Genomic DNA, 111833 nt, shown 5'->3' with positions numbered 1-111833 from the left:
TCTGCTCTGTTTTTCTTTACTAAATATGCTGGTTTTTTTGACTGTTTTGATCTTCAGATTTCATGCATTAAAATAATTTGTTTTTTCATATTTAATAAAATGCAATGTTTTAATGTTGTACATTTCCATGAATCATGATGTGTGGTGTTGATATATTATATTGGTATATTGGTTGGCATTCAGAACCATTGATATGTTTTCTCAATTGGTTCTCTGTCTCGATGTAATTCTCCTCAGTGGCATTGAACAGGTAGAATCACTAACTATATGGACTGGTTTCCTGGACATGAACAGATAGTAACTCAACTATATGGACTGGTTTCCCAGACACAGATTAATCCTAGTCCTGGACTAAAAAGTATGTTCAATGTAGATGTCCAGGAAACCGGCCTTAAATTTGTCATCTTTCATCCTCCCATACTGCTCAGTCAAGCAACATTAATCCTGTCCAGCAGGTGGAGGTATTGACCAAACAATAAAACCAGCAGATATCTTGACTTGCCACTCAGTATATCAGTAATGTTCAGAATAGTACTTTAATGTCATTGGAGATTGATGGTCTTTTTGATCCACTATCCAGAGTCAGAAACAGATTAAGTTAGGTCTGCTACTGTTCAGTGATTAAATATGATTTATGAAATAAAATATACAACACAAACTTCATATTGTAATAGTTTTCCTTTGTTATTTATTCCAAGGTGTGTCTTTAACTTGTAAATGGATTGTGTGGAGGTGAGCTAGTGGTGTGGCTGATAGAATAGAATGAAATGGGAGGGGAAATGGGCAGACATATCAGACAGACGAGGGAGAGAAAGATTTTCATACATGAGTTAGTGTCTCTGTTCCAAATAGCTCCCTATTCCCTGCGTAGTGCACTAGGCTTCTTTAGACCAGATCTAAAGTAGTATTCTAGATGTTAGATGGTTTCTCCCTGTCATTACAACATGACAATATGGTAATGACTTTAGTGGTTTCCTCCTCTTTGTTTTTATTGTTAGTTTGTTATGTGTGTTGTCAGGTTGTTCCTCTGTGTTCCTCATTGAAAATCCATTAACAATGAATCACTAACTAATGATATTCCAGTTGTGTTTAGACAACTTCATGTCTGACGTCCCCCAGTTCTGTTCAGATCCATTGAACTGGATCACATTCTAAATGGTGACTTGTATTGATCGTCTATACTGGACCTAACTGTGGTTAACCAGACTGGAGGGGTTCTGATCACATATACCCTCATCTCCACAACTTTACCTGATGTTCTCTCTCTGTGTGTGTCTCTCTCTCTCTTTCTCTCTCTCTCTCTCTCTCTCTCTCTCTCTCTCTCTATAGAAAGCAGACACCCTCAATATGGTTTAATTCCTGTAGAACTTGTCCACTTCCCTTCATGGATTTAAAGGAAATGACTGGTTTATGTAAACTCCCTCTACCCCATGTCAACACCAATCCAATGCTTTTACATTTGTGAGGAGTAGAGAAGGAATGTTCCACTTCAGGAGGAAGGAGAGATTATTGGGACGCCCCCATGGAGTGATGATAGAGGGATGTGAAAGAGGAGAGAGGTAATGGTTGTACTCCCCCATGGAGTGATGATAGAGGGATGTGAAAGAGGAGAGAGGTAATGGTTGTACTCCCCCATGGAGTGATGATAGAGGGATGTGAAAGAGGAGAGTAAATGGTTGTAATCCCCCATGGAGTGATGATAGGGGGGATGTGAAAGAGGAGAGAGGTAATGGTTGTACTCCCCCAGGGAGTGATGATAGAGGATGTGAATGAGAGGTAATGGTTGTACTGGACTTATTGATTCCCTCATTAATGACATTCTTTTTCAACATAATTTCACAAGACAAAATAATTAATGTTAGATAATGCTCACTTCCATAACAGTCATTGAAGTGTTGGATGAGACAGGACCCTGCCTTCACCGGGGATATTTGTTGGACAGATCACAACAGGTGACGAGGGCCTCATCCTCCAGCTGCACAACGAAAGCCAGGGAATACAAACTTAATCAAGCACCGCTTATTAAGTATTCAACATTATGATAAACAGTATTTAAACTCAGGTCTGTTTTCACATACAGTTTAGTTTATTTGTTATTCCCCAGAATCAACCTTACACAGTTCAAATGTTTCAGTGTAAATCTTGTTTGCATGAATCTAATACAGTATTATCATTCAGACAGCACATGAAACCTCAATTGATCTTTTAATTGTGGCCCAAATGTTCCCGTTCATTCAGGCAATTTACTGCCTTTAAGTCTCACTTCTACAGAGACCACAAGACATATCAAAGATCTGTGAAAAGTGCTCCATTTCAATCAGCAGACAAAATGTTTATTTGCCCAATAGATTTTTGACTGAAGGATGGTTTGCTAGAGGGCAGAGAAATGAGTTATCCTTTTATGGGATGTGAAAAAACATATGCTGTTAAATGTACATTTGCGTCTCATTTATCCAGAACACAAAAACAGCTCCATCAAACATGCTTATGAGACAGTGTTGGAAACACAAAGTGAAAATGTTCCTGAGGCCCCTGGTGTTTCTACAGACAACTACTTTTCCCAGGACTTGGAGGCAGGCGGCCCCTTATATAATTGACAGCTTAGGATAGAAAACACTCTAAAGTTTCCAAAACTGTAAAGATATTGTCTGTGAGTATAACAGAACTGATATTGCAGGCGAAAGCCTGAGAAAAATCCAATCCGGAAGTGCCTCATGTTTTGAAAGCTTTGCGTTCCAATGCGTCCCTATTGAGCAGTGAAGGGGCTATCAACCAGATTACTCTTTCTCCGTATTCCCCAATGTGTCTACAGCATTGTGACGTAGTTTTACGCATTTATGTTGAAGAATACCCATAAGCGGCTACATTGTGCAACTGGTCACCTGATGGCTCCCAGAGTGATTCTCGCGTAAAATACAGAGGTAGCCATTACTCCAATCGGTCCTACTGAAAAACCAATTGTCCCGGTGGATATATTATCGAATAGATATTTGAAAAACACCTTGAGGATTGATTATAAACAACGTTTGCCATGTTTCTATCGATATTATGGAGCTAATTTGGAATATTTCTCGGCATTTTCGTGACTGCAATTTCCGGGCGATTTCTCAGCCAAACGTGAAGAACAAACGGAGCAATTTCGCCTACAAAAATAATATTTTTGGAAAAAAGGAACATTGGCTATCTAACTGGGAGTCTCGTGAGTGAAAACATCCGAAGCTCATCAAAGGTAAACAATTTAATTTAATTGCTTTTCTGATTTCCGTGACCAAGTTACCTGCTGCTAGCTGGACAAAATGCTATGCTAGGCTATCGATAAACTTACACAAATGCTTGTCTAGCTTTGGCTGTAAAGCATATTTTGAAAATCTGAGATGACAGGGTGCTTAACAAAAGGCTAAGCTGTGTCTCAATATATTTCACTTGTGATTTTCATGAATAGGAATATTTTTAGGAATATTTATGTCCGTTGCGTTATGCAAATTAGTGTCAGTCGATGATTACGCTCCCTCATGCGGGATGGGGAGTCACTAGAGGTTTTAAGAGATGTGAAGGAGTAGAGGATGGTGTTTAGCAGATGGATGAGTTGGTAAGAGATGTGAAGGAGTAGAGGATGGTGTTTAGCAGATGGATGAGTTGGTAAGAGATGTGAAGGAGTAGAGGACGGTGTTTTAGCAGATGGATGAGTTGGTAAGAGATGTGAAGGAGTAGAGGATGGTGTTTTAGCAGATGGATGAATTGGTAAGAGATGTGAAGGAGTAGAGGATGGTGTTTAGCAGATGGATGAATTGGTAAGAGATGTGAAGGAGTAGAGGATGGTGTTTTAGCAGATGGATGAGTTGGTAAGAGATGTGAAGGAGTAGAGGACGGTGTTTTAGCAGATGGATGAGTTGGTAAGAGATGTGAAGGAGTAGAGGATGGTGTTTAGCAGATGGATGAGTTGGTAAGAGATGTGAAGGAGTAGAGGATGGTGTTTAGCAGATGGATGAATTGGTAAGAGATGTGAAGGAGTAGAGGATGGTGTTTTAGCAGATGGATGAGTTGGTAAGAGATGTGAAGGAGTAGAGGATGGTGTTATAGCAGATGAGTTGTGAGAGGTGCTTGATGTGCCATAGCTGGAGATCATCTGGGATCTCACAGTATCAGGGGCTTTGTGGAACATTTCAGCCGGAGTACATATTTTTGTCGATATTGTTCACGTTGACAGAGTAACATTTGAGTCTAGGACAAGCAAGGAGTGACACAGCTGGTGCCATCAAGGATACATTAACATTTGAGCCATCATGCCCTTCCCCTTCACAGTCATCCTCCACATCCAGCCCTTCCCCTTCACAGCCATCCTCTACATCCAGCCCTTCCCCTTCACAGCCATCCTCTACATCCAGCCCTTCCCCTTCACAGTCATCCTCCACATCCAGCCCTTCCCCTTCACAGCCATCCTCTACATCCAGCCCTTCCCCTTCACAGTCATCCTCCACATCCAGCCCTTCCCCTTCACAGCCATCCTCTACATCCAGCCCTTCCCCTTCACAGCCATCCTCCACATCCAGCCCTTCCCCTTCACAGCCATCCTCCACATCCAGCCCTTCCCCTTCACTGTCATCCAACACAACCCTGTCATCAACCAGTACTGTAGACCTGGACATCTGACCGGAGAACTTCACTGTTCCTTGGGGCAAAATATCCATGAACCTGAGATCAGCCATCACCAGAGGCACACGGCCAACCCCAGGACAACCAATATAGATGGTGAGAATTACAGTAGATGCAATGAGAATTATTGAGCCTAATCCGACAAGAGCAGATTGCCGTACAACATCCAAGAGGATGGTACAACAGTACCCGAAAAGCTTCACTGATACAATGAAAGATGGCACTACAATTGGGAGTGGCAATGGATCCCTCTTAAATCAGATGAAAACAGGCGTTGAGCATAAGAATGGTGATAATCCTCTGGTACGGCTAAGAAAGAGAAAAAAAACACTCTCAGGCTCATCGACTGTAGTCAGTGCAAGAGGGCCAACTGACAAACATGGCTGTGTAAGATGGCAGCCTGACTTTCCCACAGAAGAAACTTTGGAGGCAAAGCGTAAGAAATTGGAGCAGCTTTATTCCAGAGAAGGGCCGGCTGGAGGTGACAGAGGACAACTCTTGCAGCTCATGCAAGCAACGTTTTACTTACAGGGCAGTGCCATCAACACTAGCCCAGGCACCTAAGATAACTGAGCTGAGGAGTAAGTGTCAATACCTTTTCACACAGAAGGAACTCTACAACCACTTCAAGTTACTGACAGATGTCTCAATTATCATACAGTACTTCATCCAGAAACCAACAAATTAAGAGGTTGGGCACATCCAAGGTTTGTCAAGGTGTTGTCCTCCTGCTGACAGCCCATTTCAAAGACAGGACGGATGTACTCCTTCTACAGGCCGATGGGAGTTTTACATTCATCTGTATCTCTGCATTTCTATGTATTTCTTTGTATTGTATCTATGTATGTATTGTATCTATGTATGTATTCAAGGTATTCTATCTATGTATGTATTTCTATGTATGTATTCTATCTATGTATGTATTGTATCTATGTATGTATTCAAGGTATTCTATCTATGTATGTATTTCTATGTATGTATTCTATCTATGTATGTATTCTATCTATGTATGTATTTCTATGTATGTATTCTATCTATGTATGTATTGTATCTATGTATGTATTGTATCTATGTATGTATTCTAGGTATTCTATCTATGTATGTATTTCTATGTATGTATTCTATCTATGTATGTGTATCTATGTATTGTATCTATGTATGTATTTCTATGTATTGTATCTATGTATGAACATATTATTTGTATTGCATTTACTTGTTTTGGTAATGCAAATGTTTTAGAAGTTTACAGTAGTATTGGCATATTTTACCTGTAAATGTAATATGTTACTGTAAAGTCACATACAACCGAACTGTAGTTTTACAGCAAAAATACTGTAAAATAAAGTACAATAAGTTAACGGCAATTTGAGTTGCCAAGTAAATCCTGTTAATTTCGTAGATAAGTAATTACTGTAAAATATAAGCACAATAATATATTGTAATCAGAAAGGTGTACAGGTACTCTAAAAATACAGGAAACTGCTGTTATTTTTAAACAGTAAGTTATTCTAGTAAATCTACAGCAACATGTTGTATTTCTAATTTCCAGTAAATCACTGTTTTACAGTACTTTTTCTTGCAACTTTTTTGTTGTTAATTTACTGTAATTTCTACAGTACATTTTTGACAGTGTAGGGTCATGGTTAGAGTTACTACATTCAGCAGAAAACCCTAGACATATCTAGGACTTAAAAGCCAAAATCCGAAGCCAAAGCAGTCCCGTACCATGAACACTGGAAACAGGAACAATAACCCACACCCCACAATACAAAACAGGCTACCTAAATATGGTTCCCAATCAGAGACAACGACAAACACCTGCCTCTGATTGAGAACCATATCAGGCCAAAACACATAGAAACAGACAAACTAGACATACCACATAGAATGCCCACTCATATCACACCCTGACCAAACAAAACATAGAAACAAACAACGCCAACCATGATCAGAGTGTGACAATAGAAAGGTTCATACCTCTAAATTCCATCTTATTAGATAGAGCCATTTCCCCCCATTAGTTTTGGATTGAGACCTGTAGTCATCTTGATTTCAGACCACTTTGGAGAAGTGTTCCACAGGCAGTAAATATATTGTAGAATAAATGGAACCTGGATCCATTTCATTCTATTAACATGGTTTTTGTGTATTACAGCAGTAATGGGGTGAAACTGGAGCACACTGCAGTCCCTGGTTTTCTTTGTGTAGCTGGAAGATGAGATCCTCATCACCTGTTGTGACGGGTCCAACAAATATCCCCTGTGAAGTCAGGGTCCTGTCTCATCCAACACTTCAATGACTCTTATGGAAAAAGCCCAGTATGGACTATCAATACAGGTACTGTATGTAGAACCATAGTAAAGCCCAGTATGGACAATCAATACAGATACTGTGTGTAGAACCATAGTAAAGCCCAGTGTGGACTATCAATACAGATACTGTGTGTAGAACCATAGTAAAGTCCAGTATGGACTATCAATACAGATACTGTATGTAGAACCATAGTAAAGTCCAGTATGGACTATCAATACAGATACTGTATGTAGAACCATAGTAAAGTCCAGTATGGACTATCAATACAGATACTGTATGTAGAACCATAGTAAAGTCCAGTATGGACTATCAATACAGATACTGTATGTAGAACCATAGTAAAGTCCAGTATGGACTATCAATACAGATACTGTATGTAGAACCATAGTAAAGTCCAGTATGGACTACAGATACTGTATGTAGAACCATAGTAAAGCCCCGTATGGACTATCAATACAGGCACTGTATGTAGAGCCATAGTAAAGTCCAGTAAGGACTATCAATACAAAGTGACCATTTAGAATGAGACCCAGTTCAATGAGAGGAGGTCTTAACAGAACAGGGGATGACAGACATGAAGTGGGGGGGGTGGAGATCTAATATTTTTTTTGTGCAAAACACTAAAGCTTGATATTGTAATAAATCTATACCCTATTCCCTCTGCAGAGCACTACGTTAGACCTGGTCAGAAGCACCATAGTACACTACGTAGGGAATAGGGAACCATTTGGAACAGAGACAGTAATTTCCCTGAACATCTTTCTCTTCCTCATCTGGTTTCTTTAACAGCCCTTCACTCCTCCCCAATTCCCCCCCACCCCTCCCCTTTTCATTATATTCTATCAGCCACACCACTAGCTCACCTCCACACAATACATTTAGAAGTTAAAGACACACCTTGGAATAAATAAAAAAGGAAAAATATTACTAGATGAAGTTTAATATTGTATTTTTTATTTCCCATCACCATAAATCATATTTAATCACTGAACAGTAGCAGACCTAACTTCATCTGTTCCTGGCTCTGGATAGTGGATTAAAAAGACCATCAATCTCCAATGATATTAAAGTACTATTCTGAACATTACTGATATACTGAGTGGCAAGTCAAGATATCTGCTGGTTTTATTGTTTGGTCAATACCACCACCTGCTGGACAGGTTTAATGTTGCTTGACTGAGCAGTATTGGAGGATAAAAGATTCCACATTTAGGGCTGGTTTCCAGGACATCTACATTGAGAATCTCCACTGAACATACTTCTAGGATTAATCTGTGTCCGTCCCATATAGTTTAGTTAGTTAGTAAGTGATACTACCTGTTCCATATAGTTTAGTTAGTTAGTAAGTGATACTACCTGTTCCATATAGTTTAGTTTTGTTAGTTAGTTAGTAAGTGATACTACCTGTTCCATATAGTTTAGTTTTGTTAGTTAGTTAGTAAGTGATACTACCTGTTCCATATAGTTTAGTTTTGTTAGTTAGTTAGTAAGTGATACTACCTGTTCCATATAGTTTAGTTTTGTTAGTTAGTTAGTTAGTGATACTACCTGTTCCATATAGTTTAGTTAGTTAGTGATACTACCTGTTCAAAGCCACTGAGGAAAACTACATAGAGACAGAGAACCAATTGAGAAAACATTTCAATGGTTCTGAATGACAACTGATATACATCAACACCACACATCATGATTAACAGAGATGTACAAGGTTAAAACATTGCCACCATGCTTCCACATCTGCATTGCTTGCTGTTTGGGGTTTTAGGCTGAGTTTCTGTACAGCACTTTGAGATATCAGCTGATGTAAGAGGGGCATTATGAAAACAATTGATTTGGTTGCATTGCATTTTAATGGATGTAATCTCTGAAGATGAAATCAGACAGGAAAAATCAATTGTAAAGAAAAACTGACCATAATGAATCATCACATCTGGGGACCATCACCACCAGCATGACTAGTATCTATGTAGACCCTACTACAGTTTAACCAGCTCAGCTATAGACTACACCAGCATGACTAGTATCTATGTGGACCCTACTACAGTTAAACCAGCTCAGCTATAGACTACACCAGCATGACTAGTATCTATGTGGACCCTACTACAGTTAAACCAGCTCAGCTATAGACTACACCAGCATGACTAGTATCTATGTGGACCCTACTACAGTTAAACCAGCTCAGCTATAGACTACACCAGCATGACTATTATCTATGTGGACCCTACTATAGAATAACCAGCTCAGCTATAGACTACACCAGCATGACTAGTATCTATGTGGACCCTACTACAGTTAAACCAGCTCAGCTATAGACCACAGCAGCATGACTAGTATCTACGTGAACCTTACTACAGTTTAACCAGCTCAGCTATAGACTAGACCAGCATGACTAGTATATATTTGGACACTACTACAGTTTAACCAGCTCAGCAGTACCAAAAAAGAGATAAAACCCAGGATAGAGGGGCTGTGTGAATGTGGTCTGGACACTGTGGAGGAGGGTCATTGAGTCAGAGACCCTGTAGAAGGACAGATTACCTGCCTTGTGATCCAGGTACACTCCTACTCTGGAGGACTGAGGGCCTGATGCTTTAGTCTCAACATTATTGTGTATGAAACAATAACCATCACTAGAGCACTCTAAACTCCAGGACTTGTCATTGAGTCCAAATCCACAAGCTCTCTCTGCTCTGCTGATGTCTTTATATGAGACTGCTATATCAAAACACTCCCCACTCCACTCCACCTCCCAGTAACAGCGTCCAGATAGACCCTCTCTACACAGAACCTGGTAGTAGTTAGTGAATCTGTCTGGATGGTCAGAATATAGTTGGACTTGGTCTGTATAGGTCACCATTCTGTTCCCTTCAGACAGAGAGAGGTGTGTGTGTGCTGTGTTTGGGTCCAGTGTGAGCTGACAGGAATCTGGGAGAAGAGCAGAGCAGAGACCAATGAGAAGAGTTAGAACAATAACGTCAGATACTGTATTTGTCTTTGATTAGAGTACAGCAGAGATCAAATCAGAGAAATATGAGGAGACAGATAGATATCCAGTCTTTGATTAGATCTACTATTGCTATATATTTCTAGAGGGATTGTTAGGAGTGTCAGTAAAAAGAGACTGTTAGGTACTTCACAATGAAGAGACTCACATTGTAACAACTGTTCTCTGGTCTTGGGCTCTGGAGGCAGTACAACCTCCACTATATTCACTACAGACACACAAACACATTGACAGAGAGAGGGAATGTTATCATCATACCATTTTCCACATGTATATAACTAGTAGGGATCTTTCAATGGTCTAAAGTTGATGTTCTTATTATTTTCAACACACCTGTAGTGGAGATCTTGGTCCATTCTCCTTTAAGGAAGTCTTCTAGTTTGTCCCTCAGTTCAGACACAGTCTTACTCACATCTCCAAAGTACTGAAGAGGACGGACAACGATGCTGGGTAAGTCTGAAGATACACTGATACTGGAGAGAGACTGATAACTCTGGAGAGAGAGAAAGAGAGACAGAGAAACAAAGAGACAACAGATCCAAATGATTGAGAGTTTTAATTTCATATCACATGTAACAAGGCAGTTTAGTTACCTGGAGGAAAGTGATGTCATCCTCTGTGTGTGAGAGCTGCTCCAGCTCAGTGCTTCTCTTCCTCAGCTCAGCTATCTCCTGCTTCAGTTGCTCCAGGAGTCCTTCAGCTTGACTCACTTGAGCCTTCTCTTGGGATCTGATCAGCTCCTTCACCTCAGAGCTCCTTCTCTCAATGGAGCGGATCAGCTCAGTAAAGATCTGATCACAGTCCTCCACTGCTGCCTGTGCAGAGAGCTGTTAAGAGGGAGACAGAGAGAGAGAGAGAGAGAGACTGACTTTTGCAGAAAATGGATACCCCTCCCCAACTCCCAGGTCAACCCGAGCCATCCACCTGTTGCTGTCCAGGGCTCCATGTAATACCCTCCACTGGATGACCCCTAACCTTTCCAGCACTGGAAGCTTATAGAGCACCCTCCACCCACCTATACCCTGCCAGTGATGCCCCTTCATTTCTGCTAAGCTCCTCATGTGTCTAACCTTGACACTGGGGGTGTACAGCACCTTCCTCCCCCCACCTCTGAAAACTCCCCCAGGCTCTGAGTGTTAAACGTAAGTTAGTGCTCCGGACTCTCCTGCCACTCCCCATTCTATAGTTTCTCTTGCAATGGTGGCCCCTCATCAGGCTGCTCCAGCCCCCTCCTCACAGGGTCAGGCAGAGCCTGCTGGACCTCCACATGACTTTCTCCAGCAGCCTAAGAGATGTTAGTCCAGCCTGCTGTGCCAACTCTTGTATTTTTTCCCCAACCCCCCTTGTGTGGGCTTCAGCAGCTACCAGGCCCTCAGTACTGCAGCATAGAAATCAGGGACCCCTGCTGTATTGAGTCTCCCCGGCCGCATGATGAAGAGCTGCTGATCCAGCCCCAGACCACCAGCCCTCCTCAACAGAGCACATGCCGGTGCCCTCCAGCCCACTTCTGTACGGTACAGTAGCATCTGAGCTGCTTTGAGTCAGAACGCTGCCACCCTGCTCTCCAGGTCCACCAGTCCTTGTCCACCCTCCTGGATAGGCAGGTACAGTACCACCGCCCCCCTCAGCCAGTAACCCCCCGACCAGAAAATAATTCACTAACTTGCTCTGCAGGTCCACAAGCAGCCCACCGAGGGGATTGAGAATGGACAGTTTCTGGCAAAGGGACGATGCTGCCAAGTTGTTGATGATCAGCACCCTCCCTCTGTATGACACTTGGGAGAGGAGCCACCTCCACTTCGTCACCTTTCGACACCACCGCTTGTGACAGTCCTTCCCAGTTCTTCCTAACCCACCCCTCCGAGCCCAGATACACCCCAAGCATCTTGAGTCACTCACAGCCCCACTGCAACCCCCCTGGAATCTGCGGAGGTGCCCTGTCCCTCCATGCTCCAGATACCAGAGCCTCACTCTTACCCCTGTTTACCTGGGGCAAGCTCATCCCTAACCAACACAGACGTCATCAGTGTATGCTGACACTGCTATGCCTGTCCCCAACCCTATGCCTGGCTCCCACACTCTCTGTAGCCTCCTGCGTAGCAGGCAAAGAAAGGGCTCAATAACAAGAGTGTATAGCTGCCCCGACAGAGGGCATCCCGATGAATTCTGGCCTACCTCCCCCCACCTTGTCCATAACAGCCTTACATCATTACAAAAAGGAGATTATCCAGATTAAAATGTCTGACTTTAAAAAAAATCCAAATATACACACTGCGAGCTATTTTGTGAAATAAACAGACATCTATATTTCCCCTTTGGGAAACAATGGGACGACCTCAGAGTTTCAGGAGTATTTTTTTTTTTTTACATTTGAACTACCAGCAATTGGTAACAGCATTGTAAGCAGCCCAAACTTACATCATTAGAAATAATAGGTTATCCTGATTAAAATGGTGTAGAACTTCAAACCATTATTATTTATTATTATTAACCAAATAAATGCATCTATTAGAGATCATTGGAGAAATAGACAGACATTTCCCTATTTCCCCAAAACAATGGCAGTCCGAAAGTTATAACAGCAGTCTTTTATTTAACCAGTTTACCATTTCTCTACTACCATTTGCGTTTTTGTGTTTAACATCTAGTGGTTTGTAATCTAGCGGTTAACTTCTTGACGCAACCCATCCCGTTACCGGGATCATTTTCATCAACAACCTCTGAATTTTAGAGCGCCACAATTCCAAAATAAATTACTAAAGATATTTAAATTCATGAAATCACAAGTGCAATATAGCAAAACACAGCTTAGCTTTTTGTTAATCCACCTGTCATGTCAGATTTTGAAAATATGCTTTACAGCGAAAGCAATCCAAGCGTTTGTGTAAGTTTATCGATCACTAGAAAAAAAACTTATGAACACCTAGCATCAAAGTAGCTTGGTCACGAAAATCAGAAAAGCAAATCAAATTAATCGCTTACCTTCGGATGTTTTCACTCACGAGACTCCCAGTTACACAATAAATGTTCCTTTTGTTCCATGAAGATTATTTTTATATCCAAAATACCTCCATTTGTTTGGCGCGTTATGTTCAGAAATCCACAGGAAAGAGCGGTCATGACAACGCAGACGAAAATTCCAAATAGTATCCGTAATGTCCACAGAAACATGTCAAACATTTTTTACAATCAATCCTGAGGTTGTTTTTCAAATATATAATCGATAATATATCAACCGCAACTCTTTTTTTAGAAGGAGAGCGAGAGACAATGGCTGCCCCACCCTGTTGCGCAAGCGAACACCCAGCTATCCACGATGTTATCTTTCTCGCTCATTTTTCAAAATAAAAGCCTGAAACTATGTCTAAAGACTGTTGACACCTTGAGGAAGCGATAGGGAAAGGAATCTGGTTGATGTCCCTTTAAATGGAGCAAAGGCAGGCTATGGAACATGGAGTTTTCAAAATAGAAGCCACGTCCTGGTTTGATTTTTCTCAGGTTTTCGCCTGTTCTGTTATACTCACAGACAGTGTTTTCTATCCTAATCTGTCAAGTATATGCATATTCTAGCATCTGGTCCTGAGAAATAGGCCATTTACTTTGGGAACATTATTTTTCCAAACATAAAAATAGTGCCCCCTAGCTGAAAGAGGTTAAGAGAGTTGGGCAGTAAACGAAAGGTGGCTGGTTCGAATCCCCAAACCGACTAGGTGAAGAATCTGTCGATGTACCCTTGACAGATTTAGGCACTTAACCCTAGTCACTGTCGTGGCAATTTCCTGTATTACCAAATGAGGAGAGTTACAAACCACACACCAGTCAGTTATACTTAAACTTCATCTTTAATAATATGAGCTATACAATAGCCCTTTGACTCTCAGATTAATTCAGTGTCTATAATGAATTCTGAGAGTCCCTACATAATGGCAACTGAGATATTTTAGAAGATACAACCTTCTCAACTTACATGATGAACCACATATCTTAAGAACTCTTCACAAAGGTTAAGATTTGTATGAAAGATATCTATAAAACATAGCATCTCATTGTAAAGACCAGTGTATGGCCCTCTACTACTCCAAACTGGACCCGTCTTACCCTGGTACGGTATAGCACAAAAACATTAGCTTTACTATCTGGAATGCTCTTTAGGCTTTATTACCCAAAGACATCGTAAATCTCTGTCAGTGCTATCTCATAGAGGCCCATTCTCAGTGGAACACACACACAATAGTTGACAGAATCCTCTATTCTGTCGAATATTACAACCATTCGTAATGCCATACAAAGATTATAATAAAATATATAACATAATCTTGCAATTTTTCATGACATCTCCCCAAGATTATAGTCCCAGGAAACATTTCAAAGAGAGACAATGACACACCCATTTTCCCAGAAAAAAAAAACACAAAACACTTTGTTAGCATTCATTATACTACACCGATTCAGAAACTCAAAAGTTAACTATAAACAAAACCAAATAATAATGGTAATTCCACTGATCCTCAAATCATTAATCATCCATTTTAATCTACATCAATGTATATGCATGATTAATTGAACATACACTACCCTTAGATACAATTATCCTGGTATCATTACTATCTAAATGTAATTATTTTTTCCTCTGTCGCAAATTTAGTACATTTCTCAGCATAAGGAATCAGTGATATTTAATCCCAGGCCTTTAATAAAAATGTAGACGTGTTCTCCCATGTCTCCTTTAACATACATACTTTAGGTAACTTCCATCTATCCCGGAAGAAAGAATCCTACTCAAACATATCAGATAATACAATGTTTAATTAAGTAAAATGAACACCTAAAATCAACAATAAACAGTAAACAAATAAACAAACCCATAACCACTTTAATCAGCAATCTAATCATTTAAACCTCTTGATATGTTTAGTAAAAACTATCCAGATTTTTAACAAATCTAAAATCTTTCAAAAGTTGGCGCTGTCTCATCAGCGTAAAAATCTAAACTTGCTTTTTTCCACTCATATCTTCAAGGTTTGCATTCCCCAAAGGTCAATAATGTTCAGCTCATACATTAATGATCTTCCTTCTGTACAGGGTCTGAAGTTCCAATGTATGCAGATGATACAGTGATAAATGCATGCAAATAACAAACAACAAGCTACACAAGAACTCACTACTGTAATGGTTCAGATGTTTGCATCTAAAAAAAACACAGTCAACATGTTCCTTGCAAAGAAAACAACTGATACCCCTGAGACAGATGTCTATGTATCAGGGGAAAAGCTCCCGGTGATATCTGATTTTAAGTACCACGGCATCATACTTGATTCCAACCTCTCTTTTAAAAAGAAAATGAAAAAGATAACTCAAATAACCAAATTCAACCTAACTAATTTCCAACACATATGAAATTGTTTTGGCTACAGAGGTAACAAAACTATACTTCAAATCTATGATACTCCCCCACTTAAGGAAAAGTACCTTTAGTCAATATGCTTTCAGTGTGAGAGCTTCCCATGTCTGGAATACCCTGCCATTAGACACACACAACTGTGATTAATGTGCACTGTCCTTGTAAAAATAAAAATTACTCAAACTGCAATTAACTTTCATAAGGTCTGAAAAAGTTTTATTTTATTTACCTTACCTTTGATGATCTACATCAGAAAGCACTCCAGGAATCCCAGGTCCACAATAAAGGTTTTTTTCATTCGATAATGTCCGTTATTTATGTCCAAATACCTTCTTTGTTAGCGCGTTTGGTATACATATCCAAACGCTGGTTCTGGTCAGTGTTACGTCGGACAAACTTCAAAACGTTATATTACAGGTCGAAGAAACATTTCAAACTAAGTACAGAATCAATCATTAGGATGTTTTTAACATAGTTAAAAGTGGATACCATGTAGAATGCGCATGATCAGAAAATGGCTGACTGCCAGACACAGGTTGATTCGGCTCTCATTCACTCCCACAACACAGCAGAAGTCTCATTCAAATTTCTATAGATGGTTGACATCTCTTGGAACCCCTAGACAGTACAACATCATTAATATCTCAAGTGGATTTCATTGGGGACTGCAGTGAATACATGCAAAGCTCAGATTTCTCACTTCCTATTTTGATTTCTCCTCAGGATTCTGCCTGCCATATGAGTTCTGTTGTACTCACAGACATCATTCAAACAGTTTTAGAAACTTTAGAGTGTTTTCTATCCAATACTAATAATAATATGCATATATTAGCAACTGAGACTGAGGAGCAGGTCGTTTACTTTGGGAAACATATTCATCCAAGCTACTCAATACTGTTTTAATTCAAATGTACCCAGACGGATATATTCCAATAAGCGTTTAATAGTTCCATCGTTAGGGTAAGATAACCAAAAGTGGACACACTCTAATCAGTTTCTAGAGCTCAATTGCCTAGATTTTGTAGACAGTTTAGTAGTGCTTAAAACCTAATCTTTATCAAATTATCCATTAAAGATACCAACTCAAAACCTATGAATGGGTGGTTTAAATTGATTCTAATTATATTCTCAGTGTTACTTTATCAAATCTCTTAGTAATCGATTATACACACAATTTATCATATTTTCAAATATTCACAGAATCCATATAAAAAGTAAGAAATTCTTCGGTACTTACACAGAACTTTAAGGATCACCCACACAGGAGTGGTCAGATGTTCACACAGAACTGGTCAGATGTTCACACAGAACATCAGAACATAATTAAAAGGTTACCCACACAGAGTCAACATACCACGCTCACACAGAACGCTCCTACAAAGATTACCTAGTGATTCCATAACAAAATACTCACACAGAGTAACCCAGGTCATACCTGGCTAGCACATTTAAAATAATTGGAATTCACCACCTCTGAGGGTCACTTAGACAGTCACACAGACACTATCAGAATGACTTTGCCCTGCTTACGCCTCCAAGGTGCCCTCCTCACAAAGGAATACACATTCAGAGCCTACGTAACATAGGTTTTTATAAAAACTTGACTTCAAGTGTGTGTGGTTTGCTCACCTCTTTCTTAAATAAAACGAAGTTTGAGATGTGGTATCCACTCGGCTCGCTGCCTCTCAGATCAAAGGTGGGTCCATCTGCTTCATTCCCGAAGTGTGGTTTCCCTGAGATCCCAAGTTTGAGGGATCCCTTGTGCACGATTTACCTAGGTCGTCAGGAGCGGTCACCAAGTGAAGATTCACAAACCACACACCAGTCAGAGTTATACTTAAACTTCATCTTTAATAATATGAGCTTTACAATAGCCCTTTGACTCTCAGAATTCATTATAGACACTGAATTGATCTGAGAAACAAACAAAAATGTAATCTTTATTTTGATGTATTACACTTGTGATTTCATGAAAGTTAAATATTTATTGTAATTTAATTTGAATTTGGCGCTCTGCAATTTTACCGGATGTTGGCCAGGTGGGACGCTACCGTCCCACACCCCCTAGAGAGGTTAAACTCTCACTGGAAGCCTGTGTTTCAGACATAAGGAAGTGGATGGCTGCAAACTTTCTACTTTTAAACTTGGACAAAACAGAGATGCTAGTTCTAGGTCCCAAGAAACAAAGAGATCTTCTGTTGGATCTGACAATTAATCTTGATGGTTGTACAGTCGTCTCAAGTAAAACTGTGAAGTACCTCAGCATTACTCTGGACCCTGATCACTCTTTTGACGAACATATAAAGACTGTTTCAAGGACAGCTGTTTTCCATCTATGTAACATTGCAAAATCTGAAACTTTCTGTCCAAAAATTATGCAGAAAAATGAATCCATAATTTTGTCACTTCTAGGTTAGACTACTGCAATGCTCTACTTTCCGGCTACCCGGATAAAGCACTAAATTAACTTCAGTTAGTGCAAAACATGGCTGCTAGAATCTTGACTCCAGTGCTAGCCTCTTTACACTGACTTCCTGTTAAGGCTGGGCTGATTTCAAGGTTTTACTGCTAACCTAAAAAACGTTACATGGGCTTGCTCCTATCTATCTTTCAGATGTGGTCCTGCCGAACATACCTACACGCATGCTACGGTCACAAGACACAGGCCTCCTTATTGTCCCTAGAATTTCTAAGCAAACAGCTGGAGGCAGAGCCTTCTCCTATAGAGCTCAATTTTTATGGAATGGTCTGCCTGTCCATGTGAGAGACGCAGGTTGGTCTCAACCTTTGAGTCTTTATTGAAGACTCATCTCTTCAGTAGGCCCTATGACTGAGTGTAGTCTGGCCGAGGGGTGTGAAGGTGAACGGAAAGGCACTGGAGCAACGGACTGCCCTTGCTGTCTCTGCCTGGCTGGTTCTCCTCTCTCCACAGGAATTCTCTGCCTCTAACCCTATTACATGGGCTGAGTCGTCACTGTCATTACTGGTGCTCTTCCATGCCATCCCTAGGAGGTGTGCGTCACTTGAGTGGGTTGAGTCTCTGACGTGATCTTCCTGTCCGGGTTGTCGCCCCCTTCGGGTCCGTGCCATTGGGGAGATCTTCGTGGGCTACAATTGGCCTTGTCTCAGGGTAGTAAGTTGGTGGTTGAAGATATCCCTCTAGAGGTGCGGGGGCTGTGCGTTTGCAAAGTGGGTGGGGTTATATCCTACCTAGTTTGCCCTATCCGGGGGTATAGTCGGACGTCTCCCGACCCCTCCGGTCTCAGATTCCAGCAATTATGCTGCAATAGTTTATGTGGCGGGTGGCTAGGGTCAGTCTGTTATATCTGGAGTATTTCTCCTGTCTTATCCGGAGTCCTGTGTGAAGTTAAGTTTGCTCCCTCTAATTCTCTTTCTCTTTCTCTCTCTCTTTCTCTTTCTCTTTCTCTTTCTCTTTCTCTTTCTCTTTCTCTTTCTCTTTCTCTTTCTCTTTCTCTTTCTCTTCTCTCGGAGGACATGCACCCTAGGACCGTGCCTCAGGACTTCCTAACCTGATGCCTTCGTGCAGTCCCCAGTCCACCTGGTTGTGCTGCTGCTCCACTTTCAACTGTTCTGCCTGCGGCAATGGAACCCTGATCTGTTCCCCAGACGTGCTACCCTGTACTGGACCTGTTGTTTTGGACCCTATCTCTCTACCGCACCAAGCAATCTTTAACTCTGAATAATCGGCTATGAAAAGCCATCTGCCATTTACTCCTGAGGTGCTCACCTGTTGCACCCTCTACAACCACTGTGATTATTATTATTTGACCCTGCTGGTCATCTTTGAACGTTTGAACATCTTGGCCATGTACTGTTATAATCTCCAGAAGAGATTAGAGAAGCCAGAAGAGGACTAGCCACCCCTCAGAGCCTCATTCCTCTCTAGGTTTCTTCCTAGGTTCCTGCCTTCTTAGGGAGTTTTTCCTAGCCACCATGATTCTACATCTGCATTGCTTGCTGTTTGGGGTTTTTGGCTGGGTTTCTGTACAGCACTTAGTGATATTGGCTGATTTAAAAATGGCTTTATAAATACGTTGGATTGATTTATTGATTGTATATATTCCGCTCCCACCTGTTCGCTGAAATAGAGCAAAACTTCCTCCACACCATTCTTCCTCCACACCATTCACCATTCACCCGCAGAGATAGCATTTCTTCTCCACTTGGTTGACACCATCACGCCGCCCAAACAAACTACCCTACTCCCCCCCTCAACGATAAACAGTAGAAACCAATAAACAAACCCTACAACATGAGAAAATAGACTTGGAAAATACGCAAGAACCAAAATAAAAGAATAGCAACCCTCCTCACGAACCACAAAACCCTCACACAACCAACTTCTTCTTCTATGATATAATGGCGGTCCGCAAACCAATGTTAAATGGTGCATGCTGGAGTGTGTTCAATCAAGGTTTACAACATTTCTAAATCCTCCTACCTAACTCAAAACTTCTGAGAAGATAAAAACAGCCCTACTAACTTCTAATAAACCCTCCCCCATCCCCACAATTCCTTCCAATCCCCCTCAACCCTGTCCAACCTCAATTACCCTACACTTCAATCTTTCCCTCTCTATAACATCCTTACAACAATATAACAACACAAGCTCCACCGTTTCATTGACAATACCCTCCAGACACAAACCATTCACATGCAGCCAACCAGATGTAAGGACCAGTTCAATGTACAACGTCCTAAACACAATCAAGTAAACACCACCTCTTCCTTCATAATCTGACCTTTGAATCTTGGTCCACCAACCTTTCTTTGGAGGGCATATAAATGCCGGTCCTTGTGCTCAAGTCCCATCTCTTCTGCCATCTATCAAAATGGCTCTGATCTTACATTTGGCCTCACGTCTACCCAGCGGAACATTACTATCAATTATATCTCGTTTCAAAGCTCTTTTAGCTAACTGGTCTACAATTTCATTCCATTCCACACCCGAGTGTGCTGGGACCCAGGAGAATCTCACTACTACACCAATTCTCTCAATTCTCCATCATAACATTAATACCTCCAAAATATTACATTTACCAGATGATAAACTATTCAGACAGAGAATCTGCACATACTATAATCCTAACAAGGTTGTACATCCTCCATCCATTGGAGGGCAACTATTATCACCAACAGTTCAACTGAGTATACTGACAGTTCATCTGTTAGTCTTCTACATATCTGCACATCAAATTCAGGAAGGTAAACGTCTGCTCCTGTGCTCCCACTATCTGGGTCCTTGGATCCATCTGTGAAAAGTGGTAAAAAAGCATAACAACTTCTACCAATGTAATTGTCAACCAGTTTCCCTTTATCACTGACTTCTGACCAATCTTTACTTTTCTCTACCAAGGTTAGATCAACAACAGAATCTGGGAGTAACCATGGAGGAACATCCCCTATCACCACAGAAGGTTCCAGTGTGGGAATGAAAGCAGTGTAGACACACGATTCCTAGGAGATAATAACCGGGTGGTTGCACGTTATTGTTTTGAGGTAGATTCTCCAGAGGCCCATCATACATTCCATTCCTCCAGACTGAGAGGACAAAGGGATTTTGTCTGCTGCCTTAAGATTTACAATGGGCATGAGGTGACATAAAACCCCCACCTCCATGCCTCTCAATCTTACCCCCTCTGGTGGATGTGTGAGATATCTCTGTAGGATTGTGGTCCACTGTAAACTGACCCTAATTGGCTAGCCATGACAACTGTATTATATACTATCTATTCTGACACTGCTCATCCATATATTTATATTTATGAATTCTTATCCCATTCCTTTACAGGATTGTGTGTATTATGTTTTGTTGTGGAATTGTTAGATATTATGTTTGTTGTGGAATTGTTAGGTATTACCTGTTAGAAACTGCTGCACTGTCGGATCTAGAAGCACAAGTATTTCGCTTAACAATAACATCTGCTAACCATGTGTAAGAGAACAAAATTTTTTCTTTTTTTTGGGATTTACTAGTATATTCCCAAGAGTCATCTAGAACAGTAGCAGTGGGAGGCTCAACCTCACAGCCTTTCAACCCAATAAGCTAATGACAATTTATTACACCGTATATCCAAAGGCATTTCACCTGCCTCCACTAGTAAGACACATACAGATGTTGATTTAAATGCACCAATACATATCCTTAAAGCCATATACTGGATTCTGTCCAGCCTCTGAAGCAAAGTCTTTGGTCATTCCACTACGTTGACCCTATCTGCTCCTGCACCATGCCAACAGACTGGGAAGATGGGACACCACCACTCAACACACCCTGTAACTCTTCTGAAGTCAAATCTCGTATGACCAAATACTTCTCTGCAGCTTCCCACCACAACATCTATTTTCTGTGATTTGTATGCCATTTTAATATTTGAGAATTAACCAATGATATTAGGCCACTCTTGGCCATGATTACAGACACCTGTGTCTTTTGACACTATATAAATGAGTCATCCAGTTTGTGATTATACCCTGATGAAGACAGCTTGGCTGTCGAAACATTGGTAATGACCTTTTTGCATCTGAGTTTTCTACTCCGCTAGCCAGCACCTCGCCTAAATAGGTTTTTCCTTTCTTTTTCTTCTAGATTGCACTTGAATTATTCTATTCCTCTATTCCTTTGAAACATTTGTGAGTGTAATGTTTACTGTTCATTTCTGATTCTTTATTTCCCTTTTGTTTATTATCTATTTCACCTGCTTTGACAATGTAAGCATATGTTTCCCATGCCAATAAAGCCATTTGAATTGAATTGAGAGAGAGAGAGGTGTGTGTATAGGGGAGATGAGTCAGTCATGGTTACTCAAAGTTATGTGATGAGATAGCCCCGCCTGCAACTTCAAAATCAGTGTCGGCCCACGGCCCAATAGGAAATATTCTCTTGGTGTAATGATCAAAATGTTGGTTTCTCCCGTGGTAGACCTGGGTTCATATCCCGCCAGTTACATGAAGCAGTCTATTCTCTGAAAGGGGTGTTCCCAACAGTGGGATTGAAGAGGGGCCCCTCTCTCTCGCTCTCTGACCAGAGGAGACAGGTACAATGGTGTCTCCTCGGGTCAACAAAACTTACCTTGAAAGACTCCACAGCCTGTCTGAGCTCCTTCAGCTCCTTCTCTCTCTCCTGGAATCTCTGCTGGACCTTCTGCTGACTCATCCCCAGCTGCCTCTGTGGAGAATCACTCTTCAATGAGTTATCAAGCTTTATTTGTCCTGTAGATCAATAGTATAGCTATTTTTTAACCTTATAACTGGAACCTTCATCAGGAGCTAGCCAGCTAATTAGCTACTATCTTTTTAGTCATTGTTAGCCACTGCTAGCAGTCTTTTCCTTTAGCTTGGACTCCAGCCACTTAAGCCCGGATAGCCTGGATAATACCTGCCAGTCTGCACAGCACGAAATCAGCCCTGAGCGTATCGGAATTATTTTATTTTATTTTATTATTATTCCCACTACATCAACGGATTCCTGCCGCAAGCTCTGGACCACTACACCGGATCATCGCAGCTAGCTAGTTGCTACCAAGTGGCTATTGTGGCTAACGCCCTTGTCCAGAAGCATGCACCAGCTAGCCTCGCGCTAGGCCCATTTCCCAGCAATCAACACCTGTATTTGCTTTATGCCTTTCTCTAACATCAATATGCCTTGAATACTGTTGTTTAGGGCAGCACTCATTGTTATATTTTACTGTGGAGTCCCTAGTCCTGCTCAACATGCCTCAGATAGCCCTATTGTCCCATCCCCCCAAACATGCAGAGACTGCACCTAGCTTAACCGGCGCCTCCAGAGATGAAACCTCTCTCATCATCAATCAATGCCTAGGTTTACCCCCACTGTAGCCGCACCATACCATACCCTTGTCTGTACACTATGCCCTGAATCTGTTCTACCATGCCCAGCAATCTGGACCGTCTCTTCCTAAAACTATCAGCCGCCATTGTTGTAACCCCTATTACTAGTCTGTTCAACCGCTCTTTCATATCATCTGAGATTCCTTAAGATTGGAAAGCTGCCGCGGTCATCAAAGGGGGAGACACTCTCGACCCAAACTGTTATAGATCTATATCCATCCTGCCCTGCCTTTCTAAAGTCTTCGAAAGCCTGTGAACAAACAGATCACTGACCATTTAGAATCCCACCGTACCTCCTCCGCTATGCAATCTGGTTTCTGAGCTGGTCACGGGTGCACCTCAGCCACGCTCAAGGTCCAAAACAATATCATAACCTCCATCGATAAAAGACAGTACTGCACAGCCGTCTCCGTGGCGGAGATCTTTGTGGGCCATACTTGGCCTTGTCTCAGGATGGTAAGTTGGTGGTTGAAGATATCCCTCTAGTGGTGTGGGGGCTGTGCTTTGGCAAAGTGGGTGGGACTGGCCACCCCACATAGCCTGGTTCCTCTCTAGGTTTCTTCCTAGGTTTTGGCCTTTCTAGGGAGTTTTTCCTAGCCACCGTGCTTCTACACCTGCATTGCTTGCTGTTTGGGGTTTTAGGCTGGGTTTCTGTACAGCACTTTGAGATATCAGCTGATGTACGAAGGGCTATATAAATAAATTTGATTTGATTTGATTCATCGACCTGGCCAAGGCTTTTGACTCTGTCAATCACCGTATTCTTATCGGCAAACTCAACTGCCTTGGTTTCTCTAATGACTGCCTTGCCTGATTCACTAACTACTTCTCAGATAGAGTTCAGTGTGTAAAATCAGAGGGCTTGTTCTCCGGACCTCTGGAAGTCTCTATGAGTGTGCCACAGTGTTCAATTCTAGGGCCGACTCTTTTCTCTGTATATATCAATGATGTCGCTCTTGCTGCGGGTGATTCTTGAATCCACCTCTACGCAGATGACACCATTCTGTATATATCTGTCCCTTCTTTGGACACTGTGTTAACAAACCTCCAAACAAGCTTCAACGCCATCCAACACTCCTTCCGTGGCCTCTAACTGCTCTTAAATGCTAGTAAAACGAAATGCATGCTCTTCAACCGATTGCTGAGCGCACCGCGACCAGCATCACTACTCTGGATGGTTCTGACTTATAATATATGGACAACTACCAATACCTAGGTGTCTGGTTAGACTGTAAACTCTCCTTCCAGACTCACATTAAGCATCTCCATTACAAAGTTAAATCTATAATTGGCTTCCTATTTCGCAACAAAACCTCCTTCACTCAAACTGCCAAACATAACCTCGTAAAACTGACTATCCTACCGATCCTTGACTTTGGCGATGTAATTTACAAAACAGCCTCCAACACTCTATTCAACAAATTGGATGCTGTCTATCACAGTGCCATCCGTTTTGTCACAAAAGCCCCATATGCTACCCACTACTGCGACCTGTATGCTCTCGTTGGCTGGTCCTCGCTACATATTTGTCACCAACACACTGGCTCCAGGCCTCCAAGTCTTTGCTAGGTAAGGCTCCACCTTATCTCAGCTCACTGGTCATCATATCAACGCTCACCCACAGCACGCACTCCAGCAGGTATATTTCACTGGTCATCCCCAAAGCCAACACCTACTTTGGCCTCCTTTCCTTCCAGTTCTCTGCTACCAATGACTGGAACTAATTGCAAAAATCACTGAACTTATATCTCCCTCACTAGCTTTAAGCGTCAGCTTACAGAGCAGCTTACCGATCGCTGCAGCTGTACACAGCCCATCTGTAAATAGCCCATCCAACCAACTACAAGTACCTACCTCATCCCCATATTGTATTTGTTTTTCTGCTCTTTTGCACACCAGTATTTCTACTTGCACATCCTCATTTGCACGTACAGTGGGGAGAACAAGTATTTGATACACTGCCGATGTAGGTTTTCCACTTACAAAGCATGTAGAGGTCTGTAATTTTTATCATAGGTACACTTCAACTGTGAGAGACGGAATCTAAAAAATAAATGAAAAATCCAGAAAACCACATTGTATGATTTTTAAGTAATTAATTTGCATTTTATTGCATGACATAAGTATTTGATACATCAGAAAAGAAGAACTTAATATTTGGAACAGAAACCTTTCTTTGCAATTACAGAGATCATACGTTTCCTGTAGTTCTTGACCAGGTTTGCACACACTGCAGCAGTGATTTTGGCCCACTCCTCCATACAGACCTTCTCCAGATCCTTCAGGTTTCGGGGCTGTCGCTGGGCAATGCGGACTTTCAGCTCCCTCCAAAGATGTTCTATTGGGTTCAGGTCTGGAGACTGGCTAGGCAACTCCAGGACCTTGAGATGCTTCTTACGGAGTCACTCCTTAGTTGCCCTGGCTGTGTGTTTCGAGTCGTTGTCATGCTGGAAGACCCTTGCCACAACCCATCTTCAGTGCTCTTACTGAGGGAAGGAGGTTGTTGGCCAAGATTTCGTGATACATGGCCCCATCCATCCTCCCCTCAATACGGTGCAGTCGTCCTGTCCCCTTTGCAGAAAAGCATCACCAAAGAATGATGTTTCCACATTCATGCTTCATAGTTGGGTTGGTGTTCTTGGGGTTGTACTCATCCTTCTTCTTCCTCCAAACACGGCGGGTGGAGTTCAGACCAAAAAGCTCTACTTTTGTCTCATCAGACCACATGACCTTCTCCCATTCCTCCTCTGGAACATCCAGATGGTCATTGGCAAACTTCAGACAGGCCTGGACATGTGCTGGCTTGAGCAGGGGGATCTTGCATGCGCTGCAGGATTTTAATCCATGATGGCGTAGTGTGTTACTAATGGTTTTCTTTGAGACTGTCGTCCCAGCTCTCTTCAGGTCATTGACCAGGTCCTGCCGTGTAGTTCTGGGCTGATCCCTCACCTTCCTCATAATCATTGATGCCCTAGAGGTGAGATCTTGCATGGAGCCCCAGACCGAGGGTGATTGACCGTCATCTTGAACTTCTTCCATTTTCTAATAATTGCACCAACAGTTGTTGCCTTCTCACCAAGCTGCTTGCCTATTGTCCTGTAGCCCATCCCAGCCTTGTGCAGGTCTACAATTTTATCCCTGATGTCCTTACACAGCTCCCTGGTCTTGGCCATTGTGAAAAGGTTGGAGTCTGTTTGATTGAGTGTGTGGACAGATGTCTTTTATACAGGTAACGAGTTCAAACAGGTGCAGTCAATACAGGTAATGAGAGGAGAACAGGAGGGATTCTTAAAGAAAAACGAACAGGTCTGTGAGAGCCGGGATTCTTACTGGTTGGTAGGTGATCAAATACTTATGTCATGAAATAAAATGCAAATTAATAACTTAAATCATGCAATGTGATTTTCTGGATTTTTGTTTTAGATTCCGTCTCTCACAGTTGAAGTGTACCTATGATAAAAATTACAGACCTCTACATGCTTTGTAAGTAGGAAAACCTGCAAAATTGACAGTGTATCAAATACTTGTTCTCTCCACTGTATATCACTCCAGTGTAAGTTGCTAAATTGTAATTACTTTTCCATTATTGGTCTATTTATTGCCTTTACCTCCTTACTTCATTTGCACAGACTGTATACAGATTTTTCTATTGTGTTATTGACTGTACGTTTGTTTATCCCATATGTAACTCTGTGTTGTTTTTGTCGCATTGCTTTGCTTTATCCTCGCCAGGTCGCAGTTGAAAATGAGAACTTGTTCTCAACTGGCCTAAAATATATATGTAATATTGTGACATAGGGCCCATAGAGAGGAAGGTCTATAATATTGATGGTCCCTTTACAATGTGATATTTATTCGTTGCTAGGTGAATGATTATATTTTTATGGTTGGCATACATGTATCAAGGGGTTGAGACTGAACTTTGGACTCATTAAAGGGCATTCAGAATGATAATAGTGTTTGACTTTTTAAAATGGTCATACATTGGAGCAAACTCAATATACTCAAGGTTTGTGTTCATATTTGTTCTGCCATGGATCCATTTAATTTGACTGATCTCATATTCAAACAGCCTTAGTTCCTACTGTATCTTTAATTCTTTGTTTATCAGACAGTCACCAACAAGTTGTTCTGGTCTTACCTGTTTCTCAGTCCTCTCTGCTGCAGCTGACACTGTATCATGGCCTTTATGTTCATCCATTGTACACAGCATACAGATACACTGCTGATCGGTACGACAGTAAACCTCCAGCAGTTTGTCATGATGAGAGCAGATCTTCTCCTGTAGTTGTGCAGTGGCTTTGACCAGCTTGTGCTTCTTCAAAGCAGGAGATTCATAGTGAGATTGGAGGTGAGTCTCACAGTAAGAGGCCAGACACGGCAGACAGGACATGAGGGCTTTCCGCTTTCTGCTTCCAGTGCAGATGTCACACGCCACATCTCCAGGTCCACCATAGCACAGAGCAGGAGGGGGAGCAGCCTGGAGTCCTGTCTTCTTCAGTTTCTCCACCATCTCAGCCAACATATTATTTTTCCTCAGAGTGGGCCTTGGAGTGAAGGTCTCTCTGCACTGCGGACAGCTATAGACCCCTTTTAGAACTTCCTGATCCCAGCAGCCCTCAATACAGCTTCTACAGTAATTGTGTCCACAGGGGATGGTGACTGGTTCCTTCAGTACATCCAGACAGACAGAACAACAGAACTGGTCCTGGTCCAGCTGAACTCCCTGCTGAGCCATTTGGATGGATTTTCACTCTCACACAGACAGACGACACAAAGACTCAGATCAGTTTAATTTCTTCAGAAGAGAGTTTGTGGGAGGGGGAGGGACTTCCCGGTTCTGACAGAGGGGTGAGAGTAGAGGGAGGGACAGAGGGAGGGATGGGTGCTGAGAGGGATCCAGTGAGGTAGAAGTTAGAGGAAAGGAGGGAGAGATAGAACTGCATGCAAGGTCTAGAGTAATTGAGTAATTGTCTCTGGCCCCCTCCCAGTTAGGAGGAGTGATGAGCTCTACAGCAGAGTCTCACAACTCAATCGCTGGTTGAAAACTGTTTTCTGCCCCTCCCAAAATATAGAATTTGTAGATAATTGGCCCTCTTTCTGGAACTCACCCACAAACAGGACCAAGCCTGGCCTGCTGAGGAGTGACGGACTCCATCCTAGTTAGAGGGGTGCTCTCATCTTATCTACCAACATAGACAGGGCTCTAACTCCTCTAGCTCCACAATGAAATAGGGTGCAGGCCAGGCAGCAGGCTGTTAGCCAGCCTGTCAGCTTAGTGGAGTCTGCTACTAGCACAGTCAGTGTAGGCAGCTCAGATATCCCCATTAAGACCGTGTCTGTGCCTCAACCTAGGTTGGGCAAAACTAAACATGGCAGTGTTCGCCTTAGCAATCTCACTGGAATAAAGACCTCCTCCATTCCTGCCGTTATTGAAAGTGATTGTGATACCTCACATCTAAAAATAGGGCTACTTAATGTTAGATCCCTCACTTCCAAGGCAGTTATAGTCAATGAACTAATCACTGATCATAATCTTGATGTGATCGGCCTGACTGAAACATGGCTGAAGCCTCACCTCCTGGTTACACTAGTGACCATATCCCCCGCGCATTCCACAAAGACAGGTCAATTTAACAAAAATAAATTCAATTTACCAAAAATAAATGTATCTTTTCATCTTTTAAGCTTCTAGTCAAGAACTCTATGCATCCTGCTCAATCACTTTTTATAGCTACGGTTTACAGGCCTCCAGGGCCATATACAGCGTTCTTCACTGAGTTCCCTGAATTCCTATCGGACCTTGTAATAATGGCCGATAATATTTCAATTTTTGGTGACTTTAATATTCACATGGATAAGTCCACAGACCCAGTCGAAAAGGCTTTCGGAGCCATCATCGACTCAGTGGGTTTTGTCCAACATGTCTCCAGACCTACTCACTGCCACTGTCATACTCTGGACCTAGTTTTGTCCCGTAGAATAAATGTTGCGGATCTAAATGTTTTTCCTCATAATCCTGAACTATCGGACCACCATTTTATTATGTTTGCAATCGCAACAGAAAATCTGCTCAGACTCCAACCAAGGATCATTAAAAGTCGTGCTCTAAATTCTCGGACAACCCAAAGATTCCTAGATGCCCTTCCAGACTCCCTCCACCTACCCAAGGATGTCAGAGTACAAAAATCAGTTAACCACCTTACTGAGGAACTCAATTTAACCTTGCGCAATACCCTAGATGCAGTTGCACCCCTAAAAACAAAAAACATTTGTCATAAGAAACTAGCTCCCTGGTATACAGAAAATACCCGAGCTCTGAAGCAAGCTTCCAGAAAATTGGAACGGAAATGGCGCCACACCAAACTGGAAGTCTTCCAACTAGCTTGGAAAGACAGTACCGTGCAGTATCGAAGAGCCCTCACTGCTGCTCGATCATCCTATTTTTCCAACTCAATTAAGGAAAATAAGAACAATCCAAAATGTATTTTTGATACTGTCGCAAAGCTAACTAAAAATCAGCATTCCCCAAGAGTGTATGGCTTTCACTTCAGCAGTGATAAATTCATGAACTTCTTTGAGGAAAAGATCATGATCATTAGAAAGCAAATTACGGACTCCTCTTTAAATCTGTGTATTCCTCTAGAGCTCAGTTGTCGTGAGTCTGCACAACACTGCCAGGACCTAGGATCAAGGGAGACACTCAAGTGTTTTAGTACTATATCTCTTGACACAATGATGAAAATAATCATGGCCTCTAAACCTTCAAGCTGCATACTGGACCCTATTCCAATTAAACTACTGAAAGAGCTGCTTCCTGTGCTTGGCTCTCCTATGTTGAACATCTCTATCCACCGGATGTGTACCAAACTCACTAAAAGTGGCAGTAATAAAGCCTCTTTTGAAAAAGCCAAACCTTGACCCAGAAAACACAAAAAACTATCCTATATTGAATCTCCAATTCCTCTCAAAAATGATAGAGAAAGCTGTTGTGCAGCAACTCACTGCATTCCTGAAGACAAACAATGTATACGAAACGCTTCAGTCTGGTTTTAGACCACATCATAACACTGAGACTGCACTTGTGAAGGTGGTAAATTCACTTTTAATGGCATCAGACTGAGGCTCTGCATCTGTCCTCGTGCTCCTAGACCTTAGTGCTGCTTTTGATACCATCGATCACCATATTCTTTTGGAGATTGGAAACCCAAATTGATCTACACGGACAAGTTCTGGCCTGGTTTAGATCTTATCTGTCGGAAATATATCAGTTTGTCTCTGTGGATGATTTGTCCCCAGAGAAAAATCAACTGTAATTTTTGGTGTTCCTCAAGGTTCCATTTTAGGACCACTATTGTTTTTACTATATATTTTATCTCTTGGTGATGTCATTCGGAAACATACAGTGCCTTGCGAAAGTATTCAGCCCCCTTGAACTTTGCGACCTTTTGCCACATTTCAGGCTTCAAACATAAAGATATAAAACTGTATTTTTTTGTGAAGAATCAACCACAAGTGGGACACAATCATGAAGTGGAACGACATTTATTGGATATTTCAAACTTTTTTAACAAATCAAAAACTGAAAAATTGGGCGTGCAAAATTATTTAGAGGGAGACAAATATTTTAGTTCATAGGTTAGGGCCCTTCATTTGGAATAAATCTTACAAATGTGAGTTGTTAGAATATATAAAGCGTAACAGTTTCTATGAAGTACATATTATAATTATTTTAATGACCTTCATGCCTTATAATACACCTATGTGTTATAACACTGATTATAAGTGACTATATTAATTAATTAGTGGTTGTAATGGGGGGGGGGGCTTGATATTGATACAATGTACTGTAGTTGAAATGAATACTGTATGTATTGACTGATCATTGAGAATGAATTAATACTTTACATTACTGTGTGGTTATTACTGTTAGTCCTAGGGTCAGGGTTAGAGGTATTACATTCAGCAGTGACACTAGACATATCTATGACTAAAAAGAGAAGAAATTTTACAATCAGTTTTTTGTATTTCTTTCTTAGTCATACAGATACCCCCACATCTTATAGGTGGACGGGGTTATGAACATATCCAATACATTATTTCTGAAACCAGATTAAATTAAACTGTCTTTCAGCAGGAAAAGCTTCTCTAATAATCCTAACCATGGCTTGATGTCTTCAGAGACTGAGAGGTATAGAGACACACTGTCAAGGTGACAGGTATCCTAGTGGTTTAGAGACTGAGAGGTATAGAGACAAACTGTCAAGGTGACAGGTATCCTAGTGGTTCAGAGACTGAGAGGTAGAGAGACACACTGTCAAGTCAAAACATCTGGCTGTGCTTTCATGTCCAAACCCCTTATTCTATTCTAGTCATTCTGTTCTATTCTATTCTAGTCATTCTATTATATTATATTCTAGTCATTCTATTCTATTCTAGTCATTCTGTTATATTGTATTATATTATATGATAATATATTATATCCATAGTCTCCACTCAGTATAATGTTAATGTTAAACACACTCAAGAACCTCCAGAAGCTAACCAGCTAACTAGCTACAAGCTATTTAGTCATTGTACTCGCCAGTCCAGCATCCCTGCCCCATCCACCGCTGCCCCCTGGACACTGATCACTTGGCTACATAGCTGATGCATGCTGGACTGTCCATTAATCACGGTACTCCATTCTGCTTGTTTATGTTTTATCTGTCGGCCCCAGCCGCACTCAGGCTCTGTGTGTAGTTAATCCGACCCTCCCTGCCTAGTCAACGCCATTTTACCTGCTGTTGTTGTGCTAGCTGATTAGTTGTTGTTGTCTCACCTACTGTTTTAGCTAGCTCTCCCAATTCAACACCTGTGATTACTGTATGCCTCGCTGTATGTCTCTCTCAAATGTCAATATGCCTTGTATACTGTTGTTCAGGTTAGTTATAATTGTTTTAGTTTACAATGGAGCCCCTAGTTCCACTCTTCATACCCCTGATACCTCCTTTGTCCCACCTCCCACACATGCGGTGACCTCACCCATTACAACCAGCATGTCCAGAGATACAACCTCTCTCATCATCACCCAGTGCCTGGGCTTACCTCCGCTGCACCCGCACCCCACCATACCCCTGTCTGCGCATTATGCCCTGAATATATTCTACCATGCCCAGAAATCTGCTCCTTTTATTCTCTGTCCCCAACGCTCTAGGCAACCAGTTTTGATAGCCTTTAGCCGCACCCTCATTCTACTCCTCCTCTGTTCCGCGGGTGATGTGGAGGTAAACCCAGGCCCTGCATGTCCCCAGGCACCCTCATTTGTTGACTTCTGTGATCGAAAAAGCCTTGGTTTCATGCATGTCAACATCAGAAGCCTCCTCCCTAAGTTTGTTTTACTCACTGCTTTAGCACACTCTGCTAACCCTGATGTCCTTGCCGTGTCTGAATCCTGGCTCAGGAAGGCCACCAAAAATTCTTTAGATTTTTTGAGATTTCCGTACCCAACTATAACATTTTCCGTCAAGATAGAACTGCCAAAGGGTGAGGAGTTAGCCTGCAAAGCAATGTCATACTTTCCAGGTCCATACCCAAACAGTTCAAACTACTAATTTTAAAAATTACTCTCTCCAGAAATAAGTCTCTCACTGTTGCCTCCTGCTACCGACCCCCCTCAGCTCCCAGCTGTGCCCTGGACACCATTTGTGAATTGATCGCCCCCCATCTAGCTTCAGAGTTTGTTCTGTTAGGTGACCTAAACTGGGATATGCTTAACACCCCGGCAATCCTACAATCTAAGCTAGATGCCCTCAATCTCACACAAATCATCAAGGAACCCACCAGGTACAACCTTAAATCTGTAAACAACGCCACCCTCATAGACGTCATCCTGACCAACTGGCCCTCCAAATACACCTCTGCTGTCTTCAACCAGGATCTCAGTGATCACTGCCTCATTGCCTGTATCCGCTACGGAGCTGCTGTCAAACGACCACCCCTCATCACTGTCAAACGCTCCCTAAAACACTTCTGTGAGCAGGCCTTTCTAATCGACCTGGCCCGGGTATCCTGGAAGGACATTGACCTCATCCCGTCAGTTGAGGATGCCTGGTCATTCTTTAAAAGTAACTTCCTCACCATTTTAGATAAGCATGCTCCGTTCAAAAAATGCAGAACTAAGAACAGATACAGCCCTTGGTTCACTCCAGACCTGACTGCCCTCGACCAGCACAAAAATATCCTGTGGCAGACTGCAATAGCATCGAATAGTCCCCGCGATATGCAACTGTTCAGGGAAGTCAGGAACCAATACACGGAGTCTGTCAGGAAAGCTAAGGCCAGCTTCTTCAGGCAGAAGTTTGCATCCTGTAGCTCCAACTCCAAAAAGTTCTGGGACACTGTGAAGTCCATGGAGAACAAGAGCACCTCCTCCCAGCTGCCCACTGCACTGAGGCTAGGTAACACGGTCACCACCGATAAATCCATGATTATCGAAAACTTCAACAAGCATTTCTCAACAGCTGGCCATGCCTTCCGCCTGGCTACTCCAACCTCGGCCAACAGCTCCGCCCCCAGCAGCTACTCGCCCAAGCCTCTCCAGGTTCTCCTTTACCCAAATCCAGATAGCAGATGTTCTGAAAGAGCTGCAAAACCTGGACCCGTACAAATCAGCTGGGCTTGACAATCTGGACCCTCTATTTCTGAAACTATCCGCCGCCATTGTCGAAACCCCTATTACCAGCCTGTTCAACCTCTCTTTCATATTGTCTGAGATCCCCAAGGATTGGAAAGCTGCCGCAGTCATCCCCCTCTTCAAAGGGGGAGACACCCTGGACCCAAACTGTTACAGACCTATATCCATCCTGCCCTGCCTATCTAAGGTCTTCGAAAGCCAAGTCAACAAACAGGTCACTGACCATCTCGAATCCCACCGTACCTTCTCCGCTGTGCAATCGGGTTTCCGAGCCGGTCACGGGTGCACCTCAGCCACGCTCAAGGTACTAAACAATATCATAACCGCCATCGATAAAAGACAGTACTGTGCAGCCGTCTTCATCGACCTTTGCCAAGGCTTTCGACTCTGTCAATCACCATATTCTTATCGGCAGACTCAGTAGCCTCGGTTTTCGGATGACTGCCTTGCCTGGTTCACCAATTACTTTGCAGACAGAGTTCAGTGTGTCAAATCGGAGGGCATGCTGTCCGGTCCTCTGGCAGTCTCTATGGGGGTGCCACAGGGTTCAATCCTCGGGCCGACTCTTTTCTCTGTATATATCAATGATGTTGCTCTTGCTGCGGGCGATTCCCTGATCCACCTCTACGCAGACGACACCATTCTATATACTTCCGGCCCGTCCTTGGACACTGTGCTATCTAACCTCCAAACGAGCTTCAATGCCATACAACACTCCTTCCGTGGCCTCCAACTGCTCTTAAACGCTAGTAAAACCAAATGCATGCTTTTCAACCGTTCGCTGCCTGCACCCGCACGCCTGACCAGCATCACCACCCTGGATGGTTCCGACCTTGAATATGTGGACATCTATAAGTACCTAGGTGTCTGGCTAGACTGTAAACTCTCCTTCCAGACTCATATCAAACATCTCCAATCCAAAATTAAATCTAGAATTGGCTTCCTATTTCACAACAAAGCCTCCTTCACTCATGCTGCCAAACTTACCCTAGTAAAACTGACTATCCTACCGATCCTCGACTTCGGCGATGTCATCTACAAAATTGCTTCCAACACTCTACTCAGCAAACTGGATGCAGTTTATCACAGTGCCATCCGTTTTGTCACTAAAGCACCTTATACCACCCACCACTGCGACTTGTATGCTCTAGTCGGCTGGCCCTCGCTACATATTCGTCGCCAGACCCACTGGCTCCAGGTCATCTACAAGTCCATGCTAGGTAAAGCTCCGCCTTATCTCAGTTCACTGGTCACGATGGCAACACCCATCCGTAGCACCCGCTAGGGATGATCTCACTGATCATCCCTAAAGCCAACACCTCATTTGGCCACCTTTCGTTCCAGTTCTCTGCTGCCTGTGACTGGAACGAATTGCAAAAATCGCTGAAGTTGGAGACTTTTATCTCCCTCACCATCTTCAAACATCTGCTGTCTGAGCAGTTAACCGATCGCTGCAGCTGTACATAGTCTATCGGTAAATAGCCCACCCATTTTTACCTACCTCATCCCCATACTGTTTTTATTTATTTACTTTTCTGCTCTTTTGCACACCAATATCTCTACCTGTACATGACCATCTGATCATTTATCACTCAAGTGTTATTAATCTGCAAAATTGTAATTATTCGCCTACCTCCTCATGCCTTTTGCACAAAATGTATATAGACTCCCCTTTTTTTCTACTGTGTTATTGACTTGTTAATTGTTTACTCCATGTGTAACTCTGTGTTGTCTGTTCACACTGCTATGCTTTATCTTGGCCAGGTCGCAGTTGCAAATGAGAACTTGTTCTCAACTAGCCTACCTGGTTAAATAAAGGTGAAATTAAAAAAAATGTAAAAAATGAGATATTATGAAATTGGGGAGAAATTTCAACGAAACTACGAAATTTAAATTTTAAAAATAATAAATGGATCCTGGATCCGTTTCATTCTAGTAACATGTCTTATGTGTGTTATAAAAGTAATAATATTTAAAATAATGTTGAATACTTAAAAAGCTGTGCTTGTAGTCAGAGTTCTCCACAGCACAGCTGGGGTAATACAGAGACATCAAGGTACTGCTTTACTCATCACCTGCAGGGGACAACAACAATCAAGCCTGATTCACAAATTAGGGCCCAACTGTACTGGCTCGAATATTTTATTTTCAAATTTTCATAGACACATGGGTCTAGAGGTCTCTAATGGTTGAGTCTTGGTCTGGGTCTCACTGCTTCTGTTCCAGTCTGTCCTTTCATAATCTCTGGTATATTCAGTGGTATATATTCAAACATCAACATCATCCACTCCTTAAAGGTTGCTTCTGCACTGTTCAAGTAAATGTAAAAAAAGAGATTGTTTAAAGTATTCCTTGTGCATAGAGTTGTAAGGCTTTTTAATACTGATAACAACAACAGACAGACAGACAGACAGACAGACAGACAGACAGACAGACAGACAGACAGACAGACAGACAGACAGACAGACAGACAGACAGACAGACAGACAGACAGACAGACAGACAGACAGACAGACAGACAGACAGACAGACAGACAGACAGACAGACAGACAGACAGACAGACAGACAGAAAGACAGACAGGTTGTTTACTATGTCTGGATGAAGGGATGCAGTGTTGAAGGCTTCCTTTAGGTCTCCTGGTCTCTTGGGATTTAAACTGTGAATACAGAGAGATTGTCCTGACCATTCAATCAATGTACACAACAAACAGTCAACATTAACACTATACTGAGTGGAGACTATGGATATAAGATATTATCATAGAATATTATACAATATAATATAATGACTACAATAGAATAAGGGTTTTGACATGAAATTACAGCCAGATGTTTTGACTTGACAGTGTGTCTCTATACCTCTCAGTCTCTGAAGACACCCAGCCATGGTTAGGATTATTAGAGAAGCTTTTCCTGCTGAAAGACAGTTTCATTTCATCTGGTTTCAGAAATAATGTATTGTATATGTTCATAACCCCGTCCACCTATAAGCTGTGGGGGATCTGTATGACTAAGAAGAGATACAAAGAACTCTGATTATAAAACGTCTTCTCTTTTTAGTCCTAGATATGTCTAGAGTTACTGCTGAATGTAGTAACTCTAACCATGACCCTACACTGTCAAAAATGTACTGTAGAAATGACAGTAAATTAACGGCAAAAAAGTTCCCAGTATAAGTACTGTAAAACAGTGATTTACTGTAAATTTGAATTACAACATGTTGCTGTAGGTGTACTACAATAACTTACTGTTTATAAATAACAGCAATTTGCTGTATTTTTTGAGTACCTGTACACCTTTCTGATTACAATATATTATTGTGTGTCACAACTTCTGCCGAAGTCGTTGCCTCTCCTTGTTCGGGCGGTGCTCGGCGTTCGACGTCACCGGTCTTCTAGCCATCATTGATCCATTTTTCATTTTCCATTGGTTTTGTCTTGTCTTCCCACACACCTATTTTCAATCCCATTCATTACCTGTTGTGTATTTAACCCTCTGTTTCCCCTCATGTCTTTGTCAAAGATTGTTTAATTGTCAGTGTTGTTATTTTGTTGTGTTGGTGCGCGACGGGTCCTCGTACCCGTACTCGTAAATTCCTTGTAAACGATGCCACTCTCTGCCTTTGTCATCCTTACTCGCACCGACAGTCCCATACCCCTTTCACTTCATGGGGAGTTGAGTTGTAGCAGGGTGTTGCTTTCCCTCTTCTTAGAGGCGTGCGTAACAGTATGATGTTGGCGAGCAAAGCTCCAGGGAGAGAGAGAGTGTCAAGGGTATCTGTACCAGACTGGGAGAGACAGACCAGAGCAGGTGGGGAGCAGTGCAGCAGGTAACAGGGTATGTGAGAGTGTCCAGAGATGAGTCTTTCCTTGGAGCAGGAACACAGAGCAGAACTAGGACGGCATCATACTTTCTGCACTACAGAAACTACAGGACCAGTCAAAAGTTGAGACACCTGACAGACAATCAGATGAGAACAAATGATAGTCCCACTAAGCCCAAACCAGATAGGATGGTTTATCGCTGCAGAATGCTCTGGTAGCCATACTGGTTAAGTGTGCCTTGAATTCTAAATACATCACCGACACTGTCACCAGCAAAGCACCTCCACACCATCTCCTATCAAGTGAAATGCGAATGACTATCAATTGCTGCAAAGAAACAACTACTAAAGGACACCAATAAGAAGACGAGACTTGCTTGGGCCAGGAAACACAAGCAATGGACATTAGACGGATGGAAATCTGTCCTTTGGTCTGATGAGTCCAAATTTAAGATTCCTTGTTCCAAAAGCTGTGTCTTTGTGAGACGCAGAGTAGGTGAACAGATGACCTCTGCATGTGTATTTCCCACCGTGAAGCATGGAGGAGGAGGTGTGATGGTGCTTTGATGGTGACACTGTCAGTAATTTATTTAGAATTCAAGGCACACTTAACCAGCATAGCTACCACAGCATTCTGCAGCGATTCACCATCCCATTTGGATTGCACTTAGTGGGACTATCATTTGTTTTTCAACAGGACAATGACCCAACATACCTCCAGGCTGTGAAAGGGCTATTTGACCAAGAAAGAGAGTGATGTAGTGGTGCATCAAATGACCTGGCCTCTACTTGATTTATTTAACATGTTATTGGTTACTACATGATTCCATGTGTTATTTTTGAGTTTTGATGTCTTCCCTACTATTCTACAATGTAGAAAATAGTAAAAATAAAGAAAAACCCTTGATTGAGTAGGTGTGCTAAACTTTTGACTGATACTGTATGTTAAGGGGATATTTCACCCCCCAATAGCAAAGGTTCATATCTCTAAATGCAATCTTATTAGTTGGAGCCAGTTCCCCCCATTCGTTTGGGATTCAGACCTGCAGTCATCTTGATTTCAGACCACTTTGGAGAAGTGTTCCATTGGCAGTAAATATATTGTAGAATAAATGGAACCTGGATCCATTTCATTCTATTAACATGGTGTGTGTGTGTGTTATAGCAGTAATGGGGTTAAACTGATATTAAAATGACAACTCCATAGATGGTACCAGGTCAGGGGAGTTCATCTCTGCTCCCAGCATTCCTGGGACAGTACTGATCAACATAGCTGACCTGATGCAGAGGTGGACCATTTATGTTTTCCTCTCAGTGGTGAGACTTTCCCTTCTATTTGATACACCGTTACCTCATAAGATCAAGAACAAGATGTTACATGTGGAAATGTGACAGGTTAAAGGAAATATTCATAGCCTGTTATACATTAAAAAGTATTAGTAAGTTCATAGTATGTGAGGATCTTCAAACATCTATGGTTAAAAAGATCATGCATTCAGTATTAGTTGATAGAGATTGATAACATTCATATCATTGTGTTAAAGTTAAAAGCCGTCAAGCGTACAAAGGGTACGAATTGTGAGAGTAATGTGTAAACGTTATATTGATTACTTTATTTTGGGGTGCCTAAAAGTATTAATCTGTGATCTACGAAATGCTCTTAATCTATGAGCCGGAGATCGATTGCTCTGGTCTCCACCCATATTCCTGGGGAATTCGCGGTCTTTTCTCATTGAACTAAAAGTTGAATTGAGAAAACAACACCGTATCACTCTCGTGATTATTTCTCCCCTGTTTTCAGGGGCGTAACAGAAACAGACCTGCGTTCAAATACTATTTAAAATAATGTTGAATAGTTAATAAGCAGTGATTATTTGAGTTTGTTGTAATGGAACCAATAGAAAAGTCCTAAAAGTATAAACAAACCCCGCCCACCTGGAGGACTAAAGGAAATGCACAAAGTATTTGGAGGATTTCAAATTGTATTTTAATCCAGGGTAGTATTCGTTAGTGAACACCATAGCAAAACATTTAGCAACAGAAAACGAAAACACAGTTAGTCCCTCCCTGTTTCAGTTCATTTTCTTCAGTTTGGTGCCGAGTGAATATGAAAACAACAATGTAAATTCACATTTGATTTTTACTCCTCACTTTCCCTTTCAGGTCCATATGGTTTTATTGCCCCCAGTTGGAGACTGGAGCACACTGCAGTCCCTGGCATTCTTTGTGCAGCCGGACAATGAGGCCCTCATCAATGCAGGTACTGTATGCAGAACCATAGTAAAGCCCAGTATGGAATATCAATACAGATACTGAATGTAGAACCATAGTAAAGCCCAGTATGGACTATCAATACAAAATGACCATTTAGAATCAAATCAAATCAAATTTATTTATATAGCCCTTCGTACATCAGCTGATATCTCAAAGTGCTGTACAGAAACCCAGCCTAAAACCCCAAAGAGCAAGCAATGCAGGTGTAGAAGCATGGTGGCTAGGAAAAACTCCCTAGAAAGGCCAAAACCTAGGAAGAAACCTAGAGAGGAACCAGGCTATGTGGGGTGGCCAGTCCTCTTCTGGCTGTGCCGGGTGGAGATTATAACAGAACATGGCCAAGATGTTCAAATGCTCATAAATGACCAGCATGGTCCAATAATAATAAGGCAGAACAGTTGAAACTGGAGCAGCAGCACGGCCAGGTGGACTGGGGACAGCAAGGAGTCATCATGTCAGGTAGTCCTGAGGCATGGTCCTAGGGCTCAGGTCCTCCGAGAGAGAGAAAGAAAGAGAGAAAGAATTAGAGAGAGCACACTTAAATTCACACAGGACACCGAATAGGACAGGAGAAGTACTCCAGATATAACAAACTGACCCTAGCCCCCCGACACATAAACTACTGCAGCATAAATACTGGAGGCTGAGACAGGAGGGGTCAGGAGACACTATGGCCCCATCCGAGGACACCCCCGGACAGGGCCAAACAGGAAGGATATAACCCTACCCACTTTGCCAAAGCACAGCCCCCACACTACTAGAGGGATATCTTCAACCACTAACTTACCATCCTGAGACAAGGCTGAGTATAGCCCACAAAGATCTCCGCCACGAATGAGGCCCAGTTCAATGAGAGGATATCTTAACAGAACTGGGAGATGACAGACATGAAGTGGGTGGGTGGAGATCTAAGATTTTATTGTGTCAAACATTAAAGCACGATATTGTAATACATCTACACCCTATTCCCTACGTAGAACACTACTTTAGACCTGGTCAGAAGCACAATAGTGCACTATGTAGGGAATAGGGAACCATTTAGAACAGAGACAGTAATTCCCCTGAACATCTTTCTCGTCCTCATCTGGTTTCTTTAACAGCCATTCACTCCTCCCCTCTTCCTCCCATCCTCCCTTTTCATTCTATTCGATCAGCGACACCACTAGCTCACCTCCACATAATCAATTTAGAAGTTAGACACACCTTGGAATAAATAACAAAGGAAAACTATTACAAGATGAAGTTTAGTGTTGTATTTTTTATTTCCCATCACCATAAATCATATTTAATCACTGAACAGTAGCAGACCTAACTTCATCTGTTCCTGACTCTGGATAGTGGATTAAAAAGACCATCAATCTCCAATGATATTAAAGTACTATTCTGAACATCACTGAGAAACTGAGTGGCAAGTCACGATATTTGCTGGTTTATTGTTTCGTCAATAGCACCACCTGCTGGACAGGTTTAATGTTGCTTGACAAAGCAGTATGGGAGGATGAAAGATGTCAAATTTAGGGATGGTTTCATGGACATCTACATTGAACATACTTTTTAGCCCAGGACGAGGATTAATCTGTGTCTGTCCAATATAGTATAGTTAGTTAGTGATACTACCTGTTCAATGCCACTGAGAAGAATTACATAGAGACAGAGAATGGTGGGGCATGTGGTTAGAGTCTTGGGCCATTAAATGAAAGATTGCAAGATCGAATCCCCGAGCTGACAAGTTAAAAATCTGAAAACATATCAATGGTTCTGAATGCCAACTAATAGACCTCATGATTCATGGAAATGTACAAGATTAAAGCATTCTATTTCATAAAAAAAAGTACATTACATTTTAATTCAACTCTACAGTCAGACAAATTATTGTACAGAAAAACAGACCATTATATCTGGGGACCATCACCACCAGCATGACTAGTATCTATGTGGACCCTACTACAGTTTAACCAGCTCAGCTATAGACTACACCAACATGACTAGTATCTATGTGGACCCTACTACAGTTTAACCAGCTCAGCTATAGACGACACCAACATGACTAGTATCTATGTGGACCATACTACAGTTTAACCAGCTCAGCTATAGACTACACCAGCATGACTAGTATCTATGTGGACCCTACTACAGTTTAACCAGCTCAGCTATAGACGACACCAACATGACTAGTATCTATGTGGACCATACTACAGTTTAACCAGCTCAGCTATAGACGACACCAACATGACTAGTATCTATGTGGACCCTACTACAGTTTAACCAGCTCAGCTATAGACTACACCAGCATGACTAGTATCTATGTGGACCCTACTACAGTTTAACCAGCTCAGCTATAGACGACACCAACATGACTAGTATCTATGTGGACCATACTACAGTTTAACCAGCTCAGCAGTTCCACAGAGACAAAACCCAGGATAGAGAGGCTGAGTGAATGTGGTCTGGACTCTGTGGAGGAGGGTCATTGTGTCAGAGACACTGTAGAAGGACAGAGTACCTGCCTTGTGATCCAGGTACACTCCTACTCTGGAGGACTGAGGGCCTGATATTTTAGTCTCAACATTATTGTGTCTGAAACAATAACCACCTCTATAGCACTGTAAACCCCAGGACTTGTTATTGTCTCCAAATATATTATTAGTCTTTGTTCTGCTGATGTCTCTATATGAGACTGCTGTAATAACATTACCACTCCACTTCACCTCCCAGTAACAGCGTCCAGACAGACCTTCTCTACACAGAACCTGGTAGTAGTTAGTGAATCTGTCTGGATGACCAGGATATGGTTGGACTTGGCGTGCAGAGGTCACCTTTTTGTTCCCTTCAGACAGAGAGAGGCGTGTTCCTGCTGTGTTTGGGTCCAGTGTGAGCTTACAGGAATCTGGGAGAAGAGCAGAGCAGAGATCAATGAGGGGAGTTAGAACAATAAGTTAAGTCAGATACTGTATCTACCCTGTCTTTGATTAGAGCACACCAGAGATCAAATCAGAGACATATGAGGAGTCAGATGGATACCCAGTCTTTGATTAGATCTACTATTGCTATATATTTCTAGAGGGATTGTTAGGAGTGTCAGTAAAAAGAGACTGTTAGTTACTTCACAGTAAAGAGACTCACATTGTAACAACGGTTCTTTGATCTTGGGCTCTGGAGGCAGTAAAACATCCACTATATTTACTACAGACACACAAACACATTGACAGAGAGAGTGATTGTTATCATCAGACCATATTGACTAGTAGGGAACTTTCAATAGTCTAATGTTGATGTTCTTATTATTTTCAACACACCTGTAGTGGAGATCTTGGTCCATTCTCCTTTAAGGAAGTCTTCTAGTTTCTCTCTTAGTTCAGACACAGTCTTACTGACATCTCTAAAGTTCTGAAGAGGACGGACAACGATGCTGGGTGAGTCTGAAGATACACTGATACTGGAGAGAGACTGATAACTCTGAGAGAGAGAGAGAGAGAGAGAGAGAGAGAGAGAGAGAGAGAGAGAGAGAGAGAACAGAACCAAATTATTGAGTGTCAAATCTTAATCTTAATCTTAATGTCATATCACAGGCAGTTTAGTTACCTGGAAAAAATGGATGTGATCCTCTGTGTGTGAGAGCTGCTCCAGCTCAGTAGTTCTCTTCCTCAGCTCAGCTATCTCCTGCTTCAGTTGCTCCAGGAGTCCTTCAGCTTGACTCACTTGAGCCTTCTCTTGGGCTCTGATCAGCTCCTTCACCTCAGAGCGCCTTCTCTCAATGGAGCGGATCAGCTCAGTAAAGATCTGATCACTGTCCTTCACTGCTGCCTGTGCAGAGATCTGTTAATAGGGAGAGGGAGGCAGAATGAGAAAAAGAGGGAGAGAGAGAGAGAGTGAAACGGACTTGCCTTACTTTAATGAGTCAACCTCATTACACTAACACCCCCCCTCCTAAAAACACTTTACGTGCCACCAGAACCGCCACACAATCACATTATACCCAATGCCCTGCCATGCCCCCACAACCCCCTTTCACTGATGCCCCTTCACTCCCTCTAAGCTCCTGATGTGTCTAACCTTGACACTGAAGGTGTACAGCACCTTACCCCCACCTCTGAAAACTCCCCCAGGCACAAAGTGTTAAAAGTCAGTAAGTCCTTTGGACTCTCCTGCCAGTCCCCGGTCTCTGCTGTCACTTGCAGCAGCCTAAGAGACATTAGTCCTGCCTGCTGTGCCAACTCTTGGGGGGGTTTCCGCCCCCTGGCAGCCACAGGTCTGCTAGTCTCTTGATGCGATTCCCTGATCCACCTCTACGCAGATGACACCATTCTGTATACTTCCGGCCCGTCCTTGGACACTGTGCTATCTAACCTCCAAACGAGCTTCAATGCCATACAACACTCCTTCCGTGGCCTCCAACTGCTCTTAAACGCTAGTAAAACCAAATGCATGCTTTTCAACCGTTCGCTGCCTGCACCCGCACGCCCAACTAGCATCACCACCCTGGATGGTTCCGACCTTGAATATGTGGACATCTATAAGTACCTAGGTGTCTGGCTAGACTGTAAACTCTCCTTCCAGACTCATATCAAACATCTCCAATCGAAAATCAAATCTAGAGTCGGCTTTCTGTTCCGCAACAAAGCCTCCTTCACTCACGCCGCCAAACTTACCCTAGTAAAACGGACTATCCTACCGATCCTCGACTTTGGCGATGTTATCTACAAAATAGCTTCCAACACTCTACTCAGCAAACTGGATGCAGTTTATCACAGTGCCATCCGTTTTGTCACTAAAGCACCTTATACCACCCACCACTGCAACCTGTATGCTCTGGTCGGCTGGCCCTCGCTACATATTCATCGCCAGACCCACTGGCTCCAGGTCATCTACAAGTCCATGCTAGGTAAAGCTCCGGCCTTATTTCAGTTCACTGGTCACGATGGCAACACCCACCCGTAGCATGCGCTCCAGCAGGTGTATCTCACTGATCATCCCTAAAGCCAACACCTCATTTGGCCGCCTTTCGTTCCAGTTCTCTGCTGCCTGTGACTGGAATGAATTGCAAAAATCGCTGAAGTTGGAGAATTTTATCTCCCTCACCAACTTCAAACATCAGCTATCTGAGCAGCTAACCGATCGCTGCAGCTGTACATAGTCTATCGGTAAATAGCCCACCCATTTTTACCTACCTCATCCCCATACTGTTTTTATTTATTTACTTTTCTGCTCTTTTGCACACCTATATCGCTACCTGTACATGACCATCTGATCATTTATTACTCCAGTGTTAATCTGTAAAATTGTAATTATTCGCCTACCTCATCATACCTTTTGCACACAATGTATATATACTCTTTTTTTTCTACTGTGTTATTGACTTGTTAATTGTTTACTCCATGTGTAACTCTGTGTTGTCTGTTCACACTGCTATGCTTTATCTTGGCCAGGTCGCAGATGCAAATGAGAACTTGTTCTCAACTAGCCAACCTGGTTAAATAAAGGTGAAATAAAAAAATTAAAAAAAATGCCTGCTTCCCTATCAGAGTGGCTGAATGAGCGGACCTCAACAGGATCAGTGGGTTGTGGAAGATAGGCCTCACCCACGGCCCAGGCACCACAACTCCATCTCGTTTGGGCCTCAGCAACTGCCAGGCCCTCAGTACTGCAGCATAGAAATTAGTGATCCCTGCTCTATTGAGTCTCTTCGTGATGAAGAGCTGCTGATCCAGCCCCAAACCGCCAGCCCTCCTCAACAGAGCACATGCTGGTTCCCTCCAGCCCACCTCCATACGGTACAGTAGCCTCTGAGCTGCTTTGAGTCAGAACGTTGCCACCCTGCTCTCCAGGTCCAAAAGGCCTTGTCCCCCTCCTGGACAGACAGGTACAGCATCGCCGTCCTCAGCATAAATTATTTCACTCCAGGTCCACAAGCAGACCCCCGGGTTGAGAATGGACAGTTTCTGCCATGGGGAGGATGTTGCCAAGTTGTTGATGATCAGCACCCTCCCTCTGTATGACACTTGGGAGAGGAGCCACCTCCACTTCGTCAGCCTCAACACCACCACTTGTGACACTCCTTCCCAGTTCTTCCTAACCCACCCCTCTGAGCCCAGTTACACCCCAAGCATCTTGAGTCACTCACAGCCCTACTGCCACCCCCTGGAAGCTGCGGAGGTGCCCTGTCCCTCCATGCCCCACATAACAGAGTCTCACTCTTGCCCCAGTTTACCTAAGCAAAAGACGCCCCCTCGTACACCCTCAAACTATTCAGGGCCCGTAGGTCCTGCTCATCCCTAACCAACACAGACGTCATCAGGGTATGCTGACAATGCTATGCCTATCCCCAACCCTGTGCCTGGCTTCCACACTCTCTGTAGCCTCCTGCGTAGCAGGTCCAGAAAGGACTCAATAACAAGACTGTATAGCTGCCCCGACACAGGGCATCCCTGGTGAATGCCCCTCCCTACTCAGACTGGCCGACTGAGCCCTCCCCCCACCTTGACCATACATGAAGCCCCAGACTACAACATTTGAACGCAGCCACAAAATTCTCCCCACAACCAAAACAACACATTGAACAGATATTCATAGTCCACCCTATCAATGGATTTCTCCTTATTATGAACAGATTGTCTGTGATTGAGTGTCCTAGTACACAGTACGTTTGGTCTTTGTGTACAATAGAGGCCAGGTACGACTTGAGCCCGTTAGCGAGGACCTTGGCAAAGACCTTATAGTCCACACAGTGCAATGCCACAGGCTTCCAGATCTTTAAGTCGAGTCAAAGCCTCCCGTCTTCAGCTTAGTAGTAGCTGCCCCACCCGAGGCACTCACGCAACACAAGTCATTTCCAATAATTACCCAGAACATTTTATAAAAATCCACAGTCAGACCTTCAGAGACAGCAGCTGAGAGTTTGTGAAAGGCCAGGGAAATGTTAATTTGATTTCTCTGTGACAGAGTTTGGAAAGGTCTATGAGCAGAACCTGAGAACACCCAGGATCATACAGTTCTGCACTTTACAAATCAGAGTACAACTTCACAGTCTGTTGCCTCATCTCCCCACAACAGGAGTTACCCACCCATCAGGGTCCCTCATCTCCCCACAACAGGAGTTACCCACCCATCAGGGTCCCTCATCTCCCCACAACTGAAGTTACCCACCCATCAGACTGCCTCATCTCCCCACAACAGAAGTTACCCATCCATCAGGGTCCCTCATCTCCCCACAACAGGAGTTACCCCCACAACAGAAGTTACCCACCCATCAGGGTCCTCATCTCCCCCACAACAGAAGTTACCCACCCATCAGGGTCCCTCATCTCCCCACAACAGAAGTTACCCACCCATCAGGGTCCCTCATCTCCCCACAACAGGAGTTACCCACCCATCAGGGTCCCTCATCTCCCCACAACAGGAGTTACCCACCCATCAGGGTCCCTCATCTCCCCCCACAACAGGAGTTACCCACCCATCAGGGTCCCTCATCTCCCCTACAACAGAAGTTACCCACCCATCAGGGTCCCTCTTCTCCCCCACAACAGAAGTTACCCACCCATCAGCCTCATCTCCCCACAACAGGTCCCTCATCTCCCCACAACAGAAGTTACCCACCCATCAGGGTCCCTCATCTCCCCCCACAACAGGAGTTACCCACCCACCCATCAGGGTCCCTCATCTCCCCCACAACAGGAGTTACCCACCCATCAGGGTCCCTCATCTCCCCTACAACAGAAGTTACCCACCCATCAGACTGCCTCATCTCCCCACAACAGAAGTTACCCACCCATCAGGGTCCCTCATCTCCCCAAGTCACCCACCCATCAGGGTCCCTCATCTCCCCACAACAGAAGTTACCCACCCATCAGACTGCCTCATCTCCCCACAACAGAAGTTACCCACCCATCAGGGTCCCTCATCTCCCCACAACAGAAGTTACCCACCCATCAGGGTCCCTCATCTCCCCCCACAACAGGAGTTACCCACCCATCAGGGTCCCTCATCTCATATAGATAGTTCATATAGATTATCTAGCAGCACGGTCCCTAGGTAGTTCAGATAGCTGATCTAGCAGCACGGTCCCTGAGTAGTTCAGATAGATTATCTAGCAGCACGGTCCCTAGGTAGTTCAGATAAATTATCTAGCAGCATGGTCCCTGAGTAGTTCAGATAGCTGATCTGGCAGCATGGTCCCTGAGTAGTTCAGATAGATTATCTAGCAGCATGGTCCCTGAGTAGTTCAGATAGCTGATCTAGCAGCACGGTCCCTGAGTAGTTCAGATAGATTATCTAGCAGCATGGTCCCTGAGTAGTTCAGATAGATTATCTAACAGCACCACCCTACCTTGCCCTACCAGCTCAGCCTCCACCACAGTTATGAACCTCTCAAGCTCCCCCAGTACTCTCCTGGCTTCTGAAGAGGAAAAATCTGTATACTGCTGACAGAAAACCTGAATCTGAGTTTTCCCTACATCCCACCGTTGGCAGAGACTCAAACTCCCCTTCTGCTGTCCCCACCTCTCCCAAAAGCATTGGAAGCTTGAGCAAAAAGTAGTATCTCGTAAGACCTTTACATGTCATTTCCAATAGGACGCCTGTCTGGACCCTGGTGAAACATAGAACTGAACCATGGCACTATGATGGTCTGAACCCAACTGGGAGAATGGAGGCCCTCAATAGCCTACTGCTGATTCTAGAATGTATAGATACAATCCAGACGAGCAGAGCTCTGCCACTTGAGTCCTAGTAGGCTGGACAATAGAACAAGTCAAAATTCAGCAGAGCTCTGCACCCTGAGTCCTAGCCCCTGAGTCCTAGCCCCCGGAGTCCTAGCCCCCGGAGTCCTAGCCCCCGGAGTCCTAGCCCCCACTGCCGGCTGGTCGCGCTTCCCTGCACTAGCATTATGCCCCAGGTCCCCTCAAAACACCATAAGCTATCTGTGATAGCAAACCCTGTTACCACCACTCCCCTGATTATTATTAACCTTGAATGCCTTAATAACACCAATAGTGTCTTCCTCAAAATAGTACGCAGCATCATCTGGATATATATGCAACAGAAGTTCAACATTCACCTTCTGCTACCCTTTCTGTCTACACATACAGTCTGACGCATGCGTTCGATAAATCCAACGTATACACCACACAGAACGCACTGCAACTGCGTCTGCAAAGCAACGCTGCAAGGAAAACGCAGGGTTCCATTGGAAACGAATGTACTTCTGGTGTACCAAAATGCAAAAGGCTTGGCACCTAGCCAGAGCACACAAAAACCAATTGCAAATTTACAAAAAAACAAACCAACTCCATGTTGATCTGTTTGTACGTAATAAACTGAGGCAGATAAGCCACCACTACTCTTGTTTACGGGGTCGAAAGAGGCGTAATCAGAACAATTACACCCCACTCGTAACCAATACAAGACTTTTCATTACCACAACTACCGCCTTGTTCATTCTGGATGCAGAGTGTATATGTTCCGCTCCCACCTGTTCGCCGACCATGAGCAAAAACGTACTCCACACCATTCTCCAGAACGTACTGAAAGCCATTCAGAAGCGACAGCGTTTCTTCCCATTCGACTGACAACATGATGGCCATCACGCCGCCCAAATAAACTACCCCTACTCAACTCCAACAAATAAACAGTGGAAACCAACAAACAAACCCTCCACCATGGAAAAAACTATGAAAATACGCAAGAACCAAAAGTAAGGAATAAGTATAGTAGCCCGCCTCACGACCCACAGCACCCACACAGAACCAAATTCTCACTTTAGTTTATGATCTACTTCACTTGCTTTGGCAATGTTAATATATTTTTCCCATGCCAATAAAGCCCCTTGAATTGAATTTACATCTTTACAACACTAGCCATAGCCGAGTGGTTAGAGCATTGGGCCAGTAACCGAAACATTGCTGGATCGAATACCCGAGCTGACAAGTTAAAAACCTGTCGTTCTGCTCCTAAGCAAGACAGTTAACCCACTGTTTCCCGGTTGCCAAAGAAGTGGATGTGGATTAAGGCAGCCCTCTGCACCTCTCTGATTTTGAGGGGTTGGGTTAAATGCAGAAGATGCATTCAGTTGTACAATTGACGAGGTATTCCCCTTAATATAACGTTCTTCTTCTTTGGAGTTTAACTAACGGCGGTTGGCTTCTAATATGTTGCATTTACTGCCCCCAACTGGAATATATTTTTACTTTGTGATACAAAATGGTAAAATGGGAAATTCTGATAATACTAAAAACACGCTTCCAACTAACCCTACACTCATTAAAAACCCACTACCCCATTCCACTACTTTGACCCTATCTACTCCTGCACCATTCCAATGGCCTGGGAGGATGGGACACCACCACTCAACACACCCTGGAACTCTTCTGAAATCAAATCTCGTATGACCAAATACTTCTCTGCAGCTGCCACCACAACATCTATTTTCTGTGATTTACGTTCCATCTCTGTGGTACAGTTGATAACCATTGCTATGAACGCTAAGAAGCCAACCTTACTGAAGCATATATCACTCGTTGGCCTATCCCTCTGTGCTGCACAGATCTACTACTCGCAGGGATCCCCTCAGGATCCCTCACCCTTGACCCATCCTCCTCTACTTTCTTCACTACCTCAGCATACGACACCTTCTGCACCTCTCTGACTCTATCCACCTCAACCTGCTTCTCTCTCACCGGACACTTCTGATCCCTAGCAACATGGACACCCCTACAGTTATCCACCAAAACAACACAATCCTCTATCCCATGACCTCCGGCACAGTTCCCACATCTTGGAATCTCCCTCCTATAAACTCTGTCGAAATCACTGTGAACTTTGCACCTGAAACTCCTTTCAATGGTGCCCTGTTCCTAAGAGCAAAGCAAGAAACAGATCTTGACCCAAGTTGCATGACACAGAGCACCCACTCCCTCTGGGCAGAAGAAACAAACAGATATCCACTACAGATATGAAAAAGAAAAGAAAAGAAAAAGTCCACTACAGGTTACCTTCACTGATTCAACTGCACCCAACTCCTTTCCCACCCACCCTGAAACCACACATGGATCTGCCAAAAGTCATGGATCCACCTTCTCCAAAAATGTGACTCCTACTGCACCAGATTCTTCTTTATCATGTCCATTGATGCCAGACTCTGGTTTTGAGCTCTTCACCACACCTTCTCACTCACTTAACTCTCCCTCATTCATATCCATTTCACCTCCCGAACTCGGTCTGGTGCATGGCTCATTCTGTTTGCACTTGAATTATAACATTTGATATTTCTCTATTCCTTTGACATTTTTGTGAGTGTAACGTTTACTGTTCATTTCGGATTGTTTATTTCACTTTTGTTTATTGTCTATTTCACTTGCTTTGGCAATGTAAACATATATTTCCCATGCCAATAAAGCCCTATGAATTTAATTAAATTGAGAGCGAGAGACAGCTCCATTTGAATGTGTAGGGGACATGAGTCTGTCATGGTTACTCATGGTTATGCGATGAGGTAACCCAGTCGGTTACATGAAGCAGTCCAGGCAGCCTGTTCCCAACAGTGGGGTCAGTGGAATTGGAAAGGGGCCCCTCTCCCTCTCTCTGACTGGAGTGGAGAAGTGAAATGGTTTGTGTGCTCTGGTCAACAATACTCACCTTGAGAGACTTCACAGCTTTTTGGAGATTCTTCAGCTCCTTCTCTCTTTCCTGGAATCTCTGCTGGACCTTCTGCTGACTCCTCCCCAGCTGCCTCTGTGGATAATCACTCTTCAATGAGCAATCAAGCTTTATTTGTCCAGTATATCAATAGTATAGTCATGTGACATAGGGCCCATAGAGAGGAAGGTCTAAAATATTGAGTAAGTCCCTTTACAATATTATATTATGTTGCGAATGATTATCGTTTTTATGGTGGGCCTACATGTATCAAGAGGTTGAGACTGAACTTTGAACTCATAAAAGGCCATTCAGAATGATAATAGTGTTTGACTTTAGAAAATGGTGATACATTTGGAGAATCTGGGTTAACATATCTATATACTCAAGGTTTGTGTTCATATTTGTTCTGCCGTGGATTGATTTAATTTGAATCTCATATTCAAACAGATTTAGTTCCTACTGTATCTTAAATTCTTTGTTTATCAGACAGTCACCAACAAGTTGTTCTGGTCTTACCTGTTTCTCAGTCCTCTCTGCTGCAGCTGACACTGTATCATGGCCTTTATGTTCATCCATTGTACACAGCATACAGATACACTGCTGATCGGTACGACAGTAAACCTCCAGCAGTTTGTCATGATGAAAGCAGATCTTCTCCTGTAGTTGTGTGGTGGCTTTGACCAGCTTGTGCTTCTTGAAAGCAGGGGATTCATAGTGAGGTTGGAGGTGAGTCTCACAGTAAGAGGCCAGACACACCAGACAGGACATGAGGGCTTTCTGCTTTCTGGTCCCAGTGCAGAAATCACACGCCACATCTCCAGGTCCAGCATAGCACAGAGCAGGAGGGGAGCAGCCTGGAGTCCTGTCCTCTTCAGTTCTTCCACCATCTCTGCCAACATGTTATTTTTCTTCAGATTAGGCCTTGGATTGAAGGTCTGTCTGCACTGAGGACAGCTATAGACCCCTTTTAGAACTTCCTGATCCCAGCAGCCCTCAATACAGCTTCTACAGTAATTGTGTCCACAGGAGATGGTGACTGGTTCCTTCAGTACATCCAGACAGACAGAACAACAGAACTGGTCCTTGTCCAGCAGAACTCCTCGCTGAGCCATTTGGACGGTTGTTCACTCTCACAGAGACAGACGACAGAGAGACTCAGATCAGTTTGTTTTCTCAGAAAATTGTTTTTAGGAGGGGGAGGGACTTCCTGGTTCTGCCAGAAAGGTGGGGTTGGAGGGAGGGAGAGCAAACTGCACTCAACGTCTAGAAGGAGACAAAGAGTTGAGTTCCTAGGTTAGGGCCCTTAATATGGAAAAAATCTAACAAATGTGAGTTGTTAGAATATTTAAAGGGTAGCAGTTTCTATGAAGTACATATTATAATTATTTTAATGATCTTTAAAATGCCTTATAATACACTTGTTATAACATGTAATTATATTTGTCTATAATAATTCATAAGTGGTTGTAATGAGGGGGAACTTGATATTGATACAATATACTGTAGTTGAAATGAATACTGTACATGTATGTATTGACTGATCATTGAGAATGAGGTAATACTTAAAAAATCTGTCGTTCAGAGCAAGTCAGTTAACCCACTGTTCCCCGGGCACCGTGGGACTTCCCCGGGACTTCCACAGAAGTCGGTTCCTCTCCTTGTTCGGGTGGTGTTTGGCGGTCGGCGTCACCGGTCTTTTAGACTTTGTCGATCCACTTTTAATTTTCCATTTGTTTTGTCTTGTTTTCCTACACACCTGGTTATCATTTCCCTCGTTAAGTGTTGTGTATTTAACCCTCTGTTCCCCCAATGTCTTTGTGTGGAATTGTTTATTGTAAGTGCGTGTGACCATGTTGACTGGTGCGTGACGGGTTTTGTACCCATGTCTTGTTACTCTTTATGCCGTTGGTTTTGCTATTAAACTGCTTCGGCTATTACTTAGTTCTGCTCTCCTGCATCTGACTTCCCTGCCACCGGTTACGCACCCCTTACAGAATTCCACACAACAATATGGAGTCAGCAGGAGCAGGTGCCCCTGGTGTGGGGGTCGAGGAGCGCGTCCAGGAACACACAGCGATGCTCCACCATCTCGGCGCCGCCATGGACCTCGTCGTCCAAGCGATGGACCGCTGGGAGAGATGTAGAGTTCCTTCAGCACCTCCACCAGCAGAACAGGGGCCTCCACTTGCTCCCCCTGCACCCGGTTCCAGTGTGATTCGCCTCGCTCTCCCCAGGGAGTATGATGGGACGGCTGCCCACTGCCAGGGTTTCCTGCTGCAGTTGGAGTTATACCTGACAACCGTCCACCCGGCTCCTTCGGGCTGTGAAAGGGTGTCCATCCTCGTCTCATGCCTCTCTAGGAAAGCCCTGGAGTGGGCCAACGCTGTGTGGGTGGAAGGACATGCGGTGCAGGACCACTTTGAGGAGTTCACCCGTCGTTTCTGGGAAGTCTTCGACCAGAAACGGGCAGAGCGGCAGGTGAACGTCTTTTCCACCTGCGGCAGGAGACGAGGAGCGCACAGGAGTTCGCATTGGACTTTCGGACCCTGGCCGCCGGAGCGGGATGGAAGGACAGGGCCCTGATCAACCAATATCGCTATAGGACATCCGTCGATGGTTGGCCTGCAGGGACACTACCCTCACATTCGACCAGCTGGTGGACCTGTCCATTCGGCTGGATAACCTGCTGGCTACTCGTGGACGTCCAGATCGGGGTTCCATCCCCCAGCACCACCGCTCCGATGCCCATGGAGCTGGGAGGTGCTGCGCTCATGTAACAGTATAACTTTAGAACGTCCCCTCGCTCATACCTGGGCACGAACCAGGGACCCTCTGCACACAACAACAGTCACCCACAAAGCATCATTACCCATCGCTCCACAAAAGTCGCGACTCTTGCAGAGCAAGGGGAACCACTACTTCAAGGTCTCAGAGCAAGTGACGTCACCGATTGAAACGCTATTTAGCGCGCACCACCGCTAACTAAGCTAGCCGTTTCACATCCGTTACACTCACCCCCCTTTTGACCTCCTCCTTTTGCCGCAGCAACCAGTGATCCAAGTCAACAGCATCAATGTAACAGTATAACTTTAGACTGTCCCCTCGCCCATCCCCGGGCGCGAAGCAGGGACCCTCTGCACACATCAACAACAGTCACCCACAAAGCATCATTACCCATCGCTCCACAAAAGTCGCGACTCTTGCAGAGCAAGGGGAACCACTACTTCAAGGTCTCAGAGCAAGTGACGTCACCGATTGAAACGCTATTTAGCGCGCACCACCGCTAACTAAGCTAGCCGTTTCACATCCGTTACACTCACCCCCCTTTTGACCTCCTCCTTTTGCCGCAGCAACCAGTGATCCAAGTCAACAGCATCAATGTAACAGTATAACTTTAGACTGTCCCCTCGCCCATCCCCGGGCGCGAAGCAGGGACCCTCTGCACACATCAACAACAGTCACCCATGAAGCATCGTTACCCATCGCTCCACAAAAGCTGCCGCTCTTGCAGAGCAAGGGGAACTACTACTTCAAGGTCTCAGAGCAAGTGACGTCACCGATTGAAACGCTATTTAGCGCACACCACCGCTAACTAAGCTAGCTGTTTCACATCTGTTACACTCAGGGAGATCGGAGGAGGTTCTGTCTCGTGCACCATCTGTGGCCGCAGAAGTCACACGGGTTGGTTCCTCTGGGGGTCGAGGCAGCAGGCAGGGCACTCTGGCGTCACCCCAGGTGAGAAGGCACCATTCTCACCCAGAGCCCTCTGTTGCTCACTTGTTTTTGTTCTTTACCTTTCCTGGGATTTTTCCCGCATTTCCAGCATAAGGCACTTGTCGATTCAGGCGCGGCTGGGAATTTCATTGAAAGATCATTTGCCCACAGTTTAGGGATCCCCATTGTTCCTGTGGCTATGCCCTTCCCAGTTCACGCCTTAGATAGTCGACCATTAGGGTCAGGAGTGATTAGGGAGGCCACTGCTCCTCTGGGCATGGTGACACAGGGGGGTCACGAGGAGAGAATCAGTCTCTTCCTCATTGACTCTCCTGCATTTCCCTTGGTACTAGGCCTTCCCTGGTTAGCTCGTAATGACCCCACCATTTCATGGCAACAGAGGGCTCTCACAGGGTGGTTGCGAGAGTGCTCAGGGAGGTGTTTAGGGGTTTCCGTTGGTGCCACTATGGTGGAAAGTCCAGACCAGGGCTCCACCATGCACATTCCCCCGAATATGCCGATTTGGCTCTCGCCTTCTCAAAAAGGAAGGCGACTCAATTACCACCCCATCGACGGGGGATTGTGCGATAAATCTCCTGGTAGACGCTGCACTTCCCAGAAGTCACGTGTATCCCATGTGACAGGCGGAGACGGAGGCTATGGAAACATATGTCTCCACCTCAGGGGTGGATATGGAGAGTTACCGCATTTCAGCTGTGCGTAATTGGCCGACTCCCACCACGGTAAAGGAAGTGCAGTTGTCCTAGGGTTTGCCAATTACTATCGCAGGTTAATCCGGGGGTTTTGGTCAGGTAGCGGCTCCCATTACCTCACTGCTGAAGGGGGGCCTGGTACGTTTGCAGTGGTCACCTGATGCGGACAGGGCTTTTGGTCACCTGAGGGCTCTGTTTACCTCGGCTCCCGTGCTGGCCCATCCAGATCCCTCTTTGGAGTTCATAGTGGAGGTGGACGAGGCCGGGATAGGAGCCGTGCTCCCTCAGTGCTCGGGTACACCACCAAAGCTCCGCCCCTGTGTCTTCTTCTCGAAGAAGCTTAGCACGGCGGAGCGAAACTATGACAGGGAGGGACTGGGAGCTGTTGGCTGTTGTCAAGGTTCTGAAGGCGTGGAGACATTGGCTTGAGGGGGCTAAACACCCTTTTCTCATCTGGACTGACCACCGCAATCTGGAGTACATCCGGGCAGCGAGGAGACTGAACACTCACCAGGCAATGTGGGCCATGTTTTTCACCCATTTTGTTTTTTCCCTATTCTACAGACCAGGTTCCCAGAACGTGAAGGCAGACGCACTGTCCCGACTGTATGACACAGAGGAGCGGCCCATGGATCCCACTCCCATACTCCCGGCCTCCTGCCTGGTGGCGCCGGTAGTGTGGGAGCTGGACGCGGACATTGAGCAGGCGTTACTTGTAGAGCCCGCTCCCCTCCAGTGTCCCGCTGGGTGCCTGTACGTTCCGTCTAATGTCCGTGACCGGTTGATCTATTGGGCCCACACATCACCCTCCTCTGGTCATCCTGGGATCGGTTGGATGGTGCACTGTTTGGCTGGGAAGTACTGGTGGCCTACCTTGACCAAGGATGTGAGGGTTTATGTTTCCTCCTGCTCGGTGTGAGCCTAGTGTAAGGCTCCTAGGCACCTGCCCAGAGGGAAGTTACATCCCTTACCCGTTCCACAGCGGCCTTGGTTGCACCTGTCGTTGGATTTTCTTACCGATCTTCCCCCCTCACAGAGAAACACCACAATCCTGGTTGTTGTGGATCGGTTCTCTAAGTCGTGCCATCTCCTCCCTCTGCCCGGTCTCTCTACGGTCCTACAGACTGCAGAGGCCCTTTTTACGGATGGAAATAATGTCTGATCGAGGTCCCCAGTTCACTTCGAGGGTCTGGGGTTCTCGATCAGCTTTACTTCGGGGTTTCATCCTCAGATTAATGGCCAGGTGGAGAGAGTGAACCAGGATGTGTGCAGGTTTCTGCGGTCGTATTGCCAGGATCAGCCGTGGGAGTGTGCAGCGTTCGTGCCCTGGGCAGACATGGCTCAGAACTCGCTCGGCCACTCCTCCAATAACCTCTCCCCCTTCCAGTGCGTACTGGGGTACCAGCCGGTTCTGGCGCCTTGGCATCAGAGTCAGACCGAGGCTCCTGTGGTGGACGACTGGTTCAGGCGCGCGGAGGAGACATGGGAAGCCGCGAATGTACACCTCCAGCGGGCCGTGCTGCGCCAGAAAACCAGCGCAGACCGTCACTGCAGTGAGGCCCCGGTGTTCGCACCGGGGGACCGGGTCTGGCTCTCAACCCGAAACCTGCCCCTCCGCCTGCCCTGCCGGAAGCTGGGCCCGCGGTTTGTGTAGCCATTTAAAGTCCTGAGGAGAGTGAATGAGGTTTGTTATAGGTTACAGCTTCCCCCCGATTACTGTATTAACCCCTCGTTCCATGTGTCTCTCCTTAGGCCGGTGGTGGCTATACCTGCTCCAGGAGTCTGAGGTGCGGGAGGTCCCTCTGTCCAGAGGGGGCCCCTGTGTTCTCCATTCGTTGGGCAAAGGGCCTTCAGTACCTCGTGGACTGGGAGGGGTACTTTCCGGAGGAGAGATGCTGGGTTCCGGTGGAGGACGTGTTGGACCTTTCAATGCTGCGGGTGTTCCGTCCGGATCACCCTGCACCTCGACCTCCAGTCGTCCTCGAGGCCGGTGTCGGCCTTTTGTTTTTTATTGTTGGACATGAGACTAAAAACACAAATCAGCTCCAAGTCATTTTCATTTTAGAAATCTGTTCCAAAAAATTCTAACACATAAGTGTTGTTTCTTGTGGTCAATTTGCTACAAATGATTTATAATTGTGTTTCGCCACCTGACTATCCGCTCAATAAAAAAACAAACATCCCTCAGCTAGTTGATGACCCCTGACCTAGGGCCTCATTTATGAAAGGTGCGTACATACAAAAAAGACTAAACCTTGCGTGCGGTATTTTTCCCCACAAAGGTTGGTATTTATGAAGTCTGAACTTGATGGGAAAGTGTGTATATCTCCACACACAGCTCAGAACACAACTTCTAGTGGTTCAAGAATTGTATTACAAGTAAATCTTGTTATTTTGGGTGAAATGTTGGCGTTTGACAAGCAGGAATTATAATAATGGTAAGCTAATAAAAACATTTAAATGTAATGCTAAAAGAGATGTATTTGCAGTTAGTAAGGAGACGGCATAGCAACATGTAGCCTCATATGTTTCCTTGACTTGTATTATATCTAAATTACTATCAGATGTTCTGACATGACTGGTTTATTCCCGCTGCACAACTGAAATTAGACTACCACATATCTATCGCTCATTCAAGGTCATTTCCATGTAAAAGGACCCATGAGCACCAACATGTGAAGGTCATAGAAGCATGCCAAATTGGGGGTCAAATGAAAGCTAAGAGTCTATATTTAAGAAATTATATATATACACATTTGAACCATTCAGTAGAGTATAGTATAGTTCAGTACAGTAGTGTATAGTTCAGCACAGCAGAGTACAGTTCAGTATAGTTCAGTTCAGCACAGTAGAGTATAGTTCAGTACAGTAGAGTATAGTTCAGTTCAGTACAGTGAACTATAGTATAGTTCAGCACAGTAGAGTATAGTTCAGTAGAGTATAGTTCAGTTCAGTACAGAATAGTATAGTTCAGTACAGTAGAGAATAGTTCAGCTCAGTGTAGTATCATATAGTATAGTTCAGCACATTAAAGTATAGTTCAGTACAGTAGAGTATAGTTCAGTTCAATACAGTACAGTAGACTATAGTTCAGTTCAGTAGAGTAGTCTATATTTAAGAAATGAAGGCATATATACATTTGAACCATTCGCCATCTGAAAAATGTTGAATAAGCAAAGGCTTTGATTTCTTGTCAGTCAGATGGGAAATGGGTTTTTAGAAAATATCTATTTGAAAAGTCCAAATACCCCTGCAAACTAAGATCAACACAAACATCTGGACCAAATCTGAACTAATCATAGATGTCTATGTTTCACAAGTTAACGGCACAGAAAGAAAAGTAGAGTTTAGTTCAGTTGAGCTCAGTTCAGTAGAGTATAGTTCAGCACAGTACAGTATAGTTCAGTATAGTATAGTTCAGCACAGTACAGTAGAGTATAGTTCAGTATAGTATAGTTCAGCACAGTACAGTAGAGTATAGTTCAGTACAGTAGAGTATAGTTCAGTTCACTACAGAATAGTATAATTCAGTACAGTAGAGAATAGTTCAGTTCAGTATAGTATAGTATAGCATAGTATAGTTCAGTAGAGTATAGTTCAGTTCAGTTCAGTAGAGTAGTTAAGTTCAGATCAGTACAGTAGAGTATAGTTCAGTTCAGTAGAGTAGTTAAGTTAAGTACTTTATAGTTCAGTACAGTTGAGTATAGTTCAGTGCAGCAGAGTATAGTTCAGCACAGCCGAGTATAGTTCAGTAGAGTATAGTTCAGCACAGTAGTGCAGAGTATAGTTCAGTAGAGTAGAGTATAGCTCAGTACAGTAGTGAATAGTTCAGCACAGCAGAGTATAGTTCAGTGTAGTTCGGTTCAGCACAGTGGAGTATAGTTCAGCACAGTAGAGTATAGTTCAGCACAGTAGAGTATAGTTCAGCACAGTAGAGTATAGTTCAGTGGGGTATAGTTCAGTTCAGTACAGAATAGTATAGTTCAGTACAGTAGAGAATAGTTCAGCTCAGTGTAGTATAGTATAGTTCAGCACATTACAGTACAGTTCAGTACAGTAGAGTATAGTTCAGTTCAATACAGTACAGTAGAGTATAGTTCAGTTCAATACAGTACAGTAGAGTAGTTCAGTTCAGTAGAGTAGTTAAGTTACTTTTAGTACAGTATAGTTCAGTACAGTAGAGTAGTTCAGTTACGTTCAGTACAGTATAGTTCAGTACAGTAGAGTATAGTTCAGTACAGTAGAGTAGAGTACAGTTCAGCACAGTAGAGTATAGTTCAGTTCAATACAGTGGAGTAGAGTTCAGTACAGTAGAGTATAGTTCATTTCAGTACAGAATAGTTTAGTTCAGTACAGTAGAGAATAGTTCAGTTCTGTATAGTATAGCTAAGCACAATAGAGTACAGTTCAGTCGAGTCTAGTTCAGTACAGTAGAGTATAGTTCAGTTCCGTACAGTAGAGTTGTTAAGTTCATTTCAGTACAGCATAGTTCAGTACAGTACAGTAGAGTATAGTTCAGCACAGTAGAGTAGTTCAGTACAGTATGGAATAGTTCAGTACAGTATAGTATAGTTCCGTTCAGTACAGTAGAGAATAGTTCAGTACAGTAGAGTAGTTAAGTTCATTTCAGTACAGTATAGTATAGTTCAGTACAGTACAACCGTACAGTACAGTATAGTATAGTTCAGCACAGTAGAGTAGTTCAGTATAGTATAGAGTATTGTTCTGTACAGTATAGTTCAGTATAGTATAGTATAGATCAGTACAGTAGAGTAGTTAAGTTCATTTCAGTACGGTATAGTTCAGTACAGTACAGTATAGTATAGTTCAGCACAGTAGAGTAGTTCAGTATAGTATAGTTCAGTACAGTATAGCATAGTTCCGTTCAGTACAGTAGATAATTGTTCAGTACAGTAGAGTATTGTTCGGTACAGTATAGTTCAGTACAGTAGGGTATTGTTCAGTTCAGTACAGTATATTATAGTTCATTACAGCAGAGTATTGTTCAGTATAGTTCAGTTCAGAAGAGTAGTTCAGCTCAGTTCAGTACAGTATAGTTCAGTACAGTAGAGTATAGATCAGTTCAGTACAGTAGAGTAGAGTAGTTCAGTTCAGAAGAGTATAGTTCAGTTCAGTTCAGTACAGTCCAGTATAGTTCAGTGCAGTTCAGTACAGTATAGTCTCAGCCTCCAGTATTTATGCTGCAGTAGTTTATGTGTCGGGGGGCTAGGGTCAGTTTGTTATATCTGGAGTACTTCTCCTGTCCTATTCGGTGTCCTGTGTGAATTTAAGTGTGCTCTCTCTAATTCTCTCTTTCTCTCTTTCTTTCTTTCTTTCTCTCTCGGAGGACCTGAGCCCTAGGACCATGGCTCAGGACTACCTGACATGATGACTCCTTGCTGTCCCCAGTCCACCTGGCCGTGCTGCTGCTCCAGTTTCAACTGTTCTGCCTTATTATTATTGGACCATGCTGGTCATTTATGAACATTTGAACATCTTGGCCATGTTCTGTTATAATCTCCACCCGGCACAGCCAGAAGAGGACTGGCCACCCCACATAGCCTGGTTCCTCTCTAGGTTTCTTCCTAGGTTTTGGCCTTTCTAGGGAGTTTTTCCTAGCCACCGTGCTTCTACACCTGCATTGCTTGCTGTTTGGGGTTTTAGGCTGGGTTTCTGTACAGCACTTTGAGATATCAGCTGATGTACGAAGGGCTATAGAAATACATTTGATTTGATTTGATTTGATACAGTATAGTTCAGTTCACTATAGTTCAGTTCAGTATAGTACAGTATAGTTCAGTTCAGTACAGTCCAGTATAGTTCAGTTCATTATAGTATAGTTCAGTACAGTATAGTTCAGTTCAGTACAGTACAGTCCAGTATAGTTCAGTTCAGTATAGTACAGTATAGTAAAGTACAGTAAGGAATAGTTCAGTTCAGTTTAGTATAGTACAGTATAGTTCAGTTCAGTTCAGTACAGTCCAGTATAGTTCAGTTCAGTTCAGTTCAGTACAGTCCAGTATAGTTCAGTTCAGTACAGTCCAGTATAGTTCAGTACAATAGTGTATAGTTCAGTATAGTTCAGTTCAGTTCAGTACAGTCCAGTATAGTTCAGTTCAGTTCAGTACAGTGCAGTATAGTTCAGTTCAGTATAGTACAGTAAAGTACAGTAAGGAATAGTTCAGTTCAGTTTAGTATAGTACAGTATAGTTCAGTTCAGTTCAGTACAGTCCAGTATAGTTCAGTTCAGTACAGTATAGTTCAGTACAATAGTGTATAGTTCAGTATAGTTCAGTTTAGTATAGTACAGTATAGTAAAGTACAGTAAGGAATAGTTCAGTTTAGTACAGTACAGTATAGTTCAGCTCAGTTCAGTACAGTCCAGTTCTGTTCAGTACAGTACAGTACAGTATAGTTCAGTTCAGTACAGTCCAGTACAGTCCAGTATAGTTCAGTTCTGTTCAGTACAGTACAGTATAGTTCAGTTCAGTACAGTCCAGTATAGTTCAGTTCAGTTCAGTACAGTCCAGTATAGTTCAGTTCTGTTCAGTACAGTACAGTATAGTTCAGTTCAGTACAGTCCAGTATAGTTCAGTTCAATACAGTGCAGTCAGCTGGTGGAATAAAAGTTCTCAAATGTCATACTTGAGTAAAAGTAAAGATACCCTAATGGAAATGGACTCAAGTAAAAGTGAAAGCTACCCTGTAAAATACTACTTGAGTAAAAGTCTAAAAGTAATTGGTTATAAATATACTTAAGTATCAAAAGTAAATGTACAAAAATGTAAAATTACCTATGTTAAGCTAACCATATTGTACCATTTTCTTGTTTTACATATAGCCAGAGGCACACTGCAACACTCTGACACAATTTACAAACAAAGATTTTGTGTTTAGTGAGTCCGCCAGATCAGAGACGGGATGACCTAGGACGTTCTCTTGATAAGTGTGTGAATTGGACCATATTCCTGTCCTTCTAAACATTCTAGAATGTAACTCGTACTTTTGGGGGTCAGGGAAAATGTATGGAGTAAAAAGTACATTATTTTATTTAGGAATGTAGTGAAGTAAAAGTAAAAGTTGTCAAATATACACAACCGTTCAAAAGTTGTGGGTCACTTAGAAATGTCCTTGTTTTTGAAAGAAAAGTATATTTTTTTGTCCATTAAAATAACATCAAATTGATCAGAAATACAGTGTAGACATCGTTAATGTTGTAAATGACTATTGTAGCTGGAAATGGAGGATTTTTCATGGAATATCTACATAGGCGTACAGAGGCCCATTATCAGCAACCATCACTCCTGTGTTCCAATGGCACATTGTGTTAGCTAATTCAAGTTGATCATTTTAAATGGCTAATTGATCATTAGAAAACCCTTTTGCAATTATGTTAGCCCAGCTGAAAACTGTTGTCCTGATTAAAGAAGCAATAAAACTGGCCTTTAGACTAGTTGAGTGTCTGGAGCATCAGCATTTGTGAGTTCAATTACAGGCTCAAAATAAATAATAAATGCCAACGTATCCCCAGTTAGTAAACCCGTGATAGAGCGTCAGCAACCACATTCGCCGAGCCCTTCACATAAGCTATCTGTACATTATTGTTAGTAGGAACTGGTTACCTGACCTGGTTTTCGGCAATGGACCTACACAATCAATTATCACTCTTTCAAACGGTTCCCCTACCACAGGAATCGGGCAGAGTGGCGCTCGTGGAACTGTTTGATTCACTTTCCCAGTGAGTTGACATATGTGACATGTTTTACAAAATTGGACCACGTCAGACTTCAAACCTGGCCAGAAGAAATGACGAAGGACCCGGTTATAGGTCTTTGTGATCCCCAAGTGTCCAGACCACGCCTGGTCATGGGCGAGTGACAGCACCTGCTGTCGGAACGGTGTAGGAACAACCACTTGACACACTTCACTCCAGTCATTAATGGTGTCATGAGATGCCCATTTACTCATCAAAACTCCTGCTTCCATAAAGTAGGCAGTCTCTCTAGTTTTAGCTTCCTCAATGGAAATTACCGAAGCAAAACACTTGCGAAGACTGGTGTCTTCTTTTGACATTCAAACACCTTCTCAGGGGTGACAGACAAAAGAATGTCATGTAATTGGGGCGCGATTTCGTTTTCCCCTGCCTTAGTTTTTACGGGGTAAAACTGTCGGCAATGCAGAAGGAATACTCAGTGCATTGTCTTCTACCTCAACATTCTCAAAATAGAACTAGCCAAATCCACCACATCTCCTAGCTTGCGAGATTGTGCCCTCGTTAACACACAAGCAGGAAAAACATGTGGAAATGCTTGAACCAATTTCTCATCTGTAGTTCTGATTTCTGGGTTGTCTACTACCTCTAACACAGGAGTGACATTACCACCAGCAATATCATTCCCTAGTAGCAATTTTACTCCTGATACTGGCAGTGTAGACACTACACCAACACGGAAACGTCCTGATACCAAGTCTGACACTAAGTGGACCCAGTGTAATGGTACAGGTACGGTTTTTGTCTCTATCCCCTGTAATATGACATGTGAGCCACAATACGTTTCAGGAGCCAGGGTAAAGCATCAGTAATGATTACTGACTGCGCCGCCCCAGTGTCACGTAGGATTTGGATAGGCTTTTGATCAGTTGGTTCTCCTGTTAAGGAAACATAACCGGCAGAGATAAACGGTGCATAGACAGGATCCGGTTTCTCAAATGCTGAATCAACAACTCGATCCAATGGAAGATCCAAAGACTTGACTAAACCCAAACTTTTCATTTTTGGGGACGGTGACTGGGACTGTTTCGGTTTATTTTTCAAAACTGGGCAGTCCGCAATCACGTGACCCTTTGGTGACAGTAAAAACATTCACAGACTTCATGAAAAGGCTTAGGGTTGTCAGAGGAAAAGCGACCTGAACGAGGAACTGATGACGTAATCGTCCGGTCTTCAAAACGTGGTGCACCAAAGACAGTCGTGTGTCAAAGCGTACTCATCTGCCAACACTGCTGCTTGGGCCAATGTCACCACTTTCTGTTCATTTAAATGAACTACAAGTCTATCTGGGAGGTTGCTTTTAAAGTCCTCCAACAGCATCAACTCCCGAATATCAGCATAGGTGTTAGCTTTGCTGGCTGAACACCAACGACTAAACAGAGACTCTTTGTCCCTAGCAAATTCAACAAATGTACGGTGAGACGTTTTTTTGTGGTTCCTGAAGCGCTGCCTATAAGCTTCAGGCACCAACTCATAAGCCCGCAACACGGTAGTTTTAACTGTATCGTAATGTAAACTGTCTTCCAGGGAGAGAGCAGCTACTACTTCCTGGGCTTTCCCAGACAATTTACATTGTAACAGGAGCGACCAAACCTCGAGTGGCCAATGCAGCGCAGCGGCCACACGCTCAAACGCAGAGAAATAATAATCAACTTCCGACTCTCGGAATTGAGGGACTAAAGCTATGTTTTTACTCACATCGAAGTGGGCTTGATGATGAGCAGCTTGTGGAGTCGCACTGGAGCCAGCATCTAGCTCCAGTTGTCAGATCCTCACCTCCTTGTCAGCTTCTATTTTCCTAATTTCAAGTTCAAAATTCATCTGTCTCTCTTTATCTTTTTGCTCCATTTCTAACCGAGCCAGCCTCACCTTCAGCCTAGCAGTCCCATCTGAACGACCCGAAGCAGAAGATAAAGGATCGAATCGGGGCAATGTAAAGGGGGTACGAGGAACCCCTTCCTCTGCCCTGTCCTCTGACTTGGCATCAGAAGGTCTACCAGTCTCCTCTCCTTGCAATGAGAGAATCCGTTCTCTCACTAAACCCTCCCTGACTAGCACCAACAGCTCAGCCTTTAGGGCTTTCTCAGGGAATACAAATCCATAATGGTCAGCTATAGCTACAAGGTCTACTTTACGAAACCTCACCAAACAATCAATAGAGGGCGCTTCAAAAAACTTGGAGATGGCTGAGGCAGCCATCTTTTACAATGCAGTCTCCTGAACACACTAACTAAACAAGTAATCCAAACTCACAACCTACCATCACACCTCAATCACTAACCACAGAGAGAGCTCAGAGCAGCAGGGTCCGGTGGGTTTAATGGAAAGATCCCGGATGAGCCCCCATTATGTTACGCACGCCTCTATGAAGAGGGAACGCAACACCCTGCTACAACTAAACTCTCTGTGAAGCGAAAAGGGTATGGACTGTAGGTGCGAGTAAAAATGACAACAAGCAGAATGTGGTACCGTTTACAAGGACTTTATTCCTTTACACGGTAATATGGGGAAAAGGGGCTGGACGGAACCAAAGCAAAGAAAGTAAATCTCAAAGCCCCCCCCTCTCCTATCTTACCTGCCTACCCACTACTTACCTAATTTAGCACCACCTGGTGCCCTAACCAAAATACAAGGGGTGGTCCGCCCAGGTCTTACCTAGTGTGCCTAGACAGCGAATATGCTACGGGTATATGTATGCCCGCGGGCCTCTTGCCTAAGCACTCCCTAGGTGCCTTCCCCTTCTCCCCTGGGAACAAATTAAACAGAATATTAAACAATTTCACAAACAAACTAAGAAACAAAGGACATCAAATAAGTTCTATCTGAGCAACAAACTCACAAAACATACCAACTCTCAGCAATGAACTCCCAGCAATGAACTCCCAGCAATGAACTCCCAGCAATGAACTCCCAGCAATGAACTCCCAGCAATGAACTCCCAGCAATGAACTCCCAGCAATGAACTCCCAGCAATGAACTCCCAGCAAATCTCTCCAGCAAATCTCTCCAGCAAATCTCTCCAGCAAATCTCTCCAGCAAATCTCTCCAGCAAATCTCTCCAGCAAATCTCTCCAGCAAATCTCTCCAGCAAATCTCTCCAGCAAATCTCTCCAGCAAATCTACCTCCAGCAAAATCCTCTACAAAAAAGAGCCTGCTCCTGAACAGAACACTGGCTTTTATATAGCTTCTGAAGGAATGGGTAATTGGAGACAGCTGTGTCTTGACGAGGTGGCGGGGTCAGCTCTCCAATTAGCCCTGGAGTCGACCAATCAGGTGCTTGAGGGATTTCAGGAAGCCATTTCCTGAAATAAACACATGCAAATACACAAACTACAACACATAATCTGGGGAACGTAACACTACTCCCTTCACAGAACAGAGCAAACTGTCTCTAACCAGAATAGAAAGAGGAGTGGGAGGCCCCGGTGCACAACTGAGCAAGAGGACAAGTATATGAGTGTGTCTAGTTTAAGAAACAGACGCCTCAATGGTCCTCAACTGGCAGCTTCATTAAATAGTACCCGCAAAACACCAGTCCCAATGTCAACAGTGAAGAGGTGACTCCAGGATGCTGGCCTTCTAGGCAGAGTTCCTCTGTTAGTGTCTGTGTTCTTTTGCCCATCTTAATCTTTCCTTTTATTGGCCAGTCTGAGATATGACTTTTTCTTTGCAACTCTGCCAGGGTCGTATTAATATTAATTAGGGCTGTAACAAAAAAATTCAAAAAGAAAATGAAAACAAACTTTTTTATTGGACAAGTTCAGTTAGTCTCTCCCTGTTTCAGTTCATTTCCTTTAGTTTGATGCCTAGTGAATATGACTCAGGTCTCTATGGAAACATCCATGTAAAATCACCTTTGATTTTTACTCCGCTCTTTCCCTTTCAGGTCCATAGGGTTCTACTGCCCCTCTTGGAAACTGGAGCGCACTGCAGCTTGAGGATGAGGTCCTCATAACCTGTTGTGACGGATCCAACAAACATCCCCCAGTGAAGGCAGGGTCCTATCTCATCCAACACTTCCATGACTCTATAGGAGGGAGGAAAATTTCCCATGTTAAACTATGGAATGAACTGTACATTTTGTGGTGAATTTTAATACAAGTTTACTTTAATACAATAATAAATCCTCAAATGTAATTAGTTTGTGTTATACAATTATGTTATTGAAACAGAATAAGTAAGTAATGAGAGAATAAATAAGTCCAGTACAACCATTACCTTTCTCCTCTTTCACATCCCTCTATCATCACTCCATGAGGGAGTACAACCATTTACCTCTCTCCTCTTTCACATCCCTCTATCATCACTCCATGGGGGAGTACAACCATTACCTCTCTCCTCTTTCACATCCCTCTTTCATCACTCCATGGGGACGTCCTGATAATCTCTCCTTCCTCCTGAAGAGTAGGATTCCTTCACTACTCCTCACAAATGTAAAAGCATTGGGTTGGTGTTGGCATGGGCTGATATATCTGCCCATTTCCCCTCCCATCCTCCCTTTTCATTCTATTCTATCAGCCACACCACTAGCTCACCTCCACACAATCCATTTAGAAGTTAAAGACACACATTGGAATGAATAACAAAGGAAAACTATTACTAGATGAAGTTTAATGTTGTATTTTTATTTCCCATCACCATAAGTCATATTTAATAACTGAACAATAGCAGACCTAACTTCATCTGTTCCTGACTCTGGATAGTGGATCAAAAAGACCATCAATCTCCAATGATATTAAAGTACTATTCTGAACATTACTGATAAACTGAGTGGCAAGTCAAGATATCTGCTGATTTTATTGTTTGGTCAATAGCACCACCTGCTGGACAGGTTTAATTTTGCTTAACTGAGCAGTTTGGGAGTATGAAAGATGCCAAATTTCGGGCATGTTTCCTGGACATCTACATTGAACATACTTTTTAGTCCAGGACTAGGATTAATCTGTGTTCGTCCCATATAGTTTAGTTAGTTAGTTAGTGATACTACCTGTGGAGAGGAGAATTACATAGATTGAGAAAACTGAGTGGTTCTGAATGACAACCAATATACATCAACACCATGTGTCATGATTCATGGAAATGTACAAGATTAAAACATTGTATTTGATAAAAATAAGTATATTACATTTAATTCAACTATACAGTCAGACAAATTATTGTACAGAAAAACAGACCATCACATCTGGGGACCATCACCACCAGCATGACTAGTATCTATGTGGACCCTACTACAGTTTAACCAGCTCAGCTATAGACTACACCAGCATGACTAGTATCTATGTGGACCCTACTACAGTTTAACCAGCTCAGCAGTACTTTTACAACTACGTAGCCAAAACCCAGGATAGAGGGGCTGAGTGAATGTGGTCTGGACTCTGTGGAGGAGGGTCATTGTGTCAGAGACACCGTAGAAGGACAGAGTACCTGCCTTGTGATCCAGGTACACTCCTACTCTGGAGGACTGAGGGCCTGATACTTTAGTCTCAACATTATTGTGTCTGAAACAATAACCATCACTAAACCACTGGTACTGTAAACTCCAGGACTTGTTATTGAGTCCAAATATATTACCTGTCTCTGTTCTGCTGATGTCTTTATATGAGACTGCTGTAATAACATAACCACTCCACTCTATCTCCCAGTAACAGCGTCCAGACAGACCTTCTCTACACAAAACCTGGTAGTGGTTGGTGAATCTGTCTGGATGGTCAGGATATGGTTGGATTTGGCGTTTATAGGTCACCTTTCTGTTCCATTTAGACAGAGAGAGGTGTGTGTATGCTGTGTTTGGGTCCAGTGTGAGCTTACAGGAATCTGGGAGAAGAGCAGAGCAGAGATCAATGAGGGGAGTTAGAACAATAAGTTAAGTCAGATACTGTATCTACCCTGTCTTTGATTAGAGCACAGCAGAGATGAAATCAAAGAAATATGAGGAGTCAGATAGATACCCAGTCTTTGATTAGATCTACTATTGCTATATATTTCTAGAGGGATTGTTAGGAGTGTCAGTAAAAAGAGACTGTTAGTGACTTCACAGTAAAGAGACTCACATTGTAACAACTGTTCTCTGGTCTTGGGCTCTGGAGGCAGTACATCATCCACTATATTCACTACAGACACACAAACACATTGACAGAGAGAGGGAATGTTATCATCATACCATATTCCACATGTATATGACTAGTAGGGAACTTTCAATGGTCTAAAGTTGATGTTCTTATTATTTTCAACACACCTGTAGACGAGATCTTGGTCCATTCTCCTTTAAGGAAGTCCTCTAGTTTCTCTCTCAGTTCAGACACAGTCTTACTCACATCTCCAAAGTACTGAAGAGGATGGACAACAATGCTGGGTAAGTCTGAAGATACACTGATACTGGAGAGAGACTGATGACTCTGGAGAGGGAGGGACAGAGAGAGAGAGAGAGAGTGAGAGCGAGGGGGAGACAGACAGAGAGAGACAGAGAGAGAGGGGGAGACAGAGCAACCGCGGGGGAGACAGAGCGAGGGCGGGGAGACAGGATAACATAATGACTGAGATGAATAGCTTCACATTAAGTTAATTTCATATCACATGTTACAAGGTAGTTTAGTTACCTGGAGGAAATGGATGTGATCCTCTGTGTGTGAGAGCTGCTCCAACTCAGTGCTTCTCTTTCTCAGCTCAGCCATCTCCTGCTTCAGTTGCTCCAGGAGTCCTTCAGCTTGACTCACTTGAGCCTTCTCTCGGGCTCTGATCAGCTCCTTCACCTCAGAACGCCTTCTCTCAAAGGAGCAGATCATCTCAGTAAAGATCTGATCACTGTCCTCCACTGCTGCCTGTGCAGAACGCTGTTAAGAGAGAGAAAGAGAGAGAAAGAGAGAGACAGAGAGACAGTAGGTACAGTTGCCTCTGCACCACTTTGAGTTAGAACGCTGCCACCCTGCTCTCCAGGTCCACCAGGCTTTGTCCCCCCTCTTTGACAGGCAGGTACAGAACACCACTTGTGGCGCCCCAACCCCCCCATCTTCCTCCTCCATTGGCACAATACTGTCCTCCTCCTCCCCAGTCTGTCCCCCCAGCACTTCCCCCCTGATCTGTGCCTCTTCCCCAATGACAGGCAATATTTCCTGTGATGAACCCACCAAGCCCTTACCCACTAAATACATCAATACCAAGCCCTTACACTAAATACAATAAATACATCTATTCGAGATAATTGTAGAAATAGACAGACATGTCCCTATTTCCCCAAAACAATGGCAGTCTGAAAGTTATAACAGCAGTCTTTTATTTAACCAGCTTACCATTTATCTACTACCATTTGACCTTTGGTGTTTAACATTTAGTGGTTTGTAATCTAGTGGTTAAGAGTGTTGGGCAGTAACCGAAAGGTGGCTGGGTCAAATCCCCGAGCCGACTGTAACGCTCCGGGTGTCGTGGGTGTGGAGTCAGACGCAGGAAACAGAGAGTGCAATACTGTGCTCTTTAATGCACTCACGCAACACTGGGTGTTCCAAAACCAAATGCCCCAAACACGGGGATGAAAACAGTACAACAGAATACACGACCAGGAACAAACACGTTCCTCTACTACATAACTGAAGGTCACAATAATTAATCCCTCACAAAGAACCAGGCGGGCCGGCTGTCTGTCTAATAAAGCCCAACTAATGACTCACTAACAGGTGCTAGCAATAAACATACAAGGAGGGGGAGGAAAAACAATCAGTGGCAGCTAATAGGCCTGCGATGACGACCGCCAAGCGCCACCCAACCGGAAAAGGGAGCCACCCTCGGTCGGACTCGTGACACCAACTAGCTGAAAAATCAGCAAATCTACTTTTTTTTAGGCATATTTAGGCAGAATGTCTGCCAAATGACTCACATGTAAACGTACACTTGGCATCTGTGAAAGGATGGCAGGTAGCCTAGTGGTTAGAGCCAGTAACCGAAAGGTTGCTCGATCGAATCCCGGAGCTGACAAGATAAAAATCTGTTGTTCTGCCCCTGAACAAGGCAGTGTCATGACGTTGGCCTGGGGGGGGTAGGTTTATGACAGTCATAAATACCTCTTCCCCCTGTTTTCCTCTCTCTACCCTACTGAGGTTACATTCGCAAAACCCTTGGTTAATATAGAGATTCTGGGAACATCAGAAGGCCGGGAAATGAACTATATTCTGGCAATCCGATCAATTGAACATATGCAGTGGTACTTATTAATGAATATGATGTCAGTTCGGTTGTCATCTGAGACATTCTCATCAATGATAAGATGACAAACTCTTCAGTGGAAAGTCTATACATCAGAATTATCGGATTCACATGGAATTATTGTTCAATTTAAATGTTTGAATATGAAATTATTCGTGATGGGATGAAATGTGATTTTAGCTTCTAAAATGTGAGATTTGGGTTTTAATAAGATAGGGCTCTGCTCAATCAGTGGCCCGCCCCTGTGAAGGGACATGGGCTATAAAACTTTTCAAACATGCCCTCCTCTCCCTTCCTATATAAGCCCTTGACAACAATATAACCTCCTGTTCCGATGATGTGAGGACGACGGTCCGATGTCAGAATGGTTCAGGTAATAACTACAGAACGAAGCCAACATCAGCGTGAGCTTGGTTGCGAATGGTATGAACTTTGAACTCTTATTCACTACAGAAGTGATACCTCCTAGCCGTTGAGTTAGCAACAGCCGCTGCAAATGAGGGTTAGGAAGGAACAGAAAGAGTATCCCGTCTATCACACAACGACATTACTACAACGTATACAGTTTACCAGCAGAGACATTCTCGGTTGGGCAACACGGCCTTCCATCTACCACCAACCTACCGAACTTCAGCTCAGAGTAAATATTTATTGCATTTGATACTGTATTTACGATAGCACAGCTTCGCCCTTTATTCCTCATTCTTCCCGCTCTTTCACTCAAACCCAGCCCCTTTTCTTTTGTGTAACAAGCTGTCATATCTGTCCTGCCCGCCAGGGACGTTTTCCTTTATGACGTATTTGTAATCAAGTTATGAGTTAATTATGTGTATGTGTAATTCTGTGTGATTAGTTAGGTATTTAGTAAATAAATAATTTGTCACACCCTGACTTTAGTGTTCTTTGTTTTCCTTGTTATTTTGGTTAGGTCACGGTGTGACATGGGTGATGTATGTGTTTGGTCTTGTCTAGGGGTTTTGTATGTTTATGGGGCTGTTTCCTTTCTAGGTGTTTATGTAAGTCTATGGTTGCCTAGATTGGTTGTCAATTAGAAGCAGGTGTTTATCGTTGTCTCTGATTGGGAGCCATATTTAGGCAGCCATGTTCTTTGGGTATTTTGTGGGTGATTGTTTCCTGTGTCAGTGTTTGTGCCACACGGGACTGTTTTCGGTTAGTTCACGTTTATTGTTTTGTATTTGTGTTCATGTTGAGTTTTTCTTATTAAAACATGGACACTTACCACACCGCATCTTGGTCCGATCCTTGCTACACCTCTTCAGAGGAAGTGGAAGAAATCTGCCGTTACAGAATCACCCACCACAACAGGACCAAGCAGCGTGGTGACAGGCAGCAGGAGCAACGTAATCAGGACTTATGGTCTTGGGAGCGAGATCTGGACGAGGTCACTATTTGGGAGGAGATAGACAGGTGGGCGGCTGACCAAGGAGAGTGCTGGAGCCCGCCTGGGATTCTCTGGAGCAGTGTGAGGAGGGATACCGGTGAATGGAGTCAGCACGGCGGCGCGGTAGGAAGCCCGAGAGAGAGGCAGCCACCAAAAATGTATTGGGGGGGCACACGGGAAGTGTGGCTAAGGCAGGTAGGAGACTTGTGCCAGCTTCCTATGCATACCGGAGTGAGAGAGGGTGTCGTATTGGTCAGGCACCGTGTTATGCGGTGGAGCGCACGGTGTCCCCAGTACGCGTGCTTAGCCCGGTGCGGTACATCCCAGCTCCCCGTATCGGCCGGGCTAGGTTGAGCTTCCAGCCATGGGCCATAAAGCCGGCTTTACGCATCTGGTCTCCAGTGCATCTCCTCGGGCCGGCGTACATGGCACCAGCCTTACGCATGGTGTCCCCGGTTCGCCTGCACATCCCAGTGCAGCCTATTCCACCTCGCCGCACTGGTCAGGCTACGGGGAGCATTCATCCAGGTAAGGTGGGGCAGGCTCGGTGCTCGAGACCTCCAGTACGCCTTCTCGGGCCGATCTATCCGGTGCCATCTCCACGCACCAGCCCTCCGGTGGCAGCCCCCCAAACCCTGTTCCTCCTCCTCATACTCGCCCTGAGGTGCGTGTCCTAGGCCCAGTACCACCAGTGCCGGCACCACGCACCAGGCCTACAGTGCGCCTCGTCTGTCCAGCGCTGCCAGAGCCTTCTTCCTGCCCAGCGCCGCCAGAGTCTCCCGTCTGTCCTGAGCCGCCAGAGCCGCCAGTCTGCAAGGAGCCGCCAGGGCCGCCAGTCTGCAAGGAGCCACCAGGGCTGCCAGTCTGCAAGAAGCTGCCAGAGCCGGCAGTCTGCAAGGACCCGCCAGAGCTGCCAGTCTGCAAGGAGCCACCAGAGCCGCCAGTTTGCAAGGAGCCGCCAGAGCCACCAATCTGCAAGGAGCCGCCAGAGCCGCCAGTCTGCAAGAAGCCGCCAGAGCCGCCAGTCTGCAAGGAGCCGCCAGAGCCGGCAGTCAGCCGGGAGCCGCCAGTCAGCCAGGAGCCGCCAGAGCCGGCAGTCAGCCAAGAGCCTCCAGTCAGCCAAGAGCCGCCAGAGCCGCCAGTCAGCCAGGAGCCGCCAGAGCCGCCAGTCAGCCAGGATCCGCCAGAGCTGCCAGTCAGCCAGGATCCGCCAGAGCCGCCAGTCAGCCAGGATCCTCCAGAGCCGCCAGTCAGCCAGGATCCTCCAGAGCCGCCAGTCAGCCAGGATCTGCCAGAGCCACCATTCAGCCTCCAAAGCTCAGTCTGGCACTTCCGTCATCATGAAGTGCTTTGAGAGACTAGTCAAGGACCATATCACCTCCACCCTACCTGACACCCTAGACCCACTCCAATTTGCTTACCACCCAAATAGGTCCACAGACGATGCAGTCTCAACCACACTGCACACTGCCCTAACCCATCTGGACAAGAGGAATACCTATGTGAGAATGCTGTTCATCGACTACAGCTCAGCATTTAACACCATAGTACCCTCCAAACTCGTCATCAAGCTCGAGACCCTGGGTCTCGACCCCGCCCTGTGCAACTGGGTACTGGACTTCCTGACGGGCCACCCCCAGGTGGTGAGGGTAGGTAACAACATCTCCACCCCGCTGATCCTCAACACTGGGGCCCCACAAGGGTGCGTTCTGAGCCCTCTCTTGTACTCCCTGTTCACCCACGACTGCGTGGCCATGCACGCCTTCAACTCAATCATCAAGTTTGCGGACTACACAACAGTGGTAGGCTTGATTACCAACAACGATGAGACGGCCTACAGGGAGGAGGTGAGGGCCCTCGGAGTGTGGTGTCAGGAAAATAACCTCACACTCAATGTCAACAAAACAAAGGAGATGATTGTGGACTTCAGGAAACAGCAGAGGGAACACCCCCCTATCCACATTGATGGAACAGTAGTGGAGAGGGTAGTAAGTTTTAAGTTCCTCGGCGTACACATCACAGACAAACTGAATTGGTCCACCCACACAGACAGCATCGTGAAGAAGGAGCAGCAGCGCCTCTTCAACCTCAGGAGGCTGAAGAAATTCAGCTTGTCACCAAAAGCACTCACAAACTTCTACAGATGCACAATCGAGAGCATCCTGTCGGGCTGTATCACCGCCTGGTACGGCAACTGCTCCGCCCACAACCGCAAGGCTCTCCAGAGGGTAGTGAGGTCTGCACAACGCATCACCGGGGGCAAACTACCTGCCCTCCAGGACACCTACACCACCCGATGTCACAGGAAGGCCATAAAGATCATCAAGGACAACAACCACCCGAGCCACTGCCTGTTCACCCCGCTATCATCCAGAAGGCGAGGTCAGTACAGGTGCATCAAAGCTGGGGCCGAGAGACTGAAAAACAGCTTCTATCTCAAGGCCATCAGACTGTTAAACAGCCACCACTAACATTGAGTGGCTGCTGCCAACACACTGACTCAACTCCAGCCACTTTAATAATGGGAATTGATGGGAATTGATGTAAAATATATCACTAGCCACTTTAAACAATGCTACTTAATATAATGTTTACACACCCTACATTATTCATCTCATATGTATACGTATATACTGTACTCTATATCATCTACTGCATCTTTATGTAATACATGTATCACTAGCCACTTTAAACTATGCCACTTTGTTTACATACATCTCATGTGTATATACTGTACTCGATACCATCTACTGCATCTTGCCTTTGCCGCTCTGTACCATCACTCACTCATATATCTTTATGTACATATTCTTTATCCCTTTACACTTGTGTGTGTATAAGGTAGTAGTTTTGTAATTGTTAGTTAGATTACTCGTTGGTTATTACTGCATTGTCGGAACTAGAAGCACAAGCATTTCGCTACACTCGCATTAACATCTGCTAACCATGTGATTTATGTGACTTAAATTATAAATTTAAAATTTGATTTGATTTGGTGCACGGCTCACTCTGTTTGCACTTAAATTATAACATTTGATTTGATTTGGTGCACGGCTCACTCTGTTTGCACTTAAATTATAACATTTGATTTGATTTGGTGCACGGCTCACTCTGTTTGCACTTAAATTATAACATTTGATTTGATTTGGTGCACGGCTCACGGCACTTAAATTATAACATTTGATTTGATTTGGTGCACGGCTCCTCTGTTTGCACTTAAATTATAACATTTGATTTGATTTGGTGCACGGCTCACTCTGTTTGCACTTAAATTATAACATTTGAAATGTCTCTATTCTTTTTTAACTTTTGTGAGTGGAAAGTTTCCTGTTAATTTCTGATGGTTTATTTCACGTTTGTTTAGTATTTATACCACCTGCTTTGGCAATGTAAACATATATTTCCCATGCCAATAAAGCCATTTGAATTGAATTGAGAGAGAGAGAGAGGTTATTCATGGTTATGTGATTAGGTAGCCCCACCTGCGACTTCAAAATCAGTGTCTTCCTAATAGGGAATGTCCTCTTTGTGTAACGGTCAAGATGTTGGTTTTTCCTGCGGTAGACCTGGGTTCATATCCCGTTGGTTACATCATTAAGCAATCTGTTTTCTGAAAGGGGTCCAGACAGCCTGTTCCCAAAAGTTGGATTGGAGAGGGGCCCCTCTCCTCTCTCAGACTGAGAGAAGTGAAATGGTGTGTCTCCTCTGGTCAACAATACTCACCTTGAGAGACTCTACAGCCTGTTGGAGCTCCTTCAGCTCCTTCTCTCTCTCCTGGAATCTCTGCTGGACCTTCTGCTGACTTATCCTCAGCTGCCTCTGTGGAGAATCACTCTTCAATGAGCTATCAAGCTTTATTTGTCCAGTATATCAATAGTATAGTCATGTGACATGGGGCCCATTGAAGATGGTATAAGAATATTTTGAAGATAAATACACACCGCAGAGGATAAAAACTAGAGTACTCATTTTATTTTACTAGGCAAGTCTGTTAAGAACAAATTCTTATTTTCAATGACGGCCTAGGAACAGTGGGTTAACTGCCTTGTTCAGGGGCAGAACAACAGATTTGTACCATGTCAGCTCAGGGGATTTGAACTTGCAGCCTTTCGGTTGCTAGTCCAACACTCTAACCACTAGGGTACCCTACCACCCCTAATAGTTAATAGGGAATTGTAAATAGGAGTTGGGTTTCTGTGGATCTGTGGAATGTCAGTCATGAACTCAGAGCTACGTGTGCTACATTTGGGGTCTGTGTTATTGAAGAATAACCTCAGTTGCTAACAATAGAGATTAAAATGTTGAGGAAGTGTCTGTGAAAATATATCATTAAGTTGTTATGGGAATGATTATAGTTTTAACAGAACACAAATCAGGGGAGCTGATTGGGTGTTTGATAACAAATGATAATGGTGTTTGACTTTAGAAAATGGTGATACATTTGGAGAATCTTGGTTAACATATCTTTATAATCAAGGTTTGTGTTCAAATTTGTGACTCGATTTCATTTGAATGATCTCATATTCAATCAGACTTAGTTCCTACTGTATCTTTAATTCTTTGTTTAATAGACAGTCACCAACAAGTTGTTCTGGTCTTACCTGTTTCTCAGTCCTCTCTGCTGCAGCTGACACTGTATCATGGCCTTTATGTTCATCCATTGTACACAGATAACAGATACACTGCTGATCGGTACGACAGTAAACCTCCAGCAGTTTGTCATGATGAGAGCAGATCTTCTCCTGTAGTTGTGTGGTGGCTTTGACCAGCTTGTGCTTCTTGAAAGCAGGATATTCATAGTGAGGTTGGAGGTGAGTCTCACAATAAGAGGCCAGACATGCCAGACAGGACATGAGGGCTTTCTGCTTTCTGGTCCCAATGCAGAAATCACACGCCACATCTCCAGGTCCAGCATAGCACAGAGCAGGAGGGGGAGCAGCCTGGAGTCCTGTCTTCTTCAGTTTCTCCACCACTTCAGCCAGCACAGTGCTCCTGTTTAGAACAGGCCTTGGGATAAAGGTCTCTCTGCACTGTGGACAGCTGTAGAAACCTTTCAGATCATCCTGATCCCAGCTTTCTTTAATACAGCCCATACAGTAACTGTGTCCACAGGCAGTAGTCACCGGATCCTTCAGTAGATCCAGACAGATGGAGCAACAGAACAGTTCCTGATTCTCTGCCATTTTGGTGCTCTCTCTCGTAGGTTAAGCAATGGCAGTGTTGAAGATTACTTTCTGTTCAGTGTCAAAGATGACTTTCTGTTTCATGGAACTCTACACCAGAGGACAGGGAGTGGCTTCCTACTGGGCTGAGTTCTCTGTATGTAGAGGGAGTGGCTTCCTACTTGACTGTGTTCTCAGTATGTAGAGGGGGTGTGGTTTCTTTGATAAGGAAGTAAAACAGATTGTTGGGTAGTAGGCAGAGATAGTCAGTATTTATGTTACATGTATTTGAAATACGTATTTTAATTGCTTCTGAGTATCTTGTCTTATAAATCATACTGGGCTGAACTATACTCCAATGTATTTTTGTATTTTCTAAACACTAAATACTTTTCGATACAATTTTTTAGAGCAGTTCACATCTTGTGGCCACCTTTCACCCTGCATTGGTATCGGCAGTCTGATAGTACTATGGTGTGATAAGAGTGTCTGGTAAATGACAACATTGGTATCGGCAGTCTGATAGTACTATGGTGTGATAAGAGTGTCTGGTAAATGACAACATTGGTATCAACAGTCTGATAGTACTATGGTGTGATAAGACTGTCTGCTAAATGACAACATTGGTATCAACAGTCTGATAGTACTATGGTGTGATAAGAGTGTCTGGTAAATGACAACATTGGTATCAACAGTCTGATAGTACTATGGTGTGATAAGACTGTCTGCTATATGACAACATTGGTATCAGCAGTATGATAGTACTATGGTGTGATAAGAGTGTCTGGTAAATGACAACATTGGTATCAACAGTCTGATAGTACTATGGTGTGATAAGACTGTCTGCTAAATGACAACATTGGTATCAACAGTCTGATAGTACTATGGTGTGATAAGAGTGTCTGGTAAATGACAACATTGGTATCAACAGTCTGATAGTACTATGGTGTGATAAGACTGTCTGCTAAATGACAACATTGGTATCAACAGTCTGATAGTACTATGGTGTGATAAGACTGTCTGCTAAATGACAACATTGGTATCAACAGTCTGATAGTACTATGGTGTGATAAGAGTGTCTGGTAAATGACAACATTGGTATCAACAGTCTGATAGTACTATGGTGTGTCTGGTAAATTACAACATTGGTATCAACAGTCTGATAGTACTATGGTGTGATAAGACTGTCTGCTATATGACAACATTGGTATCAACAGTATGATAGTACTATGGTGTGATAAGACTGTCTGCTATATGACAACATTGGTATCAGCAGTATGATAGTACTATGGTGTGATAAGACTGTCTGCTATATGACAACATTGGTATCAGCAGTATGATAGTACTATGGTGTGATAAGACTGTCTGCTAAATGACAACATTGGTATCAACAGTCTGATAGTACTATGGTGTGATAAGACTGTCTGCTATATGACAACATTGGTATCAGCAGTATGATAGTACTATGGTGTGATAAGACTGTCTGCTAAATGACAACATTGGTATCAACAGTCTGATAGTACTATGGTGTGATAAGACTGTCTGCTATATGACAACATTGGTATCAACAGTCTGATAGTACTATGGTGTGATAAGACTGTCTGCTATATGACAACATTGGTATCAGCAGTATGATAGCACTATGGTGTGATAAGACTGTCTGCTATATGACAACATTGGTATCAGCAGTATGATAGTACTATGGTGTGATAAGACTGTCTGCTAAATGAACTAAATATAAATGTATGTGTAAAAATGTTGATAAATACTTTGTTGAGGTAAAATGTACTTGATACGGTTGTAATATATTGTTGTCTCACCTAGCTGTCTTAAGATACTAATGCACTAATTGAAAGTCGCTCTGGATAAGAGTGTCTGCTAAATGACTAAAATGTCAATGTAAAATTAATAATTGCAATAATTTCTGTCCATCCCTGGTACAGAGAACTCAGTCCAGTAGGAAGCCACTCCCTGTAGATACAGAGAACTCAGTCCAGTAGGAAGCCACTCCCTGTAGATACAGAGAACTCAGCCCAGTAAGAAGCCACTCCTTGTCCTCTGGTGTAGAGTTCCATGAAACAGAAAGTCATCTTTGACACTGAACAGAAAGTCATCTATGACACTGTCACTGCTTAACCTACGGGAGAGAGCACCAAAATGGCAGAAAATCAGGAACTGTTCTGTTGCTCCATCTGTCTGGATCTACTGAAGGATCCGGTGACTACTGCCTGTGGACACAGTTACTGTATGGGCTGTATTAAAGAAAGCTGGGATCAGGATGTTCTGAAAGGTGTCTACAGCTGTCCACAGTGCAGAGAGACCTTTATCCCAAGGCCTGTTCTGAAGAGAAACATTGTACTGGCTGAAGTGGTGGAGAAACTGAAGAAGCAAAGACTGCAGGCTGCTCCCCCTCCTGCTCTGTGCTATGCTGGACCTGGAGATGTGGCGTGTGATTTCTGCACTGGGGCCAGAAAGCAGAAAGCCCTCATGTCCTGTCTGGTGTGTCTGGCCTCTTACTGTGAGACTCACCTCCAGCCTCACTATGAATCTTCTGCATTCAAGAAGCACAAGCTGGTCAAAGCCACTGCACAACTCCAGGAGAAGATTTGCTCTCATCATGACAAACTGCTGGAGGTTTACTGTCGTACCGATCAGCATTGTATCTGTCTGCTGTGTACAATGGATGAACATAAAGGCCATGATACAGTGTCAGCTGCAGCAGAGAGGACTGAGAAACAGGTAAGACCAGAACAACTTGTTGGTGACTGTTTGAGAAACAAAGAATTAAAGATACAGTAGGAACTAAGACTGTTTAAATATGAGATCATTCAAATGAAATAGATCCACGGCAGAACAAATATGAATATAAACCTTGATTATATATACATGTTAACCCAGATTCTCCAAATGTATCACCATTTTCTAAAGTCAACCACCATTATCATTTGTTATCAAACACCGAATCAGCTCCCCTGATTTGTGTTCTGTTAAAACCTTATCCTTCACATAACAACATAATAATATCATTTCTCACAGACATTTTTCACAGACACTTCCTCAACATTTTAATCCCTGTCTTCTATGGGCCCTTTGTCACATCACTATACTATTGATCTACTGGACTAATAAAGCTTGATAGCTCATTGAAGAGTGATTCTCCACAGAGGCAGCTGGTGATGAGTCAGCAGAAGGTCCAGCAGAGATTCCAGGAGAGAGAGAAGGAGCTGAAGGAGCTCCAACAGGCTGTGGAGTCTCTCAAGGTGAGTATTGTTGACCAGAGGATACACACCATTTCACTTCTCTCCTCCAGCCAGAGAGAGAGGAGAGGGGCCCCTCTCCAATCCCACTGACCCCACTGTCGGGAACAGGCTGGATGGAATCTTTTCAGAGAATAGACTTCTGATTGTAACTGACATGAACCCAGGTCTGATTTTGAAGTTGCAGGCGGGGCCCCTCATCACATAACTATGAGTAACCATGACCGACTCAGGCCTTTTGAGTTTTGAGTCTTTACCCAACAAAGTCATGTTAGAATATATCAGTTATCCTGTTAGAGTCTTTGTGTTGAATCCTCTGAGCTGTTTCAGGTGCAACGTTTATGGTCATGTTGCAGCAGTTTGTAGGAGGGAGATTCCAAGATGTGGGAAGTGTGCAGGAGGTCATGGGATAGAGGACTGTGTAGTTTTAGTGGATAAAATTGTGTGTAAACTGTAGGAGTGTCCATGTTGCTGGGGTTCAGAAGTGTCCAGTGAGAGAGAGGCAGGTTGAGGTGGATAGAGTCAGAGTAGTGAAGAAGGTGTCGTATGCTGAGTCAGTGAAGAAAGTAGAGGAGGATGGGTCAAGGGTGAGGGATCCTGAGAGGATCCCTGTGAGTAGTAGATCTGTGCAGCACAGAGGGATAGGCCAACGAGTGATATATGCTTCAGTAAGGTTGGCTTCTTAGAGTTCATAGCAATGGTTATCAACTGTACCACAGAGATGGAACGTAAATCACAGAAAATGAATGTTGTGGTGGCAGCTGAGAAGTGTTTGGCCTTACAAGATTTGACTTCAGAAGAGTTAAAGGGTGTGTTGAGTCCCATCCTCCCAGGTCATTGGCATGGTGCAGGAGCAGACTATTTATTTTTTTACCTTTATATAACGAGGCAAGTCAGTTAAGAACACATTCTTATTTTCAATGACCACCTAGGAACAGTGGGTTAACTGCCTTGTTCAGGGGCAGAACGACAGATTTGTACCTTGTCAGCTCAGGGAGTCGTTCTTGCAACTTTTCAGTTACTAGCCCAACGTGCTAACCACTAGGCTACCCTGCCGCTCCAATAGGGTCAAAGAGGTGGAATGGGGTAGTGTGTTTTTAATGAGTGTAGTGTTAGTATGAAGGCTGTGTTTTTGAATATTCAATTTAATTAAATTAAACGTTCCTTTCCCATTTTGTTTCACAAAATAAAGTAGTTGCATTTAACGCTGTTAAACTCCAAAGAAGAAGAAACATTATATTATGTCTATGTACAGTGTTGTAATGATGTCTCTCTCTCTGTCTCATTCCATCACTTTTGCTGTAGTTGGTTGTGTGGGTCTCTGGATATGAATGAGGTGCTGACAGACAATCGTTGATGGATATTTATAGAGCTCTGATCAGGACAACAGTTGATTACAGGTGTATAGTTTATGGAACAGCAGCACAGACTTGTCTTCAGAAGCTGGACAGAATCCAGTATATGGCTTTAAGGATGTGTATTGGTGCATTTAAATCAACATCTGTATGTGTCTTACTAGTGGAGGCAGGTGAGATGCCTTTGGATATACGACGTAATAAATTGTCATTAGCTTATTGGGTTGAAAGGCTGTGAGGTTGAGCATCCCACTGCTACTGTTCTAGATGACTGTTGGGAATATACTAGTTGACAAGGCAGTGGTTTTGGTTGGACAGTTGGAAAGCTTGCTGATGACAGTGGTTTGAGGGAGTTGGAGGTTGGCCCTTCTGTGGTGATAGGAGATGTTCCTCCATAGTTACTCCCAGATCCTGTTGTTGATCTAACCTCGGTAGAGAAAAGGAAAGATTGGTCAGAAGTCAGTGATAAAGGGAAACTGGTTGACAATTACATTGGTAGAAGTTGTTATGCTTTTTTATAGCTTTTCACAGATGGATCCAAGGACCCAGATAGTGGAGCACAGGAGCAGGCGTTTACGTTCCTGAATTTGATGTGCAGATATGTAGAAGACTAACAGATGAACTGTCAGTCTACTCAGTTGAACTGTTGGTGATAATAGTTGCCCTCCAGTGGGTGGAGGAAGTACAACCTGTTAGAATTATAGTATGCCCAGATTCTCTGTCTGAATAGTTTATCATCTGGTAAATGTAATAGGAGTGACCTACTATTGGAGGTATCAATGTTATTATGGAGAATTGAGAGAATGGGTGTAGTAGTGAGATTCTGTTGGGTCCCAGCACATTCAGGTGTGGAAGGGAATTAAATTGTACAGCAGTTAGCTAAAAGAGCTTTGAAACAAGATATAATTGATTTTAATGTTCCACTGGGTAGAAGGTGAGGCCAAATGTAAGCTCAGAGCCATTTTGATAGATGTGTGGCAGAAGACATGGGACTCTGAGCATTTCTATGCCCTCCAAAGAAAGGTTGGTGGACCAAGATTCAAAGGTCAGATTATGAAGGAAGAGGTGGTGTTTACTTGATTGTGTTTAGGACATTGTACATTGAACTGGTCCTTACATCTGGTTGGCTGCATGTGAATGGTTTGTGTCTGGAGGTTATTGTCAATGAAACGGTGGAGCTTGTGTTGTTATATTGTTGTAAGGATGTTGAAGAGAGGGAAAGATTGAAGTGTAGGGTTATTGAGGTTGGGGGGTTTGGAAGGGATTTTGGGGATGGGGTCTAATTGAAGTTAGTAGGGCTCTTTTTTATTTTCTCAGAAGTACTGAATAAGTTAGGATGATTTAGAAATATTGTAAACTGTGATTGAACACACTCCAGCACAGTAGGTGGCGCCATGCACCTTTTAATGGTGGTTTGCGGACCACCATTATATCGTAGAAGAAGTAGAAGTTGGTCGTGTGAGGGTTTTGTTGTTCGTGAGGAGGGATACTATTCTTTTTTTAGAATACATTTTCTCATTGTGGAAGGTCTGTTTATTGATTTCCACTCTTTATCGGTTAGAGTTGAGGGGGGAGTAGGGGTAGTTTGTTTGGGTGGCGTGATAGCTTCGATGCCCTCAACCGATTGGAGAAGAAATGCTGTCGCTTCAGGTGCATCCTGGAGAATGGTGTTGAGGAATTTTTGATCATGGTGGGAGAGGAACATATACACTCTATCCAGAATGAACAATGCGGTGGTTGTGATAATGAAAAAAAGTGAGTCTTGTTGAGAGTGGAATTTTTTTGAGGGGTGTGTTGGTGTTGATTTTGCCTCTTTCGACAAGAGTAGTCGTGGCTGCCTCCATTTATTACGTACAAACAGATCCCTAAAGAGTTGGTTCGTTTTGGTGAATTTGCAAGTGGTTTTCATTTCGTGTGCTCTCGGCTAGGCGTCTCTTTTCGTAGGCAAGTGAAATTCAAGGTAAAACAGGGGAGGGTGGTACACAGGGTTTGTTAACACAGATAGTGTGGGGACTTAGGGCAGACAAGCTGTCACGATCGTCGTATAGAGGGGACCAAAGCGCAGTGTGGTGTGAATACATTCTTCATTAAATGAACAAGAAGAACACTTAAACAAAAACAACTAAACGATTATGACGACCGTGACCTCTATATAAACAATCTGCAAAACGTGCAACATAACATAGACAATAACCCACGAAATACCCAAAGAAGATAGCTGCCTAAATATGGTTCCCAATCAGAGACAACGATAAACACCTGCCTCTAATTGAGAACCAATCTAGGCAACCATAGACCTACATAAACACCTAGATGGAACAACCCCATAAATCTACAAAACCCCTAGAATGGGACAAAAGCACACATATCACCCATGTCACACCCTGACCTAACCAAAATAATAAAGAAAACAAAGAATACTAAGGTCAGGGTCAGGGCGTGACAGTGCCCCCCACAAAGGTGTGGACTCCGGCCGCAAAAACGTAATCTAAAGGGGAGGGTCCGGGTGGGCCTCTTTCCAGCTCGGGTGCTGGATGTGGACCCCAGTCCACCCTAGTCTTAGACCGCTTCTGTTGCCTCCTAGGAACGGCGACCCTCGCCGCCAACCTAGGACTGGCAACCCTACTAAAGGGCCCCACTGGACTGAGGGGCAGCTCCGGACTGAGGGGCAGCTCCGGACTGAGGGGCAGCTCCCGGCTGAGAGGCAGCTCCCGACTGAGGGGCAGCTCCGGACTGAAGGGCAGCTCCGGACTGACTGACGGCTCTGGCAGCTCCTGGCTGGCTGGCTGATCTCAAATCAAATCAAATCAAATCAAATCAAATTTTATTTGTCACATACACATGGTTAGCAGATGTTAATGCGAGTGTAGCGAAATGCTTGTGCTTCTAGTTCCGACAATGCAGTAATAACGAGCAAGTAATCTAACTAACAATTCCAAAAAAAACTACTGTCATACACAGTGTAAGGGGATAAAGAATATGTACATAAGGATATATGAATGAGTGATGGTACAGAGCAGCATAGGCAAGATACAGTAGATGATATTGAGTACAGTATATACATATGAGATAAGTATGTAAACCAAGTGGCATAGTTAAAGTGGCTAGTGATACATGTATTACATAAGGATGCAGTCGATGATATAGAGTACAGTATCAACGTATGCATATGAGATGAACAATGTAGGGTAAGTAACATTATATAAGGTAGCATTGTTTAAAGTGGCTAGTGATATATTTACATCATTTCCCATCAATTCCCATGATTAAAGTGGCTGGAGTAGAGTCAGTGGCATTGACAGTGTGTTGGCAGTAGCCACTCAATGTTAGTGGTGGCTGTTTAACAGTCTGATGGCCTTGAGATAGAAGCTGTTTTTCAGTCTCTCGGTCCCAGCTTTGATGCACCTGTACTGACCTCGCCTTCTGGATGGCAGCGGGGTGAACAGGCAGTGGCTCGGGTGGTTGATGTCCTTGATGATCTTTATGGCCTTCCTGTAGCATCGGGTGGTGTAGGTGTCCTGGAGGGCAGGTAGTTTGCCCCCGGTGATGCGTTGTGCAGACCTCACTACCCTCTGGAGAGCCTTACGGTTGAGGGCGGTGCAGTTGCCATACCAGGCGGTGATACAGCCCGCCAGGATGCTCTCGATTGTGCATCTGTAGAAGTTTGTGAGTGCTTTTGGTGACAAGCTGAATTTCTTCAGCCTCCTGAGGTTGAAGAGGCGCTGCTGCGCCTTCCTCACGATGCTGTCTGTGTGAGTGGACCAATTCAGTTTGTCTGTGATGTGTATGCCGAGGAACTTAAAACTTGCTACCCTCTCCACTACTGTTCCATCGATGTGGATGGGGGTGTTCCCTCTGCTGTTTCCTGAAGTCCACAATCATCTCCTTAGTTTTGTTGACGTTGAGTGTGAGGTTATTTTCCTGACACCACACTCCGAGGGCCCTCACCTCCTCCCTGTAGGCCGTCTCGTCGTTGTTGGTGATCAAGCCTACCACTGTTGTGTCGTCCGCAAACTTGATGATTGAGTTGGAGGCGTGCATGGCCACGCAGTCGTGGGTGAACAGGGAGTACAGGAGAGGGCTCAGAACGCACCCTTGTGGGGCCCCAGTGTTGAGGATCAGCGGGGAGGAGATGTTGTTGCCTACCCTCACCACCTGGGGCGGCCCGTCAGGAAGTCCAGTACCCAGTTGCACAGGGCGGGGTCGAGACCCAGGGTCTCGAGCTTGATGACGAGCTTGGAGGGTACTATGGTGTTGAATGCCGAGCTGTAGTCGATGAACAGCATTCTCACATAGGTATTCCTCTTGTCCAGATGGGTTAGGGCAGTGTGCAGTGTGGTTGAGATTGCATCGTCTGTGGACCTATTTGGGCGGTAAGCAAATTGGAGTGGGTCAAGGGTGTCAGGTAGGGTGGAGGTGATATGGTCCTTGACTAGTCTCTCAAAGCACTTCATGATGACGGATGTGAGTGCTACGGGGGCGGTAGTCGTTTAGCTCAGTTACCTTAGCTTTCTTGGGAACAGGAACAATGGTGGCCCTCTTGAAGCATGTGGGAACAGCAGACTGGTATAGGGATTGATTGAATATGTCCGTAAACACACCGGCCAGCTGGTCTGCGCATGCTCTGAGGGCGCGGCTGGGGATGCCGTCTGGGCCTGCAGCCTTGCGAGGGGTTAACACGTTTAAATGTCTTACTCACTTCGGCTGCAGTGAAGGAGAGACCGCATGTTTCCGTTGCAGGCCGTGTCAGTGGCACTGTATTGTCCTCAAAGCGGGCAAAAAGTTATTTAGTCTGCCTGGGAGCAAGACATCCTGGTCCGTGACTGGGCTGGGTTTCTTCCTGTAGTCCGTGATTGACTGTAGACCCTGCCACATACCTCTTGTGTCTGAGCCGTTGAATTGAGATTCTACTTTGTCTCTGTACTGGCGCTTAGCTTGTTTGATAGCCTTGCGGAGGGAATAGCTGCACTGTTTGTATTCAGTCATGTTACCAGACACCTTGCCCTGATTAAAAGCAGTGGTTCGTGCCTTCAGTTTCACACGAATGCTGCCATCAATCCACGGTTTCTGGTTAGGGAATGTTTTAATCGTTGCTATGGGAACGACATCTTCAATGCACGTTCTAATGAACTCGCACACCGTATCAGCGTATTCGTCAATGTTGTTGTCTGACGCAATACGAAACATCTCCCAGTCCACGTGATGGAAGCAGTCTTGGAGTGTGGAGTCAGCTTGGTCGGACCAGCGTTGGACAGACCTCAGCGTGGGAGCTTCTTGTTTTAGTTTCTGTCTGTAGGCAGGGATCAACAAAATGGAGTCGTGGTCAGCTTTTCCGAAGGGGGCGGGGCAGGGCCTTATATGCGTCGCGGAAGTTAGAGTAACAATGATCCAGGGTCTTTCCACCCCTGGTTGCGCAATCGATATGCTGATAAAATTTAGGGAGTCTTGTTTTCAGATTAGCCTTGTTAAAATCCCCAGCTACAATGAATGCAGCCTCCGGATAAATCGTTTCCAGTTTGCAGAGAGTTAAATAAAGTTCGTTCAGAGCCATCGATGTGTCTGCTTGGGGGGGATATATACGGCTGTGATTATAATCGAAGAGAATTCTCTTGGTAGATAATGCGGTCTACATTTGATTGTGAGGAATTCTAAATCAGGTGAACAGAAGGATTTGAGTTCCTGTATGTTTCTTTCATCACACCATGTCACGTTGGCCATAAGACATACGCCCCCGCCCCTCTTCTTACCAGAAAGATGTTTGTTTCTGTCGGCGCGATGCGTGGAGAAACCCGCTGGCTGCACCGCTTCGGATTGCGTCTCTCCAGTGAGCCATGTTTCCGTGATCTGGCAGCTTCTGGCTGGCTGGCGGCTCTGGCAGCTCCTGGCTGGCTGGCGGCTCTGGCAGCTCCTGGATGGCTGGCGGCTCTGGCAGCTCCTGGCTGGCTGGCGACTCTGGTAGCTCCTGGCTGGCTGACGGCTCTGGCAGGTCCTGGCTGGCTGACGGCTCTGGCAGGTCCTGGCTGGCTGACTGCTCTGGCAGCTCCTGGCTGACTGACGGCTCAGGCAGGTCCTGGCTGGCTGACGGCTCTGGCAAGTCCTGGCTGGCTGACGGTTCTGGCGGTTCCTGGCTGGCTGGCGGCTCTGGCAAGTCCTGGCTGGCTGGCGGCTCAGGACAGACGGGAGACTCTGGCGGCTCAGGACAGACGGGAGACTCTGGCGGCTCAGGACAGACGGGAGACTCTGCCGGCTCAGGACAGACGGGAGACTCTGCCGGCTCAGGACAGACGGGAGACTCTGCCGGCTCAGGACAGACGGGAGACTCTGCCGGCTCAGGACAGACGGGAGACTCTGGCGGCTCAGGACAGACGGGAGACTCTGGCGGCTCAGGACAGACGGGAGACTCTGGCGGCTCAGGACAGACGGGAGACTCTGGCGGCTCAGGACAGACGGGAGACTCTGCCGGCTCAGGACAGACGGGAGACTCTGCCGGCTCAGGACAGACGGGAGACTCTGCCGGCTCAGGACAGACGGGAGACTCTGCCGGCTCAGGACAGACGGGAGACTCTGCCGGCTCAGGACAGGAGGAAGGCTCTGGCGGCGCTGGACAGGCGGCAGCACCTGTAGGGATGAGACGGAGAGACAGCCTGGTGCGGGGGGCTGCCACCGGAGGGCTGGTACGTGGAGGTGGCACTGGATAGAACGGACCGTGCAGGCGCACTGGAGCTCTTGTGCACCGAGCCTGCCCAACCTTACCTGGTTGAATGCTCCCCATAGCCCGACCAGTGCGGCGAGGTGGAATAAACCGGAATGGGCTGTGCTGGCGAACCGGGGATACCATGCATAAGGCTGGTGCCATGTATGCCGGCCCGAGGAGACGCACTGGAGACCAGATGGGTAGAGCCGGCTTCATGCCGCACCGGGGACACCGTGCGCTCCACATAACACGGTGCCTGCCCGGACCTAACCAAAATAATAAAGAAAACAAAGAATACTAAGGTCAGGGCGTGACACAAGCGCAACCCTTTTTGTTATTTTATTATTGCAAGGCAGAACACTTGATAAACAATATGCATTTGTTTTATTTTTTAAATGTGGTTTAAACTGGGTGACCTAGTAACCTCTATGTGAAAGTCCAGCAATTGGCGTGGGATAGGTGGGTAGGTTTGAGACTGATCTCAGGAATTAATAAGAAAAATACACTTTATTTCTCAGCTGCATCACCAATTTCTTTACGTGAATTAATAACTTTTAATATTTCCAATAGGTGGCAGCATAAGACCACGAAGCATCAGTTATAGGCTACAAGTATTGTGGAAATGTTGAATCAAATATTTCTCAGATACAGGAATTTGTCAATTCAATTTGACTTTATTACAAAAGTAACAGAAGCCGAGAAATTCCATGGAACAACTGATTTCTCTGATCTAACGCACATGGTCACTCCTTCTTATGTAAATGATAAACGCCCCTTGGCCTCTCGCCACCATTATCTTTCTGTCTCAATTCTTGCATGTCAATGCCCACATCTGACTTATCTTTGCTCAGTTTAGATTATAATGGTGGAGGCGCCAGAGTGTTAATTCAAAAAATAATACATTTATTGCATATATAATATATATATATATATATAATATAATATAGTATAATATATATATAATAATATTCCCAATATAAGTGCATTTCTAATAGTACTTAATTATTACAAATATTCTTTTCAATACATGTATATAGTTTCCAAACATCGGTGTCATTTTAAAAATAGTATGGACACCCACTTCTACTGTGAATGTGTGTCTACTTTTGCCCATAGTGTTGGTCAATGGCTCCCAAGCACAACTCAATGGCCTCTTTCGTTGAAGCAATGACTTTTCACCTAGTGCCCCTTCCTCTAGTCCACTGACCAAGACATACACATTTGACTTTTCACCTAATAACTTCATCTATACTCAGCAAAAAAAACGTTCTCTCATTGTCAACTGCATTTATTTTCAGAAAACGTAACATGTGTAAAATATTTGTATGAACATAACAAGATTCAACAACTGAGACATAAACTGAACAAGTTCTACACACATTTGACTAACAGAAATGGAATAATGTGTCCCTGAACAAAGGGGTCAAAATCAAAAGTTACAGTCAGTATCTGGTGTGGCCACCAGCTGCATAAAGTACTACTCCTCATGGAGAAGTATCTCCTCCTCATGGACTGCACCAGATTTGACAGTTCTTGCTGTGAGATATCACCCCACCAAGGTACCTGCAATTTACCTGCAATTTACCTGTATGTTTCCGGACAATCCTGGGGGGAATGGCCTTAGCCCTCACCCTCCGATCCAACAGATCCCAGATGTGCTCAATGGGATTGAGATCCGGGCTCTTCGCTGACCATGGCAGAACACTGGCATTCCTGTCTTGCAGGAAATCACGCACAGAACGAGCAGTATGGCTGGTGGCATTGTCATGCTGGAGCGTCATGTCAGGATGAGCCTGCAGGAAGGGTACCACATGAAGGAAGAGGATGTCTTCCTTGTAACGCACAGCGGTGAAATTGCCTGCAACGACAACAAGCTCAGTCCGATGATGCGGTGACACTCCGCCCCAGACCATGACAGACACTTCACCTCCAAATCGATCCCGCTCCAGAGTACAGGCCTCGGTATAACACTCATTCCTTCGACAATAAACGCAAATCCAACCATCACCCAGGGTGAGACAAAACCGCGACTCGTCAGTAAAGATCACTTTTTTCCAGGCCTGTCTGGTCCAGCGGTGGGTTTGTGCCCATAGGCGACGTTGTTGCCGGTGATGTCTGGTGAGGACCTGCCTTACAACAAGCCTACAAGCCCTCAGTCCAACCTCTCTCAGCCTATTGAGGACAGTCTGAGCACTGATGGAGGGATTGTGTGTTCCTGGTGTAACTCGGGTAGTTGTTGATGCCATCCTGTACCTGTCCCGCAGGTGTGATATTCGGATGTACCGATCCTGTGCAGGTGTTGTTACATGTGGTCTGCCACTGCGAGGACAATCAGCTGTCCGTCCTGTCTCCCTGTAGCGCTGTCTTAGGCGTCTCACAGGATGGACATTGCAATTTCTTGCCCTGGCCACATCTGCAGTCCTCATGCCTCCTTGCAGCATGCCTAAGGCACGTTCACGCAGATTAGCAGGGACCCTGGGTATCTTTCTTTTGGTGTTTTTCAGAGTCAGTAGAAAGGCCTCTTTAATGTCCTAAGTTTGTGACCTTAATTGCCTACCGTCTGTAAGCTGTTAGTGTCTTAATGACCGTTCCACAGGTGCATGTTCATTAATTGCTTATGGTTCATTGAACAAGCATGGGAAACAGTGTTTTAACCCTTTACGATGAAGATCTGTGAAGATATTTGGATATTTACGAATTAGCTTTGAAAAACAGGGTCCTGAAAAAGGGATGTTTCTTTTTTTGCTCAGTTTACATGTACATACATACAAATAAATGTAGTTAATTATATTTACAAATATATATTTAGATGGGTGACATTATCTGCCAAAGTAACACCCCCTTAACAAATAAACACAGACACTGGACACAGACACTGAAAATTATCCTTTTTAATATGAATCTGTTAGCTCTCAAAAGAGCCTTTGCTTTGCTGAGCAGCTAGTTTTCAGGAGTGTGCTGCCTGCCTGTGTTACGATTAACTAACAGTACCTTCAACTGGTTGAAGGCTCCATCAGCCTCTGCTGACCACCGCAGACGCACCGGTCCCCCTTCAGCAGTGAGGTAATGGGCGCCGCTACTTGGCCAAAACCCCGGATAAACCTCCGGTAGTAATTGGCAAACCCTAAAAACCGTTAACGCGGTCACACTCCATCATCATCCCCGAGCTGGAAATGTGATAACCCAGGAAGGAAACTAGGTCATGCTCCAGCAGTCGCCCAAGAACCTTGCGCACCAAGGAAACATGCGCGGTGCGTGTGGTAGAATAAATCAAGATGTCATCAATATAGACTACCACACCCTGCCCGTGCAAGTCCCTGAGAATCTCATCTACAAAGGATTGGAAAACGGCTGGAGCATTCTTCAACCCATACGGCATGACGAGGTACTCATAGTGGCCTGATGTGGTACTAAACGCTGTTTTCCACTCGTCTCCTCCCCGAATACGCACCAGATTATACGTGCTCCTGAGGTCTAGTTTTGTGAAGAAACACGCTCCGTGGAATGATTCCACCGCCGTAGCGATGAGAGGTAGCGGATAACTAAAACCCACTGTGATCGATTGAGACCTCGATAATCAATGCACGGACGCAGACCTCCCTCCTTTTTCCTCACAAAAAAGAAACTCGAGGAGACGGGTGACATGGAGGGCCGAATGTACCCCTGTCTCAGAGCTTCCGTGACATATGTCTCCATAGCTAACGTCTCCTCCTGTGACAGTGGGTACCCATGACTCCGGGGAAGTGCAGCGTTCTCCTGGAGGTTTATCACGCAATCCCACCGTCGATGGGGTGGTAATTTGGTCGCTTTCTTCTTACTAAAAGCGATAGCCAAATCGGCATATTCTGGGGAATGCGCACGGTGGAAACCTGGTCTGGACTCTCCACCGTCGTGGCACCGATGGAAACTCCTATACACCTCTCTGAACACTCGTCTGACCACCCCTTAAGAGCCCCCTGTTTCCAGGAAATCAAGGGATTGTGAATTGCCAGCCAGGGAACCCCCAACACCACCGGGAACCCAGGTGAATCAATAAGGTAGAAACTGATCCTCTCCCTATGATCCCCCTGCGTTACCATGTCCAGCGGAATCGTGGCCTCCCTGACCAGCCCTGACCCTAACGGTTGGCTATCTAAAGAGTGCACGGGGACAGGTGGGTCTATCTGCACTAACGGAATACCCAACTTACGGGCGAGTCCACGATCCATAAAACTCCCAGCTGTGCCTGAATCGACTAGCGCCTTATGCTGAAGAGAGGGGAAAAACGCAGGGAAAAAAATTAACAAAAACATGTGACCAACAGGGAGCTCTGAGTGAGTTTGGTGCTTACTCACCTGGGGTGGCCGAGGAGTGCTCCGCCGACCATCTCGACTCCCAGAGGGACTCCTCCAACACCGGTCCGAAGTGTGTCCTCTCCGTCCACAATAGGAGCAGGAGGAGCCCCCTCTGGTCCCCCTAGATGCAGCTCCTCCCAACTCCATCGGAGTGGGAGTGGGAGAGCTGGAAAGTGGAATTAACAGGACCCCTTCTGAATGCCCGCGGGCAGCTAGCAGGTTGTCCAATCGAATAGACATGTCTATTAGTTCATCCAGGGAGAGAGTTGTGTCTCTGCAAGCTAGCTCCCAGCGGACGTCCTCCCGGAGACTACACCGGTAATGGTCCATCAGGGCCCTGTCATTCCACCCAGCACCAGCAGCTAGGGTCCTAAACTCCAACGCGAAGTACTGCGCGCTCCTCATCTCCTGTCTGAGGTGGAACAGTCGTTCACCCGCCACTTTACCCTTTGGTGGATGATCGAACACAGCTCGGAAACGGCGGGTGAACTCCAGGTAGTTGTCCCGAGCCGAGTCTGGACTGTTCCAGACCGCGTTAGCCCAGTCCAGGGCCCTGCCCATTAAACAGGAGACGAGGAGGCTCACACTCTCCTCACCTGAGGGAGCCGGACGCACGGTAGCCAGGTAGAGCTCTAGCTGGAGCAAAAATCCCTGGCACCCAGCCGCTGCTCCATCGTACTCCCTCGGGGGGGAGAGACGCAGTGCGCCGGACCCAGAGGATGACGTAGGTGGAGTAGGTGGTGTCGGCAGTGGGAGAGCTGAGGTAGACGTCGGTAGACCACTCCTCTCCCATCGTTCCATCCTCTCCATCATCTGGTCCATCGCCGTACCAATCCGATGGAGGACAGCTGTGTGGTGATGGACGCGCTCCTCCATAGTGGGGAGAGGGGTGGTCGCTGCTCCTGCTGACTCCATTTCTTCGGTGCGGGCTTCTGTTACGATTAACTAGGAGTGGTGGGTGGAATCAGACGCAGAGAGCAGGGTTCTGTCGTTTATCAAATTTATTTCACCGGTGCAACAAAACGATCATGCCAACACACAGGGCGCATATAAGTTGCCAGTCCAAAACAACAGGACAAAATAGACCGGAGAATAAAGATAGGAAAATAAATCACACCATCAAACACAGAGTAACAATTAAAAAGCCTGCACAAATACCCAGCGGGCCTAGTGCCCTTAAATACCCTACAAACAAACCCTAATACAAAACAGGTGTACCCAATTAACCAATAACCAAAACAAACGGAAAAGGAATCGATGGCAGCTAATAGGCCGGCGACTACGACCTCCGAGCCCCGCCCGAACAGGAAGAGGCACCCTCTTCGGCGAGGTTCGTGACAGCCTGCCTTCAGAGGAGTGTGCTGCCTGCCTTCAGAGGAGTCTGTCTGTGAACAATGAAAAGTTAAGAAGTTATTGCCACGCTTTTTTTTTTTTTTAAATGTAACCTTTATTTAACTAGGCAACTCAGTTAAGAACAAATTCTTATTTACAATGACGACCAACCGGGAACAGTGGCTTAACTGCCTTGTTCAAGGGCAAAATGACAGATTTTTACCATGTCATCTCTGGGATTCGATTCAGCAACCTTTCGGTTACTGGCCAAGGCTTTAATTGCTAGGCTACCTGCCGGCCTTTCACAGAGGCCTATTTTACATTTACATGTGAGTCATTTAGCAGACACTCTTATCCAGAGCTGCTGGGGTTAAGTTTCTAAATCTGTCAATGTACAAGGGAACATCGACAGGTTTCTTACCTTGTCGGCTAGGGATTCGAACAAGCCACGTCTCGGTTACTGCCCAACGCTCTTAACCACAAGACTACAAACCACTAAATGTTAACCACAAGTCAAATGGTGGTAGATAAATGGTAAACTGGTTAAATAAAAGACTGCTGTTATAACTTCCAGACTGCCATTGTTTTGGGGAAATAGGGACATTTCTGTCTAATTCTCCAAGTATCTCTAATAGATGTATTTATTGTAATGGTTTGAAGTTCTACACCATTTTAATCAGGAAAACCTATTATTTCTAATGATGTAGGTTTGGCAGCGTACAATGCTGTTACCAATTGCTGGTAGTTAAAAAGTCAATTAAAGAAATTGTACACCTGAAACTCTGAGGTCATCCCATTGTTTCGAAAAGGGGAAATATAGATATGTCTGTTTATTTCACTAAATATCTCACAATGTGTGTGTTTAGATTTTTTCATGTCAGACACCATTTTAATCTGGAAAATCTCCTCTTTCTAATGACATAAAGTTGGGCAGCGTCCTCTGCTATCATCGATCGCTAGACCAGAAATAGTCAGAAGTTTCCATTTTTCCCTACTTGCTGGTAATGCCGACATAAACACACTTGGCAAATCAAATCAAATTTTATTTGTCACATACACATGGTTAGCAGATGTTAATGCGAGTGTAGCGAAATGCTTGTGGACGCAGACCTCCCTCCTTTTCCTCACAAAAAGAAACTCGAGGAGACGGGTGACATGGAGGGCCGAATGTACCCCTGTCTCAGAGCTTCCGTGACATATGTCTCCATAGCTAACGTCTCCTCCTGTGACAGTGGGTACCCATGACTCCGGGGAAGTGCAGCGTTCTCCTGGAGGTTTATCACGCAATCCCACCGTCGATGGGGTGGTAATTTGGTCGCTTTCTTCTTACTAAAAGCGATAGCCAAATCGGCATATTCTGGGGAATGCGCACGGTGGAAACCTGGTCTGGACTCTCCACCGTCGTGGCACCGATGGAAACTCCTATACACCTCTCTGAACACTCGTCTGACCACCCCTGCATCAACAAGGTGTGGATGTTAGTGGTAAAATAAAAAGGTAGACATTTTTGGTGCATTTAGGGAAAATGGAATTGGGTTTATGGCTGGATCAGCAGCTCTTCATCAACCGGCTGGAGAGACTCAATACAACAGGGGTCTCTGATTTCTATGCTGCAGTACTGAGGGTCTGGCAGCTGCTGAGACCCACACGAGACGGGCGTGTGGTGCCTGGTCCGTATGTATGGGAGGAGACCATCTTCCACAACCCACTGATCACTGGGTTTGGTGGACCTGGAGAGCAGGGTGGCAGCATTCTGACTCAGCAGCACAGAGGCTACTGTACCGTATGGAGGTGGGCTTAGAGGGAGTGAAGGGGCATCAGTGGCAGGGGGTTGTGGGGGCTGAGAGCATGGCAGGATATAGGTGGAGGGTGCTCTATCAGCTCCCAGTGCTGGAAAGGTCAGGGGTCATCCAGTGGAGGGTATTACATGGAGCCCTGGACACCAATAGCTGGTTGGCTCGGGTTGACCTGGGAGTTGGGGAAGGGTGTCCTTTTTTGCAATGACAGACTGTTCATCGTGTTTTTTCTGTGTTGCCAGGGTAATACCATTACTGTTGATGGCTTAGGGTTGAGATGATCAACAGTGTGGAGATGTTTCAGGAGGTATGGGGGCTTAGGAGGGCTGTCTGTATGGCTGGAGAGGAGGGGTTGGATGTATGGTAGGAATGTGGTGCTGGATGGTGTATTGTACTGTAATGTTTGGGAACTGTATAATGTGATAGTGTGGAGGTTGTGGTGGCACACAATGTGTTTTTGGAGGGGAGGGTGGTGTTAGTGTAATGAGGATGGCAAGTCAGTCTCTATATCTCCCTCCCACCTCTCTCTCTCTCTCTCTCTCTCTTTCTCTCTCTCTCTCTTTCAACAGCTCTCTGCACAAGCAGCAGTGGAGGACAGTGATCAGATCTTTACTGAGCTGATCCGCTCCATTGAGAGAAGGCGCTCTGAGGTGAAGGAGCTGATCAGAGCCCAAGAGAAGGCTCAAGTGAGTCAAGCTGAAGGACTCCTAGAGCAACTGAAGCAGGAGATAGCTGAGCTGAGGAAGAGAAGCACTGAGCTGGAGCAGCTCTCACACACAGAGGATCACATCCATTTCCTCCAGGTAATCAAACTGTATTGTTACATGTGATATGAAATTAACTTAATGTGAAACTATTCATCTCAATCATTATGTTATCCTGTCTGTCTCTCTCTCTCTGTCTGTCCCTCTGTCCATCTCTCTCCCTCCCTCTCTGTCTCTCTCCCTCTCTCTGTCTCTCTGTCTCCCTCTCTGTCTCTCTCCCTCCCTCCTTCTATCTCTGTCTCTCTCTCTCTTTTTCTCTCTCTCTTGTGGTAGCAGAATCAGAATTAGTTAGGTAACATTGATAAATAAGATGTTTTATTTACATAATAATGCTTATGTGAGATATTTGTCATTAGGATGTCTTCTTTTTGGACGATAATGTTGGCAGTTTGCAGTTATCCCTTCTCTGCTAGGGCTCAGTTACTTGGGGCCCAGAGAGGGAGTCTTATCTGTGAATGTGTCTGTAACTATTCCTAAACCAGGTGAAGGGATGGTGTGATTAAAGAGGAACCAGTTAGTTGGCTCCACAATGTCTGTGTGCAGGTCACTCCTCTCCGTGAGCTTGTCCAGGAGGAATTGTATTTGAGATGGGAGTATCTAGAATTGACAATTGATATATGCCATTGGATGAGGTAATGTTTTGGTATTATGTTGAACCAAGAACGAGAAGTAGAACCTCGTTTTAGGAGAGCAAACTGAATGATAATTTATAGCTAATGCTGTCTGGCTATGGGATACTCCTCTCTCAAGTAAAGTCTTCCTTTGTAATGTTCCTAAGATCTGTTATTCATCATGTGAGTTGAGATGGGTGTGTCTTGGCTCATTTATGGACACTGAATTGATCTGAGAGTCAAACAGGGTGAAGCTCATATAATTAAATATGGACTTTATGATATAACTCTGACTTGTGTGTGGTTTGCTCTCTCCTGATTTGGTAATGCAGGAAATTTCCACGACACTCTCCCTCCCTCTCTGTCGCTCTCTCTCTCCCTCCCGCTCTCTGTCTCTCTCCCTCCATCTGTCCCTCCCTCCGTCCCTCTCTTTCTCTGTCCCTCTCTCTCTCTCTCTCTCTGTCCCTCTCTCATTCTCATTCTCTCTCTCTCTCTCTCTCTCTCCCATTCTCTGTCCCTCTCTCTCCCTCCCTCTGTCCCGCCCCTCCCTCTCTGCCTCTGTCCGTCCCTCCCTCTCTGTCTCCCCCTCTGTGTCTGTCTCTCTCTCTCTCTCCAGAGTTATCAGTCTCTCTCCAGTATCAGTGTATCTTCAGACTTACCCAGCATCGTTGTCCGTCCTCTTCAGTACTTTGGAGATGTGAGTAAGACTGTGTCTAAACTGAGAGAGAAACTAGAAGACTTCCTTAAAGGAGAATGGAACAAGATCTCCACTACAGGTGTGTTGAAAATAATAAGAACATCAACTTTAGACCATTGAAAGTTCCCTACTAGTCATATACATGTGGAATGTGGTATGATGATAACATCATATAGCCTCTCTCTGTCAATGTGTTTGTGTGTCTGTAGTGAATATAGTGGATTTTGTACTGCCTCCAGAGCCCAAGACCAGAGAACAGTTGTTACAATGTGAGTATCTTTATTGTGGAGTAACTAACAGTCTCTTTTTGCTGGCACTCCTAAAAATCTCTCTAGAAATATATAGCAATAGTAGATCTAATCATTGACTGGGTATCTGACTCCTCATATTTCTATGATTTGATCTCTGGTGTGCTCTAATCAAAGACAGGGTAGATATAGTATCTGGCTTAACTTATTGTTCTAACTCCCTCATTGATCTCTGCTCTTCTCCCAGATTCCTGTCAGCTCACACTGGACCCAAACACCGCACACACAGAACTCTCTCTGTCTAAAGGGAACAGAAAGGTGACCTGTACAGGCCAAGACCAACAATATCCTGACCATCCAGAGAGATTCACAAACCATTGCCAGGTTCTGTGTAGAGAGGGTCTGTCTGGACGCTGTTACTGGGAAGTGGAGTGGAATGGTTATGTTGTTACAACAGTCTCATATAAAGACATTAGCAGAACAGGGACAGATAGTGTATTTGGAGACAATAACAAGTCCTGGAGTTTACAGTACCAGTGCTCTAGTGGTGGTTATTGTTTCAGACACAATACTGTTGTGACTAAAGTATCAGGCCCTCAGTCCGCCAGAGTAGGAGTGTACCTGGATCACAAAGCAGGTACTCTGTCCTTCTACAGTGTCTCTGACACAATGACCCTCCTCCACAGAGTCCAGACCACATTCACTCAGCCCCTCTATCCTGGGTTTCATCTCTACGGTACTGCTGAGCTGGTTAAACTGTAGTAGGGTCCACATAGATACTAGTCATGCTGGTGTAGTCTATAGCTGAGCTGTTTAAACTGTAGTAGGGTCCACATAGATACTAGTTATGCTGGTGTAGTCTATAGCTGAGCTGTTTAAACTGTAGTAGGGTCCACATAGATACTAGTCATGCTGGTGTAGTCTATAGCTGAGCTGGTTAAACTGTAGTAAGGTCCACATAGATACTAGTCATGCTGGTGTGGTCTATAGCTGAGCTGGTTGAACTGTAGTAGGGTCCACATAGATACTAGTCATGCTGGTGTGGTCTATAGCTGAGCTGGTTAAACTGTAGTAAGGTCCACATAGATACTAGTCATGCTGGTGTGGTCTATAGCTGAGCTGGTTGAACTGTAGTAGGGTCCACATTAGAGGTCACCCGATTAATCGGAATTGCCTATTAATTAGGGCCGTTTTCAAGTTTTCATAACAATCGGAAATCGATATTTTTGGACGCAGATTTGGAAGATTTTAATTTTTATTTTATTATTAATATTATATTTATACCTTTATTTAACTAGGCAAGTCAGTTAAGAACACGTTCTTATTTTCAATGATGGCCTAGGAACGGTGGGTTAACTGCCTTGTTCAGGGGCAGAACGACAGATTTTCACCTTGTCAGCTCGGGGGAACCAATCTTGCAAACTTACAGTTAACTAGTCCAATGCTCTAACCACCTGCCTCTCAGTGCACTCCACGAGGAGACTGCCTGTTACGCGAATGCAGTAGAAGCCAAGGTAAGTTGCTAGCTAGAATTAAACTTATCTTATGAAAATAAGATAATCACTAGTTATAACTACACATGGTTGATATTATTTGTTTATCTAGCGTGTCCTGTGTTGCATATAATCGATGCAATGCTGGGGGATGATTTAGCAAAAGCGCATTTGCGAAAAAAGCACAATCGTTGGACGACTGTACCTAACCATAAACACCAATGCCTTTCTTAAAATCAATACACAGAAGTATATATTTTTAAACCTGCATATTTAGCTGAAAGAAATCCAGGTTAGCAGGCAATCTTATGTTCTGTCTAGAAATTCTGTCTAAAAATCCTGACAATAAGAGTTATGATTCTGATGTAGGCCTGGAACAGTCATTGTAAATACATATACTGTTTTTTTTGTGTGGTTGATTTTGAGAATAATGGATAATTCTAATAAAAATAGATGTGTGATTCTATAATATTTAGTCAAAGGGTGGATTGTTATGATTTTTATGAATAATGACTAAATGATGTATACACTTAACGTGGAACTATAACTAACAGAATTCTACCCTGTCTTTATATAATGATAAATAATGTTTGTTCATTAGGAAGGGGTTATGTAGCATAGATCTAGGAAGAAAGGAATGTATGTGTGTCGAAAGAGAACAAAGAGATGAATTAACCTATGTTTGAACTGACCTGGGTGTAACTCCGGAGAGATAAGATAGGACAGGGAGAGCCCCTCCAGAGCCCTAGTATCTGGGGGAGACTGGAACTGTCAGCTGAGTGGTTATAAACTGTGGTGAGACTCATGAGAAAATCCAATGGTTGGTGTCTATGTGTAGGTTAAGAGAATATTATAAAAGTAATGTCTTTGTATATGCATGGCAGCGCTCTCGGAAATAAACCTTGCTGACTATGGTAGACTGGCCTCTGACTGTTTCATTTTTATAAGAACCTTACTAATTCTTAGTAACAGACAGAGTATTTGAATTGAAATTCAGTTTATGAACATTGAGAACAAAATTCTCATGACAAATTGTGTCATTTCTCTTGCGTTCATTGCACACAGAGTCAGGGTATATGCAACAGTTTGGGCAGCCTGGATCATTGCAAACTATTTTACCAGAATTGTACATAATTATGACATAACATAGAAGGTTGTGCAATGTAACAAGAATATTTAGACTTAGGGATGCCACCGAATAGTCCCGTATTTCACTGAAATAATAAACGTTTTGTTTTCAAAATGATAGTTTCGGATTTGACCATATTAATGACCAAAGGCTCGTATTTCTGTGTGTTATTATGCTATAATTAAGACTATGATTTGATAGAGCAGTCTGACTGAGCGATGGCAGCAGCAGGCTCGTAAGCATTCATTCAAACAGCACTTTCGTGCGTTTTGCCAGCAGCTCTTCGCAAGCACAGCGCTGTTCATGACTTCAAGCCTATCAGCCTAATGGCTGGTGTAACCAATGTGAAATGGCTAGCTAGTTAACTGGGTGTGCGCTAATAGCGTTTCAAACGTCACTCGCTCTGAGACTTGGAGTAGTTATTCCCCTTACTCTGCAAGGGCCGCGGCTTTTGTGGAGCGATGGGTAACGCTGCTTCGAGTGTGGCTGTTGTCGATGTGTTCCTGGTTCGAGCCCAGGTATGGGCAAGGAGAGGGACGGACACTATACTGTTACACTGGCAATACTATAGTGCCTATAAGAGCATCCAATAGTCAAAGGTATATGAAATACAAATGGTATAGAGAGAAATAGTCCTACAAATACTATATTAACTACAACCTAAAACCTCTTACCTTGGAATATTGAAGTCTCATGTTAAAAGGAACCACCAACTTTCATATGTTCTGAGCAAGGAACTGAAACGTTAGCTTTTTACATGGCACATATTGCACTTTACTTCTCCAACAATTTGTTTTTGCATTATTTAAACCAAATTGAACATGTTTAACTATTTATTTGAGGCTAAATTGATTTATTGATGTAATATTAAGTTAAAATAAGTGTTCATTCAGTATTGTTGTAATTGTCGGGAAAAATCATAATCGCGCTGCCCTCCAGCTCACACAGATACTAGTAATGCTGGAGTAGTCTATAGCTGAGCTGGTTAAACTGTAGTAGGGTCCACATATATACTAGTGCATGCTGGTGCTGGTCTATGGCTGAGCTGGTTAAACTGTAGTATGAATTCACGCCTTGCAGTTTTAGCCAGCTCAACTATAGCATGACTAATATATGTGGACCTACAGATTTAACCAGCTCAACCTGGGCTACTCCAGCATTACTATATCTGTGGCTGGAGATCGCCGATATGACCGACTACCACGGAGGGACCAATACCTAATATCTGTAATTTCAAAATATATTTCTAATATTTGAGTACAACAATACTGAATATTATATTTAATATATCAATATAAAATTTGTATAAAATAATGATTCAGTTTGTAATGCTGCAATATGGTCTTCAGTATGATATGCACAGTCGGTGCCGTCCAACCTACGGTCATTTATTCTTATTAATGAATGCTATATCCTGCCACATTGTGATCTCTCTTGAGCTCCTTCAACGTCGTCTGTCTGTTATTGTGTTATGGGTCGTCAGGTAGTGCAATCATCCCAGCCTACTCGATGCATATGCAGCACGATATTATCGGCAATGGTTGCCAGCGTGATTATCTGTTACCTGAGATGAGATTTAATTCTGGCCAGCTGCAGCTGACAGTATTCGTGGAGTGCGCTGGGTGAGCAGGTGGTTAGAGCATTGGACTGGTGGCACTGCGAAGTTTTGCGTTATTCCCCGAGCTTTGGCTAGTACCCCTGAGTAAGGCGGTGGCTTACCATTCCTAGGCCATCATTGAAAACAGGGCATTCGTTCTGCCCCTAGTTAAATAGAGGTAACAAATAATATTAATAATGGAAATAAAGTAAAATGTCAAATCTGCATCTATAGATTTCTATTGGCTTTGGCGACTGAATGCGGTGACCTCTAATGTGGACCCCGGACTGCCAGCTTCGGCTTATAGACCACACCGCAATGATATCTGAACTGCCCACCCAGCCAGCGGACCCTCACACAGTTCAACCAGCTCAGCTATGAACCACACCAGCGCATTAGCATAGCCTGTGGACCTTACTGGTTTGTACCAGCTCAGCCTGAACTACACCAGCATGACTATGTACAATGAACCCTACGATTTAAACAGCTCGGCCATAGACTACACCAGCATGACTGTATCTGTGGACCTAACCAGCTCGGCAGTACGCAGGGCGCCTTAGAGGGCTGGCAGTGTCGCAGACGGTCGTGGCGCAGAGACAGGTACCTGCTTTGTGATCCGGGTACTCACTCTGGCGGACTGGTGCAACGGTATTGTGATGCCAACAACCTGCTAGAGCACTGTTGCTGGCAAACTCCGGGACTGTTATTGTCTCCAAATACACTATCTGTCCCTGTGCTGCTAATGTCTTCATAATAGTTTGTTGCTGTACCAACTCCCGCTTCCCAGCGGCTGGCATTCGAACCCTCGAATCTCTGTGTCGGATGGAGTCTGCTCTGTTCCCGCTGGGCGGAGGGTTCTGTATTGTTAACGTGACAGGTGAGTGACTTGACAGTCTGGAGAAGAGCAGTCAACGAGGAGTTGGGACAACAAGTTAGCCAGATATGTACCTGTTAACATTGGAGCACGCCGAAGGTAGTCATGAAATATGTCCAGGCTAACAGTCAATGAGTAGATACTACTATTGCTATAACAGAGAGGAATTTAGAGAGTGCCAGCAAGAAGACTGTTAGATACTCCCGTAGACTGCTTCGCATTGCTTGAACGGAGGAGCGTACAAATCACTATATTCACTACGGTTCCTGGCGCACATTGAAGATAAGGAATGTTATCATCATGCCACATTCAGCAATATTGACTGGTGAGAAACTTTCAATGATCAAGAGACCCGATGTTCTTATTATTTTCAGCTTGCACTAGCCAGTGTCTGTTCATTGCTCGCACGAAGTCTCTGATTCTCCCGGATTTGAACACGGTCTTACTCACATCTCCAAACCCCGCTGAGAAGGGCAGTTAACGATACTGGTAAATGCAGCCACTGACTACTGGAGCTGGAGAGAGAGAGAAGGACAGGTGAAGAGGGGCTGAGAGAGGCCGGTTTTCAAGCAAAGGAAGCAGATAAAGAGAAGGGAGAGAGGAGAGAGAGGGACAGAGAGGACGGAGGAAGAGGACAGATGAGGAGAAGAAGATGCAGAAGAGCGGGGAGAAAGGCTGTTTCAGAGGAGGGAGGTGTCGTGAGCACAAATCGAGAGAGGCAAACCACCTGTCAGGGCCTCTGTCATAAGGGCCATGACTAGTATATGAGCTCACCCTGTTTGTCTCGAATAATTCAGTGTTTAAGACCACCTCTCTGCTCACATGATGAGCTGTAAGTATTACAAGGAAGTTGCGAGAGGGTAATCCCATGTGGGCTGGCGTCAGCCCATAAATTATCATTCGGTTGCTTCTCTAAGCAATGCCTTCTGGATTCTTGGTCAACATAATATGAAACGACCACATAAATCAATGATATATCAATTGTCAGTTCCCCTTCCCATCTCAAACTCTGGTCCTCCTGGACAGCTCGCGGTGACACGCACAGGTATTGAGGCCAGCAACTGGTTCTCTTTGTCACACCATCCCTTCCTCTGGTTTAAGTGGTTTTGAACACATTCACAGTAAGACTCCCTCTCTGAATTGAAGCTAACAGAGAAGGAGACCAAGCTGAAGCTGCCAACGTGTAAGGTCAAAGAAGACATCACAATGACAAGTATCTTCACGCCAAGCACATTATTATGTAAATAAAGCATCTTATTTATCAGTGTTACCTGGCAATTACGATTCTGCTACCACAGAAGAGAGGAAGAAGGAGAGAGGAACAAACAGAAGGAGGAGGAAGAGACGAGAGGAGACAGAGAAGATGAGAGGAGAAGGAGGGAACGAGAGAGAGGAACGAACGGAATAACATAATGATTGAGGGTGAATGGTTTCGCATTAAGTTAATTTCATATCGCATGTAACGTACGGTTTGTTCACACGGAGAAGCGGATGTGTCCTCGTGAGCTGCTCCAACTACGACCTTCTCTTTCTGTCAGCTATCTCCTTCGGTGCTCTAAGAGTCGCTCAGCGACCGCGAGCCTTCTCTTGAATGCGATCGCTCCTTCTCAGGCGCAGCTGCCAGTGGGCGGATCGGCTCGGTAAGCGTCGCCGTCTCCACTGCTGCTGACAAAGAGGAAGCGGCCCGAAGGAGAAGAGAGAGGAAAGGAAGGGAAGGAGAAGTGAGAGGAAACGCCAAACGACTTGCTGCATCTCATTGCACCGCCGCCCTCCCCACAAAAGCTTGCATTATTAATTCTCCACATATCGTGTACATTCCCAAATTACAATTACCGCCATCGGCACCGCATTCACACCGCCCATCCTCTCCCGGCCGCACGGGCAACCTCTAAACCCCATACTCCTGAAATCTCCACTGTTGATGTCATACAAGCCATCGGCGTAATGGTATGCTGGCACAGAAAAGCATTGGTGTCTCAGGTACTGAGGAGCACTTTACGGGTCAAACCGTAATACCCTCCGCCTGGACCCCAGGCCTTTCAACTCACTGGGAGCTGATCAGGCACCTCACATATCGCCGTGCTCTCGGCCCCCACAGCGATGCTCTCCTCTAAGCACTCCATACTGTTGCAGTAACCTCTGTGCTGCTGAGTCGGGAGTGCTTGGGTCCACCAAGCCAGTGATCAGTGTGGAGAAGATGATTCTTTTCCCATGCATGCGGACCGGGCGCCCGCACGTGGTCTCGGCATCCAGACGGGCCCCTGTTATGTCTCAACCGGTGAAGAGCTGATCCAGCCGCCAAACTAACAAATGCACCTTTTATTTGCCGCCTTTGTACACCTTGTTGGCTGAGTGATCAACAGTGTTCAGGCCTAAGTATCATTCTGCGGCGGTGGTGGGCAGGTTTCCCATGTATTCCCCAGAAATGCCATTTGTATCACCACGAGTAAGAAGAAAGCGACAAATACTGCCCCATCGGCAGTGAGGCTAACGTGTTCTCAGAGCAACCTTTCCCAGTCATGGTGCAGGAGCGTTGGCTATGGAGACATATGTCGCGAGGAAGCTCTGAGACGGGGGCGCATTCGGCCCACCGTGCTCTGGTTTTACTGTGGGGAAAGGAGGAGGTCCTAAAATCCACGGCGATATTCGCGTGGCATAAGCAGCCATGTGTATGAGCAAACAAAGGCCTGATTGTTGCCGAAGTGAGGCATTATACGAAGCAGGAAAATGAAACTTGATGATGCAGCTTCGATGACAACGAGACGCTGCTTGCTCTCGTCGTGAGGAGATTTTCCAGTGCGGCAGTGATGCGGTATGAAAATCACAAACACACGCATTGTGAATATTTAATTGGCCCCTTTCCATGGATGACCTCGGGTTTCAGTGTACAATTGACACAACTACCAGCAGTGGCTGGCACGGCGACCCGAACACTGCCCAGCCTACATCTAATAGGTTTCCCTGATTAAATGATGTGAAACTCAAACCATTAACAACAATACCATTAGAATGCTTGGAAGACAAGGTAAAAGTAACTCTATACAAACAAGCATTTCTGAAGTGGCGGTCTTTATTTAACCGGTTTCATTTATCTACCGCCATTTGACGTGATTAACGGCCCAGTGGTTTCTTGTGGTTAAGCGGTGGGCAGCAACGTCCCCTGGCGACGAAAAACACATGGTGTTGTTTACAGAAGCAGCTTGGCAGCTCTGGACAAGAGTGCGCTAAACTTAAATGCAAATGAGCATAACGACCACGACGTGGCTGGCAAGCAGCGGCCAGTAACCGAAAGGTTGCTGAATCCCAGTAACATGTGAAATCTGTCATTTGCTACATTAGACATTAACCCTTGTTCCTGTTAAAAAGAAAACGTGGCTCATTGTTCTGAACAGGCCTCCTCTGAGCGGCAGCACTTTCCTCTGAGCAGGCGAGCCTGGCTTCTGTTGAGAGAACTGGAAGTTTCGTCATCGCCCGTCTCTGTTAACTGCCATCGACCTTTCGTTGTTCCGGTTATTGGTCAATTAGTACGCCTGACCAGAACTGTTTGTAAGTATTTAAAGGCACTAGCGCTGTTGCTATTCAATATAGCGAACTTGTTGAATATTACTCTGTGTTTGATAATTGTGTTATTTTCCTATCTTTATTCTCGATCTATTTGTTGTTGGACTGTGTTTATAATAAGCCCTTATTAATGACGGCATGATCGCCGAGGAAATAAGGCGATGAAATGACAGAACCCTAACTTTCTCTGCGCCACAATACCCACCCTCTGTCGTAACAGCACGCGAAAAATAGTCGCTTCAGGAGCAGCGTGCACCCTACTCCCATAATGAAGGGCGTCCCATCACTGCGCAGCAATGCGGCCTCAGGCGATGAAGGAGTGATGCGGCGTCGCTCTCCCGCTGCACCTACTCCCGCCGTCTCTACGGGTCGGCACTCGTCTCCCCGGTGCGATGGGCGGCGGCTGGTACCGGGGGCCCAGCAGAGCTTTCACCGATCCCGCTTCAGGCTGAAGGAGAGTGTGAGCCTCGTCTCCTGTTTGGCGGGCGAGACCTGAACGCTGCTTGTGATGTAGGCAGTCGGGTGACTTCGGAGACAGCCACGGGTTCGTTCGAACGTGTTCGTCATCCGCCAAGAAAGAAGCAGATATTTGTTCCCCTCGGAAGATGACGCGCAATACCAGTTGCCCCAGCTGCTGGTGCTGAGTGTGACAGGGCTGATGGGGACCATTACCGTGGCAATCTCGGGAGAGATCGCCGAGGAGCTGGCACACTGCAGAGACAGCTCTCTCCCTGGATGAGCTAATAGACATGTCTATTATGGACAACCTGCTAGCTACTCCCTTGGTGACAGAAGGGCAGCTCTCCACTCCCACTCGATGGAGGCCAAGTAGAGGACAGAAGGGGCTTTCCTCCTAACTCTGTGGAAAGGATGCCGAACGTCTGGAGAGAATTTCTGGGAAGACCGTGATCTCGACTTTTTAGTGGCACCAGAAGAGCTCTGTTGATCACATGTTACGACTGACCACTAATTTTCCCCCTCTTCATAAAAGCTTGTCGGCCAGCTTTGAAAGGTTTATGGTCGTGGACTTCGCCAACAGACGAACATTCCGACCAGGCGCAATGGGCCGCACGATACCGTCACGCTCTGGGCTGGCCGGCCGGTCGGGAGCTGATCGGGAAGACGCGGGGACTGGCGCCGAGGAGACTCGCTGGGAAGGTTTCTACGCCGGTGTTCGCTGATTCCGGTGATTGGCCCTGACTGACATTCGCGATCGCTTGATTTCTGGAGGCAGGGGCTGAGGAGTGGTCGGACAGTGAAGAGATTGTATGGTTTCCATCGTGCGCGATGGTGGAGAGTCGAACCCGCCGCGTCTTCCCCAGGCTAATGCTGTGCAGCAAACAGCCAGAGAAACGACAATACACTTTGTCGACAGATTAACGTGATCAGCCTCCAGAAGCACTTCTCCCGAGGGTAAATGGTACCACTTTTGAAGAGGAGGCCGTTAACTGTGAGACATGTCGCGAAACTCTGAGACGAGGGTACATTAAACCTCCATGCCGTCTCTTCGGACTGCTATTGAGAAAAAGGAGGGAGTCTCGTGCATTGATTGCTCAGTGCTCGTCACGGTGGGTTTTAATTCTCCTTACCTCTCATCACCGACGGGCATCTGAGCATGCACAACTAGACACTCGGGAGAATGCGTATCTGGTGCGTGTTTCAGAGGCCCAGTGAAAGCAGCGTTTGAAACTATGGCCACCTAGGCTCATGCAGTACTCCAGCTTTCCAATCGCTTTGAGCTAATTCTCAGGAGACTACGCGAGCGGGAGCTGTGGTAATTGATGACATCTTATTTATTCTACCACACGCGCCGCGCATGTTTGGTGGCACCCAGGTTCTTTGGGCGACAAACTGTTTCCTTTCTGGGTATCATTCCAGCTGTGTGTGGAGTGTGTGTTTGCGGTGCTGTTTCAGGTTTGCCAATACCGGAAGTTTATCGGGTTTGTATGCTGGCATGGCGCTATGGGTGCGTGGTCGAGACGACCAGGGCGTCAACCAGTTGAAGGCACTGTTAGTTAATCATGGCGAGCAGCTTTACACTCCCTGCTGCTCAGCGCAAGCTGGGCTATTTGAAACTGGCTGGAACTAAGTATTAAAAGGATAATATTCGATGTTGTCTATTTATTTATTGAAATTATTATGACGAATGTCACCCATCTAAATATATATTTGTAAATATATTAACTACATTTATTTGTATGTATGTACGTAAAGAAACATCACTCCCATTTTCAAAAGCTGGTAAATAAATATCAAATATCTTCGCAGATAACTAAACGAGGCAAAACACTGTTTCCCATGCTTGTTCAATGAGCCATAAGCAATTAATGTTTAATATGAACGTCGTGCGGTACATAACAGCACGGCATTGGTAGGTGCAGACGTAAGAGATTTCTGACTGGCTGGGCTGCCCAGGGTCCCTGCTGGTGATTGCTTAGGCATGCTGCAGAGGCATGAACTGCGGGCATGTGGCCGAGACATGTGCAATGTCCCTCACTGTGGGCATACAAGTTTGGCGCTTCACAGAAAACGGGCCAGCTGTTAATCTTCAGTGACTTGAACCGCATCTGGCACAGCACCTGCACAGAAGATCAGCCTGCGGACGTACGGATGGCATCAGCAACTACCCAGTTACCAGGCCTCATCAGTCTCGAACTGTCTGAGAGAAGATTTGGACTGAAGAGGTAACCAGCTTGTTGTGGGCAGGTCTCACCGAACATCACCCGACGTGATAAAACTATGAAACCGCTGAACCAGCGCAGGTACGAAAAAGTGATCGACGATGCGTCACCCTGGTGACTCTAGATTTGGCGGGCAGGCGCTGAAGGTGGTATGATACTGTCATGATCTCAGAGCGTACAGCATCATCGAACTGGCTAATGGATTGCATTTACGCTAATGGTATCCTCTTCCTTCATGTGTGCCTTTCACAGGCTCATCTGTTTTTATGTTTTCAGCATGATGGCCACCATTCCTTCTTTTCCGCAGAATATGTGTTCTGCCATGGTCAGCGAAAGCGGTCAATCCCATTATTCGACGAATGGTATTCTAGTATCGTTCAGTGAAGTACGGGTAGAGACCCGCAGCGCGCGGTGAAGGTATGCCTGGCAGAGGCACAATCGTCTGGTGCGGTCATGAGGAGAATATACTCCATGAGGAGTAACATGCGGCAGTGGCGCACCAGGTACTGACAGCAACTTTGATTTTGACCTATTCAGGGACACATTATTCATTTCACGTGAGTGACGTAGAATACTATTCGTATGGCTCGGTGAATATCTTGTTATGTTCATACAAATATTTACACATGTTAAGCATAAATGCGGTTGACAATGAGGAGAACGTTTTGCTGGTAGATGGTGTGGTGAGTCAAATGTGTATGTCATGGTCGGTGGACTTTAGAGGAAGAGGGCACTGGTGAAGGGCTTCGGCGAAGAGGCCGTGAGTTGTAGCGAGAGCAATGACTATTTATGTTGCGCATTCACGGT

The 111833-nt window shown here is 44.6% G+C and overlaps 4 protein-coding genes and 1 long non-coding RNA gene across 7 annotated transcripts; 1 reads left to right on the top strand and 4 right to left on the bottom strand.

Annotated features, from left to right (window-relative positions):
* Window positions 1–9216: 9216 nt before the first annotated feature.
* Window positions 9217–27996, bottom strand: LOC112247930 (tripartite motif-containing protein 16-like). Of its 2 annotated transcripts, XM_042327364.1 has the most exons (6): window positions 27385–27996; window positions 22465–22560; window positions 10564–10797; window positions 10304–10463; window positions 10119–10178; window positions 9217–9891 (listed from the first exon to the last, which is right to left on the bottom strand). In XM_042327364.1, exons 1-6 carry the CDS (start codon window positions 27979–27981, stop codon window positions 9377–9379), a joined length of 1662 nt encoding a protein of 553 aa, XP_042183298.1. In that variant the 5' UTR covers window positions 27982–27996; the 3' UTR covers window positions 9217–9376. The 2 variants fall into 2 exon arrangements, with proteins under 2 accessions (XP_042183298.1, XP_042183320.1); XM_042327386.1 differs by lacking the exon at window positions 10564–10797.
* A 14345-nt stretch (window positions 27997–42341) lies between these two features.
* On the bottom strand, window positions 42342–52774 carry LOC112247928 (tripartite motif-containing protein 16). Its single transcript, XM_042327545.1, is given in 7 exon segments — window positions 42342–42903; window positions 43140–43199; window positions 43313–43472; window positions 43599–43832; window positions 51645–51740; window positions 52164–52493; window positions 52496–52774. Coding segments are annotated over 7 exon segments (1653 nt in total). The 5' UTR covers window positions 52760–52774; the 3' UTR covers window positions 42342–42394.
* A 15225-nt stretch (window positions 52775–67999) lies between these two features.
* Window positions 68000–68464, bottom strand: LOC121847276. The gene is made up of 2 exons (XR_006084186.1): window positions 68122–68464; window positions 68000–68064 (listed from the first exon to the last, which is right to left on the bottom strand). It is a non-coding gene; the product is annotated as an uncharacterized LOC121847276 (long non-coding RNA).
* A 484-nt stretch (window positions 68465–68948) lies between these two features.
* Window positions 68949–78693, bottom strand: LOC121838835 (tripartite motif-containing protein 16-like). The gene is made up of 6 exons (XM_042327484.1): window positions 78043–78693; window positions 77165–77260; window positions 70443–70676; window positions 70082–70241; window positions 69897–69956; window positions 68949–69660 (listed from the first exon to the last, which is right to left on the bottom strand). Exons 1-6 carry the CDS (start codon window positions 78622–78624, stop codon window positions 69137–69139), a joined length of 1656 nt encoding a protein of 551 aa, XP_042183418.1. The 5' UTR covers window positions 78625–78693; the 3' UTR covers window positions 68949–69136.
* Window positions 78694–80688: 1995 nt separating this feature from the next.
* Window positions 80689–100549, top strand: LOC112247911 (tripartite motif-containing protein 16-like). Of its 2 annotated transcripts, XM_042327715.1 has the most exons (6): window positions 80746–81342; window positions 81768–81863; window positions 97941–98174; window positions 99363–99522; window positions 99653–99712; window positions 99939–100522. In XM_042327715.1, exons 1-6 carry the CDS (start codon window positions 80761–80763, stop codon window positions 100451–100453), a joined length of 1647 nt encoding a protein of 548 aa, XP_042183649.1. In that variant the 5' UTR covers window positions 80746–80760; the 3' UTR covers window positions 100454–100522. The 2 variants fall into 2 exon arrangements, with proteins under 2 accessions (XP_042183709.1, XP_042183649.1); XM_042327775.1 differs by lacking the exon at window positions 97941–98174 and having other exon boundaries at window positions 80689–81342; window positions 99939–100549.
* Window positions 100550–111833: the final 11284 nt, after the last annotated feature.

This window comes from Oncorhynchus tshawytscha, linkage group LG01 (genome assembly GCF_018296145.1).
Source record: "Oncorhynchus tshawytscha isolate Ot180627B linkage group LG01, Otsh_v2.0, whole genome shotgun sequence".
NCBI lineage: Eukaryota > Metazoa > Chordata > Actinopteri > Salmoniformes > Salmonidae > Oncorhynchus > Oncorhynchus tshawytscha.
The sequence above is the reverse complement of the archived record's forward strand: the minus strand, read 5'-3'. Positions and strand labels throughout refer to the sequence as shown.

Coding starts and splice junctions, on each gene's coding strand:
- LOC112247911 (XM_042327715.1), top strand. CDS start 80,761: ATGGCAGAAAATCAGGAACTGTTCTGTTGCTCCATCTGTCTGGATCTA. Junction 81,864..97,940: donor AGGCTGTGGAGTCTCTCAAG/GTGAGTATTGTT, acceptor CTCTTTCAACAG/CTCTCTGCACAAGCAGCAGT. Junction 98,175..99,362: donor ATCACATCCATTTCCTCCAG/GTAATCAAACTG, acceptor CTCTCTCTCCAG/AGTTATCAGTCTCTCTCCAG.
- LOC121838835 (XM_042327484.1), bottom strand. CDS start 78,624: ATGGCAGAGAATCAGGAACTGTTCTGTTGCTCCATCTGTCTGGATCTA. Junction 70,677..77,164: donor AGGCTGTAGAGTCTCTCAAG/GTGAGTATTGTT, acceptor CTCTCTTAACAG/CGTTCTGCACAGGCAGCAGT. Junction 70,242..70,442: donor ATCACATCCATTTCCTCCAG/GTAACTAAACTA, acceptor CTCCCTCTCCAG/AGTCATCAGTCTCTCTCCAG.
- LOC112247930 (XM_042327364.1), bottom strand. CDS start 27,981: ATGGCTCAGCAGGGAGTTCAGCTGGACCAGGACCAGTTCTGTTGTTCT. Junction 10,464..10,563: donor ATGACATCACTTTCCTCCAG/GTAACTAAACTG, acceptor CTCTCTCTCCAG/AGTTATCAGTCTCTCTCCAG. Junction 10,179..10,303: donor GACCAAGATCTCCACTACAG/GTGTGTTGAAAA, acceptor GTGTGTCTGTAG/TGAATATAGTGGAGGTTGTA.